Source organism: Podarcis pityusensis, assembly GCF_964106645.2.
Source record: "Podarcis pityusensis genome assembly, chromosome: 18".
Lineage (NCBI taxonomy): Eukaryota > Metazoa > Chordata > Lepidosauria > Squamata > Lacertidae > Podarcis > Podarcis pityusensis.
In genome coordinates this window covers 5,258,744-5,377,960 of record NC_138043.1, presented here as the reverse complement: position 1 = coordinate 5,377,960, position 119,217 = coordinate 5,258,744, and the positions used below count along the sequence as shown (strand labels likewise).

Sequence of the window (119,217 nt, the reverse complement as noted above, 5' to 3'; positions counted from 1 at the left end):
TATAGGATATCCCTGCCCTCCTTCTTTGCCAACAAAGGTCCATATTGTAAAAGCCATGGTTTTCCCAGTAGTGATGTATGGAAACGAGAGCTGGACCATAAAGAAGGCTGATCGCCGAAGAATTGATGCGTTTGAATTATGGTGCTGGAGGAGACTCTTGAGAGTCCCATGGACTGCAAGAAGATCAAACCTCTCCATTCGGAAGGAAATCAGCCCTGAGTGCTCACTGGAAGGACAGATCCTGAAGCTGAGGCTCCAAGACTTTGGCCACCTCATGAGAAGAGAAGACTCCCTGGGAAAGACCCTGGTGTTGGGAAAGATGGAGGGCGCAAGGAGAAGGGGACGACAGAGGACGAGATGGTGGGACAGTGTTCTCGAAGCTACCAGCATGAGTTTGACCAAACTGCGGGAGGCGGTGGAAGACAGGAGTGCCTGGCGTGCTCTGGTCCAGGGGGTTACGAAGAGGCGGACACGACTAAACGACTCAACAACAAAGCCCTCCTTCTGCTACAATTTGAGCACTTGATTCTGCCATTCCAAACTTGGCTTTCATGTTTTTTGTGTGTGTGTTTTCCCCCCTCAAAACCTTTCCCCGCTTTCCTCGCATTCTGCAGCCAGTTAAGAACATTTGCGTTTGGCCGGGTGCCACGGAACCCAGAGAGCCTCTGCCCTGGAACTTCTCCCAATGTCAGTTTGCCTCGGGCTGGCCAGAAATAATCTGGATTTCGTTATGCACTCGTCTCTAACCGGCTGCCCCAGCCTGGAAGGAGGAAGCGGTGACGATTCTCGATTCCTGGGCTTGGAACTGGACGCGAGGCTTAATTCAGGACTTCCCTGGGGATTGCGGGGGGGGGGGGGGGAAGCTTGCCTCGTTTCGTCCACGAGATCGTTGGCACCGGCTACTCGCCCTGAATTTGGAAACAGGGAGATTCTTCTCCATCTGTTGATGGGGGAAACGGTTTAATTACTTAGCGGTTGATGCATCCAGTAACCTTTGCCCGCATTTTTCATACCTTCCAACATTTCTTCGATGGAAATAGAGACGTCCTATGCCATACCTGAAGGAGCGTCTCCACCCCCATAGTTCTGCCCGGACGCTGAGATACAGCGCTGAGGGCTTTCTGGCGGTCCCTCCCTGCGAGAAGCAAAGCTACAGGGAACCAGGCAGAGGGCCTTCTCGGTAGTGGCACCCGCCCTGTGGAAAGCCCTCCCATCAGATGTCAAAGAGATAAACAACTACCTGACATTCAGGAGACATCTTAGGGCAGCCCTGTTCAGGGAAGTTTTTAATGTGTGACATCTTAGTGTATTTTTGGTCTTTGTGGAAGCCGCCCGGAGCGGCTGGGGAAACCCAGCCAGATGGGTGGGGTACAAAGAAATTATTATTATTATTATTATTATTATTATTATTATTATTATTATCCCCTCCAACATTTCTCCGATGAAAATAGGGACATCCTAATGAAAAACGGGTAGGGGACCCGGGTGGCGCTGTGGGTTAAACCACAGAGCCTAGGACTTGCCGATCAGAAGGTCAGCGGTTCAAGTCCCCATGACAGGGTGAGCTCCCATTGTTAGGTCCCTGCTCCTGCCAACCTAGCAGTTCAAAAGCACGAAGTGCAAGTAGATAGATAGGTACCACTCCAGCGGGAAGGTAAACGGCGTTTCCGTGCGCTGCTCTGGTTCGCCAGAAGCGGCTCAGTCCTGCTGGCCACATGACCCGGAAGCTTTCAGTGTGCTAGGTTGGCAGGAGCAGGGAGCGAGCAACGGGATTCGAACTGCCGACCTTCTGATTGGCAAGGCCTAGGCTCTGTGGTTCAACCCACAGTGGCACCCGTGGGCAAGTACTAGAGTGCAAAGCGAGCCCCATCTTAGCAGATTGGAGAACTGGTCTTGGGATGAGGTTGAGGCCCCCCAATCTTGAGGGACTGGGCCTTGGTGGGCCTCACTGTGGCGGGCCCCATCTGGCCATCCCATGGCTGCAGCGGGTTCCACCAGGTCCTGCTGGGTGTCCCTGCAGCTGCGGCTGACCTCACTTCTTCCTACTGCCATGTGACGTAACGTGCACATTGTGGTCCGAACATTTATCCCCCACCACAACTTTCTGGACACGACCCAGGTGGAAGGAACGGGATCGCTGCATAACAGTACCCCCAACTCCCAGCCCTCCTAGAACGGTCCAGAAGGATACCGTGGTCGACAGGATCAAAAGATTCAGCAGGACCAGGAGACCGTTTTCGTCCCTAGCCGGCCGGAGATCATCGACTAGCGTGGCCAAGGCGGTTTCAGTCCCACGGCAAGGCCTGAAACCCGATTGGCAGGGGTCAAATAATCCACATCCTCCAGGAGTTGGCTTACTTCCAGGCGCATATGTTTGGGTTTGCCTAGGAAGACATCTGTTGTGGTCTCAAGAATGGGAGATTTGGAAACAGGCAAATTCAGACCCAGCGGAGAATTGGGCACATGCCCACGGACAATCCATTCAAATCTTTCCTCCAAAGCGTGCTGCAGTGAATTAATCACAGACAGACGCTGGGTGATTTTATTTATTAAAAGAGAGTGAGCCTTTGCTTTTGTAAGCATTCGTAGAAGGAGGGCTCCCAGGCTCCTTCTCCCCCCCCCCATCGCGATTTTATCTGCATCTCCCAAGCTGTTGTGTGTTTTTTTAACGAACCAGATCGCAGCCAAATGGACCGGTCTGGATCCTTCCCCCATTTGGCTTTGATCTGGACATGGGATCTGATGTGTGTGCCAAACCAAGTGTGGAAAAAGCAGGGGAGGGGAAGGAGAGAAAGGGAGGGGGGAGAGGTTTGGAATGAAAGGGCTGCCTGGCTGCTGTTGCTGTGAGTTATCCATCATTCTTTCTCGTTCTCTCTCTCTTTCTCCCCCCCCCCTCCACAACCGCCCTCATACTTTCAGTTTGTTCAATCAGAGCCCCAGACTGAAATCGTTTCGCTGTGGTTTCCCCTCCGTGCCGGAGTCAGATTCCTAGAAAACAAAAGGAATGCGATGTCGCAACGTGGTTCTTCAGGAGAGAGGCGAGCCTGCAAGCGGGTGGGACTGTACCACATGGTGGAACCAGGAGCCAAACTCGGAGCAGGACCACCGAAACATAAAATCACAGAAGGGACCCCCAACGTTCATCTAGTCCAACCCTCTGGAATGTTTCGGAATCACAGCTAAAGGATGTGCAAAAGATTCTCTGGGGAATATAGGACCATTCTACTCTCCATCAGGGACGCTGGTGGCGCTGTGGTCTAAAGCACAGAGCCTAGGGCTTGCCAAGTGGAAGGTCGGTGGTTCAGATTCCGGCAACGGGGTGAGCTCCCGTTGCTCGGTCCCTGCTCCTGCCAACCTAGCAGTTCGAAAGCACGTCAAAGTGCAAGTAAGGCAACCCCTGACCATTAGGTCCAGTCGTGGCCAACTCTGGGGTTGCGGCGCTCATCTCGCTTTATTGACCAAGGGAGCCGGCATACAGCTTCCGGGTCATGTGGCCAGAAGGACTAAGCCGCTTCTGGCGAACCAGAGCAGCACACGGAAACGCCGTTTACCTTCCCACCGGAGCGGTACCTATTGATCTACTTGCACTTTGAGGTGCTTTCGAACTGCTAAGTGGGCACGAGCAGGGACAGAGCAACAGGAGCTCACCCCGTCGCGGGGATTCGAACCGCCGACCTTCTGATCGGGAAGTCCTAGGCTCTGTGGTTTAACCCACACCTATACCCGTTTTAATTGTTCTCTGAAACATGGAGGGGAGGAAAAGCAGGGCATGCCACGATCAAATCAGAAACTGGGACGGCTTCTGTAATTCTGGGGCTGTCCCTGGAAAACCGGGCTCCTTGGAGGGTGTGGAACTGCAGCCCTTTGGCTAAAAACAAGTCTCTCTTCCTTGGTCTGAGGAATGCCAGCCTCAGGGCAGCAGGAGCAGACAGCCATCTGTTTTCTGGGAATTTCGCAGCATGGCTGTGCTTGAAGAGGGTCAAGGGAGGAGAGAAGATTCGGGCCCTGAGATGGAGGGGAAATTCCTGGGGGTGGTGGGTTGGAATATCTCTTCTGAGAATTTTTGGCTCAGCTCTAACACCGCCTGGCTAATTATGGCCTGTGCTTTCGAGCCTGGAAGATGGGGAGTGTGGCCCTCCAAAAGGGCCCTGCGGGTCAAAACATGTCTGGCAAACATGGGGGTTTTCTTCTCCTTCTCTCAATTACCTTTCATGATGCCAGCGGACAATTTTATTGGTATTTGCCTATCAGCCAAACCCCTGCGATGCGATTAAATCTAATGTGTCTTTGATTGCTGCTATGTAAACAGAGCTGTGGTTTTCTCTGTTTTGAGTCAGAGGAGTTTATCGAAACATGCCGCGACCTGCAAATGTTGCGCTTGACAGGCGCATGGGTGGTGATGTGCATTGTATTAATTCTGAAGTCCTCTGCTTTCAACTCATGGAATCCTCTGCCTGCCTCTTGAGCCGGCAACCTGCAGCTCAGTGGGCAAACTCATCTGCCGTAGCTCAGGACAGACTCCGATGTGCCCTGGCTATCTATTGTTGCTGTTGAGTCGTTTAAAGGTAAAGGGACCCCTGACCATTAGGTCCAGTCGTGACCGACTCTGGGGTTGTGGTGCTCATCTCGCTTTATTGGCCGAGGGAGGTGGCGTACAGCTTCTGGGTCATGTGGCCAGCAGGACTAAGCCGCTTCTGGTGAACCAGAGCAGCACACGGAAACGCCGTTTACCTTCCCGCCAGAGCGGTACCTATTTATCTACTTGCACTTTGACATGCTTTTGAACTGCTAGGTTGGCAGGAGCAGGGAGCGAGCAACGGGAACTCACCCCGTCGCGGGGATTCGAACCGCCGACCTTCTGATCGGCAAGTCCTAGGCTCTGTGGTTTAACTCACAGCGCCACCCGCTTCCCTGCTGAGTCGTTTAGTCGTGTCCAACTCTTCGTGGCCCCCTGGACCAGAGCACACCAGGCACTCCTGTCTTCCACTGCCTCCCGCAGTTGGGTCAAACTCATGCTGGTAGCTTTGAGAACACTGTCCCACCATCTGGTCCTCGGTCGTCCCCTCCTCCTTGTGCCCTCCATCTTTCCCAACATCAGGGTCTTTTCCAGGGAGTCTTCTCTTCTCATGAGGTGGCCAAAGTCTTGGAGCCTCAGCTTCAGGATCTGTCCTTCCAGTGAGCACTCAGGGCTGAGTTCCTTCCAAATGGAGAGGTTTGATCTTCTTGCAGTCCATGGGACTCTCAAGAGTCTCCTCCAGCACCAGAATTCAAAAGAATCCATAGAAGCTATCCAGCTATCTATAGAGGAGCAGTATAGAATTGAGGAGTTGGAAGGGACTCTGTTGTATTATGCAAGAGGGAACGAGTCAAAGTACGAAGAAGGGGTCGAGGGAGAGGACCGAGGCTGGCTGAACTGCAGAATGCCAAAACAAGGGGGGAAAGGGAAAGAAACTCTGAGGAAGGCCACCAAGAAACCCTCTTCTCCATCCACCGGGCCTTTCCAGGTTTGGTTTTGAGCCAGTTTTTATCACAATTGACTTTGGCCTTGAACGGATTGCAAGGTCAGCAAGCGAAAGTCCTGTATCCTTGCAAAAAAAGAAGAAGAAGGAAAGGGAAGCCTGGTTTGCATATTATGCAAATCTGCTGCCAATTATGCAAATTGCACGCATTAATTTGTGAGTTTTCCGCCGCTTGCTCCCCACTCCCACCCCTTATTAGTCCTGCAATCCCTCTGGGAACATGTTCGTTTCTTTCTCCACCACGTGAACCAGGTCATCCCAATCTTCCATGTCTACAGCGGCACTGGAATTTTATGGGGGTTATTCATTGACACTGAAATATACTCGGAGTTGAGAGTGGATTTCATGCTCTTTATTCAGCTCATGGTGGTGAGGAGGAATGGAAGTTCCCCCACAATATCTGCTTTATATACATTATTTACACAACGGGCTGCACGTGATTGGCTAATTCCGGGATTCTCCTGTAGGCCAATCAGGTTGTGGATTCACTTCCACCTGGAGCCGGATTGGGTGGCTCCTGCGGACCAATCAGACTGCTGCATTCTGAATCCTATTGTTCTAGGACCAATCAGACTGCTGCATTTTGGATCCTATTGTTCTAGGACCAATTAGACTGCTGCATTTTGGATCCTATTCAACTCAGTACATAACAGACACGGATCAGCAGGGTTGTAAATTCTACTCCCAGTAGAAACATGTATTGACCTAAGGCGGACCATGCCCGTTAATTTCAATGGGTTTCGTCTGAGTTCGACTAACATTGCCTACAACAAACCCTCTAACTGTCCCTATATTCCAGGAAACGCCCCATATTTACAGAAGCCGTCTCTGTTTCTGATTTGATTCTGAAATGTCCCGCTTTTCCTTAGGACATCCCTATTTTCATCAGAGAAATGTTGGGGGGCCTGGAGTTATGCGACCCCTGAGCCAAGGAGATAAGTGACTATACAACCTTTAGAAGACATCTGAAAGTAGCCCTGGATGGGTAAGTTTTTTAATGTTTAATGTTTTATTATGTTTTTATATGTATTGGAAGCTGCCCAGAGTGGCTGGAGCAACCCAGTCAGATGGCTGGGGTATAAATATCATTATTATTACTACTAATAATACTACTATTATTGAATAGGTAAAGGTAAAGGGACCCCTGACCATGAGGTCCAGTCACGAACTACTCTGGGGTTGCGGCGCTCATCTCGCTTTACTGGCCGAGGGAGCCGGCGTACAGTTTCCGGGTCATGTGGCCAGCAGGACTAAGCCATTTCTGGCGAAACAGAGCAGCGCACAGAAACGCCATTTACCTTCCCGCCAGAGTGGTACCTATTTATCTACTTGCACTTTTGCGTGCTTTCGAACTGCTAGGTTGGCAGGAGCAGGGACCGAGCAACGGGAGCTCACCCCATCGCGGGGATTTGAACCGCCGACCTTCTGATCGGCAAGTTCTAGGCTCTGTGGTTTAACCCACAGCGCCACCTGCATCCCCGACTATTGAATAGGGCATCCCTATGTTCACAGGAGAAATGTTGTAGGATATTCTTCTTTGGCGATCCCTCATAGCCAAGTAAGATTGTCTTCCATAAACACGGTCTTAACAGTGAGTCCATAAGTGACTGTGGAGACCAATTCTGGATCCACAAGTCCTTCCACAGTGGGGACATAGGTTTCTGGGGGGGAGATGATCCCAGTGAGTGTTTGCCAAGCGTGCCTTCCTCTTAGCACGTTTCTCCCTTTCGTCCTGAGTTCAAGTGTCTTCAAAGCCCACGACACCTTTGGTAAAGGCTGTTCTCCAACTGGAGCGCTCACAGGCCAGTGTTTCCCAGTTGTCTGTGTTTATACCACATTTTTTTAGATTTGCCTTGAGAGAGTCTTTGAACCTCTTTTGTTGACCACCAGCATCACACTTTCCATTTTTAAGTTCGGAATAGAGGAGTTGCTTCGGAAGATGATCATCAGGTATCCGCACAACATGACCGGTCCAACGAAGTTGACGTTGAAGAACCATCGCTTCAACACTGGTGATATTTGCTTCTTCCAGTACACTGGGATGCAACCCATCGCTCAGATCTCCAGCAGAGGGCAACGACCAGAAGCCTCAGATGCAAAAATGGCCCGGCGGCTTCTACAATTGCCTCGCCCTAACGTTAGTAGAGACATCACCTTGCCAACAAAGGTCCATATAGTTAAAGCTATGGTTTTCCCAGTAGTGATGTATGGAAGTGAGAGCTGGACCATAAAGAAGGCTGATTGCCGAAGAATGGATGCTTTTGAATTCTGGTGCTGGAGGAGACTCTTGAGAGTCCCATGGACTGCAAGAAGATCAAACCTCTCCATTCGGAAGGAAATCAGCCCTGAGTGCTCACTGGAAGGACAGATCCTGAAGCTGAGGCTCCAAGACTTTGGCCACCTCATGAGAAGAGAAGACTCCCTGGAAAAGACCCTGATGTTGGGAAAGATGGAGGGCGCAAGGAGAAGGGGACGACAGAGGACGAGATGGTTGGATAGTGTCTTCAAAGCTACAAACATGAGTCTGACCAAACTGCGGGAGGCAGTGGAAGACAGAAGTACCTGGCTTGCTCTGGTCCATGGGGTCACGAAGAGTCGGACACGACTAAACGACTAAACAACAACAACAAACGTTAGGGCCGGCACTGGATATATGTTTGCCCCTCTGGCACCGAAATGCTCAGGTTTGAATTTCCCTGATGGAACAGGACTCACGGCAGTTGCAACCCGAGATTTCTGGAGGCGGAGAGAGAGAGAGATATCAAAGGAGCATTTCATGAAAACCCAGCGCTGGGGAGTGATGTCATACGCTGAGGGAGAGGTGTGGGTGGAAGAGGCAGATGACATCACTTCCTGTCTGGTCCTCCGGAGACTGATTGGAACCATGTTTCCAGGTGCTGGGCACGCCATGGAAGTGAAAAACGCCTCTCCTTTCCCAGCCAGCTTTCCCTCAGCTCAAGGAGGGGTGTGGGACGCACGGTGCTTCCCCCCTTCCCCCCCCAACTAAAGGAGGTCTTCTGGCACCTGGCTTACCCCATGGTCCTTTCCTGTTGTGTCTGTTCCCGGGCAGAGAGGGCCGTGGGGCTGTTTTCTTTAGAAGATACTGTGCCAGAAGGGGCCGACGTCGTCGGGGTGAACTTAGCCAGGCGTCTCTTCCCCCCTCCAGCGGGATTTCAAGGGGAAGGACCCCTCCCCGAATTCAGGAAATAACTTATGAGGAGGGGGGCGCGTATTAGTCATGGGCTTTGGGGAGCTGGAACACTGGCTTACAGTTTCTCGAGTAAACGCCTTCCACCCCATCGCGCCTGCCGTGGTTTGCTGTCCTTTGCTCTCTGGTTAGAAGCTCAAGTTAGGTTCAGGTGCTTCAAAAGCGAAGGGATAAAGGATGCTCGCAGACGGTCGCTGCTGCAGAGCAAACACGTTTCTTTGCAATCGGGCCATCACAAAACAACAGATTCGCTGAATTATTATTATCATGATGATTTTGTTGTTGTTGTTTAGTCATTAGTCGTGTCCGACTCTTCGTGACCCCCTGGACCAGAGCACGCCAGGCACTCCTGTCTTCCACTGCCTCCCGCAGTTGGGTCAAACTCATGCTGGTAGCTTCGAGAACACTGTCCCACCATCTCGTCCTCTGTCGTCCCCTTCTCCTTGCGCCCTCCATCTTTTCCAACATCAGGGTCTTTTCCAGGGAGTCTTCTCTTCTCACGAGGTGGCCAAAGTCTTGGAGCCTCAGCTTCAGGATCTGTCCTTCCAGTGAGCACTCAGGGCTGATTTCCTTCAGGATGGAGAGGTTTGATCATCTTGCAGTCCATGGGACTCTCAAGAGTCTCCTCCAGCACCATAATTCAAAAGCATCCATTCTTCAGCGATCAGCCTTCTTACTGTTATTTTAAAAAATGCCTTCTGAATTGCACACGAAAGTAGTGATCATTTCTGGGTGAACTGTATGTGAATTAAGTTTATTTTGCAGGAGAACGTGGGTGATTTTTAATTCAATTCAGTTTTAATTTTAATTCAGTCCTTTATATATATCTCATATATTTACAGTGGTACCTCAGGTTACATACGCTTCAGGTTACATGCGCCTCAGGTTACAGACTCCACTAACCCAGAAATAGTGCTTCAGGTTAAGAACTTTGCTTCAGGATGAGAACAGAAATCGTGCTCCAGCAGCACAGCAGCAGGGGGAGGCCCCATTAGTTAAAGTGGTGCTTCAGGTTAAGAACAGCTTCAGGTTAAGAACGGACCTCCGGAATGAATTAAGTACATAACCAGAGGTACCACTGTATAATTATCTGGCTTTTAAAAGGCAGCTTTTAATGATGGGGTTTTTTAAAATTGTGTTTTTAATATTTTGTTGGAGCTGCCCATTTAGATTCCCATTGACAGTCGTACCTCGGAAGTCGAATGGAATCCATTCCAGAAGTCCGTTCGAGTTCCAAAATGTTCGGAAACCAAAGCGCGACTTCTGATTGGCTGCAGGAAGCTCCTGCAGCCAATTGGAAGCCACGGAAGCCCCGTCAGACGTTCGACTTCCAAAATTAGTTTGCAAACTGGAACCAACACTTCCGGGTTTGCGGCATTCAGGAGCCAAAACGTTTGGGAACTAAGCTGTTCGAAAACCAAAGTACGACTGTACTAATATATCAGTTCAGCAAATCGCAGAGCCGTTTCCTATATTTCCTTATTTGTATTTGGGGTTTTTTATGTCCCCGCCCCCCATTTCTTTATTGAAACAAATCAAAGAATAAAACACAAATAACAGAAATACCAAAACCCAGCACCCTCTATCCAGTAGAGAATATTAGGTCAGTAAAGTGTTTAAGACCATCTGGAAAGCCAAATTTCATATTGGACTTCGGTGTGTGTGTGTGTGTGTGTGTGTGTGTGTGTGTGGAGTCCTTTGCTGTATATTAGATAAAACCAGGGGTAAGCAAACTAAGGCCCGGGGGCCAGATCCGGCCCAATCGCCTTCTCAATCTAGCCCGCGGACCGTCTGGGAATCAACGTGTTTTCACATGAGTAGAATGTGTCCTTTTATTTAAAATGCATCTCTGGGTTATTTGTGGGGCATAGGAATTCGTTCTTTTTTTTTCTTTCCAAAATATAGTCCGGCCCCCCACAAGCTCTGAGGGACAGTGGACCGGCCCCCTGCTGAAAAAGTTTGCTGAGCCCTGTATCATAAAACCCACCAAACAGCAAAGAAGTGCTCACAGCCCTTTGGCAACATGTTATTAAACACCCCGTAATGGCATCTTTGCGACGTATTTTCGTGAACTAATTTTCCTCCCGTTTCTTTTTTTCTGCAACCTGTCTGTTGCAGAATCCGGTTTTTTTGAAAGGTGTGGAGTGCAGATCTTTTTGGTGGGTTGTGAGAAGTCACGAAAATAATTTAGGTAGCATTTGAGGGCGGAAAGAAACAGCGACAGCAAATCGCTGGCCTTGAATGGGAACGGGGGCCATTTTCCCGCCTCTGTCTTGGTTCCTGGTGGAATCCCCCGACTTCCCTCGATGGGGCGAATGTATCGGCCGTTCTGCCCCATAGAAAATGCCCCACGTGTGCCGTTCTCTCAGCCAGCTGTGGATCAGAATTCAGCCCCTCCTGAAATGTGGGGCCTCAAGCTCAGCCTCAGAATAATCTCTAGGATTTTCTTTGGACAGAGGTTGTTTTTTTGTAAGGGGGCGGGTCCCACCCTTATAATCCTCCAGTAATGAATTCCCTGTGACCCGGAGAGGTGAGGACCCGCTGGAAACTCCAGCAGGATTTCCGTAAAAAAATAAAATAAAATAAAAATTCCTGCAAGCCTAGCTCCCTGGGACCGGATGGGGAGAGGGATGAAGGGGGTCAGTAAAGGAAGGGGGGTCTTTTTCTGGCCAACTGTAAGGCTCTTTTTCAGTCAAGGGAGCCCAGAATTGAGGTCGCACCACAACACCATACATTTAAAGCAGGATCATAGCACTTTGAAAAAGAATCTAGCTGCACTGTTCGTGAAGGCATGTCCTCCAACATCTCCCTGACGAAAACAGGGACGTCTGATTCCATAATAATACTTCTACTATTTATACTGGGTTGCTCCAGCCACTCTGATGGCTTCCTACATATATAAAATCATGACAAAACATTTTAAAACTTCCCCACACAGGCCTACGTTCAGATGGCTCGGGGGTCGGATAACTCTATCCCCTCCAACATTTGTCCGATGAAAAGAGGTGCGTCCTATTCCACCCCCTCCAACATTTCTCTGATGAAAATTGTTGTTGTCCCCTTCTCCACCAGCCAGTGTGGTGTAGTGGTTAAGAGCGGTAGTCTTGTAATCTGGGGAGCCGGGTTCGCGTCTCCGCTCCTCCACCTGCATCTGCTGGGTGACCTTGGGCCAGTCACACTTCTCTGAAGTCTCTCAGCCCCACTCACCTCACAGAGTGTTTGTTGTGGGGGAGGAAGGGAAAGGAGAATGTTAGCCGCTTTGAGACTCCTTAAAGGGAGTGAAAGGCGGGATATCAAATCCAAACTCTTCTTCTTCTTCTTCCTTGTGGCCTCCATCTTTCCCAACATCAGGGTCTTTTCCAGGGAGTCTTCTCTTCTCAGGAGGTAGCCAAAGTCTTGGAGCCTCAGCTTCAGGATCTGTCCTTCCAGTGAGCCCTCAGGGCTGATTTCCTTAAGAATGGATAGGTTGGATCTTCTTGCAGTCCATGGGACTCTCAAGAGTCTCCTCCAGCACCATAGGACGTCCTATTCCATCCCCTCCAACATTTCTCTCTAGCTTGGGATGATGGGATTTATAGTCCCCCCCAAAAGTTGGAGACCCAATTTTTGGAACACACTGCTGCACAGCCATTGCCGGATTCACATATAAGCTAAACAAGCTATAGCTTTGGGCCCCACTCTCTTGGGGGCCCCAAAAAAATTTAAAGGAAAAAAAAACTGGGTATACATTTCCAGAATCTAAGATAAAAAACAAACACAATAAAACCTACATACAGCAACAGTGTTTTGTGTTGTGTAGGCTCCTTTGATGTAAGTCATGGGCCCCGCCTGCTCGCCTGCTCCCTAAAATATCACTGATCTGCTCCTTTCTATATATAGGGTGCCTACATTCTGCATGGACTGGTTATTTTGTTATGTGCAAATGCCTTTAAAAAGGTAAAGGGACCCCTGACTGTTAGGTCCAGTCGTGGCCGACTCTGGGGTTGCGGCGCTCATCTCGCTTTATTGGCCGAGGGAGCCGGCGTACAGCTTCCGGGTCATGTGGCCAGCATGACTAAGCCGCTTCTAGCGAACCAGAGCAGCGCACGGAAACGCCGTTTACCTTCCCGCCGGAGCGGTACCTATTTATCTACTTGCACTTTGACGTGCTTTCAAACTACTAGGTTGGCAGGAGCAGGGACTGAGCAATGGGAGCTCACCCCGTTGCGGGGATTCGAACCGCCGACCTTTCGATCGGCAAGCCCAAGTGCCACAGTGGTTATATTCAACACAAAAAACAGTGGCAATTTGTTGTTGACAAAGGACAGCTGGACATATAAAGGGCCCCATTACTTTCAGTAGCTTGGGGCCTCATCAAACCTAAATCTGGCCCTGGTCACAGCCTGTTCAACCTGAGGCAATACCAGGTGTAAATGAGGCAATGGATTTAAACCACTTCTGAGCCTTCAAAAATCCCATTTCCAGCCCTCAAATTCTTTCACCCGGGCTGCAAGTATTTAGTCGAGGGCTTAGATTGCCCTCTAGCGACCAAATAGAGAACCTCACAAATTTATTGACAGCTTCACGAATTATGATAGCTAGGAAGTGGAAGGGGGAAGCAGAATATAAAATACAAGAACGATGTGAAGAGGTGTGGGGTATATAGCTATATAATTAACATCTTGCCATTAAGGTAGGACGGGTAATACGCAGCAGAAATGATTTGGAGAGCGTAGAATTTGTATTTTTAAAACGGAAAGGGGTCAAATCGTCGCAAGAGGTGTTGAAATTTTGGGAGGTTGGATAGCTTCAATGGAATGGTCTCGGTGGTGAGCCACACATGTTTATTCTTACAGTGGTACCTTGGTTCTCAAACACTTTGGTTCCCAAACTCTAAAAACCCAGAAGTAAGTGTTCCAGTTTTCTAATACTGTATTTTTCAGAAGCCGAACATCTGATGTGGCTGTCGGCTATTGTTTCCGGGGCGCCTGCACCAATCAGAAGCTGCGCCTTGGTTTTCGAACATTTCAGAAGTCAAACGGACTTCCAGAACTGATTAGGTTTGGCGCTTTTGTTTTTGCTATTTTGCGTTTTTCTTTTTGAGGCTTTTTCGGTTCATTTATTTTTGGGACTGTGTGGAACCCAGTTCAGCTACTGATGGATTGATTGTGTGACTGTGGAAATGGATAAAAGCCCCCCATCCAAACAATGACTATCATCAGGTAAGAAATAAAAAATTCAATTTTTGTCATCTACAATACTGTCTTATTTATTTTACACTACAGAATTGATGCTTTTGAATTCTGGTGCTGGAGGAGACTCTTGAGAGTCCCATGGACTGCAAGAAGATCCAACCTCTCCATTCAGAAGGAAATCAGCCCTGAGTGCTCACTGGAAGGACAGATCCTGAAGCTGAGGCTCCAAGACTTTGGCCACCTCATGAGAAGAGAAGACTCCCTGGAAAAGACCCTGATGTTGGGAAAGATGGAGGGCACAAGGAGAAGGGGACGACAGAGGACGAGATGGTGGGACAGTGTTCTCGAAGCTACCAGCATGAGTTTGACCAAACTGCGGGAGGCAGTGGAAAACAGGAGGGCCTGGCGTGCTCTGGTCCAGGGGGTCACGAAGAGTCGGACACGACTAAACGACTCAACAACAACAACAGCAAACAGGGCATTGATTATTGCTTTCATTTTATGGATCAGTGGTCTCGTTAGATAGTAAAATTCATGTTCAATTGCTGCTTTAGGGGTTGTTTTTAAAAGTCTGGAACGGATTAATCTGTTTTGCATGGCTTTCTATGGGAAAGCGCGCCTTGGTTTTGGAACGCTTTGGTTTTGGAACGGACTTCCCGAACGGATTAAGTTTGAGAACCAAGGTACCACTGTATTGTAAATGGAGTCTGATACTGTCTACGCTGAAGTAAGTCCCACTGTATTCACTAGAGCTTACTCCCAAGTAACAGAGCCTAGCCTGGGCAGCATATTGACTCAGATCTATGTCCCACTGTGTTTAATAGGATTTATACTCTGGTATTTTCCCAATCATTCTCACAGTTTCCATTGTTGTTGTTGTTGTATCCTGCCTTTCCCACCTAAGAGGCACGCAAGGCAGCTTACAGCCACAATTCGGTATTAATAATTGTTTTGTAAAATGGTATTGTTATCATGAGGCTATTCTTGGATTGTAATTGAAAACTAATAAAAATGATTATCAAATAAAAGAGAGAATGTTGTTGTTGTTTACTCATTTAGTCGTGTCCGCCTCTTCGTGACCCCATGGACCAGAGCACACCAGGCACTCCTGTCTTCCACTGCCTCCCGCAGTTTGGTAACTTCGAGAACACTGTCCCACCTCTTCTGAATGGAGAGGTTTGATCTTCTTGCAGTCCATGGGACTCTCAGGAGTCTCCTCCAGCACCAGAATTCAAAAGCATCCATTCTTCGGCGATCAGCCTTCTTTATGGTCCAGCTCTCGCTTCCATACATCACTACTGGGAAAACCATAGCTTTTACTATACGGACCTTTGTTGGCAAGGTGATGTCTCTACCTTTTAAGATGCTGTCTAGGTTTGTCATTGCTTTTCTCCCAAGAAGCAGGTGTCTTTTAATTTCGTGGCTGCTGTCACCATCTGCAGTGATCATGGAGCCCAAGAAATTAAAATCTCTCACTGCCTCCATTTCTTCCCCTTCTGTTTGCCAGGAGGTGATGGGACCAGTGGCCATGATCTTCGTAAAAGAGAGAATAGGGTGTCCCTATTTTCATCAGAGAAATGTTGCAGAGGATGCTCAAACAATACAAAACCTTGCATCCGCTTAAATCATCCTTGAATGAAAAAACAGAGCTGGAACACTGCAGCTTCTGTTATCAGTCTCGATTCAATCAGTAGCAGACACAACCTTCAGCTGCTTCCCCGGGATAAGTTTGCTCACCAGCGATTTCGCCTGTCTCTCGCAGCCAAGACAATGGTGTTCCTGGAAGCCATCCAATAATAATCTCTCCTTATTTATTCATGAGCGTTATTTATTTAACAGATTCCGTATCTCCGCCCTTTAGCTCCGAGAAACACCTAAGAACCCTTTTGTAAACTGTCTCTCGGCTTGAAAGCAAACTCTGGTGAGCAGAGAGTCTGGCCTGGTAAACAGACTCCTATAAACTTTTATTGTTTGAAAAGAGATTTAATGGGTATGTCCTGGCTTCAGATCAAGGCTACGCCAGACAGGTCAGGAGGACCTTAACCCCTGCTAATGCAACTTATTACGGCAATAAACAATTACATACTGTTAATCCATCCACGTACTTAATTATATGTTTGATTTCACATCATGAGTGAATTAAAGTTTTCCATATTACCATTATTATTATTATTATTATTACATTTCTATATCGCTGTTCCATCCCCTCCAACATTTCCCTGATGAAAACAGGGACATCCTATTCCATCCCCTCCAACATTTCCCTGATGAAAATAGGGACGTCCTCTTTCATGGGTAGGCACACTAAGGCCTGGGGGCCAGATCCAGCCCAATCGCCTTCTCAATTCGGCCTGTGGACGGTCTGGGAATCAGCATGTTTTTACATGAGTAGAATGTGTATTTTTATTTAAAATGCAACTCTGGGTTATTTGTGGGGCATAGGAATTCGTTCTTTATTTTTTTCCAAAATATGGTCTGGCCCCCCACAAGATCTGAGTGACAGTGGACCGGCCCACGGCTAAAAAGGTTTGCTGGCCCCTGTCCCATTCCACCCCCTCCAACATTTCTCCCACAAAAATAGGGACATTCTATTCCACCTCCTCCAACATTTCTCCCGTGAAAATGTTGTTGTTGTTGTTGTTGTTGTTGTTGTTGTTGTTGTTGTTTAGTCGTTTAGTCGTGTCCGACTTTTCGTGACCCCATGGACCAGAGCATGCCAGGCACTTCTGTCTTCCACTGCCTCCCGCAGTTTGGTCAAACTCATGCTGGTAGCTTTGAGAACACTATCCAACTATCTCGTCCTCTGTCGTCCCCTTCTCCTTGTGCCCTCCATCTTTCCCAACATCAGGGTCTTTTCCAGGGAGTCTTCTCTTCTCATGAGGTGGCCAAAGTCTTGGAGCGTCCTATTCCACCCCTCCAACATTTCTCCTGTGAAAATAGGGACATCCTATTCCATCCCCTCCAACATTTCCTTGATGAAAACAGGGGCATCTTATTCCATCCCCTCCAACATTTCCCCAGGGAAAAGTGGGACATTCCAGGATCCAATCAGAAACCGGGACAACTTCTGTAAATCTGGTACTGTCCCTGGAAAAGACTGACACTTGCAAGTTCTGCTGTTGCTCCCAGGAGCTCAAGGAGTCCTGCCCTTTCAACATGGTTCTGCCCTTTCCAGGTTCCTTTCTCGCAACAACCCTGCAGGGATGGTCAGACTGAGAGACCATAGCTGGCCATCCGTCATGGATGCCCAAGTTGCGATTCCTGCTGTGCTGGTCGCAGGGGCTAACTGTGCAGCGAGGTCCAAATCCAGTCCAAGGTTGAGGCTGCGGTATGGAGGCTGTCCATCAAAGCTGAAGCGGGGTCCAAGGCAGGGAGTCCGGTGAGGTCAGGAACTCTGGCAGAAGAGCAGGACAGGGTTCAGGCAGGAACTAGCAACCAACAATGTTGCTCCCGCAACCTGGGACTGGGGCTGGCTGGCTTTTATCTGCCCCGAGGCATAGGGCGGCCCCGGTCCACAGGTGAATCGCTTCTCCTGGCCTGGAGGCGAGTACTCCTCCTGTGGGAACTTAGTTCCCTCCGCCTCTCTGCCCTGAGCCTCTGCAGCTCAGGAGAGGCTGGAGGGTTACTGGACCCAGAGGCAACCTCCTCTTCCCCTGACGGGGCTGAGAGTGGAGCACCTGCAGGCAATGGGTCCTCCATCCCCTCAGGAGCCAGAGCAGACTCACCTGAGGACCCAGCACAGGTGAGGACCCTTCAGGCTCATGCCCCAGCCCCAGCTCAGCTGGTTCTGGAGGCGGGGACTCCTGTGCAGGCTGGGATTCCTCAGGTTCAGCCTCCGAGTCTGAATCCCAGGCCATCACACCTGCATTGCCCAATGGCCACTGGGGTCCCTCCCAGTTTTACGATCCTATGATTCTGCGATTCCACCTGGAGGTGCGATGGGATTTCTCAGCAGACCTCGGGGCAGCAGGAGCCATTCCTCACCCCCATTCTGCGGGAAATTACTTCCCCCCCCCAATTTTTTTTAATTGATTTTCAACATTTATCACAAAAATAATGTAACAAAACACACAACAAAGAAAAACACACATTACAACAATAAACTAAACGCAAAGAAACATTATTTCTTCAAATACCTAATTCTCACTACATTGATAACAGACTTCCTCAAACCCCCCTAACTGAATTTCATTATATCACCTATATAACAGTTCTCCAAATTCATATTTCTAATTATATGGATCCCTTTCATTTACTAACCTCTTCTCCTTTATTAATATTCTGATCCTTAATATTTACGACCACATATTCTTATTCTCTGCTCTCTGCTTTTTTCACCTTGCCAACAAAGGTCCGTATAGTTAAAGCTACGGTTTTGCCAGTAGTGATGTATGGAAGTGAGAGCTGGACCATAAAGAAGGCTGATTGCCGAAGAATGGGTGCTTTTGAATTCTGGTGCTGGAGGAGACTCTTGAGAGTCCCATGGACTGTGAGAAGATCAAACCGATCCATTCTTAAGGAAATCAGCCCTGAGTTATCACTGGAAGGACAGATCCTGAAGCTGAGGCTCCAAGACTTTGGCCCCCTCATGAGAAGAGAAGACTCCCTGGAAAAGACCCTGATGCTGGGAAAGATGGAGGGCACAAGGAGAAGGGGACGACAGAGGACGAGATGGTTGGATAGTGTTCTCAAAGCTACCAGCATGAGTTTAACTAAACTAAACAACAACAACAAATTCCACGGAGGAGATCTTGCTCTGGGGGAAAGGTGTCTGGTTATCATCTGCCTTTTGTTCCTGCCAGCCAGCCAGGCTCCCCCTCCCTCCCGTGGCTTCAGACATTGATCTGCTAACTCTCTGGCATTCGTCTCCCGACAGCCATCAGCTAATAAACTTTGGTCCGCAGAGTCCAAGGCCGGCCAACACTTCACTTTGAGTAATTTCTCCGAACGGGTCGCCCGGGTGAAGAGCTCTCGCCTCGGCTGCAGCTGGAGAAGGTAAGGAGGAAACTGCCCCGATATGCCCAGGTGTGTCCACCTTGCCTCTTCCTGCCCCGCACCCTGAGACAGAGGGTGTGACAGGCAGAAATCCAACCGGTGCTGTTTTGCAAAAGCGCAGGCCTGTTGAGTGCCTGCCAGGAATAGGATTGTAAAAGCCGAGGAGCCTTAGAGGGCGCTTACTAAGGGGGTTGGTTTGGATGACCCTTGGAGCCCTTTCCTATTCTATGAAATATCGGAGCGAGCTTTCTGTTATAAGTGCATTTGACTTGGGAGTTTCCTTCGTGGCGAAGTCTTCCAGAGCTCGTGGAAAGGGATCTGGAATCCCTTTTGGACAACTGCGGCAGAGAGTCTGTTTTTTAAGGATGCAGGTTCGCTTCCATGCTCGCCTGCCCTGCTCCCTTTTGATTTGTAGAGCTGAGCTGCGGCAGCAAAATGTTTCATTTTGCGTAGGCGTTGATGTGGCATCTTGGACGCGCTTAGGCTTTCTGATGGTGGAGTCGAAATGGATTCTGCTTGCTCTTTTGATGTGTGATCTATGGAGGGATTCGATCAAATCTCGTCCTGTTTGGAAAGGAAGGTGGTTGCGGGGGGGGGGGAATACTGAGGCAGAAGGGAGAAGGGGGGGAATAATGGGTGAGTGAATGGAGAGATTTGGACAATATAATTGGTGTTCTCTGTCGTCATACCCTCCCCACCGTCTGAAGTTTGGGATCAATATTTTCATCCGGTGTGTTATTGATTATGTCCCCCCCCCGCCGCCGCCGTGCAAATGAATGGCTCAATGATCATGTAAAGAATTGCATTGGTAAATTTGGCCACGGCAAACGGCAACCCGGAATAATGTTGGTGTTTTTGCAGAACCCAAACTGCAGCAGAACGGAAACATTGCTGTACAGAGCAGATTCCGAGAGGAATGGGTGCAAATGAGCCCTTTCACATCCCTAAGGTAAAGGTAAAGGGACACTTGACCGTTAGGTCCAGTCGTGACCGACTCTGGGGTTGCGGCACTCATCTCGCTTTACTGGCCGAGGGAGCCGGCGTACAGCTTCCGGGTCATGTGGCCAGCAGGACTAAGCCGCTTCTGGCAAACCAGAGCAGCGCACGGAAACGCCGTTTGCCTTCCCGCCGGAGCGGTACCTATTTATCCACTTGCACTTTGACGTGCTTTCGAAGTGCTAGGTTGGCAGGAGCAGGGACCGAGCAACGGGAGCTCACCCCGTCATTGCGGGGATTCGAACCGCCAACCTTGTGATCGGCAAGTCCTAGGCTGTGTGGTTTAACCCACAGCGCCACCCATGTCCCTTTCACATCCCTAGTAGCGTTCAAAATTCCCCAGGTACCAGGCGTGTTTTGCAACTGGCGGCTGGTCCAGTTGCAACTACGTGGAGATTTCTGTTGGAGACCACAGTTAAAAAAAACCTCTGCCTTGGTCAGTAGTTAATTTGCATTTCCAGTGTGTGTGCTTCTCCTTCTTGGATTCTGGGACAAGCAAATTGTTGTAAGAGCAAGCTACACTCAAGCATTGCAGCTGAGATCATAGAATCGTAGAACTGCAACATTGGAAGGGACCCCAAGGGGGAATAGACATTCCATTGTGGCGACCAAGACCTAGATTTAAGTGGTGGTGCTGTGGTCTAAACCGCTGAGCCTCTTGGGCTTGCCGATTTGAAGGTCGGCAGTTCGAATCCCCGCGACAGCTTGAGCTCCTGTTGCTCTGTCCCAGCTCCTGCCAACCTAGCAGCTCGAAAGCACGCCGGCGCAAGTAGATAAATAGGTACCACTGTGACAGAAAGGTAAACGGTGTTTCCATGTGCTCTGGTTTCCGTCCCGGTGTCCTGTTGCGCCAGAAGCAGTTTAGTCCCACTGGCTACATGACCTGGGAAGCTGTCTGTGGACAAATGCCGGCTCCCTTGGCCTGAAAGCGAGATGAGCGTCGTAACCCCATAGTCGCCGTTGACAGGACTTAACCGTCCAGAGGTCCTTTACCTTTACCTTTTTTTATATACTCGAGTTTCTGACCTGGCAGCAACCCTTTTTGAGGACTGCTTAAAAGTCGTGCGAGTCTCATGATCCTAAACAAAACTCAATGCGTCACATTAGGAGTGGGAATCAGGAAGAGTTTCAGGTGTCCCCTCGCTCCCCCCCCCCTTCTTAGGTAAATTAAAAAAATCCTAGGACTAGGGCCAGGGCCTTTTCAGTACTGGCCCCGACTTGGTGGAACGCTCTGCCACAAGAGACTAGGGCCCTGCGGGACTTGACATCTTTCCGCAGCGCCTGCAAGACGGAGCTGTTCTGCCTGGCCTTTGGTTTGGACTCAGTCTGACCCTTATGTTTTCCCTCCCCTTACGGTTTTGATCTATGGGCTACTATTAAAATGAGGCTGCATTTTAAATTACTGTATTTTTCACTCTATAAGACACACCAGACCACAAGACGCACCTAGTTTTTGGAGGAGGGAAATAAGAAAAAAATTATTCTGAATCTTAGAAGCCAGAACAGCAAGAGGGATCGCTGCGCAGTGAAAGCAGCAATCCCTCTTGCTGTTTTGGCTTCTGGGATAGCTGCGCAGCCTGTGTTCGCTCCGTAAGACGCACACACATTTCCCCTTACTTTTTAGGAGGGGAAAAGTGAGTCTTATAGAGCAAAAAATACAGTATATTTTAACCTGTATTTTAAATTGTTTTTTTTTTCATTGTAATTTTACTGGTGTTAGCCGCCCTGAGCCCAGCTCTGGCCAGGGAGGGCGGGGTATAAATAAAATTTCATTATTATTATTATTCACTCCAAAAGGCAGGCTTGACGTTTCGTAATGAGTGTTGCTGGAGAGTTGGAAAACATTCTAAGATTCCGAACTGTTTCGACTGCCCCCGTTTCCCGGGAGAAGCCCCTGTTTCTCTGCTGGCTCTCTGAGATAGAACAATGGCCTTATTATGTCACGCGTCTTTGGCCCTTTTGGGCGATGCTGAGGAAGCAGTTTTGAAATGCACGCGAGCGCAAACGCTGCCGTCCGCCTCGCCTGGATTTCTAGATGTGAGATATCTGAGAGGCAAGAGGGAAGGACCTTATGCGGACCATAGATTCGTCCGGTGCAGTGTCGTTGTTTTTCATAGTCAGTTTTTTTGTTTATTAAGCTTTAAAACATTTGCGTGGGTTAAACCACTGAGCCTAGGGCTTGCCGATCGGAAGGTTGGCGGTTCGAATCCCCGCAACGGGGTGAGCTCCCGTTGCTCGGCCCCTGCTCCTGCCAACCTAGCAGTTCGAAAGCACGTCAAAGTGCAAGTAGATAAATAGGTACCACTCTGGCAGGAAGGTAAGCGGCGTTTCCATGCGCTGCTCTGGTTCGCCAGAAGCGGCTTAGTCATGCTGGCCACATGACCCGGAAGCTGTACGCCAGCTCCCTCGGCCAATAAAGTGAGATGAGCGCTGCAACCCCAGAGTCAGTCACGACTGAACCTAATGGTCAGGGGTCCCTTTACCTTTAACTTTTATATATTCCATATTCTAACTTCGTTATACATTTCTCTTTCACTTGGACTTCTCACCTTCCCCTCCTTGCCTTTCTCAATCCCATTTTACTATTGTTTATTAAATTTGCATACCGCCCTATAAAAAACACCAGACACGTCTTTGACATCTGATGGGAGAGCATTCCACAGGGCGGGCGCCACCACCAAGAAGGCCCTCTGCCTGGTTCCCTGTGACCTCACTTCTCGCAGGGAGGGAACCACCAGAAGGCCCTCAGTGCTGGACCTCAGTGTCCGGGCAGAACGATGGGGGTGGAGACGTTCCTTCAGGTATACTGGACTGAGGCCATTTAGGGCTTTCAAGGTCAGCACCAACACTTTGAATTGTGCTCGGAAATGTACTGGGAGCCAATGTAAGTCTTTCAAGACCGATGTTATGTGGTCTCAGCGGCCGCTCCCAGTCACCAGTCTAGCTGGCGAATTCTGGATTAATTGTAGTTTCCGGGTCACCTTCAAAGGTAGCCCCACATAGAGCTCATTGCAGTAGTCCAAGCCGGAGATTCACCACTCTGGCAAGACAGTCTGCTGGCAGGGAGGGTCTCATCCTGCGTACCAGATGGAGCTGGTGGAGAGCAGACCTGGACACAGAATTGACCTGCACCTCCATGGACAGCTGGGAGTCCAAAATGACTCCCAGGCTGCACACCTGGTCCTTCAGGGGCACATTTATCCCATTCAGGACCAGGGAGCCTGCCTCCTGTCCCCCAAAACAGTCTTTCTGTCTTGTCAGGATTCAGCCTCAATCTGTTAGCCGTCACCCATCCTCCTATTTGGAGAGAGTTGGTTCTTGAGGTACCTAAGAAATATTCTTCTGTTTCATATATTATCAATATTTCAGACCCTGCTCGCGGTTTCATCTGATTACGATATTTTTTTTCAGATATTCCAAAAAGGGCTTCTGTTCTTCCGTGTTGTTCTCTTACTTTTGCTGTTCGTTCCGCCAGTTCCTCACAGTCCATTTGCTTTAAAATCCATTATTCTACTGTTGGTGTATATCCTCTTCTTTCCAGTTCTGTGCATATAAGATTCTGCTGCTGTTGTTGCATGTGTAAATAAATGAATCATTTTTTGGGGCGGGGGTCTGTCCAGAGCAGTGTTGAATGCCCTAACCCGCAACAGCCCTCTAGGCAGTGGTGTAGCAAGGTCAGGTGATACCCAGTGTGGAAAATTTCTTGTAACCCCCCCCCCCCCCCATAGCTGTCAACTTTTCCCTTTTCCTATTTGGAATAAGGGAATTTCCCTTTTTAAAAAGGGAAAGTTGACAGCTATGAACCCATAGTAAAAGCTATGGTTTTCCCAGTAGTGATGTATGGAAGTGAAAGCTGGACCATAAAGAAGCCTGATCGCCAAAGAATGGATGCTTTTGAATTCTGGTGCTGGAGGAGACTCTTCGGAGTCCCATGGACTGCAAGAAGATCAAACCTCTCCATTCTGAAGGAAATTTCCCTTTAAAAAAAGGTAAAGTTGACAGCTATGAACCAGTAGTGATGTATGGAAGTGAAAGCTGAACCATAAAGAAGCCTGATCGCCGAAGAATGGATGCTTTTGAATTCTGGTGCTGGAGGAGACTCTTCGGAGTCCCATGGACTGCAAGAAGATCAAACCTCTCCATTTGGAAGGAACTCAGCCCTGAGTGCTCACTGGAAGGACAGATCCTGAAGCTGAGGCTCCAATACTTTGGCCACCTCATGAGAAGAAAAGACTCCCTGGAAAAGACCCTGACGTTGGGAAAGATTGAGGGCACGAGGAGAAGGGGACGACAGAGGACGAGATGGTTGGATAGTGTTCTCGAAGCGACCAGCATGAGTTTGACCAAACAGCGGGAGGCAGTGGAAGACAGGAGTGCCTGGCGTGCTCTGGTCCAGGGGGTCACAAAGAGTCGGACACGCCTAAATGACTAAACAACAACAACAACATGAACCCACCCCCCTGAAATTATTTAAAGAAGGAAAAATGAGATATTTAAAGAGGAGGGGGTCTCTGCCAGTTGTTCCAGGAGATTCTGGGGACTGAATCTGGAACATGCAAATCTTGTGCTCTACCACCAAGCTAAAAACAAATCAAGACTCCAGTCCTCATTGTTCTGGGTGGAGGGTTTAATAGGAACCTCGGAAGCTGCCTCGCAGCCCAGTTTGACTCTCCAGGGACTCAAGCAGCAGAGAAGCAGCTTTCCCTGCAGCTCCTGCCTGTTCCTTTTAAGCAGAAATGGAAACGGATTGAACTTGGAACCCTCCCTGTGAAAAACACGTGCTTTGCTCGGCTCAGATCGCGGTGACTTTATAACCTGATCAGTGCTGAGATTAAATGCCCCATCGAACAGTCCTAAGCTGGTAGCGGTTGCTTTTTCCCCCCCAAAGGTTAACGGTTACAACCCAGACTGATGCAGAAAACCGTTTAGACAGGGGTAGGCAACCTAAATGGGACGCAGGTGGCGCTGTGGGTTAAACCACAGAGCCTAGGACTTGCCGATCAGAAGGTCGGCGGTTCGAATCCCCGCGACGACGGGGTGAGCTCCCGTTGCTCGGTCCCTGCTCCTGCCAACCTAGCAGTTCGAAAGCATGTCAAAGTGTAAGTAGATAAAAAGGTACTGCTCCGGTGGGAAGGTAAACAGCGTTTCTGTGCGCTGCTCTGGTTCGCCAGAAGCGGCTTAGTCCTGCTGGCCACATGACCCAGAAGCTGTACACCGGCTGCCTTGGCCAATAAAGCGAGATGAGCGCCGCAACCCCAGAGTCGGCCACGACTGGACCTAGCGGTCAAGGGTCCCTTTACCTTTACCTTTAGGCAACCTAAAGCCCAGGGGCCGGATGCAACCCAATCGCCTTCTCAGTTCCAGAAATCAGCGTGTTTTCACATGAATAGAATGTGTCCTTTTATTTAAAGTGCATCTCTGGGTTATTTGTGGGGCCTGCCTGGTGTTTTTACATGAGTAGAATGTGTGCTTTTATGTAAAAATGCATCTCTGAGTTATTTGTGGGGCATAGGAATTTGTTCATTTCCCCCCCAAAAAATACAGTCCGGCCCCCCACATGGTCTGAGGGACGGTGGACCAGCCCCCTGCTGGAAAATGTTGCTGACCCCTGCATTTAGGAGCAAAGGAGGTTCTCATACCCTCCGACATTTTTCCGATGAAGCTAGGGACGTCTTATTCCATCATCATAATTGAAATAATAATAATTTTAATTTTTTTAAACCCTGTCCATCTGACTGGTTTGGGTTGCCCCAGCCACTCTGGGCAGCTTTGAACATACAGTGGTACCTCGGGTTACATACACTTCAGGTTACATATGCTTCAGGTTACAGACTCCGCTAACCCAGAAATAGTGCTTCAGGTTAAGAACTTTGCTTCAGGATAAGAACAGAAATCGGGCTCCGGCGGCACGGCAGCAGGAGGAGGCCCCATTAGCTAAAGTGGTGCTTCGGGTTAAGAACAGTTTCAGGTTAAGAACGGACCTCCGGAACGAATTAAGTACTTAACCCGAGGTACCACTGTATATAGAAACAGAATAAAACGTTGTTGTTGGTTTTTTAAAAAAAACCCTTCCCTGTACAGAGTTGCCAGCGGGGGCAGAGGAAATGGTGTATTAATTGAATAAATAAATAACTCTGTTGCAGCAGAAGCAACAGGAAGTCCTGTGGTAAACATTTTTTTCTTTTTTGCTGACCAGTTGCAAAGGCATTATTTATTGAGTCGCTGTCCGTCTGTTCGTGTTTCTGTATCAACGCGCATGTCTGGGATGTGGTTAAGAGGGGAACAAATGAGGTCAGAGGCAACTGCCGTGCAGAAAATGAAACCTGGCAATAATTTCATGTTATCAGCATTGGCCATTCACAAAGCAGTTGCTGATAAGACAGGCATCCTGGCATCTGTACGCTTGTAAGCTGAGACAGGCAGGCAGAGAGTCCTGGGTTTTGTTCCTGCCAGCAGCCCAGCAGCTGCCTGAAACCCCGGAGAGCGGCTGCCAGTTTGTGTAGAGCTCAATGAATAATGATAAAAAGGTAAAGGGACCCCTGACCATTAAGTCCAGTCGTGGCCGACTCTGGGGTTGCGGCGCTCATCTTGCTTTATTGGCCGAGGGAGCCGGCGTACAGCTTCTGGTTCATGTGGCCAGCAGGACTAAGCCGCTTCTGGTGAACCAGAGCAGCGCACAGAAACGCCGTTTACCTTTCCGCTGGAGCAGTACCTATTTATCTACTTGCACCGGTGTGCTTTCAAATTGCTAGGTTGGCAGGAGCTGGAACCGAGCAACGGGAGATCACCCCGTCACAGGGATTCGAACCGCCGACCTTCTGATCGGCAAGCCCCAGGCTCAGTAGTTTAGACCACAGCGCCACCCGCATCCCATCTGAATAATGATACTCCTGCAATATTCCTACAATTCCTTCATTGCAGAGGGTTGGGGGGTATCCTTTGGGGGTACAGCAATTCTATGCTGTTGGTGATATATTTAATTATCCCCGTTCTTTCCCCCGACTGGGACTCAAGGCAGCTTACAGATAAAATAAGAAATTTGTATGCCACCCTACGGCGTTTCCATGCGCTGCTCTGGTTCGGCTTAGTCCTGCTGGCCACATGACCCGGAAGCTGTACGCCGGCTCCCTCGGCCAATAAAGTGAGATGAGCGCCGCAACCCCAGAGTCGGCCACGACTGGACCAAATGGTCAGGGGTGCCTTTACCTTTACCTTTATGCCACCCTATACCCGCAGGTCTCAGCATAAAATCACAAGATAAAAACACAATAAAAACGAGAACGAGAACAACCCAATAACACCCACCCACCCACCCACACACACACTTCACATGAAAAGTCTAAAAGCAGTATGAGGTGTTAATCGACCAAAGGCCTTGTTAAAGAGGAATGTTTTCACGTGGCCCATAAGGTGGATAATGAAGGCACCAGGCGAACTTCCCTGGGGAGAGCATTCCACAAACGGGGAGCCACTGCAGAAAAGGCCCTGTTCTTGCGTTGCCACCCTCCGGACCTCTCAAGGAGGAGGCACATGAAGAAAGGCCTCAGAAGATGATCTCAGGGTCTGGGTAGGTTCATACGGAGAGCAAAGTCCTTGTTGCCTCTTTGGTGAAAAAAAGCAAACCTCCCTTGTCTGTTCAATGCGCGGAGGACAAGCAATGGCAGAAGAGGTATCTGCAGCCTGCCGCTGCAGAGGAACAGCGTTTTTGGGAATGTGGCCTGACGTGGCCGAGCAAAGTTTGTGCAGGGATCCGTCCCTTGGCATGGGTGTCTGAGTTTTGCAACGGCAAATTGCTGGGGGGGGGGCAGGCACCTAGTGCGCCATCAATGCCACTGCGAGGTGCGCTCATCCCATGCGCCGTGGACACCCAGACATGCGGGGTACAATCCTTGTTTTTAAAGGCCTTGCCAATAAGCCGGGACTGCGATAAGGGGCTATAAATAACCTGCGTCACGAGAGAGCTTCGTGCTCACGGCTTCCTGTAGAAACAACACAGATGGGTTTGCATTCTGTGTCTCTCCGGAAATGAGAGAGGGAGACGTTGGTGGGGGGGGTGCATGGGAGCCAAGAAGCCTTCGGTAGCCAGCAGCCAGCGCCAGGGGAGTCGACCTCTGCCTCTGCCCCACGGGATCCGCTTGCTTCGGTGGCAAAAACCCTGCAACTTCGGAGAGCCAAAAGACAACAGTTCCGGCCCTTGTTGTTGTTGTTGAGTCGTTTAGTCGTGTCCGACTCTTCGTGACCCCCTGGACCAGAGCACACCAGGCACTCCTGTCTTCCCCTGCCTCCTGCAGTTTGGTCAAACTCATGCTGGTAGCTTCAAGAACACTGTCCCACCATCTTGTCCTCTGTCGTCCCCTTCTCCTTGTGCCCTCAATCTTTCCCAACACCAGGGTCTTTTCCAGGGAGTCTTCTCTTCTCATGAGGTGGCCAAAGTATTGGAGCCTCAACTTCAGGATCCGTCCTTCCCGTGAGCACTCAGGGCTGATTTCCTTCCGAATGGAGAGGTTTGATCTTCTTGCAGTCCATGGGACTCTCAAGAGTCTCCTCCAGCACCATAACTCAAAAGCATCCATTCTTCGGTGATCAGCCTTCTTTATGGTCCAGCTCTCACTTCCATACATCACTACTGGGAAAACCATAGCTTTAACTATACGGACCTTTGTTGGCAAGGTGATGTCTTTGCTTTTTAAGATGCTGTCTAGGTTTGTCATTGCTTTTCTCCCAAGAAGCAGGCATCTTTTAATTTCGTGGCTGCTGTCACCATTTGCAGTGAGTTCCGGTCCTAGCGTTGGGCAAAGGGAGACGGCCGCTTCAGTGGGCAGATCTTGAAAGGCCCAGAGGGCTGGATGGGATATTGGTATGAATCAGAGCTGAGGGCCTTGACTCAGAAGGTTAATTATAGCTGGAAGAGATTACTGTAATCGGAAATTGAAGCTCCTTGCATCAAGTCTTGCTCAAAAAGAAATAGCTGAGCGACCTGCAACCATTCTTAATAAAACCATAGCAAAGCTGTTAGTCTGAGTTTGAGCTCTGTGACACACTGGGCAATAGATATAGGACACAATATAGATTTTAACCTCTGGGGAAAACTCTGGAAAAGTGACTTGAAGTTCACAGCATGTTATTCTTTGAAGGAGAACTACCTGAAAATGATTCACAGATGGTATTTAACTCCGAGTAGGCTTGCAAAGGAGGGACATGGGTGGCACTGTGGGTTAAACCACAGAGCCTAGGGCTTGCTGATCAGAAGGTCGGCGGTTCGAATCCCCGCGATGGGGTGAGCTCCCATTGTTCGGTCCCAACTCCTGCCAACCTAGCAGTTCGAAAACACGTCAAAGTGCAAGTAGATAAATAGGTACCACTCCGGTGGGAAGGTAAACGGTGTTTCCGTGCGCTGCTCTGGTTCGCCAGAAGCGGCTTAGTCCTGCTGGCCACATGACCCGGAAGCTGTACGCCGGCTCCCTTGGCCAATAAAGCAAGATGAGCACTGCAACCCCAGAGTCGTCCACGACTGGACCTAATGGTCAGGGGTCCCTTTACCTTTAGACTTGCAAACAGAGTCCTTTCTGTTGGGGATAATTCAGACTGAAATTCCCAGGTGTCAAAAAAAAAAGAAAAGGTTATTTATGTATGCCATTACTGCAGCCCCGGTTTTGTTAGCCCAAAAATGGAAACTGAGTGATGTCCCAACCAAAGAAGAATGGCGACTTAAATTGACAGAATATGTGCAGCTTGCAGACTTAACAAATAAAAGAAGAGAACAAGAAGAGAATAAGAGAACATTTAGAGAAGATTGGAAAACATTCATTGAATATATGGGTGTTGGGGTTGTATACACCTGAAAACATTGGCAGCCTTAAGATAAATTCAACAGTGTAAATAAGTTTTGAAGGATGTAATAATGGAAAACTGAATGGTATAGTTTTTGTAAAATATGCAGGGGTTTATGGTATGCAAAATGAACCATGGAAAGAGAAGAAGTCATTGATATCTCAAGGATGTAAAAATGAGCACGTTAAGTTGTGGAACAAAATTTAATTTAAAAATTATATGCATGGGTTTGAGCAGGATGCTGCCAAACCATGGTTTAATAATGAGTAAACCATGGTTTGGTTTCACAAGCGAGCCAAGCCTGTATGTGAAGATTTGACCTTTTTTAAACTGTAAGGTTCTTCAGGACAGAGAGCCCTCCAAACCACCAGGCACATGTAGGGAACATATTTACTGAATGTTCTAAGAATGAGCAGAGTCGTGCCCGGACCACTTAGTTATCGCAACCCCTGAGATAAGGGGATTAGAGGATAAAGACCTTCTGCGTTGTTTTTCTGGGAGAGATTCAGAGGCCTGGTAATTGCAGGTCAAAGCTGCGACTGAGCTCAGGGTTGGGAGTCCACCAGATTTGGTGAAAAGGAAAAAGCGTGCGCGCGCACACACACACATCAGTTCCCATCCGGGCAGAAACAAGGCTCTGGTTGTTTCCCAGAGACAATTCCTAGCCTCGCAGCCCGTCGCCATGTCCTCGCTTCCTTTCCAAGAAATCCGGAGATCTGGTGTCAGCGCAATCCAGCCCTCTCGCTGAACAGACATTGCCCCGTCCGGATCGTCGGGAGAGATGTGAGCGCAATCGCTCTTCGGTGACATGTCAGCAGCTGTCGGTGCGAGATTAGGCGAATGAGGGATCTGGGGGGTTTTTTTGCTGATGTGCTGTCCAAAGATCAACTCGTGTTCACGATCAGATAGGGCAGGAGGGGGAAAAGAGGAGCGTTTGGAGTCAAAGGGTGAGGTCTGCCTGGGGGAATCCCTGGCTAGCCAACCCCTCGCTCGAGGACTGCTGACTGGGGAGGGCAGAGGAAATGTGTGCGCCACCGTCTGAAGGGACAAGAGGAAGCCCACCAGATCTTTCTTTCTCTCTCTCTCTCTCTCCAACAGGACCAGGCCTAGAGCCAAAAATGTGTCTGTGTGGAAGGCAGAGAGGCATCCGACACTGCGGGAAACCATTCAAGTCCCGTTCACAATCTGCATTTATAACACTACAATATAGCTTTAAATAGCCACCGTGTCTTCCCCCAAAGGATTCTGGGAACTGTGGTGAAATATTCTCGGAGCATAGCTGTCAACGTTTCCCTTTTTTCAAGGGAAATTCCCTTATTCCAAATAGGATTCCTCGCAAGAAAAGTTGACAGCTATGACTCAGAGTCCTGTAGTGATTTCATGCTCTTAATTGCAGCTTGTAAAACAGGGATTTTGTTGCCCCCACAAACCTCAGGCTTTTATATACAGTGGTACCTCGGGTTAAGTACTTAATTCGTTCCGGAGATCCGTTCTTAACCTGAAACTGTTCTTAACCTGAAGCACCACTTTAGCTAATGGGCCCCCCTGCTGCCGCTGCGCCGCAAGAGGACGATTTCTGTTCTCATCCTGAAGCAAAGTTCTTAACCCGAGGTACTATTTCTGGGTTAGCGGAGTCTGTAACCTGAAGCGTATGTAACCTGAAGCGTCTGTAACCTGAGGTACCACTGTAAATATTATGAGTCCCGTCTGATTGGCTGATTCTGCTTCCCTCCTGGAGCCTGATTGGTTTTCTCGTGCAAGCCAATGAGCTGTTGCATTCTAGGATCCTACTTGCCAAGTGTTCTAGGATCCAAGTTTAGTACATAACATGTGGTCTGTTAAAGGGGCTGAGATTTGCTAGGACTGTCCTATTCCATACCCTCCGAACATTTCTCCGATGAAAATATAGGGACGTCCCATTCCATCATAATGATTTTGCTCTTTATACCCCACCCATCTTACTGGGTTTCCCCAGCCACTCTGGGCAGCTTCCAACATATATAAAAGGTAAAGGGACCCCTGACCATTAGGTCCAGTCATGGCCGACTCTGGGGTTGCGGCGCTCATCTCGCTTTATTGGCCGAGGGAGCCGGCGTACAGCTCAGAAAGGAGCAAACCAGGAATATTTTAGGGAGCAGGCTAGCAGGTGGGGCCCATGACTTACATCACAGGAGCCTACACACCACAAAATACTGTTGCTGTATGTAGGTTTTATTTTATTTGTTTTTTATCTTATATTTTGGAAATGTACATCCAGGTTTTCTTCCCTTTAAATTTTTTTTGGGCCCCCAAGAGAGTGGGGCCCTAAGATATAGCGTGTTTAGCTATATCTTAAAGGCACTGCCCTTAACTCTGCTGTTTGACTGCAGAACCGTCTCCGTCGGGAAGATGGTGAACTATCCTTCCTTGCAGGTTTTTAAGCAGAGGTAGGGTGGCTGTCTGGCATGGATAATTTAGCTGAGATTCCTGCATCTCAAGGGGTCGGGATAGAGGATCTCTGTGGGTCCCATCCAACTCTACGATTCTCCGATTCCTTTGCCAGCAGGGATAAAGTACTTATGGCGCCGTCAGGGACTCTGAATCCCCCATTAGATTTCTAACAGGGTTCTCAGCTCCTCAATCGGCTACAGTTCCCAGGATTCGCATGGACAAGAAGCCATGATAAATGAGGCAGCTTTGAAACAAAAACCCAGCGTTCACTTGTCATGTGACTGCACTTGCAATCTCACCAGCTGGGGCCGGTTTACAGGGGGGGAAAGATAATCTTTATCAGGGACCCACACATCTTCCTACCATCCAGCTGATAAGCAGGGGATAGGAATTTTATGATCTTAGATATATGGTAATGTTCGTAAGTGCACCAACCAAGCACGTACATAGATCAGCACAGGAAGACAGACCTGGAACCATTTTGATTCATAAACTGAGCCAATGTTTTCTCTGCAAGGTCAAAGTGGGAAACTTCCCCATTGTCTCTTTCCTCACAAATCCTGTCTTAAGGGCACATTTAAGATATGAATAGGGTGTGAGCCTGTGACCTGGCCCAGGAACTAAGTATTTATCATTACAAAAGACTGGCCAGGCTTCCCAGGCAATCCAATCAAGTAACCTGCCAGACAGGAGAAAAACAATATTCAAATTTCTGTTTTAGACCGCCTTTTCTGTGATGTAGGTGTGATGTATCTGAGAGGTGGTCTTAGGTTACACCCCTTCTGTGATGTATGTATGATGTTTCTGGGGGTGGTCTTGATCTACAGGGTGGCAATTTCAAAAGTCTTTATAAGGCCTTGCGCACCATTTTTCTGGGTCCTTCCTCTCTCCTGCAGGTGAGGGGAGCACCCTGTTGCAACAGATCAATAAAGGCCAAGGCTACAAGCTGCTGTTTTGCTCCAAGTAATCCTGGTTGGTGTCTTTGTTTTTGTCCAAGGGAGCCCTCGGATTTTTCCGTTAACAGGGGAAAAAGTTAATCTTTATCGGGGACCCTCACATCTTCCTACCGTCTGGCTGATAAGCAGGAGATAGGTCTTGGGCCACGTAAGATTAAGCAGGAGAGAAACAGCAGCCCGAGGATATAGATAACTGCACATTTCTCAACGGAAAAGGGGGTGGGGGGGAGAGTATGTTTCTTGGAGACTCTGTATCCTGACCGGAGAATGTGCAGATTGCCTGGAGCATGCAGGAAATGCAAGGTCAGGGATGAGTTGGAGGCCTCCCTCTTTTCCAAGTACAGTCCCAGATTCACAGAAGCCATCCCGGTTTCCGATTTGAAAGTCCTTCTTTTCCTTAGGTAAAGGTAAAGGGACCCCGGACCATTAGGTCCAGTCGTGGCTGACTCTGGGGTTGCAGTGCTCATCTCGCTTTAGCGGCCGAGGGAGCCGGCGTACAGCTTCCGGGTCATGTGGCCAGCAGGACTAAGCCGCTTCTGGCGAACCAGAGCAGCGCACGGAAATGCCGTTTACCCGCTGGAGCGGTACCTATTTATCTACTTGCACTTTGACGTGCCTTCGAACTGCTAGGTTGTCAGGAGCAGGGACCGAGCAACGGGAGCTCACCCCGTCGCAGCGGGGATTTGAACCGCCAACCTTCTGATCAGCAAGTCCGAGGCTCTGTGGTTTAACCCACAGCGTCAACCCCTGGAATAGGATGTCCCTATTTTCCCCGGAGAAATCTCAGCTGTGCTCACGTTTCAATTGCCTCCCTTTCGCTCTCCTCCGCCCAGTGCCACCATGTGGCCCCGGGGCCTTTAGCTAGAAAGGAATATGGGCCTCATTCTGCTAAAGTCTTCCCACCCCTGCTTTAGGGAGACTTGAGGCTGGATCTGTGCCTTAGCACTTTTATGTCACACCTGTCTGCAGGGCTAACAACCTGCCTGCTAGACTTGGGCAGGCAAAACTGCAGCTGTTTGTTCGAGGTTGTGGGTTGTTGTGGGTTTTTTGCATTTTGCTGGGTCGAGCGCGAGGTGCCGCTCTGAGCTTATGTGCAGTCGCGACGTCAGAACTGCCCAGGGGTGCCAGCAGCGAACGGGCCGTGCCAAGTTGGCACGGGGAGCGTTTGTACAGTATGCTCCTCCAGAATTGGATTACAAAGGAGCTTGTCGGCTAAGTGATCGGCACAGCTGTACAAAGAATATTAGTTACTGTAAAGGCTTTTTTTCTCTCCGGCCTAAGAGAACATGGAGAGGGAGCCTTCGCTAGGTGGAAACACAAAAGTTGATCACTAGGCAGCCTCTTGTCCCCCGCAGAATAGGGATCCTTCCAAGGGAAAGAGGCGGAATGAATGCTTTTTCACCTCTGCTGTTTATTTAAAACTTTGCACTGGTCAAGACAGCCTATTCAAGGCTGATCGCGCAGGACAGTCCCAGGGAGGGGGAGCTGGCAGGCCGAGGGCGGGGAAAGTAAGAGGGAGGGAAGAGCAGGATTTGATCTGGGCTCGGACTTCAGCAAAGGCCAGTCCTCTACTGCTAAGCCTCAGTTATCCCCCTGTAAAATGGGAGCACACCTGGAGAACGACCTGAAAATATTCACAGATGGTATTTAAGTAGACTTGCTAAGGGGACGCGGGTGGCGCTGTGGGTTAAACCACAGAGCCTAGGACTTGCCAATCAGAAGGTCAGCGGTTCGAATCTCCGCAATGGGGTGAGCTCCCGTTGCTCCGTCCCAGCTCCTGCCTACCTAGCAGTTCAAAAGCACGTCAAAGCGCAAGTAGATAAATAGGTACCGCTCTGGCAGGAAGGTAAACGGTGTTTCCGTGCACTGCTCTGGTTCGCCAGAAGCGGCTCAGTCATGCTGGCCACATGACCTGGAAGCTGTACGCCGGCTCCCTCGGCCAATAAAGCGAGATGAGCGCCGCAACCCCAGAGTTGGCCACGACTGGACCTAATGGTCAGGGGTCTTTTACCTTTACCTAGGCTTGCTAAGAACAGGGGTCAGCAAACTTTTTCAGCAGGGTCCACTGTCCCTCAGACCTTGTGGGGGGCTGAACTATATTTGGGGGGGGGATGAACGAATTCCTATGCCCCATATTTTGGACTCACTGCTGTCCATGGAGGAGCAGGTCAGTTCTGTGTCCAGGGCAGCAGTCTACCAGCTCCATCTGGTACGCAGGCTGAGACCTTCCCTGCCCACAGACTATCTGGCCAGAGTGGTGCATGCTCTGGTTATCTCCCGCTTGGACTACTGCAATGCACTCTATGTGGGGCTACCTTTGAAGGTGACCCGGAAACTGCAACTAATCCAGAATGCAGCAGCATTCCCAGACTGGTGACTGGGAGCGGCCAGCGAGGCCATATAACACCAGTCCTGAAAAACCTCCATTGGCTCCCAGTACGTTTCCAAGCACAATTCAAAGTGTTGGTGCTGACCTTGAAAGCCCTAAACGGCCTCGGTCCAGTATATCTGAAGGAGCGTCTCCATCCCCATCGTCCATTCCGAACACTGAGGTCCAGCTCCGAGGGCCTCCTGGCAGTTCCCTCCCTGCGAGAAGTGAGGTTACAGGGGTCCAGGCAGAGGGCCTTCTCGGTGGTGGCACCCTCCCATCAGATGTCAAGGAAATAAACAATTAGAAGACATCTGAAGACAGCCCTGTTTAGGGAAGTTTTAATGCTTGATGTTTTATCACTTTATTATTCAAAATAAAAAAAATCCTTCCAGTAGCACCTTTAAGACCAACTAAGTTAGTTCTTGGTATGAGCTTTCGTGTGCAAGCACACTTCTTCAGATACACAGTGTATCTGAAGAAGTGTGCTTGCACACGAAAGCTCATACCAAGAACTAACTTAGTTGGTCTTAAAGGTGCTACTGGAAGGATTTTTTTTATTTTGACTATGGCAGACCAACACGGCTACCTATCTGTAACTGGAACCACTTTATTATTATTATTATTAATAATAATAATAATAGTCAAAATAAAAAAATTCTTCCAGTAGCACCTTTAAGACCAACTAAGTTAGTTAACTTAGTTGGTCTTAAAGGTGCTACTGGAAGAATTTTTTTATTTTGACTATGGCAGACCAACACGGCTACCTATCTGTAATAATAATAGTATTCTGTTGGGAGTCACCCGGAGTGACTTGGGAAACCCAGCCAGATGGGTGGGGTATAAATTATTTTTTATTATTATTATTATTATTATTATTATTATTATTATTATTATTTGTGAGCTACCCACAACCACCCAACTCCCCACTGTAACTTGGTCAGAGATCCATGCTCGGTCTGCCAAGCAGCCATTAACCAGAGAACCACCTACATCAGCATTTCCCAAATTCCTCTCCCACATGGGACCGATTGAAAATTGCTTTGGGCCTTAGGGGACCACTTAGCAAATTCTCTCTGCCTGGTACTACACGGTGCTAAGTGCTATATGGTTTTTAATTGCCTTTCAATTGCTTCTCCTTTCCTCTCTGCCACCTCTGATCTGTGCAGATCACCTCACAGGTGGGCTGCAGAGATCTTAGAACAGCCTGCCGTTCCGTCGCAAGACGCAAAAGAAAGAAAAATTAATATAGAAATAATAAGCAATGATGTTTAAGTGGACAGACAAGGGGATGGCAAAAACCTCTTGTTCTTTAAGGGAAGATGTTGCTGTTATGTAAGGAGCAGGAATCGATACGACGATAGCTGGCGAATAATGGGAAGAGGAAACAAAAGTAAAAAAATCAAGAAGTTCATAATTGAATATAAGAAATGGGATGTGAATTAGAAATGAATATGGTATGCCGTATGGGACGTGGGTGGCGCGGTGGGTTGAACCACAGAGCCTAGGACTTGCCGATCAGAAGGTTGGCGGTTCAAATCCCCGCGACAGGGTGAGCTCCCGTTGCTCGGTCCCTGCTCCTGCCACCCTAGCAGTTCAAAAGCATGTCAAAGTGCAAGTAGATAAATAGGTACTGCTCTGGCGGGAAGGTAAACGGCGTTTCCGTGCACTGCTCTGGTTCGCCAGAAGCGGCTTAGTCATGCTGGCCACATGACCCAGAAGCTGTATGCCGGCTCCCTCGGCCAGTAAAGCGAGATGAGCGCCGCAACCCCAGAGTCAGTCACGACTGGACCTAATGGTCAGGGGTCCCTTTACCTTATGGTATGTCGAGCAGCAATGGGGGAAAGGTTGGAACCATCGATGACAAACAGCAGGAAATCAACTCTTTGGGGGGAGAGGAAATGCATTAAATCTGATGCAATTTGGCACGGATTTGTTAAAAATCTGGAAAACAAATATTATTTGGCAAAACAACGGGAAAAAAGTTGGTGGACTTTGAGGTCTCAAATTTCAGCGGCTCCCTCCTCACATCTTGTGTGCCATTCTAAATAATAGTGGCGGGTTTTGCACCCAGTGCGGCCAAACTGGTTCCACTCCCTAAAATCTGCCTCTCCACAAAACAAGCCATGCTTGTGGATGGCTGTGGTCCATAGGCCACAGTTTGGGAACCCCTGATCGAGACAGAACTTCTGTGTTCATAAAACTACCTCTGGCTACCGGATCCCGGGGCCAGGGAACGACTGTGTGTGTGTGTGTGTGTATGTTCTCTTCCCAGAGGGATCTAGTTGCCCAATGTGAGCAAAGAACAGGGAGACGTTGAGTTCGGTAAACAACGGAACACAAACCTACCAAATCGAAAATTAATGCACAAATTAAAAATATCAAGAACCTCAGATATGCTGATGACACAACCTTGATGGCAGAAAGTGAGGAGGAATTAAAGAACCTTTTAATGAGGGCGAAAGAGGAGAGCGCAAAATATGGTCAGCATCAAAAAAAGGAAGATCATGGCCGCTGGTCCCATCACCTCCTGGCAAATAGAAGGGGAAGAAATGGAGGTGGTGAGAGATTTTACTTTCTTGGGTTCCACTGCAGATGGTGACAGCAGTCACGAAATTAAATGACGCCTGCTTCTTGGGAGAAAAGCAGTGACAAACCTAGACAGCATCTTAAAAAGCAGAGATACCACCTTGCCGACAAAGGTCCGAATAGTTAAAGCTATGGTTTTCCCAGTAGTGATGTATGGAAGTGAGAGCTGGACCATAAAGAAGGCTGATTGCCGAAGAATGGATGCTTTTGAATTCTGGTGCTGGAAGAGACTCTTGAGAGTCCCATGGACTGCAAGAAGATCAAACCTCTCGATTCTGAAGGAAGGAAGAACAGATCCTGAAGCTGAGGCGCCACCTCATGAGAAGAGAAGACTCCCTGGAAAAGACCCTGATGTTGGGAAAGATGGAGGGCACAAGGAGAAGGGGACGGCAGAGGACGAGATGGTGGGACAGTGTTCTTGAAGCTACCAGCATGAGTTTGACCAAACCGCGGGAGGCAGTGGAAGATAGGAGTGCCTGACGTGTTCTGGTCCAGGGGGTCGCGAAGAGTCGGACACGACTAAACGACTCAACAACAAAAAAGTGCCATCTGGCTAGCTCTGTTGGTTGGAGCATAGTGCTGCTGGTAACATCAAGGTTGCAGGTTCGATTCCCATATGGGCATTGCTGTATATTCTTGCATTCTGGCCCAACTCTACAATTCTTCGATTCAAAACTTGGATTCCTCCCCGTTTTGCAGCACCGATCCCACGACCAAATTACTTCTGCGACCGAATAACACATAAAAAGGGTGTTCACAATGTATCTAGTGCAACACTCTATTTCAAGATAGTTGTCGTATTTCAAGGTGTATACACAAAGTATCAAATGTGGTGACAGTAATAATAATGCAACAAAACGACAACACCACAAACTGGCTTTTAAGTATAAAACCAAATTTACTAGAATAGTAGCTAGAATAGAGATAGACTTGTAACCATTCAAGCAACAAAGGTGGCATTGGCAAAGCCTGGAGATACTGTAAACATGGAGTGGATAACATGTACAATTGTATCTTAACAAGGTACACATGCAATTAATGTTAAACAGACTGGATAAATGAACCGTTCAACAAGTAGCGTAAGTCCAATCACAGAACGGCAACCCCAGCAATGGCAAGGGTAGCAGACTGGAGAATGTGAAAAAGTTTCTCAAAGCTGTTTTTCAAAGATTGAACTGGATGAGATGTTCTTCAATGGGTCTTGAGTTGGAAACACAAATTCGTATGCATGGATCAATCACAGGATGGCAAATCAAAGCCACCCCCCTGGTGAGAATAACGCGAGTGGGCAAAAGGAGACCTGTTCAAGTGGAGCTGTGGGTTCCACAGAGCCTAGGACTTGCCAATCAAAGGTTGGCGGTTCGAATCCCCGCGACGGGGTGAGCTCCCGTTGCTCGGTCTGTGCTCCTGCCAACCTAGCAGTTCGAAAGCACATCAAAGTGCAAGTAGATAAATAGGTACCACTCCAGCGGGAAGGTAAACGGCGTTTCCATGCGCTGCTCTGGTTCGCCAGAAGCGGCTTAGTCCTGCCGGCCACGTGACCCGGAAGCTGTACGCCGGCTCCCTTGGCCAATAAAGCGAGATGAGCGTCGCAACCCCAGAGTCGTCCGCGACTGGACCTAATGGTCAGGGGTCCCTTTACCTTTACCTTTTACCTCTCCGGATATATTACAGGTTTTGCTACATGCTTCATCAGTCAATGGATTACTGAACGGTTTAGTTCATGTAAAATATGAAGAGATGGATGGTACGCAGAATGAACTATGGAAGGAGAAGAAGGGAAGTCAATTGATTTAAGCTTGTTTGGATGAATATTTTGAAATGTAAATTAGAAAATAATAATAATAAATATTTAAAAAGAAAGAAAGTTAGGAACACAAAGCTGCCTTTTTTTAAAATTTTGGCAGCGTCACTTCCTGGGACTGTCTACTGACTGAGTCTCTACCAGACCTACCTGGCAATTGTGGAGAATGGATCTGAGACCATTCAGTGATGGCCGTTTGTTTGCGTGTTTTAGATGATGGACAGGAGAGTCTTAATGTGTCCACAAGCCGTAGTTCTTGGCAACAGATTGCGGGGAAGGGTTTAGAATTCCCTCCTGCGGTGCTCCAGATTGTCTCTTTGGCCCTTGCCGAAGCCTTCCCTCTTCCAAGCTAGCTTCTGCAAAAAAATCTTGATCCTATTTGACGCATCTCTTGGATTTGAATTGATTCGATGTACGTGCCGCCAGCATCTTAAAAAGCAGAGACATCACCTTGCCAACAAAGGTCCATATAGTAAAAGCTATGGTTTTCCCAGTAGTGATGTACGGAAGTGAGAGCTGGACCATAAAGAAGGCTGGTCGCCGAAGAATGGATGCTTTTGAATTCTGGTGCTGGAGGAGACTCTTGAGAGTCCCATGGACTGCAAGAAGATCAAACCTCTCCATTCTGAAGGAAATCAGCCCTGAGTGCTCACTGGAAGGACAGATCCTGAAGCTGAGGCTCCAGTACTTTGGCCACCTCATGAAAAGAGAAGACTCCCTGGAAAAGACCCTGATGTTGGGAAAGATGGAGGGCACAAGGAGAAGGGGACGACAGAGGACGAGATGGTGGGACAGTGTTCTCGAAGCTACCAGCATGAGTTTGACCAAACTGCGGGAGGCAGTGGAAGACAGGAGTGCCTGGCGTGCTCTGGTCCAGGGGGTCACGAAGAGGCGGACACGACTAAACAACGTGCCGCTGCTGTTGTCAAAACACCGGACCTTCCAGGGTCCACTTTTGAGTCTCGAGTATAAATCCTGGGATTACTGAGCCTCTTAAAAAATATATGAAAAAAGGCCACCTGTGTTTTATCCATTGGGATTGTGCAGAAGGAACTTGGCAGATGCTCAGAGACACTATAAGGTTACCAGACGTCCCTGTTTCCCGGGAACAGTCCCCAGATTTACAAATCAGTCCCCATACAAAATCTATTGAAGTTGAAAAGTGTCTCCGGATTCATTGAAAAAAATCTGGTAACCTTACACTATGTGATTCTTATTATTCCAACAACGTTCAGGGCGCAGCCTCAAGTGCCAAGAAGAAATCCTAGGCAACGGAGCCCCCTTAAAAACCCCACTTGCTCTCTAGGTTTCCAGTTACTGTCTAAGAGCCAATGTGGTGTAGTGGTTAAGAGCGGTGGACTCGTAATCTGATGAACCGGGTTCGCTTCCCCGCTCCTCCACCTGCAGCTGCTGGGTGACCTTGGGCTAGTCACACTTCTCTGAAGTCTCTCAGCCCCACTCACCTCACAGAGTGTTTGTTGTGGGGGAGGAAGGGAAAGGAGAATGTTAGCCGCTTTGAGACTCCTTCGGGTAGTGATAAAGCCGGATATCAAATCCAAACTCTTCTTCTTCTCTTCTCTCTCTGCCTGATCACAGGGTTGTTGTGAGGCTGAAATCGGAGATCAACAGATGAAGTGCGGCCTATAAATTTAACATAAATTTTAAAAATTAAAAAACAAATGCCACCTTGAGCTTCTTTGGGGGAACCTGGGATGTGAATAATTAAAACTAAAAATTCTTAATTCCACACCTTCTGGCCTTAAGGTGTCAAGAAAAATCTGTTCAAATTTACCATTTCTACTTTTAGTTAAGCATTTTTATTTATTTACTTGACGGGAGGGCAGCTGCCCCCACTGGACACTCCCATGCTTGAGCCTCTCTTAAACAGCCCCCCCTCAAAGCCCACCCTCTCTTTTATCCATGAGGGAGGGTGAAAGGCACTCTGCACGGGCTCAGAGGCCCTGCTTCATTCTCCACACGTCCCAGGGCCCAAAAACTGAGTGCCCTGAATAAATCCCAGGAAACCCTTTAAAAATAAGCAAGCAAACAAACAACAGCAACGCGCACCATCATTTTCGCCATTAGGGCGGGGAGCTCTCTGCACACGCTCAGAGGCCCTGCTTCATTATTATTACTCCACACCTCCCAGGACCCAGAAGAAATCCTAGGAAACATAGCCCCTTTAAAAACAAACAACACGTGCGTTTTGGCGCTTGGGGCGGGCCGCGTTCTGCGCGCGCTCAGAGGCACGGCCAACCAGGCGCCCTCCTCCTCGCGGGGAGAATCCGACCACATTTTTATTTTTATTTCATAACAAGCAAGCAAGCAAACCAACCAACCAACAACAAGGCGCGGGTGCGTTTTTGCGCTTGGGTCTGGCCGCGCTCTGCGCGCGCTCAGAGGCACGGTCAGCCAGGCGCTCTCCCCCTCGCGGGGAGAATCCGACCACATTTTTATTTTTATTTAATAACAAGCAAGCAAACCAACCAACCAACGACAACAACAAGGCGCGCGTGCGTTTTTGCGCTTGGGTCTGGCCGCGCTCTGCACGCGCTCAAAGGCACGGTCAGCCAGGCGCCCTCCCCCTCGCGGGGAGAATCCGACCACATTTTTATTTTTATTTAATAACAAGCGAGCAAACCAACCAACCAACCAACAACAAGGCGCGGGTGCGTTTTTGCGCTTGGGGCTGGCCGCGCTCTGCACACGCTCAGAGGCACGGCTACTCCGGCGCCCTCCCCGGCGCTCTTGATGATCCACAGGCTTCGCTCCTCCCTCTCGGCCCCGGAGGAGGGGGAAGCGCAGGCGGGAGGGAGGGAAGGAGAGAAGGCGAAGCGAGAGCGCCTCTGCCCGCCTCCTCGGGGCTCCTCCTTCCTGGGGCCGCCCCGTCTCCCTCCACCCTGACCCGGAGCTCCAGCGAACTCCGGAGCCGACGGAAGGCGCCTCGGAGAAGCGGCGAAGACGCGCGCGCCGGAGCAGCAGGTCTGAACGCGGGCAGGGAAGGGGGCTGGCGGGGGGGGGGGTGGGAGAGACGGAGGGTCCCCCCTCCCGGGGGAAAAGGGGCAGTGCCCAGGCAGCGCGCTCTGGAAGCGACAGCGCCCCAGGGCTGTGCATCAGCCGGCGTCGGCGCTCCCTCCCCAAACGCCAGCTGGGCATACAGCGTTGGCACAGCCCACAATGCTAGATCTGAAGCAAGGATTCGTGGGGTTTTTGGGGGGGGGGTGCGCCGCCGCCGCCGCCGCCGCCGCCGCCCATCTCTCTTCCATGGGCACATCTGGGCACGGCGATGGGCGCAGCAGACCCGGGCGGGGAAGGTTGTCAGAAGTGAGTCAGGACGAGGAGGAGGGTGGTTTTTGGGGGAGGGGGTATCGCGCCTGGGGGAGGAGCGCCCGGGGGCATGGGAGCCAACCTCAAGGCGCCGAGGTCCCTTGGCTCCCCCAGTAAAATATTTGAGAGGGGTGGGCTCAACAAAGTTGATGGGCATTGCCATTAAATGGTGGGCAGGTGCCATGTCTTGTGATTATGCGGGGCACGGCTTACCTGGGCAAACATACACCCCACCCCACCCCGATATTTTATTCAAGTTGGCACCCCTGCCAGGGGGTGTCTCTTGGCTGGTGGGCAACACCGGCTCAGTGCCAAAGCTGAACTAGGAAGAAGAAGGGGCGCTCGGTTTGGTAGAAATTGGGTACCACCCGGTAAGGAGTCGGTGCACCCAGAGGGCATCCAGACAGAGCGAGCGAAGAGCTGGAAGAGCGACCCCCCCCCCCACAAACACTCACAAAGGGCACCAGTGGCATCAGGTGGGCGCTGGGCCGCTTTGAGGCAAGAGGGCGGCTGTTGGTAGTGAATGGGCCTTAGTGTCGGGCGGGCACGGTTTAGGACACACTCAGAGAGAGAGAAAAGGCCCCAATCGAGACTGGGAAGGGGCACCTAGAGGCCATCAGGACCGCCCTCCGCCCTGGGCCATAACAGCTTGTTCTCTGTGTGGGGAAGTTGGCAGTGCCAGAGCGGTGTGCGGGGAGGGAGGGAGGAAGAAGGCAGGCTGGATTTTGCTGTTCCAGGAGACACGGCCTTGTGAGCAGTTGGCAGAGAGTCGGTTCGACAGTGCCCAGTTGGCAGGGCATCTTTTAGGCCGGGCAGGAAGCACCACGGCTCAGCCCTGGGGGCGAGGCCACTGGGCGAAGAGGAGCAGCAGCCCCTAAGCGTGGGGCAGGCTCTCCCCGTTATTCCGCCACGTGGAAGTCGAGAGACAACCGAGGCAGAAGGGATAATAGATAGGCCCAGGGTTCGCCTGGCAGTGCCCGGTTTTGGGGGCAAGCTGCAGCAAGGCCAGGGCATGCCCGGCCGTGCCAAAGATACTGCTCTGGGGAAAGGGACACATGGGTGGTGTTAGTGGGCGCGGGGAGAGCCTCCCCCCCCCCCAGTTGGCAGGGCTGATTCGCCGGCAACAACCACTGTCGCCAACTTTCCCTTCCAGCCGGCCTTGCGGTGCCTGGAAAAAGAACTGGTCAAGCTGCAACCTCAATAGGCTGCTGCCTGCCTACGCTGGGCTCTCTTCTCCCTGCCTCTTCCCAGTTGAGGGTGCTGCCAACTCTTTTTTTGGTGCCCCTTTGGCCCTCCCCTTGCGCCTTTAAGAGCTGCCCGTGCTGCAAGATATGAGGGGAAGTGTGTGTGTGTGTGTGTGTGTGTCCCCTTGTTTCCTCTGTAACACATGTGCCACAAAAGGCGCAGGAGCAGGGGCCAGGAAATGAAGTTGGCAACCCTATAACGGTGGTTGCCAAACTGGTGAGCTCCGGTGCGCCGTTTCAGTTTTGATTTGTGTGTGTGTTTCTTTGAAAGGTTGTGTTACGGCTTTCAGAAATCGCTGACTCTCGATTCCTCGTGTTATTGATTATCTTATGTTATTGATCGTATCGCACAATTAGAGCCTATTGCATTATGTGGCTTTCTGGATTGTGCTGCCGTACACTTCTAGAACGGGGGGGGGGGGTCATTAGTAGTAAAGGTAAAGGGACCCCTGACCATTAGGACCAGTCGTGGCCGACTCTGGGGTTGCGGCGCTCATCTCGCTTTACTGGCAGAGGGAGCCGGCGTACAGCTTCCGGGTCATGTGGCCAGAAGGACTAAGCCGCTTCTGGCGAACCAGAGCAGCGCACGGAAACGCCGTTTACCTTCCCGCTGGAGCGGTACCTATTTATCTACTTGCACTTTGATGTGCTTTCGAAATGCTAGGTGGGCAGGAGCAGGGACTGAGCAACAGGAGCTCACCCCGTCGCGGGGATTCGAACCGCCGACCTTCTGATTGGCAAGTCCTAGGCTCTGTGGCTTGACCCACAGCGCCACCCGCATAACAGGCACTTTCGGCAGATCGAATCTTCATCATGCCCACCCCCCTTCCTTGCAAGGACTTTGGGGTAGTTTTTAAGTAGTTCTGCCTCCTTCGGAACCTGACCTGGATCACAACGGCCCTTTGAGGTAGGCTGAGCACAGATATATAACAAGGGGTCACCAACAAGAAGGCTTGGGGGATTTTTGGCAGGGAAGCGGTGACAGCACAGACGCTTTTAAAATCATGTATTTTTTTGGAGAGGCCTTTCTCTCTCTCATAACACTAGAAGTGAAGCTCAGTGTTGCAAAGATTCAGGATGGACAAAAATAAATAAATCCTCCATCATGCAGAGTTAGACTATGGAACTCCCTGCCACAATAGCCGGCGGTGGCCATCAACTGGGGTGGCCTTGAAAGAGGATTGGGCAAATTCAAGGAGGAGGCTTATTGATGGCTGCTAGCTAGGATGGCCCTGCTCTGCTTCCATGGCTGGAGACAGATTTGGAAGGGGCCGCAGGGGGTCATCTAGTCCAACCCCCTGCAATGCAGGAATCTTTCATCCGATGCAGGACTCGAATCCAGGACCTTGAGATTGCGAGTCTCACGCTCTGCCCAGTGAGCGATAGGCACTAATGCCCATTGATGGAGGGGATCTTGCACTCGGATCCCGCTTGCCGGCTTCCCATTTGGATTGCCTCTGAGCAGCCGCAGAGTGCCTTTTGTCATCTGCACCGCCACACACCTGGGATGATGAGGAAACCGTGCAGGTCATCAGGTAACCTTTCCAGGTAGCCTTGAACCCTCACCTCTCTTCTTTGGAGAGGGGTGCGTGAGGGGTAAGACTAAAACACTTGAATTCTTGGCTGGATTCCTCCGCAAGATATTTAGCTGCTAGAGGTTCTTGCCACTTTCTCTCTGCCCTATACAAAGAAATATGGGGAAGATTCACTGATTCCCTTCTGCCATTTTAAAAAACGACACCCTCTTCCCATATGAACCTACCCGGACCCCAAGATAATCTTCTGAGGCCCTCCTTCGTGTACCTCCTCCTCAAGAGGTCCGGAGGGTGGCAACACGAGAACGGGGCCTTCTCTGCAGTGGCTCCCTGTTTGTGGGATGCTCCCCCCAGGGAAGTTCGTTTGGTGCCTTCATTACACACCTTTAGGCACCAGGCAAAAACGTTCCTTTTTAACCAGGCCTTTGGTTGATCTGTTTGACATCCTATACCCTTTTAAAATGTGGCTCTTTTCTGGTGTGTGTTATTGGGTTGTTGTTTTTATTCTGATTATATATATTGTGATCTTTTCTGTGAACCGCCCTGAGACCTCCGGGTATAGGTTGGTATATAAACTCAATTAATAATAATAATAATCATAATACCATTAATTTTTGTTAGGGCACAAGTCAAAGTCCATCCGTTAGGCCAGCCTTTCTCAACCTGTGGGTCCCCAGATGTTGTTGAACTACAACTCCCATCACCCCTAGCTAGCAAGGCCAGAGCTCAGAGATGATGGGAGTTGTAGTCCAACAACATCTGGGGACCCACAGGTTGAGAACCGCTGTGTTAGGCTGTTTCTGACTAAAACATACTCAGAGTAGACCTTTGATTAATGTGCCTTAGGCTGTGCACATCTAAAGCATGCAAGGACGTCCTGGGAACTGTAGTTTGACCGCCACAGTGCTACAGTTCCCAGCACCAAACTTCAGTTACCAGTATTCTTTTTTTCTGCGGGGACAGGGGCAGAAATGTGCTTTTTAGTGTCCATGCAGCCCTTTGTCAGATATAGACCAGTGTCTGACTGGCAGAAGCATGTAAGGATTTCAGCAAAGAGAGCTCCCCTTATCATCTGCTTATGCCTTATGAAGAATGCTCGAAGGAGCTGGGTACTTTTAGCCCGGAGAAGAGGAGACAGAGAGGAGATAGAATCAACAAGTGTGGAGTTGGAAGGGCTCCCCAGCAGTCATCTAGTCCAACCCCCTGCAATCCGGGAATCGCTGCTCAAGCATCCCCAACACGTGACCACCCAGCTTAAAAACCTCCAAGGAAGAAGAGCCCTTTTAACTTATTTTTTTCTTTTCATTTTCCCAAAAAATTTATTAGTTTTCACAATATTATAAACAAACAAACACACAAGACAAACAGACATAAATCATAGCCTTATTGAAAATTACAGTTATTAACTTTGTTAAGTGACTTCCTCGCTTCCCCTTGGTTGAATTTCACTGTATGTCCTTTTAACGGTTTTCCAAATCCCAGTTTTTATGAAATTTAACTTAAACATTCACATCCTTAGATCTTCACCTTATGGAATTAAACATATTAATTCATCACTTAACGTAAATAAAATCCTAAGCCCATTAGGTGTCTGCAAGCTGTTTTCAGTTAGTTTAACTTAACAAATTTAACTAAGTAATCATTAAATTTATTCCACTCTTCCTGATACTCCTCCTCCTCCTGGTCGCGGACTCTTCCTGTCAGGTCGGCTAGCTCCGAAAAATTCATCATCTTCATCTGTCATTCTTCTATTGTTGGTAATTCTTGGATTTTCCACTTTTTAGCTAACAAAATACGAGCAGCAAAATACGAGCCCTTTTAACTTTTAACCAGATCCTTTTAACCGGGGATCTCGCCAGGATTCGAACTCAGGACTTTCCGCACGCCGGGGGTGAGTTGCATTGCGCTGCGGAGCTGCAGTCCCAAACCAAGATTCCTCACGGTTCTGGAGCATTTAAAAACAGGATTGCAGAAAACTGCGACTTCTCGAGCCAGACCGTTGACTCATCGAGCTCAATATTGCCCACACGGACTGGCAGGAACTCTCTGGGGAATTCCCCTGTCCTTTCTAGAGATGCCACAGTGGTTCAGACCTGGGAGAGTCTCTTCCTCATAGTCACTGCTGTTTTCCTCACCGTCGTCTTCGTAGGCGGAAGTCAGTCTTCGACTCGCTGGGCTGAAATCGATGCTTCTACCTGCACCGAATCACGATATGGTCTGGACTATATGGTCCAGGGATTTAAGTGTGGCTTGTTGATATTATTATCATCATCATCATCATCATCATCTATTTTTCGCTCCATAAGACGCACCAGACCATAAGACGCACCTAGTTTTTGGAGGAGGAAAACAAGAAAAAGATAGTCTGAATCTCAGAAGCCAGAACAACAAGAGGGATGGTGTGCAGCGAAAGCAACGATCCCTCTTGCTGTTCTGGCTTCTGGGATAGCTGCGCAGCCTGCATTCACCCCCTAAGACGCACACACATTTCCCCTTACTTTTTAGGAGGGAAAAAGTCAGTCTTATAGAGCAAAAAATACGGTATTATTATTATTATTTTGAAATGAAATTACGGGGTGCTCATGAAAAGCAAAGATTATTGTCTGTGATAGTTAAAGGTAAAGGTAAAGGGACCCCTGACCATTAGGTCCAGTCATGGCTGACTCTGGGGTTGCGGCGCTCATCTCGCTTTACTGGCCGAAGGAGCTGGTGTACAGCTTCCGGGTCATGTGGCCAGCAGGACTAAGCCGCTTCTGGCGAACCAGAGCAGCGCACGGAAACGCCGTTTACCTTCCTGCCAGAGCGATACCTATTTATCTACTTGCGCTTTGACGTGCTTTCGAACTGCTAGGTTGGCAGGAGCAGGGACCAAGCAACTGGAGCTCACCCCGTCGTTACGGGGATTCGAACCGCCGACCTTCCGATCGGCAAGTCCTAGGCTCTGTGGTTTCACCCACAGTGCCGCCCGCGTCCCAATTGTCTGTGATAAATGGCGTTAAATGTATGTCAAAGAGGCACATACCTTTGGCAATTTAATGAGCTGTTGCCTAACTCACTGTGCATCACACATTTGTATCTCATAGGCCAATCAGGGTAGCCGAAACCCAATCAGGTTGGGTTGCCTTCTCTGAGTCAGCACCTCCTGGTGTGACCCAATATCGTCCTCAAGGATGGGCACAATGAAAGCTCATCAGAATGGAGCCTTGGCAAGGGGTTGTTGTTGTCGTTTAGTCGTGTCCGCCTCTTCGTGACCCCCTGGACCTGAGCACGCCAGGCCCTCCTGTTTTCCACTGCCTCCCGCAGTTTGGTCAAACTCATGTTAGCTGCTTTGAGAACACTGTCCCACCATCTCGTCCTCCGTCGTCCCCTTCTCCTTGTGCCCTCCATCTTTCCCAACATCAGGGTCTTTTTCGGGGAGTCTTCTCTTCTCTTGAGGTGGCCAAAGTCTTGGAGCCTCAGCTTCAGGATCTGTCCTTCCAGTGAGCACTCAGGGCTGATTTCCTTCAGAATTGAGAGGTTCTTGCAGTCCATGGGACTCTCAAGAGTCTCCTCCAGCACCATAATTCAAAAGCATCCATTCTTTGGGGATCAGCCTTCTTTATGGTCCAGCTCTCACTTCCATACATCACTGCTGGGAAAACCATAGCTTTAACTATACAGACCTTTATTGGCAAGGTGATGTCTCTGCTTTTTAAGATCCTGTCTAGGTTTGTCATTGCTTTTCTCCCAAGAAGCAGGCGTCTTTTAATTTCGTGGCTGGGTCTTGAGTTCGAGTCGCACTCTAGACAAGAGATTCCTGCATAGAAGCGGGTTAGACTAGATGACTCTTGGGGTCTCTTCCAACTCTACAGTTCTATGATATTGGAGCCAGAAAAATCAGGAACGTGGACGGCCCCAAAGTGAGAGATGGGCTCTCAAAGTGCTGCAAAGTGCCAAAGATTTCAGACCTTCCAAGTGCCCTTATTTTCCAGGGACAGTCCCGGATTTAGAGATAATAATAACATTTATTTACCCCGCACATCAGGCTGGGTTTCCCCAGCCACTGTGGGTGGCTCCCAGCAGAATATTAAAAGCATGTTAAAACGTCAAACATTAAAAACTTCCCTCAACAGGGCTGCCTTCAGATGTCTTCTAAAAGTCAGATAGTGGTTTATTTCCTTGACATCTGATGGGAGGGCATTCCACAGGGCAGGTGCCACCACCGAGAAGGCCCTCTGCCTGGTTCCCTGTCACCTCACTTCTGGCAGGGAGGGAACCGCCAGAAGGCCCTCGGTGCTGGACCTCAGTGTCTGGGCAGAACGATGGGGGTGAAGACGCTCCTTCAGGTATATTCGGCTGAGGCTGTTAAGGGCTTTCAATTTCTGTGGTGTCCCCCTTTCCCTTGTGCTTATTTTCCTCAATGGTTCATCCAGCCGGGCCTTCATGGCTAGCAGCCATTGATGGAGTGCGCCCTCAGCTCCTTTGCAGGCTTCTCACTGGGGAATCTGGCAGCCCACTGCCAGGAGAAGATTCTGGACCTCGTAGATTTTTGTGCTGACCCAGCAGGGTCTTTGGTTCTTATGATCAGTGAATGCTCTGACTCAGAAGAAGAAACTTCCCTATATTCCAGAATCGCAGTCAGTGCATTCTCCCCAGATGACTCACTCTGATTGCACATAATCCTTCTTGGATTAGAATAGGGACGTCCTATTCCATAACAGACGCGGGTGGTGCAGTGGGTTAAACCACAGAGCCTAGGGCTTGCCGATCGTATTGTCGGCGGTTCGAATCCCCGCGGCGGGGTGAGCTCCCGTCTTTCGGTCCCAGCTCCTGCCCACCTAGCAGTTCGAAAGCACCCCTAACTGCAAGTAGATAAATAGGTACCGCTCCGGCGGGAAGGTAAACGGCGTTTCCATGCGCTGCTCTGGTTCGTCACAAGTGGCTTAATCATGCTGGCCACATGACCCGGAAAAACTGTCTGCAGACAAACGCCGGCTCCCTCGGCCAGTAAAGCGATATGAGCGCTGCAACCCCACAGTCGTTTGCGACTGGATTTAACTGTCAGGGGTCTTTTACCTTTACCTTTATTCGATAATAATAATAATATTTATACACCCCCTCATCTTACTGGGTTTCCCCAGCCACTCTGGGCAGCTTCCAACATATATAAAAACTTAAAGGTAAAGGGACCCCTGACCATCACATCCAGTCGTGGACAACTCTGGGGTTGCGGCGCTCATCTCGCTTTATTGTCCGAGGGAGCCGGCATACAGTTTCCGGGTCATGTGGCCAGCAAGTAAAGCCGCTTCTGGCGAACCAGAGCAGCTCACAGAAACGCTATTTACCTTGACGCTGGAGCGGTGCCTATTTATCTCCTTGCACTTTGAGGTGCTTTTAAACTGATAGGTTGGCAGGAGCAGGGACCGAGCAACAGGAGCTGACCCCGTCGCGCAGATTTGAACCGCCAACCTTCTGATCGGCAAGCCCTAGGCTCTGTCGTTTAACCCACAGCGCCACCCGCATCCCTTCCTTTACCTTTACCTTTATTTAATAATAATAATAATAATAATAATAATAATAATAATAATACTCCCCTCATCTGACTGGGTTGACCCAGGCAGCTTCCAACATATATAAAAACTTAATAAAACATTTATTTATTTCTTTAAAAACTTCCCCATGCAGGGCTGCCTTCAGATGTCTTCTAAAGTTGTATAGTTACATCTCAGGGCTCACCTACGTCCGTACCCTCCCAACATTTCTCTGAGGAAAATAGAGAAAGCAAGGCGCTCCTGGATCAAATTAGAAAGTGGGCCGGCTTCTGTTAACCCAGGGCTGCCCCTGGAAAATAGGGACCCTTGGAGGATCTGCGGGACTTGATTCGAACTCGCGCCTTCCGGCTTCTTGAACCTTGCAAAGGTGTGGGAGTGTCCACCGTGGTCCCTCGGTAATGTGCGAGGCACGTGTCCTCTGCGCATGCCCAGAGTCTCCCTCCTCTGCCATCCCTCTCTGTGGCTTTGCAGGAAGCAGTCGGATGCGTGCCGAGAATATAATCCGAGCACTCCCTCTGTCATTACTTCTGCATCTTCTTCCCCGGAACACGTTCCAGCTTGTTGCCCTACTTTTTTTAAAAAAATGTTTTATTCAGAGGTCCTTTAGATGTGAGAGAACACCGTGTGGTGATGTGCAGATTGCTTCGTGTGCTTAAGGCTACGATTTCCCACTGATCTCCATGGAGCTTATTTCTGTGTGCACAAATGGCACAGTGTGAAACGTTCCTGCACCGCCCACTAGGCCTTGTTGCATTGCTCGAATGGGGAAATCATCACCATCCTCAATCTTTATTATGGTCCAGAGACCCAACAAATCATTACAAAGCAATACACAATTCATACAGCCTACCTCCAGGTTAGACAAGCATTTTGTTTAGGATATAGGGATCATTGGTTCTTGCAACCACCGATAAAAACTTTGCCACTGCTAATGTTCTAGCGTTTGTCCGGTCTTCCAGTAGGAACCTGACATAGTGAGCCTCTGATTTTCCCGGGAAAGGTACCAGCGAGGGTAGTATCAGTTCAGCCCTGGCTTGCTCATGTTTTGCACAGTGCAACAAAATATGTTTTATGGAATCGATGTCTTGAGCACACGAGCAAAGTCTGTCCTGGTAGGGAACTCCTCTCAACCTGCCAGCCAACACTGCAGAAGGAAAGACATTTAGACTGGCTTTGGTGAAAAGCCTTCGAAAGTTTGGTACTGTCAGGTTTTTAATGTAAGATATTAACTTAAAGACATACCCATATTGTACTCCTACTGCCAGCGGACTACAGACTGTGTGTGATCGAGATCGCAAGTCACTGTGTGCATTATCCCATAATCTTTGCTTTAACATCTTTTGGGCGCCTTCATAACCCAGGTAATACCATTGGCAGGGAGACAGACCAATAGAGGTGGCATTTTTAGCCATGGTTTTCTGCCATTTGCTGACAAATTCCTCATTGGTCAGGTGTTGGTACAAACCCTTCCCTAGATTAAACACTGAAATCTTGAGCCAATGTTTTAGGGCAGCCCACCAAGGTCCATATAGTTAAAGCCATGGTTTTCCCAGTGGTCATGTATGGAAGTGAGAAGCTGGACCATAAAGAAGGCTGATCGCCAAAGAATGGATGCTTTTGAATTCTGGTGCTGGAGGAGACTCTTGAGAGTCCCATGGACTGCAAGAAGATCAAACGTATCCATTCTGAAGGAAATCAGCCCTGAGTGCTCACTGGAAGGACAGATCCTGAAGCTGAGGCTCCAAGACTTTGGCCACCTCAGGAGAAGAGAAGACTCCCTGGAAAAGACCCTGATGTTGGGAAAGATGGAGGGCACAAGAAGGGGATGACAGAGGACAAGATGGTGGGACAGTGTTCTCGAAGCTACCAGCATGAGTTTGACCAAACTGCGGCAGGCAGTGGAAGACAGGAGTGCCTGGCATGCTCTGGTCCAGGGGGTCACGAAGAGGCGGACACGACTAAACAACAACAACCACGCTTTAGTTGAAATTGGGCATTCACCAGCTTCTAACAGAAGTACGGAGTTGGGGACGCAGTTGGGTACCTGCGGCAGAGATCGTAGACATTTTGCCTGAAAGCCATCTAGCTTTGGCAGGTCCCCCGAATGGGAAAATGTCTATTAGCCTGAGGGCTGTTCTTCTTCCTAGGCCTCTTTCCAGTGGCCACATGCTAGCGGAAAGTGAATCAAAAGTGCGAGGAGCAACAAACGAAAGTTCTGAAAGTTCTTTCAGGAGCTCGCAACACCTCCGCTGTTTTGAGATGTGTTTCTGCGTGGAGCAAGGAAGGAGAACAAGAACATGAAGAAACCGAGGAGGAGGGTGAATTATAAACGGCAACTCCTCGAAAGATTCCATCGTCTCCGAAAAATTTCACGCATCACTTGGGAAGACAGGCGAACGAATGCTGGAAGAAGCAAAGATCGCTAGTGTGGAAGCAACGATTCTTCAACATCAACTTCGTTGGACCGGTCATGTTGTGCGGATGCCTGATTTTCGTCTTCCGAAGCAACTACTCTGTTCCCAGTTTAGGAATGGAAAGCGTAATGCTGGTGGCCAACAAAAGAGGTTTAAAGACACCCTCAAAACAAATCTTTAAAAATATAGTATAAACACTGATAACTGGAGAACATTGGGCTGCGAGCGCTCCAGTTGGAGAACAGCCTTTTCCAAAGGTGTCGTGGGCTTTGAAGACACTCGAACTCAGGACGCAAGGGAGAAACGTGCTAAGAGGAAGGCACGCTTGGCAAACCCTCACCGGGATCAACTCCCGCCCGGAAACCAATGTCCCCACTGTGGAAGGACGTGAGGATCCAGAATCAGCCTCCACAGTCACTTACGGACTCACTGTTAAAACCGTGTTTACGGAAGACGATCTTACTCAGCGACGAGGGATTGCCAAAGAGAAGCGATATTTATCCCTTGCCTCATGCTTCTGGGTTGTATCAATTAAAAATCCACCATTAAAAGCTGATTGCCATCACAGCGACAGGGCACATCTTGTATATCGTCGGTGTCGCAAGCCAGAGTTAAGACGCGAAAGAAACCATCTGATTCAGTTTCCCCAGCCACTCTGTCTGGGTCACTACCAACAGAGATATAAACACAATGAAACATTAAGCATTAAATAAACTATACAGGGCTGCCTTCAGATGTCTTCTAAAGGTTCTGTTTCTATACTGTATAAAATAAAATGAGACCAAATGGAATCAAATCCCCACCTCGCCTTCAAGGGCAGCCCCACATAAATTTCATTGCAGTAGCACAGTTTGGAAGTTGCCTGAGAATGAGTCCTAAAGTGTCTGGAGGCGGTTGAAGGATGGATGGCAGCTAACAGATTGAGGTTGAATCCTGACAAGACAGAGGCACTGTTCTGGGGGGACAGGTATGGGGGACTCCCTGGTCCTGAATGGGGTAACCGTATCCCCGAAGGACCAGGTGCGCAGCCTGGGAGTCATTTTGGACTCACAGCTGTCCATGGAGGCGCAGGTCAATTCTGTGTCCAGGGCAGCTCCATCTGGTACACAGGCTGAGACCCTCCCTGCCCCCAGACTGTCTGGCCAGAGTGGTGCATGCTGTGGTTATCTCCTGCTTGGACTACTGCAACGCGCTCTCCGTGGGGCTGCCTTTGAAGGTGACCCAGAAACTACAACTACAACAACCTAGACTGGTCACTGGGAGCGGCCGCCAAGACCTGAAAGACCTACATTGGCTCCCAGGATGTTTCCGAGCACAGTTCGAAGTCTTGGTGCTGACCTTGAAAGCCGTAAACGGTCTCTGCAAAGTATCTCTGAAGGAGCGTCTCCATCCCCATTGTCCAGCCCGGACACTGAGGTCCAGCTCCGAGGGTCTTCTGGCGGTTCCCTCCCTGAGAGAAGTGAGGTTACAGGGAACCAGGCAGAGGGCCTTCTCGGTGGTGGTGCCCACCCTGTGTTGATGTCAAGGAAATAAACAACAACCTGACTTTTAGAAGACATCTGAGGGCAGCCCTGTTTAGGGCAGTTTTTAATGTTTAATGTTTTGTTGTGTTTAAATATCCTGTTGGAAGCCGCTCAGAGTAGCTGGGGAGACCCGGCCAGATGGGCGGAGTATAAGTAATAACATTATTATTATAATTATTATTAGGGCCGTAGATGGAAGTAAGGACTCCTAAAGCCACACACAGAGGCCACTTGAGCCTCGAAGCCCTGCTGCAACTCCTATTATTCCTTAAAAACAAAGGAACAGCATGGCCAGAGTACCAGACAAAAGAGCAGCCGCTGATCTAATATTTAGACAGTGGCGAAAATGTACACAGGATTCCTGGCGCTGTGAGCCGGCCGCGATCGAGCCAGGGGAGTTGCATATAGAGACGCCACTAGGAAAGGAGAAGATTTTGTTGTTTATTTCAGTATTATTTCCCACTGGGCAGGATGAGAGGCTGGTTCTCGTTTCCACTTGCTGATAAGGAAACACTTTGGATTCCGGAGAGCTTAGGAGGGGCAAGGGGAGAGGGAAAGGGGGAAAGATAAACAGTGTGCATTGACATAAACCTCGAGAAATGCATGCCCCCCCATCATTTCTCCGTTGAAAATAGGGACATCCTATTTAATAATCGGGACGCGGGTGGCGCTGTGGGTTAAACCACAGAGCCTAGGGCTTGCCGATCATAAGGTTGGCGGTTCAAATCCCCGCTGTGACGGGATGAGCTCCCATTGCTTGGTCCCTGCTCCTGCCCACCTAGCAGTTCGAAAGCACGTCAAAGTGCAAGTAGATAAATAGGTACCGCTCCGGCAGGAAGGTAAACGGCGTTTCCGTGCGCTGCTCTGGTTTGCCAGAAGCGGCTTAGTCCTGCTGGCCACATGACCCGGAAGCTGTATGCCGGCTCCCTCGGCCAATAAAGTGAGATGAGCGCTGCAACCCCAGAGTCGGCCACGACTGGACCTAATGGTCAGGGGTCACTTTACCTTTTACTATTTAATAATCACAATCATAATCATAATACCCATCTCAGTGGGTTGCCCCAGCCACTCTGGGAAGCTTCCAGCATAAATTAAAACATATTAAACCTTTAAAAGCTTCCCTGCACAGGGCGGCCTCAGATGTCTTCTAAAGGTTGTGGAGTACCTTATCTCCTTGGCTCAGGGCTCGCATAACTCCATCCCCTCTAACATTCCTCCTATGAAAATAGAGACGTCCTAAGGAAAAGTGGGACATTCCAGAATCAAATCAGAAACCGGGACGGCTTCTGTAAATCCGGGACTGTCCCAGGGAAATAAGCTCATTTGGATGGTTTGGGTGTGGAGACGCTCCTTCAGGTATACAGGACCGAGGCCGTTTAGGGCTTTCAAGGTCAGCACCAACGCTTTGAATTGTGCTTGGAAACGTACTGGGAGCCAATGTAGGTCTTTCAGGACCGGTGTTATATGGTCCCGGCGGCCGCTCCCAATCGCCAGTCCAGCAGCTGCGTTCTGGATTAGCCGTTGTTTCCGGGTCACCTTCCAAGGTTGTCCCACGTAGAGTGCATTGCAGTAGTCCAAGTGGGAGATAACCAGGGCATGGACCACTCTGGCCAGACAGTCTGCAGGCAAGTAAGGTCTCAGCTGAGATTGGTTGTCCATAATGTCTCTTCCTGGTCTTCCATGGCCCAACGACAAATGACGTCTTTCACACTAGTAACCCTTCTCTCTCGCGCGCATTACCCAGCAAAGGGATTTAGTTCCAGTGTTGTCTTTGGCAAAGGCTCGTCTTTCCCGTCGCTTTCGGCCGCCCAGCTCAAGCCCTGCATCAGCATTCATGCACCCGTCTCCATTTCCATTCCAGAGTTCGGCTCGGCAGGATGTGTGCATGCCCGGGTATGTGCTGTCCTTTCCTGTCGAGGAAGGGAAACTGGGAAAAGAACGCCAATCCCCCCCCCTCTCTCTCTCTCTCTCTCTCTTTCTCCAGCTCCATCCCTTCTCCTCTTCCTCCCACAAGGATGCGAGGATAGGATAGGCTGAGAGCGGGTGAGTCTTGTGATCTGGGCAGCCCAGGACCTTCAGACACACTGCCCAGGCTTGCACCCTGGAAACAAGGCACGTTCCACCATCTCTCGAGACAGATGGACAGGGCCCATAGCTGTCAACCGTCCCTTATTTGGCGGCAAAGTCCCTTATCCCAGCGCCGTGTCCCGCTGCTGTCCCTTATTGATGATGTCCCTTAAATTTCCCGGGTTTCAGAGGAAGCAGCTCCTCTCCCTCCCTCCCTGCCGGCCAGGGAGGAGGGAGGCTCCAACTGTGTTGCTTGGCTGCATTGCTCACCCAATAAGGAGTCTAAGGACAACTGGGGGGTGGAGCTTGCATGCCTTGTGCTGATCAAATCGACTGCATTGCCTGGGGACTCGCCTTTGCTCAGCGCTTCCCAGCGGAGAGGTGACAGTGGTTTTCCTTGCTGCATCCCTTTGCCGGGTTGCTGCGCTGTGGGAACCACCACTTGAGGCTTCGTTTGGCTGCTGGCTGGGCTTTCTGCCTTTGGCTCGGAGGGGCTCAGAAGTCGAACATACCTGTGCTCTGAAAATCCCTTATTTTGGCTGCTGATCCCTTATTTTCGAGACTGCTGGTCCCTTATTTTCAAATCTGTAAGTTGACAGCTATGACAGGGCCATCTTAAGTATATCCGGTGCCGTGGTGCAAAGATCCCTCTGGCAACTCTTTCCCAGAGTTGTCAACCTTTGTTTTTTAGGGCTGGAGGAGGCGGGCAGTGGCTGGAGGGCGGCTCCTCCGGCGGGGAAGAGGCAGAGGCTGGGCGTGGCGCCTCCCGGCTCAGCTGGCTGCTTCGTGCCACCAAGGGTTGGCTCAGTTTTTCCCCTTTTAGCCTTCTGGCGCCCTGCAGAATTTGACGCCTGCAGGCTAAAAGGGAAAAAAACCGAGCTGACGTTCAGAGGGAATGGCGCACGCACCCTCGCTCGCTCAGTGCGCTCGTTTAGTGTTCCCCGGACTCTCGCCCCTCCAGAACTTGGCACCCCGGCGCCCTGCGCCACTAGCCTCTATGGGTAAGACGGGCCTGCAGATGGATTGCAACAACAAAAACAACTTCTGCCCTGGCGGGAGGTCAATTCTGGTGCTGCTAACGCAACAGTTTGACTTTGCCCTCGGCAGCAGAAAGATGCCAACAGCAACTTCTTGTTGTTTAGTTGTGTCCGCCTCTTTGTGACCCCCTGGACCAGAGCATGCCAGGCACTCCTGTCTTCCACTGCCTCCCGCAGTTTGGTCAAACTCATGCTGGTAGCTTCGAGAACACTGTCCCACCATCTCGTCCTCTGTCTCCCCTTCTCCTTGTGCCCTCCATCTTTCCCAACATCAGGGTCTTTTCCAGGGAGTCTTCTCTTCTCCTGAGGTGGCCAAAGTCTTGGAGCCTCAGCTTCAGGATCTGTCCTTCCAGTGAGCACTCAGGGCTGATTTCCTTCAGAATGGATACGTTTGATCTTCTTGCAGTCCATGGGACTCTCAAGAGTCTCCTCCAGCACCAGAATTCAAAAGCATCAATTCTTCGGTGATCAGCCTTCTTTATGGTCCAGCTCTCACTTCCATACATCACTACTGGGAAAACCATAGCTTGAACTATACAGACCTTTGTTGGCAAGGTGATGTCTGTTTTTAATCTTGCGAACCGGCCCCCTTAGCTCAGCCGGTAGAACTCAAGACTCAATCTCAGGCTCGCGGGTTCGGACCCCACGTTGGGCAAAAGATTCCTGCGTTTCAAGGGTTTGGGCTTGTCGCTTCCAGCTCTGGGATAAATAAAAGAACCTGTGTGAATGAAATCAAACGATGCTCTCTAACATGGAATTTCCCTTTTTCACAGCTTCCGCGCATGGCGTCGGGATCTTTCCCCCGAGCAAAAGAATAGGATCCACCTGCAAATTAGAGCTTGCGCACACACATCAATTCTGTTTTTGGAGATCCCTTTGATCACACATAAACACAGTGCCCAGACCTTCGGGATGACTAGTTTATATTTTTGCCTTGGTTCCCTAAGGTGCTGGGAGCGTGCTTTTAAAATTCCGTCCAGCCTGGTTGGGCAGCGAAATTAAATATTAAGCATTAAATGGTGATCTTTAAAATGCTGGTTTCTCTGTCTCTCGTTCCCCATTAGCAGATCAGGACAATGAGTGTTTGAGGCCCCCGCAAAGTTAAATTCTAAACTCCTGGCTCAAAATGTTCTTGCCCAGATTTCGCTTGCTTCCCCTTGCAACCTTTTTTAAAAAAGAAATGTTCTCATTACTTTGATCCTCAGACTATACAATTTGTTCTTTGAGGGTTATGATAAGGCTAAATCTTAGGACACAGCTTATAATGGATGGCAAGGATAACTTTATCCCCAGGTTTCATATCTGTCGAGAGAGAGAGAGAGAGGTACATATATATCGTTTTATATTCCCTATTGAATTATTATTTTTCTAAAAACCACATAAACACAAGTGCACGGTGTAAGATAAGGCACAAAAAAGAAGGGCGCGGGGAGAAAAGAAATAGGACAGTGTAAGAAAATAAAACAGAACAACAGAAAAGCTGTATGCATTACCAAAAATAATATTTTTGCAGTTCAACAAACCTTAACCTAATAGGGTATTTATAAAAAGGAATTCCAAATACCGTTGACTTTGTACATGGCAAGTGTGTGTTTGCACACAACTTGTCCATGTGTAGCAAGTTTGAACGTATCTTCAGTCGTTAAAGAAAGCCACATTATTATTATTATTATTATTATTATTACTGTTCATACTGCAACTTTTTGCCAAAGTAAGGGCTCAGAGAATCCATTGATATTGTCCCTTTGTTAGATTCCATGTCTTGGGCCCGTAGAATTCAAAAGGATTGTTTTCCTCTGCAAAATTCAGATTATTCCGTACAGTCTAGTGAATTATTATTATTCTTCCTAACCGTTCGGCGGCGAAGCTTTCTGCGCAGGTTCAGGGACAGGAAATCCCCTCTCACACTTAACGGAGGAGACGCGCTTCCGAGCTTCGCTCTTGAGCAGACAGATCTCCTTCTGCAAAAACATCTGTGCCAAGAATGCAAAGTTACGTAACTTCTAGAGGAGCTGGAGAAAATGAAATGGAATGGAGGGTTGGCAGAGTATCGGGGGACAGACAACCAGTGGTCTAAGGGAACAGGATTAGGCCTGGGCTGGGCTCTCCTCTCTGTGCGATATGAACGAAATTTTCTCGGTGAGAAACTCGCCAACTAAGCCAAGCAGAGGGAGGAAGAAGAGGACGTTGGCAATGCCTGGTTAAGGGGTTTTAAACTGCCCCTTCTGTAGGACCCTAAGGTAAAGGTAAAGGGACCCCTGACCATTAGGTCCATCTGTGGCCGACCCTGGGGTTGCGGCGCTCATCTCGCTTTATTGGCCGAGGGAGCCGGCGTACAGCTTCCGGGTCATGTGGCCAGCAGGTCTAAGCCGCTTCTGGCGAACCAGAGCAGCGCACGGAAACGCTGTTTACCTTCCCGCCGGAGCGGTACCTATTTATCTACTTGCACTTTGACGTGCTTTCGAACTGCTAGGTGGGCAGGAGCAGGGACCGAGCAATGGGAGCTCACCCCATCGCGGGGATTCGAACCGCCGACCTTCTGATCGGCAAGTCCTAGGCTCTGTGGTTTGACCCACAGCGCCACCCGCGTCCCTTCGTAGGACCCTAGAATGGTTGAATTGAAAGAGGGATCCTCCCCAGGTCATCTAGTCCAACCCCCCGCAATGCAGGAATCTTTTTTTGCCCAGCGTGGGACTTGAACCCACAACGCGGAGATTTCATAGTAGAATTGTAGAGTTGGAACGGGCCACGAGGGACGGAGGCTTTGGTTGGAGCGTGGTGCTGATGATGCCAAGGTTGCAGGTTTGATCCCCGTCTGGGGCATTGCTGCACATTCCTGCCTTCCGGGGGGGTTGGACTAGATGGTGTCTAGGGTCCCTTCGAACTCTACAGTTCTGTGATTCTACGATTCTCCTTCCAAGCCTTCATTGCAACAATTCTCCCGAGACTCTCGCGGGTCGCCGCAGAGCCAAGCGCTCCAGATTCTCCATTGCAATCTGCGTGCGAAATGTTGTTTGTTGTTTCTTCCTTTATTGCATTGCGGAAACGTTCGCTGGAGTCCGAAAGCCAGCTTGCAATTATAATTGTGTTTAATATATGTTAGGACGGGCTGAGAGCGAAAAAAGTCTCTGCCTTACTTTTGTTTTTCAAAGGGATGGCAAATCTAGGATTCTATAAAAGCAGGTCTCGTTTTTTGCATCGTCGTAACTCGGTCCTTGCAGGGACACAGGTGGCGCTGTGGGTTAAACCACAGAGGCTAGGACTTGCCGATCAGAAGGTCAGCGGTTCGAATCCCTGCGACGGGGTGAGCTCCCGTTGCTCAGTCCCAGCTCCTGCCAACCTAGCAGTTCGAAAGCACGTCAAAGTGCAAGTAGATAAATAGGAACCGCTCTGGCGGGAAGGTAAACGGTGCTTCCGTGCGCTGCTCTGGTTCGCCAGAAGCGGCTTAGTCCTGCTGGCCACATGACCCAGAAGCTGTCTGCGGACAAACGCCGGCTCCCTCGGGCCATAGAGTGAGATGAGCGCCGCAACCCCAGAGTCAGTCACAACTGGACCTAATGGTCAGGGGTCCCTTTACCTTTACCTTTAACTCGGTCCTTGATCTTATGGTGTAGCATAAGAAACGGCAAACTTTTTCAGCAGGGGGGCCGGCCCACTGTCCCTCAGACCTTGTGGGGGGCCAGACTATCTTTTTTGGGGGGGGAGGAATGAATGAATTCCCATGCCCCACAAATAACCTAGAGATGCATTTTAAATAAAAACACACATTCTACTCATATAAAAACACCAGGCAGGCCCCACAAATAACTCAGAAGTGCAGTTTAAATAAAAGGACACTTTCTACTCATGTAAAAACACGCTGATTCCCAGACTGTCTGCAGGTTGGATTTAGAAGGCGATTGGGCCGGATCCAGCCCCCAGGCCTTAGTTTGCCTACCCATGAGATAAGGTAAAGGTAAAGGGACCCCTGACCATTAGGTCCAGTTGTGGCCGACTCTGAGGTTGCAGCGCTCATCTCGTACAGCTTCCGGGTCATGTGGCCAGCATGACTGAGCCGCTTCTGGTGAACCAGAGCAGCACACGGAAACGCCGTTTACCTTCCCGCCGGAGTGGTACCTATTTATCTCCTTGCACTTTGACGTTCTTTCGAACTGCTAGGTGGGCGGGAGCAGGGACCGAGCAACGGGAGCTCACCCCGTCGCGGGGATTCGAACCGCCGACCTTCTGATTGGCAAGTCCTAGGCTCTGTGGTTTAACCCACAGCACCTCCCGCGTCCCACCCATGAGATAGAGGGACTGAAATTGCCCGTCATGGCCATTATTTCCAATGGATTTACTCAGAGTAGGATTAGTTGGAGGCAACCACCGCTGTCTTGGATAGGTAGAGGTTTCCTGAGATGTAGATTCTGGTTCCGACGGCTTCCTATTCCACCCTTTTGTCGCCAGCGACGTTTCCTTCTCCTTGGAAACGTTGTCCGTCTGCCCCGGGTAGGATTAAGCTGTGGCTATTCTTGCACAGCATCTGAAATCCCTCAGAGCTCTTTATCCCCATTCGCACAGAGAGAGAGAGAGCCTCGGGGACTTAAAGTGCAAAGCGGATTGTGTGGCAAAAATAGATCGGGGGGGGGGCGGAGGAAAAGCCTTGTCATGCACTTCCGAGGACACCTTCGACTCTGGCGTGCGACAGCATTGCACAGTCGATGCACGGCCTTGTTCACGAGACAAGCGGGGCTGCGTTTATTTTTAAAACGGCAAAGTCAAAAGAGCAGTGGCTGAGTTTCTGAGTTTACTGCTTGGGCAGCAGGGTTAGAAAATAAATCCCCATCTTTCCCCCCCCCCCCCTCTCTTTTAAAGAGAATGCTTTTGGTTCCTCTTTAGATGTGCAAATGTGGTTTGCATTTCCGTCCCCTCCAACATTTCTCTGATGAAAACGGAGATGTCCTATTCCATACCCTCCAGCGTGTCTCAGATGGAAAGAGGGGCGTCCTAAGGGAAAGTGGGGCGTTCTGGGATCAAGTCAGAAACCGGGACCGTCCCTGGAAAATAGAGACAGTTGGAGGGTCTGAATGTGCTTCTTTTATAGGTCAAAAGCAGTACTTTGAATTGAGCCCAGAAGATAATCGCTAGCCAGTGAAGTGCTCTCTGCTGGGTTCCTGGTAACCTCGCTTTCGCAGGGAGGGAACCGCCAGAAGGCCCTCGGAGCTGGACCTCAGTGTCCGGGCTGGAAGATGGGGGTGGAGACGCTCCTTCAGGTACAGTGGTACCTTGGTTTATGAACTTAATCCGTTCCAGAAATCCGTTCTTAAACCAAAGCTTTCTTAAACCAAGGCATGCTTTCCCATAGCAGCGGGGGACTCAGTTTACAAATGGAACACACTCAACAGGAAGCGAAACATGTTCTTATTCCAAGGCAAAGCTCACAAACCAAAACACCTGCTTCCAGGTTTGCAGCATTCTTAATCAAGTTTTTCAAAAACTAAGCTGTTCTTAAACCAAGGTACAATAATAATAATAATAATAATAATAATAATAATAATAATAATAATTTATTTGTACCCTGCCCATCTGGCTGGGTTTCCCCAGCCACTCTGGGCGGCTTCCAACAGAACGCTAAAATACAATAACTTATTAAACATTAAAATTTCCCTAAACAGGGCTGCCTTCAGATGTCTTCTAAAAGTTTGGTAGTTATTTTTCTCTTTGACATCTTGTGGGAGGGCGTTCCACAGGGTGGGTGCCACTACCAAGAAGGCCCTCTGCCTGGTTCCCTGTAACTTGGCTTCTCGTAGCGAGGGAACTGCCAGAAGGCCCTCAGAGCTGGACCTCAGTGTCCAGGTAGAACGATGGAGTTGGAGACGCTCCTCCAGGGACACTGGACCGAGGCCGTTTAGGGCTTTAAAGGTCAGCACCAACACTTTGAATTGTGCTTGGAAACATACTGGGAGCCAACGTAGGTCTTTCAGGACCTGTGTTATATGGTCTCGGCGGCCGCTCCCAGTCACCAGTCTGGCTGCCACGTTCTGGATTAGTTGTTGTTTCCAAGGCACCTTCAAAGGTAGCCCCAGGGAGAGCACATTCCAGTAGTCCAAGCGGGAGATAACTAGAGCATGTGCCACTCTGGCGAGACAGTCTGCGGTCAGGGAGGGTCTCATCCTGTGTACCAGATGGAGCTGATAAACCGCTGCCACTGTATATTCCAACATTTCCCCGATGAAAATAGGGACGTCCTAAGGAGAAGTGGGCCATTCCGGGATCAAATCAGAAACCAAATGGCTTCTGTAAATCCAGAACTGTCTCTGGAAAATAGGGACACTTAGAAGGTCACTGGCAGCCAGTGCAGTAGGGTCAGGATCCTTGCAATATGCTCAAACTGTCTTGTCCCAGTGAGCAAGTTGGTTGCCGAATTCTACACTGGTTGAAGTTTCTGAACTTTCTTCAGAGACAGTTCTGGGTTGCACTAATGTACTGGGTTGCACTAATCTAACCTCGAGGCTACTAGAGTTCGGGTACAATTGGGCAATAAAGCTTCTTGCCAAGTGTGCAAGGGCCCTTCTGTCCGGCCAGCTTGCTGTTTTTGGCACTCCAGAGATATGCAAACATCTTGTGTTCTCTCACGAAAGGAGCGTCTCCACCCCCACTGAGGTCCAGCTCCGAGGGCCTTCTGGCAGTTCCCTCCCTGTGAGAAGCGAGGTGACAGGGAACCAGGCAGAGGGCCTTCTCGGTGGTGGTGCCCACCCTATGGAACGCCCTCCCACCAGATGTCAAGGAGATAAACAACTATCTGACTTTTAGAAGACTTCTGAAGGCTGCCCTGTTTAGGGAAGTTTCTAATGTTTGATGTTCTGTTGTGCTTTTCATATTCTGTTGGGAGCTGCCCAGAGTGGCTGGGGAAACCCAGCCAAATGGGCGAGGTATAAATAATAAATTATTATTATTATCAAAAGGCAAGTGAGAATGGGGATGGGGTGGGGACGGAAGGAGAGAGAAATAGGTAAAGGTAAAGGGACTCCTGACCATTAGGTCCAGTCGTGGCTGACTCTGGGGTTGCGGCGCTCATCTCGCTTTATTGGCTGAGGGAGCCGGCGTACGGCTTCCGGGTCATGTGGCCAGCAGGAATAAGCCGCTTCTGGCGAACCAGAGCAGTGCATGGAAACACCGTTTACCTTCCCACCAGAGTGGTGCCTATTTATCTACTTGCACTTGGACGTGCTTTTGAACTGCTAGGTTGACAGGAGCAGGGACCGAGCAACGGGAGCTCACCCCGTCGTGGGGATTCGAACCGCTGACCTTCTGATCGGCAAGCCCTAGGCTCTGTGGTTTAACCCACAGCGCCACCCGTGTCCCTGGGGGTGATCACAAGCAGGGTGTCCGAAAGAGGGAGCTAAAGCTGGGGCAGCGATAAACCCGCCCACACATCTGCAAAGCTAAGCAAGGTCCGATACGGTTTCAAATTGGATGGGGGCGGGGAGCTGCGTGTTGAGATTCTTGCATTGCAGGGGGTTGGACCAGATGACCCCCAGGTGTCCCTTGCAACTCTGCCGTGCTGTGATCCTGCAAAAAGAGAGAGGGAGGGGTGTAATGCGAGAGAAAGGAGAGGAGGTTATGAAAGGGAGAGGCGGATAGAACGTTTGCGCTACCCAACTCTGGCAAATGAACACAGAGGGAATTTGGCCCTTGAAAGAAAATGTGTTTTGGAGCCTGAGGTGGGAGCTTATGTCCCTAAGGCACACCTGTGGACTTGGCACAGGTCTCCGCAAAAATGCTTCTATGGGTACCACCTTGTTCTCATTATGGTATCTCTCGCCTGCAGGTTTCAGGTGTGCAACGGCAGACTTAAGATGCTCCCAGGTAACACTGATTCTGACAAACGGCTTATTAGAAGAAAACACATGAACTTGCATGTTTGGCTGGCGGCCCTGTTTGCAGCCGAGGAGAATGCTTTTTGGCACAAGGGGATTTATTTTCCCAACCGCGGCATTCATTCGGAAGCGATCGATTGCTCTGCCGCTGCCATATTATGCAGACAGTTGTTGTTGTTCCGTCGTTTAGTCGTGTCCGACTCTTCGTGACCCCCTGGACCAGAGCACACCAGGCACTCCTGTCTTCCACTGCCTCCCGCAGTTTGGTCAAACTCATGCTGGTAGCTTCAAGAACACTGCCCCACCATCTCGTCCTCTGTTGTCCCCTTCTCCTTGCACCCTCCATCTTTCCCAACATCAGGGTCTTTTCCAGGGAGTCTTCTCTTCTCATGAGGTGGCCAAAGTATTGGAGCCTCAGCTTCAGGATCTGTCCTTCCAGTGAGCACTCAGGGCTGATTTCCTTCAGAATGGAGAGGTTTGATCTTCTTGCAGTCCATGGGACTCTCAAGAGTCTCCTCCAGCACCATAATTCAAAAGCATCAATTCTTCGGCGATCAGCCTTCTTTATGGTCCAGCTCTCACTTCCATGCATCACTACTGGAAAAACCATAGCTTTAACTATACGGACCTTTGTTGGCAAGGTGATGTCTCTGCTTTTTAAGATGCTGTCTAGGTTTGTCATTGCTTTTCTCCCAAGGAGCAGGCGTCTTTTAATTGCGTGACTCCTGTCACCATCTGCAGTAATCATGGAGCCCAAGAAAGTAAAATCTCTCACTGCCTCCATTTCTTCCCCTTCTATTTTCCAGGAGGTGATGGGCCCAGTGGCCATGATCTTCATTTTTTTGTTGTTGAGCCATATTTTGCGCTCTCCTCTTTCACCCTCATTAAAAGGTTCTTTAATTCCTCCTCACTTTCTGACATCAAGGTTGTGTCATCTGCATATCTGAGGTTGGTTGATATTTCTTCCGGCAATCTTAATTCCGGCTTGGGATTCATCCAGCCCAGCCTTTCGCATGATGAATTCTGCATATAAGTTAAATAAGCAGGGAGACAATATACAGCCTTGCCGTACTCCTTTGCCAATTTTGAACCCATCAGTTGTTCCATATCCAGTTCTAAGTGTAGCTTCTTGTCCCACATAGAGATTTCTCAGGAGACAGATGAGGTGATCAGGCACTCCCATTTCTTTAAGAACTTGCCATAGTTTGCTGTGGTCGACACAGTCAAAGGCTATGCAGAAGAAGAAGAGTTTGGATTTGATATCCCGCCTTTCACTCCCTTTTTTAAGGAGTCTCAAAGCGGCTAACATTCTCCTTTCCCTTCCTTCCCCACAACTAACACTCTGTGAGGTGAGTGGGGCTGAGAGACTTCAGAGAAGTGTGACTGGCCCAAGGTCACCCAGCAGCTGCAGGTGGAGGAGCGGAGACGCGAACCCGGTTCCCCAGATTACGAGACTACCGCTCTTAACCACTACACCACACTGGCTCTACTCATATGCAGACAGAACTGCTCTTAAAAAGCACAGGTGTGTCCAGGATGGTATTTTCCCCTTGGTCAGCGGTCGCCCTACAAGTTTCCAGTCCTTTGGCATCAGTACCACTCTCCCTTATTTGGCATAGATAGCAAACTATTGGCGTAGGACCAAGGTTTTAAACATCTTCCTTTTGCGTTGCTGCTGGAAAACAGAGGGAAGGGGTGGGCGAGGGTCAGTTATTATATTTCTGTGTTCTGTACACCTGATAAAACCCTGTGACAACACAAGAACTTTGAACTTGACCTGGCAGCGCATGGGCAGTCGATACAGATATTTTCCAGGGGTGTCATGTGCTGTTGCCTGTCTGCCCCCCTGTCTGCAGTCCACCCGCTGCATTCTGCACCCTGCTGCTCAGTCCCTGCTCCTGTCCACCTAGCAGTTCGAAAGCACACCGGTGCAAGTAGATAAATAGGTACCGCTCCGGCGGGAAGGTAAACGGCGTTTCCGTGCACTGCTCTGGCTCACCAGAAGTGGCTTATGACCCGGAAGCTGTACGCCAGCTCCCTCGGTCAGTAAAGCGAGATGAACACCGCAACCCCAGAGTCAGTCACGACTGGACCTAATGGTCAGGGGTCCCTTTACCTACAGTAGGGATGCGGGTGGCGTTGTGGTCTAAACCACAGAGCCTAGGGCTTGCCGATCAGAAGGTCGGTGGTTCAAATCCCCGTGACGGGGTGAGCTCCGGTTGCTCGGTCCCTGTTCCTGCCAACCTAGCAGTTCGAAAGCACATCAAAATGCAAGTAGATAAATAGGTACCACTCCGGCGGGAAGGTAAACGGCGTTTTCGTGCGCTGCTCTGGTTCGCCAGAAGCGGCTTAGTCCTGCTGGCCACATGACCTGGAAACTGTACGCCTGCTCCCTTGGCCAATAAAGCGAGATGAGCGCTGCAACCCCAGCGTCGGCCATGACTGGACTTAACGGTCAGGGGTCCCTTTACCTTTACAGGGGAGATTCCTGAAATTACCACTCAGAGAGAGACGGATAGACTCAGTCATTCCTGTTCTCCTGCGCTGACCCTGGTACCAGACAGTTCATTAATGCTTTGGTTGTTGCTGGGACTCAGACAAATGTAAAGTATCATAGAATCATAGAGTTGGAAGGGACCCCAGCGGTCATCTAGTCCAGCCCCCTTCAATGTAGGAATCTCAACTAAAGCATCCATGACAAATGGCCGTCCAACCTCTGCTTAAAAACCTCCCAGGAAGGAGAGCCTACCATCTTCCGAGGGAAACCGTTCCACTGCCAAACAGCTCTTGCTGTCAGAAAGTTCTTCCTGATGTTTAGTCGGAATCTCCTTCCTTGCAACTTGAAGCCATGGGTTCGAGTCCTACCCTTCAGAGCAGGAGAAGACAAACTTGTTTATATTCTCTCTTCCGTGTGACAGCCGTTGAGATATTTGAAGATGGCTATCATATCATCTAGGCTCAGTGCCGGCGGCCCTTTTGATTCCATCTAAATTCGTTAATCTGTTGGTTGTTAGCAGGGAGTCGTGATCAGATGAACATAGGTTAGCCGTTTTGGTTACGCAGGATGGAGATTCCACCTAAATTTGATTCCGTCTAAATTCGTATGGAAGTGAGAGCTGGACCATAAAGAAGGCTGATCGCCGAAGAATTGATGCTTTTGAATTATGGTGCTGGAGGAGGCTCTTGAGAGTCCCATGGACTGCAAGAAGATCAAACCTCTCCATTCGGAAGGAAATCAGCCCTGAGTGCTCACTGGAAGGACAGATCCTGAAGCTGAGGCTCCAAGGCTTTGGCCACCTCATGAGAAGAGAAGACTCCCTGGAAAAGACCCTGATGCTGGGAAAGATGGAGGGCACAAGAAGAAGGGGACGACAGAGGACGAGATGGTGGGACAGTGTTCTCGAAGCTACAAACATGAGTCTGACCAAACTGCGGGAGGCAGTGGAAGACAGGAGTGCCTGGCGTGCTCTGGTCCATGGGGTCACGAAGAGTCGGACACGAATAAACGACTAAACAACAACAAATTCATTAATCTATTGGTTGTTAGCAGGGAGTGGCAATCAGATGGACATAGGTCATCCTTCGTTGTGGTTACGCAGGATGGAGATAGCAGCCCGGTGTCTGAAACACGCAACGAGGATTTGCTAATGTTCAATCGACAATAAGTGTGCAGATTTTGCAAAGCGGTTTTATGGCGCCAAACCCCACTGGAATCCTGCCTATGTTGTCAACAGAGGCTCGAGAATTTGAGAGCTTGAGATCTGCAGGTTATTGGGGGGTCGTGCTCATCTCAAGAAAAAACATCACCTACAGATTTTAGCCAGGGTGGGGGACAGGATGCTCAACCGAGACCTTCCTTGCATCTGATCTAGCAGAGCTATTGTCTTACTGTCTGATGAATGATAGCAAAACAGGAGGTCTTGTCTGCGGGCATCTGAGACCAATGGCTGTGCCATTGTGGGAACCGGATGCTGGGCAAAATGGGACCACTGGCCGTCTCCGAGACACCTCTGAAGTTATTGTGAGTCACAGTGGGAGAGAAGCTCTTGCCCTCCTGCCTGTGGGTTATTTTTCCTGGAGGGACCACAAAAAACCACAGGATCCAGGACTTTTGATGCAGGAGACAGAGCTGCAGGAATCTCCTGAAGTTCTCACCGTCCTGCCAAGAGGACTCGGATGAAACGCTTCTTCTCCTTCCACCCAGCATGCCAGGAGAACTCTGCAGAAAGCTGGCAGGCCATCAGAGGGGCATCACGATCCGTATCCCTGCCTCCTGGAAGAAGCAGAGGAAGATGCAAATCTTCCTGGACAATCCGTGACATGTTTCAGAGTCCCAAAAGGAATGTGCTAACCTTATTGCAGGCAGGGGGTGGTGCCACAGGAGGAAGGGATGTTAGAGAGGAAGGGATCTCAGCTCTTACAGTAAAAGGTAAAGGGACCCTTGACCATTAGGTCCAGTCATGGCTGACTCTGGGGTTGCGGTGCTCATTTCGCTTTACTGGCCAAGGGAGCTGGCGTACAGCTTCCGGGTCATGTGGCCAGCAGGACTAAGCCGCTTCTGGCGAACCAGAGCAGCGCACGGAAACGCCGTTTACCTTCCCGCCGGAGCGGTACCTATTTATCTACTTGCACTTTGACGTGCTTTCGAACTGCTAGGTTGGCAGGAGCAGGGACCGAGCAACAGGAGTTCACCCCGTCATGGGGATTCAAACCACTGACCTTCTGATCGGCAAGCCCAAGAGGCTCAGTGGTTTAGACCACAGCACCACCTGTGTCAACGGGTCCACACTGAACATGACTAATATTAAATGCAACTCGCAATACATACAATGGTGCTTTAAAGGTAAAGGTAAAGGGACCCCTGACCATTAGGTCCAGTCGTGGCTGACTCTGGGGTTGCGGCGCTCATCTCTCTTTACTGGCCGAGGGAGCCGGCGTACAGCTTCCAGGTATGTGGCCAGCATGACTAAGCCGCTTCTGGCAAACCAGAGCAGCGCACGGAAACGCCGTTTACCTTCCCACCAGAGCGGTACCTATTGATCTACTTGCACTTTGATGTGCTTTCGAACTGCTAGGTTGGCAGGAGCAGGGACCGAGCAACGGGAGCTCACTCCGTCACGGGGATTCAAACCACCGACCTTCATCAGAGAAATGTCGGAGGGTACGGAATTATGTGAGCCAGGGGATAAGTAACTCTGCAACCTTTAGAAGACATCTGAAGGCAGCTCTGTACAGTCATACCTCGGAAGTTGAACGGAATCTGTTCTGGAAGTCCGTTCGATTTCCAAAACATTCGAAAACCACAGCGCGGCTTCCGACTGGCTTCAGGAAGCTCCTCCAGCCAATTGGAAGCTGCGGAATCACCGTCGGACGTTCAACATCCAAAAATAGTTCACAAACCGAAATAGTCACTTCCGGGTTTGCGGCGTTCAGGAGCCAAAACATTCAAAAAGTAAGCTGTTTGAAAACCAAGGTACGACTGTATAGGGAAGTTGTTTTTTTAATATTTCATTTTTTATTATGTTTTTATCTCTGTTAGAAACCGCCCAGAGCTTCTGGGGCAACCCAGTCATATGGGTGGGGTATAAATAAAATTAATAATCATCACCGTCATGGAATAGGGCATCCCTATTTTTATCGGAGGCATGTTGGAGGGTGTGGAATATTTTCATCAGAGAAATGTTGGAGGGGATGATAATTCTCAGATGACGTTGTTATGATGATGATGATGATGATGATGGAATAGGACAGGCTTCCTCAACTTCGGCCCTCCAGATGTTTTGAGACTACAATTCCCATCATCCCTGACCACTGGTTCTGCTAGCTAGGGATCATGGGAGTTGTAGGCCAAAAACACCTGGAGGGCTGAGGTTGAGAAGGACCAGAACAGGACACCAGAGAAATGCAAGAGGGTGCCGAATAATTTGGCAGATTTCGGGAATAACCCTTCTCTGCCCCCGAAGTAGCTACTGCCAGCCAGTGCTGCGCACACTAGGCGACGTGGGCAAAAGCGAGGGGTTGATTTGAGCTGCTTTCCTGCAGAAGCAGCCCCGGTTTGCACGTGGGCTGCCGGGGAGGAAACATCTGCAGGGTGCGAGTGCGAGTTTCGGAACACAATGCTCTGCTCTCCTCGAGCAACCTTTGAGGTAAGGGACTGGCAGCTGCGAAGATCTGTGGCCTTGGACCAAAAAAAAGGAGAGAGAATGCAAACCGTGGGTGGAGGCAGCCGAGTTAATCTGATAAAAAGGGATCCTTAAAGGGAAACATCGCCCTCCCCTTCTTAATCTCATTTGTTGCCTCTCCTGCTCTGAGCAGAGGCTGGAAGCTGCAACGGAGTCGTCAGAGGGAGCCGCTTTGGACCTCAAAAGCGGCTTTTGTGCAAGGTCAGAGCTTGGGGGTGGTCTCTGCGGGGGTGGTGGCTTGGCTGGCTTCGTTTCGGAGCAGGACCTCCCTGCCTGAGGGCCATGGGGCCAGGCGTGCGGCTCTCGCGAAGGTAGCTCATCGAGTGCTTCACCTGCGTGGAGGGTGTCGTTTGATTGCAATGGTGCTATTGGGTTACCTGGGTGAAAGATGGAGAGATTTGAGCAGCAGGTGTGTGTGTTTGTGTGTGTGTGTGTGTGTGTGTGTGAGAGAGAGAGAGAGAGAGAGAGAGAGAGAGAGAGAAGGAGAATGTATGTCAGCCAAATTGGTGCGGCCCCCAGAAAGTTGCCCAAAACGGAATGCGGCCCGGCCTTCGACGTCCCATTCATGTTTTTATTATTTTATTATTATTATTATTATTATTACAGCTACTACTATATGGGACGCGGGTGGTGCTGTGGGTTAAACCACAGAGCCTAGGACTTGCCGATCAGAAGGTCGGCGGTTCGAATCCCCACGACGGGGTGAGCTCCTGTTGCTCGGTCCCTGCTCCTGCCCACCTAGCAGTTCGAAAGCACGTCAAAGTGCAAGTAGATAAATAGGTACCGCTCTGGCTGGAAGGGAAACGGTGTTTCCGTGCGCTGCTCTGGTTCGCCAGAAGCGGCTTAGTCCTGCTGGCCACATGACCCGGAAGCTGTACGCCGGCTCCCTCGGCCAATAAAGCAAGATGAGTGTCGCAACCCCAGAGTCGGCCACGACTGGACCTAATGGTCAGGGGTCCCTTTACCTTTACTGCTACTATTTCAAATCTTATTTATTGGTGTTTTCACAAAACAGAGAGAAAGACTTCACAAATGTAAACATAAATAAATGACTTTATCCATTGACTTCCCGACCTCGCCTCCTTTCCATATTTACCCTTCTCATGTATATTTTGAGCAATTTTTCTTAACAACTAACTCCGTTGCTCATATTTCAAGTCCTGCTCACATTTTCGCATCCCTATAGTAGTTCTTTAAATACTCAGTGACAGGTCTCCAGTCCTCAATTATTATTTTGGGGGGCATTTTGGTCTCTAATGTTTGCTGTTAATCTTGCCAGTTCCGTTTACTCCATTGTTCTCAAAAGCCATTTTTCTTTTGTTTTAAACCTCTCCTTTTTTCCATATTTGGGTATACGGTGTGTGTGTGTGTGTTTTAACCAACTCTTTTGGTACATCATTATCTAGAATATTAATATTATTGTTGTTGTTCTTGTTGTTGTTACCTTGCAGGGAGTCTCAGTTTTGAACCGTTTACTTGCGGATAGAAATGTAGCGCTCTCTGCGCACGTGGTCCCAGCGGTCTCGTAGGCAGCGTTGTTCAGTGGTTAGAATAAGCAGGCTTTTGAACTGTTCAGCCCGCCATCTTGATTCAAAATGGCACCCGAGCGTTGGCGGAAACCTGTTGCTCACCCTCGGGCGCCGTTGTGCAAATCTTGATATCATTACCCAAAATGCACCGCGAGCAAACAACTTTCTAAAATATAGAGTTAGGTACACATGTAGCTTTTGCTCTTTTGTTTTTAATTACCAGTGTTTACTTGCTTTTGTTGTTGTTGTTTAGTTGTTTAGTCGTCTCCGCCTCTTGGTGATCCCATGGACCAGAGCACGCTAGGCACTCCTGTCTTCCACTGCCCCCCGCAGTTTGGTCAAACTCATGCTGGTAGCTTCGAGAACACTGTCCCACCATCTCGTCCTCTGTCGTCCCCTTCTCCTTGCGCCCTCCATCTTTCCCAACATCAGGGTCTTTTCCAGGGAGTCTTCTCTTCTCATGAGGTGGCCAAAGTCTTGGAGCCTCAGCTTCAGGATCTGTCCTTCCAGGGAGCACTCAGGGCTGATTTCCTTCAGAATGGATACGTTTGATCTTCTTCTTGCTGTCCATGGGACTCTCAAGAGTCTCCTCCAGCACCAGAATTCAAAAGCATCAATTCATCGGCGATCAGCCTTCTTTATAGTCCAGCTTTCACTTCCATACATCACTACTGGGAAAACCATAGCTTTTACTATACGGACCTTAAAATCATAGAAAAGCCCAAAAACATTTTCGGGGGTGGGGGGAAGAGATGTTCCTAAAAAAAACAACAAAAAAAAAAAACCTCAACAACTTTGACAACAACAAAAACACGACAGCAACTTTGTCCAGGTTTTCACTGATGCACACCAGGAACTTCCATGATTCATAGCTCAGTCTTGTAGTGAGTAGCCTTTGCTGAGAAGTGGAAGCAGATTATAGGAAATATTTGACACATGCCGGTATAAAAACAAGCCTAAAGCTGGCTGGTGTCTACATGTAGTTAGCTGCGAGTTGCACCCTTTCCCTAGCTAATCGCTTAAGCTTTTGTGAAAGCGTGGAATGTGCAGAAACATTCTAACTACTCACTGGGGAGTGCTGTTGATAGAGAATTGTTGTTGTTGATTTATCGATTAAGAAATTTAGGTGCTTCCCTTTGGCACCATAAACAACACAGCGTATGTGTGTGTGTTGTTGAAACCAAGATAAGTGCAGGATTAGCTGTTGCCTGCAATGAGTAAGTGAATCCGCTGTGGGTTTTTTGGGGTGGGAAGAGATCAGGGCCTCAGGGCCTTGCTGGTGAATCAGAGATATTCGAGGAGGAACTAATCCTGACGACTGTGCTCTCTGCCCAGTGCCAGATTTACATTTAAGCTAAACAAGCTATCACTTAGGGCCCCACTCTCTTGGGGGCCCCCAAAAAAATTAAAGGAAAAAACCCACTGGATGTACATTTCCAGAATATAAGATAAAAGTACGTTTCCGAGCACAATTCAAAGTGTTGGTGCTGACCTTTAAAGCCCTAAATGGCCTCGGTCCAGTATACCTGAAGGAGCGTCTCCACCCCCATCGTTCTGCCCAGACGCTGAGGTCCAGCGCTGAGGACCTTCTGGCGGTTCCCGCACTGCGAGAAGTGAGGTTACAGGGAACCAGGCAGAGGGCCTTCTCAGTGGTGGCGCCCGCCCTGTGGAACGCCCTCCCAGCAGATGTCAAAGAGATAAACAACTACCTGACATTCAGAAGACATCTGAAGGCAGCCCTGTTTAGGGAAGCTTTTAATGTTTGATGTATTACAGTATTTTAATATTTTTCTGGAAGCCGCCCAGAGTGGCTGGGGAAACCCAGCCAGATGGGCGGGGTATAAATAATAAATTATTATTATTATTATTATTATTATTATTATTATTATTATAAACAAATAAAATAAAACCGACCTACAGCAACAGTGTTTTGTGTTGTGTAGGCTTCTATGATGTAAGTCATGGGCCCCGCCTTCTAGCCTGCTCCCTAAAATATCACTGGTTTGCCCCTTTCTATATATAGGGTGCCTGCATACTGCATGGACTGGTTGCATGGAAACATGAGCCAATGGCTTTAGATACCTATTGTTGTTGAGTCATTTAGTTGTGTCCGCCTCTTCCTGACCCCCTGGACCAGAGCACGCCAGGCACTCCTGTCTTCCACTGCCTCCCGCAGTTTGGTCAAACTCATGCTGGTAGCTTCGTGAACACTGTCCCACCATCTCGTCCTCTGTCGTCCCCTTCTCCTTGTGCCCTCCATCTTTCCCAACATCTGGGTCTTTTCCAGGGAGTCTTCTCTTCTCATGAGGTGGCCAAAGTCTTGGAGTCTCAGCTTCAGGATCTGTCCTTCCAGTGAGCCCTCAGGGCTGATTTCCTTTCAGAATGGATAGGATTCTAACCTTTCCCAAGGGATGCGGGTGGCTCTGTGGGTTAAACCACAGAGCCTAGGACTTGCTGATCAGAAGGTCGATGGTTCGAATCCCCGCGACGGGGTGAGCTAATGGTCAGGGGTCCCTTTACCTTTACCTAACCTTTCCCAGGATTCTAACTGAATATTATATCCAAAATATTTTGCCCACCAATGATTCTAAGGCAACCTTCTACAGAAGCACTTTTTGCTCCTGGCACCACCCTGGGCATGGGAGAGGTCCCTGATCTAAATGACCGCAGCTGGGAAGAGGATGTTGAAGGCGATGGATTTTGGGGCAGAATTTCTCTCCTGACTCTCCGACTTTCTGGTTCTCTCTTTTGCAAACCTCTTCTCCTTCCCAGACAGCGAGTGTGGGCAGCCTTTGCCACCCGCAGGCCCTGCGGACGAGGCTAGAATTTATAGTGGCGAGGGAGCAAAGAGAGAATCTGGCTCGCTGCCCCACAACTTGCTCTCCTTTTCTCGGTGACAAAGGAAAGCTGAAGGGAAGGGAGCGCCAGGGCCTACATCTTTGCTGCAAACAGTTTCTAGCACACAGATCTGTTTCCATGCAAACGGCAAAGGTTCGGGGCAGGTTTCCCAGCCGATCATGTTTGTAAAAGAAAAATCTTTTTATTTATTTATAGATAGATAGATACATAGATAGATATTTATAGAGATATATTATAGGTGTGTGTGTGTGTGTGTGTGTGTGTGTGGTCCATACATAAAGATAACAAAGAAGAAAAAGTTGACAATAATAAAGGAAAAAGAATGAAACAGGGGAAAAAAGAAAAAGAAAAAAGAATATAAAACATACAATACAACAAATCATCACTTGACTAACAATTAATTAATTAAGATCCATCTTCATAAACATATTATTATTTAACTTCCTCAAACCTCTTCCATCTGAATTTCTTAGTAATTATATATAGCAGTTTCCTGTATCGTCGTTTCATAAACCGTATCACAGTCGTCATCATCATATTTCCTAACTTTTCTTTTCGTACATTTTCTTGTTTATATATTTAATCCCAATTTTAATCCTAGGCCTAATTGATTCTTTCAAGTGATTACGTATCTTTAATATTACAATATTTATTCAAATAGCGTATTTTTCGCTCTATAAGAGGCACCAGACCACAAGACGCACCTAGTTTTTGGAAGAGGAAAACAAGAAAAAAAATATTATCTCAGAAGCCAGAACAGCAAGAGGGATCGCTGCGCAGTGAAAGCAGCAATCCCTCTTGCTGTTCTGGCTTCTGGGATAGCTGCGCAGCCTGCATTCGCTCCATAAGACGCACACACATTTCCCCTTACTTTTTAGGAGGGAAAAAGTGAGTCTTGTAGAGCAAAAAATACGGTAGTCAGTTCCCCTTTCAATGTGAACTGCATCCAATTTCTCTCCTCCGGCCTGATTCATTAGATGTGTGCAATGGAACTTTAGCAAGCAGGTGGTTGAGAAATGAAATTATGGGGTGCTGGTGAAAAGCAAGGATTATTGTCTGCGATTAATGGCGTTAAATGTATGCCAAACAGGCACATACCTTGGGCAATTTAATGGGCTGTTGCCTAACTCACTGTGCATCACACATTTGTATCTCATAGGCCAATCAGGGTAGCCGAACCCCAACCAGGTTGCGTTGCCTTCTCTGAGTCAGCACGTCCTGGTGTGACCCAAAATCATCCTTAAGGATGGGCACAATGAAGGCTCATCAGAATGGAGCCTTGGCAAGGGGTAAAGTAAAGGTAAAGGGACCCCTGACCATCAGGTCCAGTCGTGGCCGACTCTGGGGTTGTGGCGCTCATCTCGCTTTACTGGCCGAGGGAGCCGGCGTACAGCTTCCGAGTCATGTGGCCAGCAGGACTAAGCCGCTTCTGGAGAACCAGAGCAGCGCACGGAAACGCTGTTTACCTTCCCGCTGGAGCTGTTCCTATGTATCTACTTGCACTTTGACATGCTTTTGAACTGCTAGGTTGGCAGGATCAGGGACCAAGCAACGGGAGCTCACCCCGTCGCGGGGATTCAAACCGCCAACCTTCTGATCGGCAAGCCCTAGGCTCTGTGGTTTAACCCACAGCGCCACCCGCGTCCCATTGGCAAGGGGTACACAAGCACAAACGCACAAACATTTATATCAGGGTCTTGAGTTCGAGTCGCACTCTAGACAGGAGATTCCTGCATAGAAGCGGGTTAGACTGGATGACTCTTGGGGTCTCTTCCAACTCTACAGTTCTATGATATTGGAGCCAGAAAAATCGGGAACGTGGACAGCCCCAAAGTGAGAGATGGGCTCTCAAAGTGCTGCAAAGTGCCAAAGATTTCAGACCTTCCAAGTGTCCTTAGTTTCCAGGGACAGTCCCGGATTTACAGATAATAACAATATTTATTTACCCTGCTCATCTGGCTGGATTTCCCCAGCCACTGTGGGCGGCTTCCAACAGAATATTAAAAACACGATAAAACGCCAAACATTAAAAACTTCCCTCAACAGGGCTGCCTTCAGATGTCTTCTAAAAGTCAGGTAGTTGTTTATTTCCTTGGCATCTGATGGGAGGGCGTTCTACAGGGCGGGTGCCACCACCGAGAAGGCCCTCTGCCTGGTTGCCTGCAACCTCACTTGTCGCAGGGAGGGAAACACCAGAAGGCCCTTGGAGCTGGACCTCAGTGTCCAGGCTGGACAATGAGGGTGGAGATGCTCCTTCAGATATATTGGGCCGAGGCCATTTAGGACTTCAAAGGTCAGCACCAACACTTTGAATTGTGCTTGGAAGCGTCCTGGGAGCCAATGTAGGTCTTTCAGGACCGGTGTTATATGTTCTCGGCGGCCACTCCCAGTCCCCAGTCTAGCTGCTGCCCCGGTTTCTGATTTTATCTCAGAATGTCCCGCTTTTCCTTAGGACGTCCTTATTTGCATCAGAGAATTGGGAGCATGTGGAATAAAGGTAAAGGTAAAGGGACCCCTGACCATTAGGTCCAGTCATGACTGACTCTGGGGTTGCGGCGCTGATCTCGCTTTATTGGGCGAGGGAGCCGGCGTTCAGCTTATGGGTCATGTGGCCAGCATGACTAAGCCGCTTCTGGCGAACCAGAGCAGCGCACGGAAAGGCCGTTTACCTTCCCGCTGGAGCGGTACCTATTTATCTACTTGCACCGGTGTGCTTTCGAACTGCTAGGTTGGCAGGAGCAGGGACTGAGCAACGGGAGCTCACCCCATCGCAGGGATTCGAACCGCCGACCTTCTGATCGGCAAGCCCTAGGCTCTGTGGTTTAACCTTGCATGTGGAATAAGATGTCCCTATTTTCATTGGAGAAGTGTTGGCAGGAATGTCTCTGCTTTTATCAGAGAACTGTTGGAGGGGATGGAATCGGATGTCCTTATTTTCATCGGAGAAACGTCGGAGGGTGTTTTGATGGCAAGCGGGGAGAAAGGGAAGCAAGTCCTGTAGGCCCATGGCCTTGCGTCAAGCGATGCTCTCTGTTGAGTTCCAAAATAACGCTGGAAATTTGGAGCGAGGCCAGATGCGATGACTCAAGGCTCGGAAATCCAACTCAAAGGGAGACATGCTGGAAACTTGATCCCTCCCCCATTCATGGAGATCAACCTTCGCTGAGCTTTCGTGGCCCTGCCACCCACCCACTCACCCTTGCTGGCTGAATCACAACTGCAGGGAAAATGTCAGGAGGTTGTGACGAGAAAAGCTTTGCTTTCCTGTGGGTGTAATTCCCAAAGAACAGCGCCGCATGAGAGGAGCCTCGCGGACTGTTCTGCATTTTTGCATTTTGTAGCTGGGATGGGTGTTCCCTCTGAATGGAAGCCAAAGAGGCTACCGTTGCCTTACATGCTTCTCCGTTCGTCTTCTTTGGCGATCCCTTGTAGCCAAGTAAGATTGTCTCCCATAAACACGGTTTTAACAGTGAGTCCGTAAGTGACTGTGGAGGCCAATTCTGGATCCCCACGTCCTTCCGCAGTGGGGACATAGGTTTCCAGGTGGGAGTTGATCCCGGTGAGGGTCTGCCAAGCGTGCCTTCCTCTTAGCGCATTTCTCCCTTTCGTCCTGAGTTCGAGTGTCTTCAAAGCCCACGACACCTTTGCTAAAGGCTGTTCTCCAACTGGAGCGCTCACAGGCCAGTGTTCCCCAGTTGTCGGTGTTTATACAGTCATACCTCATGTTACATTTGCTTCAGGTAGAGCGTTTTCAGGTTGCGTCCCACGGCAACCCGGAAGTACCAGAATGGGTTATGCGCATGCACAGAAGCGGCGAATCGTGACCCACACACGCGCAGACGCGGGTTGCGTTCTGCTCATGTTGCGAACGGGCCTCCGGAACAGATCCCGTTCGCAACCAGAGGTACCACTGTGCTACATTTTTTAAATATTTGCCTTGAGAGAGTCTTTAAGCCTCTTTTGTTGACCAACAGCATCACGCTTTCCATTTTTAAGTTAAGTTAAGTAGTTGCTTTGGAAGACGATTATCAGGCATCCGCACAACATGACCAGTCCAACAAAGTTGATGTTGAAGAATCGTTGCTTCAACACTGGTGATCTTTGCTTCTTCCAGTACACTGGCATCAGTTCGTCTGTCTTCCCAAGTGATGTGTAAAAATTTTCAGAGACACCGCTGATGGAATCTTTCGAGGAGTTGAAGGTGGCGTTTATAATTGGTCCATGTTTCACAAGCATGCAGTAAGTTTGGTGGTGCAATAGCTTTGTAAACAAGCATTTTGGTTTCCCTGTGAATGTACGGCCAACCGCCTCTGTAGAAGCATATGTCTGTCTCCTCATTGCTGTGCTGAGAGGGATGGATCCAAATGTAACTGTTGATGAAACAAAGCAGAATTATCCACTCCACCCATTAGGACTGGATATTGATATATCCAGCACTTTTTTTCAGCCAAACCTCACCGGAACTCAGTTCCGGCACCTCTCAGGTGGGCACTGTTGCCATTCTCAAAGGGAAGCGATCATGGTGAGTTCTGGCACCTCTTTTCCCAGAAAAAGATATCGTCCAAAACTGGTTTGAAGTCTGTATCATGATATCGGATCCATCTCTTCAAATTGTCTGCCGTTTGCAGCTCAGGAAAGCAAACTACAGCCGTAGCTTGGTTCGCGAACGTAATCCGTTCCCAGAAGTCCGTTCGACTTCTGAAAATGTTCGAAATCAAAGTTCAGCTTCCGATGGGCTGCAGGAAGTTCTGCCTCCCAGCAATGTTCAGAAACTGGAACACTTTCAGCATTCGGGAGCCAAAACGTACGGGTAACAAGGCATTCAGGGACACGGGTGGCGCTGTGGCCTAGGGCTTGCCAATCAAAAGGTCGGCGGTTCGAATCCCCGCAACGGGGTGAGCTCCCGTTGCTCGCTCCCTGCTCCTGCCAACCTAGCAGTTCGAAAGCACGTCAAAGTGCAAGTAGATAAATAGGTACCGCTCCGGCAGGAAGGTAAACAGCATTTCTGTGCGCTGCTCTGGTTCGCCAGAAGCGGCTTAGTCATGCTGGCCACATGACCCAGAAAAACTGTCTGCAGACAAACGCCGGCTCCCTCGGTCAGTAAAGCAAGATGAGTGTTGCCACCCCAGAGTCGTCCGCAACTGGACTTAAGGGTCAGGGGTCCCTTTACCTTTACAGTGGTACCTCGGGTTACATACGCTTCAGGTTACAGACTCCGCTAACTCAGAAATATTACCTGGGGTTAAGAACTTTGCTTCAGGATGAGAACAGAAATTGTGCTCTGGTTGTGCGGCAACAGCGGGAGGCCCCATTAGCTAAAGTGGTGCTTCAGGTTAAGAACAGTTTCAGGTTAAGTACGGACCTCCGGAACAAATTATGTACTTAACCTGAGGTACCACTGTACTAACAAGGTACGACTTATGTGCTGGATTTTTTATTTTTGGTGTGGGGAGTGAAGAGATATTCAGGAGTCTTTCGGGAGTGGAAGTGAATGCAGCTGGCAATCATCCTTTTTACCACCCCACTGATGATAAACAGAAACTTTTTACCACCTTGAGGATGATAACCTGAAACAGCACGATTTCTGTGTGGGACAACTGCATATTCCAGCATTGCAGGGGGTTGGACTAAATGATCGTCAGGGTCCCTTTCAATTCTATAATTCTGTGATTCCGTGATTCTTTCCCCGAGCCTTAATAGCAACCATTCTCCCGAGTTCCTCGCGAGTTGCTGCAGAGCCAAGCGCTCCCGATTCTCTGTTGCAGTCTCCGTATGAAATGTTGTTTGTTGTTTGTTCCTTTGCATTCATTGCGACGTGCATTGCAAACACGTCCTCCATTGTCTGGAAGCCGGCTTGCAATTATAATTGCATTTAATACCAACAGGTGGGGCCTACAGCAAAGGTCTCTGCCTTAGTTTTGTTTTCAAAGGAACGGCATTCAAATTTTCAAATGTCCTGTTATAGGAGCTGGGCTTGTATACAAACAGCCTGCGGTTAATTAACGAACAAAGCTGTTTTTGCTATTTCAAATTATCAAGTGTGGTTTGGTGTGGGGGGGTGAAGATAAGGAATACAGTAGCCTTTCCGCAAGACGTTGGAAAGAGAGAGAAAGATACACGTTTAGACAGAACCAGTTTATCATCCATTGAAGCTGAACTGAGGGATACTTCTCTGAACACCAAACCTGAATTTTGCCGTTCTGGATTTCCTGATCTTTTCATCGTTCCTCACCTTCTCCCGAGGGAGACCGTTCCACTAATGAATGGTTCTTACCGCCATCCTTAAATCACCAGAAAGTTTTCCCCAGATGTTTAGTCGGCTTCTCCTTTCTCGTAACTCAAAGCCCTTGATTTGAGTCCTACCTTCCAGGAACAGGAGGAAACCAGCTTGCTCCATCTTCCCGAAATTTGGAACCCTCTCCTCACATCTGCCAAACCGTTGCGGTTGTTTTGCAGTACCCGACCAAGTTAGCGATTGGAACTCAAGCCTCATAGCTATCACCCCAAACCCCAACCGATTCGCTCCAAAACAGGGTGTGGCAACAGTTTTGCAGCCCAAAACCAGATATACAGTGGTACCTTGGTTCTCAAACGCCTTGGTTCCTGGAAGTAAGTGTTCCGGTTTTCGAACGTTTTTCGGAAACCGAACGTCCAATGCAGCTGTCAGCTGTTGTTTCCAGGGCGCCTGCACCAATCAGAAGCCGCCCCTTGGTTTCCGAACATTTCGGAAGTCAAACGGACTTCTGGAACGGATTAAGTTGGGCGCTTTTGTTTTTGAGGCTTTTTCGGTTCATTTGTTTTCGTGGCTGTGTGGAACCCAGTTCAGCTACTGAGTGAGTGAGTGATTGTGGAAATGGATAAAAGCCCTGTTTTGCATTACTTTCTATGGGAAAGCACGCCTTGGTTTTGGAACGCTTTTGGTTTTGGAACGGACTTCCGGAACAGATTAAGTTTGAGAACCAAGGTACCACTGTATGTGAAAGTATTGACTTTCAAGTTTCCCAAAGGGGTGGAGATATAGCTGTATTGTTTTTAACACTCGATTGGTAGCCACCCAGAGTGGCTGGGGAAACTCAGCTAGATTTCCAGGGTATAAATAATAAATTATTATTATAAATTATTATTATATCAAGCTCCTCCTCCCTCTGTAAAGATAAGGAGTGAACTCCGTGTCCAAATGGGGAATTGAACCCTGCTCTCCCAGATCTGACACTCTAACCACTACACCACGCTGCCTCGCCACATATTTTCCCCGTTGTCTCCCTCTCACCTCGTTCTCTCTTTCTTCTCCTGTGGGCAGGATGGTGCTACCAGTGACCGAATGGATTTGGCGCCACGAATACTGGCTCCCACCAGGGATCACCTGGGAGGACATGAAGGAGACAGAAGAGATCAGCTACCCTCAGCCCCGCCACCTCTTGCTGAGCCTGCCCTTGGCCCTCCTGCTTGTGGTGATCCGCTTCTTCTTCGAAAGGTACGTTAAATTGATGCAAGCTCTGACGAGCCTCCATGTTCAGGGATAAAGGTAAAGGGACCCCTGACCATTGGGTCCAGTCGTGGACGACTCTGGGGTTGCGGCGCTCATCTCGCTTTATTGGCAGAGGGAGCCGGCGTACAGCTTCCTGGTCATGTGGCCAGCATGACTAAGCCGCTTCTGGCGAACCAGAGCAGCGCACGGAAACGCCGTTCACCTTCCCGCCGGAGCGGTACCTATTTATCTACTTGCACTGGTGTGCTTTCGAACTGCTAGGTTGGCAGGAGCAGGGACCGAGCAACGGGAGCTCACCCTGTCGCAGGGATTCGAACCGCCGACCTTCTGATCGGCAAGCCCTAGGCTCTGTGGTTTAACCCACAGCGCCACCTGCGTTCCTTATGTTCAGGGGTAGCCTACCTCTAAAAACTAGTTTCTGGGGGTAGGGGGGGAAACTGGTGGCAGAAAATTGATGCCTTTGCACCTTGTTTGTGGCATCCTGCTGAAGGTCACTGGGGGAAAAGGTCCCTGAATCATTTTATTAGGATAAAAAAGGTAAAGGTAAAGGACCCCTGACAGTTAAGTCCAGTTACAAACGACTCTGGGGTTGTGGCGCTCATCTCGCTTTACTGGCCGAGCGAGCCGGCGTTTGTCCGCAGACAGTTTTTCCGGGTCATGTGGCCAGCATGACTAAGCCCCTTCTGGCGAACCAGAGCAGCGCACGGAAACGCCATTTACCTTCCCGCCGGAGCGGTACCTATTTATCTACTTGCACTTTGACGTGCTTTCGAACTGCTAGGTTGGCAGGAGCTGGGACTGTTCTCCAACTGGAGGGTTACATACACTTCAGGTTACATACACTTCAGGTTACATACACTTCAGGTTACAGACTCCGCTAACCCAGAAATAGTGCCTCGGGTTAAGAACTTTGCTTCAGAATGAGAACAGAAATCATGCTACGGCAGCAGCAGGAGGCCCCATTAGCTAAAGTGGTGCTTCAGGTTAAGAACAGTTTCAGGTTAAGAACGGACCTCCAGAACGAATTAAGTACTTAACCCGAGGTACCACTGTAGTTGCTTTGGAAGACGATAACCCGGCATCCGCACAACGTGACCAGTCCAACGAAGTTGACGTTGAAGAATCCTTCAACATGGGCGATCTTTGCTTCTTCCATATCAAACATTATAAGCTTCCCGGAACACAGCTGCCTTCATATGTCTATGAAAAATTATATAGTTGTGGAACTCTTTGACATCTTCAGGGTGGGTGCCACTCCTGAAAACGCCTTCTAGCCTTGCCCCCTGTGGTTTCACCGTATCGTCTACACCAGGCAGGTCCAACTCCCAAGCGACCGCGATCTACTCCCAGTATTAAAAAAACTGGCAGCGATCTACCCATTGTCGTTGCCAAGAGTTGTCGAGCTTTTTTTGGAGGGAGAGACCAAAGTTGTTTAGCATTTGGGGGGAGGGGATCGAGCTGCGATACAGACACCCCCACGATCAACCTTTAGGTCTACACTGACTGGCAGCGACTCTTTCAGAACATTTATCGTTTTACTTCTGATGGCCAGCATCAATAATAATAATAATAATAATAATTTTATTTATACCTCTCCCTTCCCAGTTCAAAAATCGGGCTCAGGGCGGCTAACAACAAATTTAAAACACTTAATTATAAAAGCAGCAGAAAATACAGTATAAAAAAAACCAATAAAATTCAAAAATCAAAAATCAGCATGGGCTCCATACAACCCATATCGTTAAACTGCATTTCACCACCCCACAAAAAAGTGGGAACTGTAATAATAATAATAATAATAATAATAATAATAATAATAAAATTTTATTTATACCCTGCCCTTCCCGGTTCAAAAACCAGGCTAAGGACTGCTAACAACAAATTTAAAACACTTTAAAACACTTAATTATAAAAGCAGCATAAAATACAGTATAAAAACATGAAGAACCATAAAATTCAAAAATTAAAAATCAATTAGATAATCCCCAGGGCTAGCTGGCTGAATTGGCCCTACTTGAGCCAGGGGAGAATTAGCTGTGGGGTCTCAGAGCGGGTGATCTTCATAAAAGGGGAGGGAAGAGAAGGGAAATAAAAGATCAGGCTGAATTCAAATTAAAGGCCCGGCAGAATAGCTCTGGCTTACAGGCCCTGCGGAAGGAGGTTAAATCCTGCAGGGCCCTGGTCTCCTGGGACAGAGCATTCCACCAGGTCGGAGCCACCACTGAGAAGGCCCTAGCCCTGGTGGAGGATAGTCTGACTATCAAGGCCTCTGACAGAGCCCCCAAACACCCCTGCAGGAGTCCCCATGCACGACCAGGTTTTATCTCACGAAGTTTGCAAATGGTGAAATTCTGGCTTTTGTGGGTATCCGGATTCAAAAATGATGTTTCCAGGGACTGAAGAACCTTTGAAGCTGAAGTTTGGTTAACCGCCAGCATTCCTAAACATTCCTGGTCTATGAGGAGTCGTGCCACAACTTGCTGTCTGTGACTTCCGCAAGGCACGGATAGCCAAGCATTCCCAAACTGTTTATCTCCAAGCGATCTCCTGGAAGCCTGGAGAATTGGGGTACACTTTGTTCTGCACCCCAGGGAAGCTTACCCAGTCACCCACACTTCGCAGCCAAGGTGATGACTTTCCATGGCATGTTTAAGCCTCAGTTGCAGAGCTGTCTCCCCCAAACTAAGCCTCCTAAAGCAAAATATACAGTGGTACCTCGGGTTACAGATGCTTCAGGTTACAGACTCCACTAACCCAGAAATAGTACCTCGGGTTAAGAACTTTGCTTCAGGATGAGAACAGAAATCGCGCAGCGGCAGTGGGAGGCCCCATTAGCTAAAGTGGTGCTTCAGGTTAAGAACAGTTTCAGGTTAAGAACGGACCTCCAGAACGAATTAAGTTCTTAACCCAAGGTACAACTGTATGCTGCTACTACTACTACTACTAATAATAATAATAATAATAGTAATAATTTTATTATTTATACCCCGCCCATCTGTCTGGGGTGCCCCAGCCACTCTCAACGGCTTCCAGCACATATAAAAACAAAATAAAACATCAAACGCTAAAAACCCATACTAGAAGGTTTAGTTCGGTCAGAATCAGGTATACCTTGGTTGATGAACTCCTTAACAGTTGAACGTTTTGGTTCCCAAACCCGGAAGTGAGTGTTTGTGAACGTTCTTTCAGAAGCCGAACGTCTGGCGGGGCTTCCGTGGCTTCCGATTGGCTGCAGGAGCTTCCTGCAGCCAATTAGAAACCAGTTTGGTTTTTGAACGTTTTGGAAGTTGAATGGACTCCCGGAACGGATTCCGTTCAGCTTCCAAGGTATGACTGTACATGACTTCTGGTAAACGAGCCACCGTAGCCGCTAGAGGGCCGTGAAAATTAGTGTCCCGGGCTTTTTAGACTCGTTTACCTATGTATTGGTCAAAATAATGAGTTTGACCAAGCTGCGGGAGGCAGTGGAAGACAGGAGTGCCTGTCGAGCTCTGGTTCATGGGGTCATGAAGAGTCGGACACGACTGAACAGCTAAACAACAACAACCTATGTATTATCTGAAACAAAGGAGCACATAAGTTGCCGGATGTGAAATATGTTGGCATTATGTTGGCTCTCCTACCCAAATATTCTGGATTAGTTGTCATTTCCAAGTCACCTTCAAAGGTAGCCCCACGTAGAGCGCATGGCAGTAGTCCAAGCGGGAGATAACTAGAGCATGCACCACTCTGGCGAGACAGTCTGCAGATAAGGAGGGTCTCATCCTGCGTACCAGATGGAGCTGGTAGACAGCCGCCCTGGACGCAGAATGGACCTGCGCCTCCATGGACATCTGTGAGTCCAAAATGACCCCCAGGCTGCGCACCTGGTCCTTCAGAGGCACAGTGACCCCATTCAGGACCAGGGAGTCCTCCACACCCGCCCGCCTCCTGTCCCCCAGAAACAGCACTTTTGTCTTGTCAAGATTCAACCTCAATCTGTTAGCTGCCATCCATCCTCCAACCACCTCCAGACACTCACACAGGACCTTCACCGCCTTCACTGCTTCTGATTTGAAAGAGAGGTAGAGCTGGGTATCATCCGCATACTGGCAAACACCCAGCCGAACCCCCCACAGTCCTTACGCATAGATACTAATTAAACACCACAAATCCCTATCGAGGTCACATCAAGGCAGTCTTCTCTCCCAGTTAGAACATACGAGTCCTAATTAAATCCTAATATTACTAAACATTTAATACCATAGATGAAGGCACGTCCAGCTCTCAAGATACTGCGATATACTCCCAGTATATAAAAAAAGGCAGCGATCTACCCAGGGACAGAGAAGGAGCGTGCGTGGGGTGGTGGATGGAAAGAGATGTTGATCTTTTTATTGGGGTTTGCAAAACTCCGCTCACCCTAAACTCCAGCGCTGTCAATCGCACGCACGTCTGCCGCCGGCTGCCAGGAAAGAAATGATTGACAACATGCCACGCACCCAAATATAGGTCCCACGATCAACAGCAATCACCCCGGGATCTGGCTGTTGATCACGGTCGACCGCCTGGACATGTCTGCCAGAGATCTATTACACCAGGGGTCAGCAAACTTTTTCAGCCGTGGGCCGGTCCGCTGTCCCTCAGACCTTGTGGGGGCGGACTATACTTTGGGGGGGAAATGAACAAATTCCTATGCCCCACAAATAACCCAGAGATGCATTTTAAATAAAAGCACACATTCTACTCATGTAAAAACACCAGGCAGGCCCCACAAATAACCCAGAGATGCATTTGAAATAAAAAGACACATTCTACTCATGTAAAATCACGCTGATTCCCGGACCGTCCGCAGGCTGGATTTAGAAGGCGATTGGGCCGGATCCAGCCCCTGGGCCTTAGTTTGCCTAGCCATGTACAGTAGTACCTCGGGTTACAGACACTTCAGGTTACAGACTCCGCTAACCCAGAAATATTACCTCGGGTTAAGAACTTTGCTTCAGGATGAGAACACAAATCGTGCGGCGGCAGCAGCAGGAGGCCCCATTAGCTAAAGTGGTGCTTCAGGTTGAGAACAGTTTCAGGTTAAGAACGGACCCCCAGAACGAATGAAGTTCTTAACCCGAGGTACCACTGTATTACACCGCCTTTTTAAACAGGGAAGATCAGAAAAGGACATCACGGACGGGGCAAGAGGATATTTGTCTCGGGCATCCATCTTTGCAGAATTTCATTTCTCGGCGCATGAGCTCCTGGCAGCTTTCTTTCCCGGAGCAAATCCGCCCTCCGCCCCCAGAACACCCTTTGCGAGTCCTCGGTGCGACGCGTTCTTTCCGTAAAACCTGACAGGCAATAAAAAGATCAGCCCAAAGCCCTATGAAAACCGCCTCCAGCGAAAGCCCATAAAATGATTCCCAGCGTTTAGGTGACTCGCAACTCGCAACAGAATGGCAGCTTCTGAAAAGGTGCCTATTTGTGCCACAGCAGTTCTGATTTCTCAATAAAGCCCCCTTTCCCTGTAGCGTAGAATCATGGAATCGTCGGAAATGTAAAGAAAGGGAAGGTATCTTCTACCGCATGTGGTGGACTTGTAAAGAGGTAAAGGCTTTCTGGGAAGTGGTATTGTTGTTGTTGTTGTTTAGTCGTTTAGTCGTGTCCGACTCTTCATGAGGAATTGATGCTTTTGAATTCTGGTGCTGGAGGAGACTCTTGAGAGTCCCATGGACTGCAAGAAGATCAAACCTCTCCATTCTGAAGGAAATCAGCCCTGAGTGCTCACTGGAAGGACACATCCGGAAGCTGAGGCTCCAAGACTTTGGCCACCTCATGAGAAGAGAAGACTCCCCGAAAAAGACCCTGATGTTGGGAAAGATGGAGGGCACAAGGAGAAGGGGACGACGGAGGACGAGATGGTGGGACAGTGTTCTCAAAGCAGCCAACATGAGTTTGACCAAACTGCGGGAGGCAGTGGAAGACGGGAGTGCCTGGCGTGCTCTGGTCCAGGGGGTCACGAAGAGGTGGACATGACTAAACGACTAAACAACAACACAACAACAACTGGTGGTTGCTGTCCTTTGCGATGGGTGGGAGAGAAATCAGGGATGGTGCCACATCCAATCTCAGGCAGAGAGGCAGCTCATCCTAGTTTCCTCCCCAATTTATACAAATATGGTGCCAGGGAATCAAACTGAGAAGGGGGGGGGAAGGCATACCAAGGACAGAGTTTCTTTATAATGGCCAGATTGTTCTTTTGCTCTAAGTCCTTCAGACGCTGTCCAATTAGCTTTTTTGCTTTAATAAACCCCATAGTGAGAAGCTGATGTAGGTGGAGTCCGCAGAAGGGGAATTTTTGGCTGCTCGAATTCTTATAGCCAAGAAATGGAAAACACAAGAATTACCAACTGTGGAAGAATGGCAGATGAAAACGATGGAATATATGGAGCTCGCTGACCTTACTGGAAGAATCCGCGACCAAAAAGAAGAGGAATACCAAGAAGAGTGGAAGAAATTTAAGGACTATTTGAATAAATACTGTGATATCAAAAATTAGAAATTCCTTGAAAGTACCAGATTAGGCCTAGGATTAAATTAAGAGTTAATTAAATAAATAAGATTTAGAACCTAAGGGAAAGTTAATAAATTTTATTTTAATTGGAATACTGTGTTTTTAAAAAATGATACCAGAAAACTGCTACATTTTAATTACAAGGAAAATATGTTTATGAGGTTAGAAGTCTAAATAATTAATTAGTTTGTGTTGTTTAGGTGTTTAGGTACCTTGTTTTTATTTTCTTTTTTTGTTTATATTTGTGATTTGTCTTTTTTCTTTTTCTTTTGTTTTTTCTCTGTTTTTCTTTTGTTGTAATATGTGTTATATCTGTAAGAAACTTAATAAAAAAAATTTTTTTAAAAAAAAGGAGAGTAATTTTTGGTGCACAATTTTAGACCACGCACTTTTATGGGGGTCTTGTGTCACTAAGGGCAGTAGACCGGGTGGATTTAGATTTAGATGGAGCCAATAATTGAGAGTTCTTTGCCAGGACCGAGCTTCTACAAAGAGAAGACTTGCCCCCAGTTGTAATGTTGCATTTGGGACACAAGGTGGTCACGGGAATAGGATGCTGGACTTACGTTCCTATAGGTGGTTGGGTATTGGAACCCAGTTCTCTGCAACCCACGCCTTTCAACCTACATTGCCTCTGAGCATCTGCAGAGTGCCTTTTCTCTTTTGCAACTTGCGGGTGCTGGACTGGATCCAGCCCCCACCTCACGTCCTCATCTTCTAAGCTGCAAACAGCCTGCCTTTAGGCATTGCTAAATTGCTTCTCTGCAAGCACAGCCAGTCGCTGGGGCGACGGGGTTTAAAGGAAGAGCCAGATGAGTATTTATTGATGAGCTGTCTCTAAAAAGGCCAGAGAGCATCACTCTGAGAGATAATTGCTCCATTACAAAGTGGCTGCTTTATAGGCAAAAAGGGTTTCGGGAGAGAGGGATATAGAGAGTTTTCTGGAAACTGCTTTGGGCGTGTGAAAGGGGACAGAATCACAGAGCTGGTAAAAGGTAAAGGGACCCCTGACCATGAGGTCCAGTCCTGACCGACTCTGGGGTTGCGGCGCTCATCTCGCTTTATTGGCCGAGGGAGCCGGCATACAGCTTCCGGGTCATGTGGCCAGCAGGACTAAGCCGCTTCTGGCAAACCAGAGCAGCGCACGGAAACGCCGTTTACCTTCCCGCTGGAGCGGTACCTATTTATCTACTTGCGCTTTGAGGTGCTTTTGAACTGCTAGGTTGCCAGGAGCAGGGATCCGAAGGTTGGCGGTTTGAGTCCCCGCGACGGGGTGAGCTCACGTTGCTCTGTCCCAGCTCCTGCCAACCTAGCAGTTCGAAAGCATGCCAGCACAAGTAGATAAAACCACTCCGGCGGGAAGGTAAACGGCGTTTCCGTGCACTCTGGTTTCCGTCACGGTGTCCTGTTGCACCAGAAGCGGTTTAGTCCTGCTGGTCATACGACCCGGAAAACTATCTGCGGACAAACGCCGGCTCCCTCGGCCTGAAAGCGAGACGAGTGCCACAACCCCCTAGGCGCCTTTGACTGGACTGAAACGTCCAGGGGTCCTTTACCTTTACTTGTGACGACAGCGAGGAAGCCTCATTCTACCTGTAGTGACTCCAGTAAAGTAAAGGGACCCCTGACCATTAGGTCCAGTTGTGGCCGACTCTGGGGTTGTGATGCTCATCTCGCTTTATTGGCCGAGGGAGCTGGTGTACAGCTTCCGGGTCATGTGGCCAGCAGGTCTAAGCCGCTTCTGGCGAACCAGAGCAGCACACAGAAACGCCGTTTACCTTCCCGCTGGAGCGGTTCCTATGTATCTACTTGCACTTTGACGTTCTTTCGAACTGCTAGGTTGGCAGGAGCGGGGACCGAGCAACGGGAGCTCACCCCGTCGCGGGGATTCGAACCGCCAACCTTCTGATCGGCAAATCCTAGGCTCTGTGGTTTAACCCACAGCGCCACCCGTGTCCCAAGTGGCTAACAAGCAGTGTTTGACCCCAAGTTGCCTTCTGTTCCTTTTCCTGGCATCTTGTGACCAAACCCAGGCAGAGAACAACGCCTGCTAACCTGACTGATTCTCCTTTGTAGGATCGTCGCTGTGCCGCTGAGCAGAAAAATGGGACTGAGGGAGAAAGTGCGAAGGAAAGCTCCTCCGAACCCCGTCCTGGAAGCTTTTTACACCACGCAAGGGAAAAGCCCCAAAGAGGTAAGTGGCTGCAGAAGTCTTTGCAACCAGGTTCTACTGGTTCCTAGAAGGAGGGCTGTTTTTCTCCTGCCCGATTTGCCACTAAACAGCCACTAAACAAAGTGGAATGTGAATGTACAACACCAGCACCTCCCCTCCAAAAAAGAGAAATAATAATAATAATAATAATAATATTTTATTATTTATACCCCGCCCATCTGGCTGGGTTTCCCCAGCCACTCTGGGCGGCTCCCAACAGAATATTGAAAACACAATAAAACATTAAAAAACTTCCCTAAACAGGGCTGCCTTCAGATGTCTTCTAAAAGTCCGATAGCTGTTTATTTCCTTGAAATCTGATGGGAGGGTGTTCCACAGGGCGGGCGCCACTACCGACAAGGCCCTCTGCCTGGTTCCCTGTAACTTCACTTCTTGCAGTGAGGGAACTGCCAGAAGGCCCTCAGAGTTGGACCTCAGTGTCCGGGGTGGAACGATGGGGGTGGAGATGCTCCTTCAGGTATACTGGGCCGTTTAGGGCTTTCAAGGTCAGCACCGACACTTTGAATTGTGCTCCGAAACATACTGGGAGCCAATGGAGGTCTTTCAGGACCAGTGTTATGTGGTCTCAACGGCCACTCCCAGTCACCAGTCCAGCTGCCGCATTCTGGATGAGTTGTAGTTTCTGGTTCACCTTCAAAGGTAGCCCCACGGAGAGCGCATTGCAGTAGTCCAAGCGGGAGATAACCACAGCATGCACCACTCTGGCCAGACAATCTGTGGGCAGGGAGGGTCTTATCCTGCGTACCAGATGGAGCTGCCCTGGATGCAGAATGGACCTGCGCCTCCATGGACAGCTGTGAGTCCAAAATGACTCCCAGGCTGCACATCTGGTCCTTCAGGGGCACAGTGACCCCATTCAGGACCAGGGAGCCCCCACACCTGCCTCTTGTCCCCCAAAAACATAAATGCATGCAATTGTATCCAGATCACTTCTTCTACAACTTGCCTGGTTTGCAATTAGCCATGTTAAAAAGGTAAAGGGACCCCTGACCATTAGGTCCAGTAGTGACCGACTCTGGAGTTGCGGCGCTCATCTCGCTTTATTAGCCAAGGGAGCCGGCGTACAGCTTCCGGGTCATGTGGCCAGCATGACTAAGCCGCTTCTGGCGAACAGCGCACGGAAACGCCGTTTACCTTCCCGCCGGAGCGGTACCTATTTATCTACTTGTGCTTTGACGTGCTTTCGAACTGCTGGGTTGGCAGGAGCAGGGACCGAGCAACGGGAGCTCACCCCGTCGCAGGGATTCAAACCGCCGACCTTCTGATTGGCAAGTCCTAAGCTCTGTGGTTTAACCCACAGCGCCCCCTGTGTCCCTCTATATTAGCCATGTTAGCCATCTGTAATAAACCATCTGTAATAAAACTTAAAGCAGGGGTGTTGAACCTTTTTGGCCCAGTGGGCCAGATCGCTGTCTGTATCCCTGTCGCCCTCCAGGGGCCAACCTTGATAGGTGGGTGGGATAACACACCTGTCGCCCACCTGACCGACAGTCCACAAGACACGCCTACCTGCCAATCACCTGACATCCAACTTTCAAGAGATCTGCTCCCACTATAACAAAACAGGCGGTGATCTGCCAGAGCTGTTGAGCTTTTTTTAGCAAGCAAAAGTTGTTGAGTTAGTTAGTTTTTTAGACTGGGGGGGTGGGTTTTCAGTGATCTACTGCAATCTACCTGTTCCCTGACCTCTCTTTCAGGGCGAACTCGTCGGTCTGGCCAAACAGTGCGACTTACAGCCCAGGCAGGTGGAGCGATGGTTCCGATATCGCCGTAACCAGGACCGGCCCAGCTTGACCAAGAAGTTCTGCGAAGCCAGGTAAAAAATATCAAAACACTCACACAGTTTAAGATATTTCTTTTATATATATATATATATATATATATATATATATATATATAATTTTATTAGTTTTTTAACATATCATTTTCAACATTAATTAAACATACTTCTGCACCTTATACAATTTTTTGACTTCCATCAATCCTGTCTGAAAATTTTCCAATCTAATCTCTTCATATACATTTCTTAATATACATACTTTCCCTATTACAGTGGTACCTCAGGTTACATACGCTTCAGGTTACAGACTCCGCTAACCCTGAAATAGTACTTCAAGTTAAGAACTTTGCTTCAGGATGAGAACAGAAATCGTGCTCCCGCGGCGCGGCAGCAGCAGCAGGAGGCCCCATTAGCTAAAGTGGTGCTTCAGGTTAAGAACAGTCTCAGGTTGAGAATGGACCTCCGGAACGAATTAAGTACTTAACCTGAGGTACCACTGTACATACTTTCCCTATTACATTTAAATCTCATAACTAATATCTCTATCCTTTTTCTACTTTGTCATGTTTCATATTTTTCTCCTTACAAAACGTCTTGTAGTCCTACTATCATAATTTGTGGATGACAATTGCTCTTCAAATAATTCGTATACTTCTTCCAGTCTTCTGTAAATCTCTGGTCCCGCAGGTTTCGAATCCTTCCTGTCATTTTATCCAATTCTGCATAGCCCATTAATTTTATTTGCCATTCTTCCTCCGTCGGGATTTCTTCTTGCTTCCATTTCTGGGCTGGTTTAAGATATTTCACCCAGAAATTGCAATGTTTAAGCTTAAAAGGCCTGGAGACTCTAAAACGGGGTTTCCCAAACTCCAGCTGTTTGGGGGACTACAACTCCCATCATTCTCAGTTAGCAGGACCAGTGGTCAGGGATGATGGGAATTGTAGTCCAGAAACGGCTGGAGACCCAAATTTGGGAAACCCCGGACCCTTGGGATTCACAATTCTATTACTCCTTGTCTGCATTAGTCAGATTTGTCAGTTCTGAACCATAATTTCCTTAAAGCAACAGCTGTTAGATCTGGAATAAGTGCCATACCTATTTTCCTAGCAATGTCCAAGTGCTTTATTATTATTATTATTATTATTATTATTATTATTATTATTAGCTTCTTTTGGCCTGATCCTATTATTATTATATTATATTATAATAATAATAATAATAATAATAATAATAATAATAATAATAATATATTATTTATACCCCACCCATCTGGCTGGGTCCCCCAGCCACTCTGGGCGGCTTCCAACAGAACACTAAAATACAATAACCTATTAAACATAACCTAGGACTTGCCGATCGCATGGTTGGCGGTTCGAATCCCCGCGGCGGAGTGAGCTCCCGTCCTTCGGTCCCAGCTCCTGCCCACCTAGCAGTTCGAAAGCACTCTTAAGTGCAAGTAGATAAATAGGTACCGCTTTATAGCAGGAAGGTAAACGGCGTTTCCGTGTGCTGCGCTGGCTCGCCAGAGCAGCTTCGTCACACTGGCCACATGACCCGGAAGTGTCTCCGGACAGCGCTGGCCCCCGGCCTCTTAGGTGAGATGGGCGCATAACCCTAGAGTCGGACACGACTGGCCCGTACGGGCAGGGGTACCTTTACCTTATTAAACATTAAAAGCTTCCCTAAACAGGGCTGCCTTTAGATGTCTTCTAATCCTATAGAGAGAGCTGGACTATAAAGAAGGCTGATTGCCGAAGAATTGATGCTTTTGAATTCTGGTGCTGGAGGAGACTCTTGAGAGTCCCATGGACTGCAAGAAGATCAAACGTATCCATTCTTAAGGAAATCAGCCCTGAGTGCTCACTGGAAGGACAGATCCTGAAGCTGAGGCTCCAAGACTTTGGCCACCTGATGAGAAGAGAAGACTCCCTGGAAAAGACCCTGATGTTGGGAAAGATGGAGGGCACAAGGAGAAGGGGACGACAGAGGACGAGATGGTGGGACAGTGTTCTTGAAGGTGCCAGCATGAGTTTGATCAAACTGCGGGAGGCAGTGGAAGACAGGAGTGCCTGGCGTGCTCTGGTCCAGGGGGTCACGAAGAGTCGGACACGACTAAACGACTAAACAACAACAACAACAATCCTATAGAAGAATAGAATCCTAATAGAATCCTATTAGCAGCACCCAATAAATAGTGTGTTGTTGCCTTTAGCAAAATCAAGTAGAGCTACATATTTTGACACAGGTAGGTAGCTGTGTCAGTCTGACGCAGTCAAAATATATTTAAAATTTTTAAAAAATTGTCCAGTAGCACCTTAGAGACCAACTAAGTTTATTCTTAAGGGACGCGGGTGGCGCTGTGGGTTAAACCACAGACCCTAGGAGGTCGGCGGTTTGAATCCCCGCAATGGGATGAGCTCCCATTGCTCGGTCCCTGCTCCTGCCAACCTAGCAGTTCGAAAGCACGTCAAAGTGCAAGTAGATAAATAGGTACCGCTCCGGCGGGAAGGTAAACGGCGTTTCCATGCGCTGCTCTGGTTTGCCAGAAGCAGCTTAGTCATGCTGGCCACATGACCCGGAAGCTGTACGCCGGCTCCCTCAGCCAGTAAAGCGAGATGAGCGCCGCAACCCCAGAGTCGTCCACGACTGGACCTAATGGTCAGGGGTCCCTTTACCTGTACCCTTAAGTTTGTTCTCAGTATAAGCTTTTGTGTGCATGCACACTTCTTCAGATACATATTTTGACTAAATGTTCTCCTGAACAGTTTGTGCTGCTGCCGCCTTTGTGTGACCCAAGATGCCGGAACATTTTAATTATGGTTTATCTCATCCGTACCCAAAGTAAAATTGCTAACGCTGTCCTAGAACAATCTATTAATCTAGACTCAGCCCTGTGTGTTGTTTTGCTCAGCCCCTGGTATCAGACGGTTCGATCTAAATTCTCTAATTGGTTGGTTGTTACAGGGAACGGCGCTCAGATAATAATAATAATAATAATAATAATAATAATAATAATAATAAATTTTATTTATATCCCGCCCTCCCCAGCCGAAGCCGGGCTCAGGGCGCCTAACAACACTAAAATAGTGCAGCAGTATAAAAACATCATAAGAATTAATTAAAATCAAAATTGATGGCAACCATAAACTAAAGTATTGTAAAGATTGCCAAAGGAGGGAGTCAGGCTGCGCCCTGACCAAAGGCCTGGTGGAACAGCTCTGTCTTGCAGGCCCTGCGGAAAGATGTCAAGTCCTGCAGGGCCCTTGTCTCTTGTGACAGAGCGTTCCACCAGATTGGGGCCACAGCCGAAAAAGCCCTGCCTCTGGTTGAGGCCAGCCTAACCTCTCTGTGGCCTGGGACCTTCAATATGTTTTTATTTGAGGACCGTAAGTTCCTCTGTGGGGCATACCAGGAGAGGCGGTCCCGTAGATAAAAGTTAATCCTTCCTGGTGTTTACTCAGGATGGAGATTAGATGGAGACAGCAGCCAGGTTTTTGCAACACGAGGGTTTGTGAACATTACGCAACATTCACAAAAGTATTAGATGCAAATTTTGCTGAGCGGTTTTATTGCATTCAGCTCTGCTGCAATCTTCTCCGTATGCCAATAGAGGTTCGAGCATAGTACACAAAAGCAGAACTTATTATTAGTATCTAGCAACATCCTAAAGCCTTAAACATCTTTTGGTGTCGTGTGCTGCTGATGAAATCGCATGCATCTGATGGCGTATAAAATTTGTTTAATAATTAAATTCATTAAATCTATTAATTGTGTGTTTAATTGTACCTATTTGATTACATTTAAATATATTAATCGTGCCTATTAAATAATAATAAATATACTGCAAGCCCTTTAATGTGAGATATGGACATTTAATTCAGTGTACGGTCTCTGGGTTCTATGTCAAAGCACTTCTTGCAACCCACTTGGTATAAAAAGTTGGACTGCCATCATCATCATCATAATTTATTATTTATACCCCACCCATCTGGCTGGGTTTCCCCAGCCACTCTGGGCAGCTTCCAACAAAACACTAAAATGCAATAACCTATTAAACATTAAAAGCTTCCCTAAACAGAGCTGCCTTCAGATGTCTTCTAAAAGTTTGGTAGTTATTTTTCTCTTTGACATCTGTTGGGAGGGCGTTCCACAGGGTGGGTGCCACTACCGAGAAGGCCCTCTGCCTGGTTCCCTGTAACTTGGCTTCTCGCAGGGAGGGAACCGCCAGAAGGCCCTTGGAGCTGGACCTCAGTGTCCGGGCAGAACGATGGAGGTGGAGACCCTCCTTCAGGTATACTGGACCGAGGCCCTCATCTATTATTATTATTATTATTATTATTATTATTATTATTATTATTATTATTTATACCCCACCCATCTGAATGGGTTTCCCCAGCCACTCTGGGCAGCTCCCAACAGAATATTAAAAACACCATCAAACATCAAACATTAAAAACGTCTCTAAACATGATACGCACTTAGAAATTTGTACAATGAAACCAGGGCAGAATTTATGTTTGATGAGGCCCTGAGCTACTGAAGGTAATAGGGCCCTTTATATGTCAACAACAAATTGCCGCTGTTTTTTGTGTCGATTATATGCTATATGGTAATTGATGGACCTAATAGGTATCTCAAGCCATTTGCCACTGTTGCTGTATGTAGGTTTTATTTTATTTGTTTTTCATCTTATATTTTGGAAATCTACATCCAGGTTGGTTTTTTTTCCTTTAAATTTTTTTGGAGGCCCCCAAGAGAGTGGGGCCCTAAGCTATAGCTTGTTTATACGTAAATCCGGCACTGAATAAGACAAAATGTGTATCTGAATTAGGAATGTGGGTGAAACTCAATTCAGTGTGCATTCTAAGCCAAACCTTTTTTAATATGCACAGTTTATGGACTTGAAACACTGTCGTCTTTCCAAAATTCACACTTCCCAGAATTTTTGCAGCGCAGATCTCCAGTCACGTAACCTGCACAAAAGTAATTCTACTAGGAAGCAGTGTGCATAACAACAACAAAATCCCACATATTAGCCAAGTTAGCATATAAAAAATGTGCCCTGATAGACTAAACCGCTTTGCGGAATATTGGGAGAACTCAAGTTGTATTGTTGTAAACAAAAACTGCCCTTTTCCCTTATGGGGTATCCAAGAGCCCATATAGAGTCCTTACATAGGTTCCCTATTGGTAGGAGAGAATAACAGAGGCCAAGCAGAGAATATTGAGAAGCAAAGCAGCTAGTAAGCTTGATCTTTATTGATCTGTTGCAACAGGGTGCTCCCCTCACACGCAGGAGAAGGAGGAGGAAGGACCCAGAAAAATGGTGTGCAAGGCCTTATAAAGACTTTTGAAATTGCCACCCTGTAGATCAAGACCACCCCCAGAAACATCATACATACATCACAGAAGGGGTGTAACCTAAGACCACCCCTCAGATACATCACACCTACATCACAGAAAAGGCGGTCTAAAACAGAAATTTGAATATTGTTTACTCCTGTTGTTGTTTATCTCCTGTCTGGCAGGTTACTTGATTGGATTGCCTGGGGAGCCTGGCCATTCTTTTGTAGTGATAAATATTTAGTTCCTGGGTCATGTCACAGGCTCACACCCTATTCAAACAGACATACCCTTAAGACAGGACAATGGGGAGGCTTTTCCACTTTGACCTTGCAGAGAAAGCATTTGATCAGTTTGGGAATCAAAATGGTTCCAGGTCGGTCTTCCTGTACTGATCTATGTACGTGCTTGGTTGGTACACTTATGAACATTACCATATATCTAAGACCATAAAATTCCTATCACAGTATCCAGTGAAGGGAATCAGTTACCCACTAGGGGAGAATGGTTATGTAAGCTTTCAGAATATTTAGAATTAGCCAAATTGACAGATATAAGAAGACGAAAACCAAAAAGTGAAGAGAAAAAGGAATGGGAGTGCCTAAATGAATACCTTAAAAGCCAAGGTTCGAGGACAGAAATCTGGCTGAGTCTGGAATAACCTTGTGAAGTAAAAGGATAAGAAAGAGGGATTTATACCTAGATGCTAGGATAGAGATGATAAGGAAAACAGGAAAACAGGATGATACAATAAAGGAGGTGCTGTGGGATTGGTGGAAGTCAATGTTTGTTTTTCTTTTTAGTGTTTATATTATTAACTTGTAAGATATGGATTTGTTTGGTTTTTTGGTATGCTGGTTTTTGTGTTTCGTGTATTGTTATTTTTTGATATTTTTCGTGTGTGGAAAATACTAATAAAATATATTATTTCTTAAAACAAACAAACAAGTTGTATCCATTGGACTCTTGTTTGCTGTTCGTCTGACTTAGTCCTTCTCCCGAGTCATGAATTCACAGATCTGCCCTGATTTTTCTTATTCTCTTCCAGCTGGAGGTGCACGTTTTACTACACGTCCTTTTGCACCGGTTTGGCAGTCCTTCACGACGTGAGTTGCAACAACAACACTTTATAATAATAGTTTATTATTTATACCCCGCCCATCAGGCTGAGTTTCCCCAGCCACTCTGGGCGGCTCCCAATTGAGTGTTAAAAACAATGCAGCATTAAATATTAAAAACTTCTCTAAACAGGGCTGCCTTCAGATGTCTTTTAAAGATAAGATAGCTACTTATTTCCTTCACATCTGAAGGGAAACTTTTCAGTTTTGTAGCTCCTTATCCAAAAGGCAGGCTGCCACCCCTTTTCCTATGGGGCATATGGGACAATAGAGAAATGTGCAATTATTCTTACAGATTTTTGTCTCCTTGCAGAAACCCTGGTTCTGGGACCACCGCGAGTGTTGGGTCAGGTATCCGCAACAGGTAAGCAGCCGAGAAGCGTCCGAGAACCTTCTTGAATTAATCAGAATAGGAAAGATCTCTACACATCAGATCAATACTTTCTGCACTAAGAATCTGCTGCAAGATTGTCGCACGAGCGCCTGGGCTAAAGTTGTCTCTCAGACACTTCACTCTTGTGGTTTATCCCCACAACAGTAACCATACTCACTTTGGTAAAGCAAATGGTCCAATTTGTCAGCGCCTAAATGATAATCGAGCGTCAGAACAACTGGGCCACGATAAGGAAATTTTGCCCGTCGTACGACTATTTTCCACCTTCCCATTTCGACTCTCCGGCACCCTCTCTGCATAACCTAGCAATTCTAAAACATAGACGGGATTTTACTCTCACAAGATTGAATGTCTTGCCCTCGGCTGGACTTTGAGGGACGATTCCAACAGATTCCAAATGGAAAACGTTTATGTCCCTGTGGTGATGGCAGTACCAAATTGGTGGCGCATGCTTGCATTCTTTATAAAGACTTGAGGAATGAGATTATCACCCTTCTTTTATTGTCCATTCCGGGTCGCCCAACCACTGCCACAGTGTCCTTTCTCTTGGCAGATCAAGATGAGCAGGCGACAGCAAAGGTGGCAAGGTTTTTAGCTGGGGCAATCAGAATAACACCCACTATTTGACTATTGATTCAAAACCCTAAAATTTATATAATTGACTTTTTATTTCTATTCTTTGTTTATCGTCGTGTTGCTTTGCAGGGGTGCCCAAACTTTTTTCAAAGAGGGGCAGATTTGATGACGTAAACATGCATGAGGGTCAACCAAAGTTGTTGAAGTTTCAGGATTGAAGTTGTTGAGGTTTTTTTTAGGGTTGAAGGCCGAATTAGGCCCCCAAAACAGTCTTTGGACATGCCTGCTTTATTGCTATGGCTGACACAGGTAATAATAAAAATAAAAATAAAAATAAATTTATACCCCGCCCATCTGGCTGGGTTTCCCCAGCCACACTGGGCAGCTTCCAAACGAATATTAAAAACAATACAGCGTCTTGTTTCATTCATTTCCGCGCTACTATTTTAATATTGTAATTTAATCTTGTTTTTAAGTTGTATTCACTCAACTTGTTTTTATTATTGCTTGTGAGCCACCCTGAGCCCGGCCTTGGCTGGGGAGAGGGGGGTATAAGTAAAAATTATTATTATTATTATTATTATTATTACTAAGAAATGCAAACGGACTGAGATTCCGGACCAGGCCCAAGGGCAGCCCCACGCAAAGCCCACGGCGGTAATCTAGCCTTGAGATGCGTTTTCAGATTTATCAGAATAACGTTCCTTCTCTCTCTCCTTCCTACGCCTCTCGTTTCTGGCCCCGCAGCCTCTTCTCCCCTCCATCTTCAGCTACTACATGTTGGAACTCTCGTTCTATTGCTCGCTGGTTTTCACGCTGCCTTTCGACATCAAGCGAAAGGTAAGTAGAAGCATTGGACGGGAGGCAGTCAGTCGAGACTCAAACAACATAAGAAATGCTTCTCTCCCTATAAACCGTCCCAGACTCTACGTTCATCCTCTGAGGCCCTTCTTTGTGTGCCTCCTCGCAACACGAGAACGGGGCCTTTTCTGTGGTGGCTCCCCGTCTGTGGAACGCTCTCCCAAGGGACGCTCGCCGGGCGCCTTCCTTGCCTGTCTGTAGGCGCCAGGTGAAAACCTCCCCCCGATGAATACCACGTTTACTCGAACACTCGCTTTTTTCGGCCAAATTACCGTATTTTTCGCTCTATAAGACGCACCAGACCACAAGACGCAACTAGTTTTTGGAGGAGGAAAACAAGAAAAAAAATATGCTGAATCTCAGAAGCCAGAACAGCAAGAGGGATCGCTGCGCAGTGAAAGCAACAATCCCTCTTGCTGTTCTGGCTTCTGGGATAGCTGCGCAGCCTGCATTGGCCCCATAAGACGCACACACATTTCCCCTTACTTTTTAGGAGGGAAAAAGTGAGTCTTCTAGAGCAAAAAAAGATGGTATGTTCGCGGAAATTAAGGCACGCATTGGTACATTTACATTCGCCAGCAAATACTTCTTTCAGGGGGGTGGTTTCAAAGTTCTGGAAATTTAAGATGCGCATTAGATTCGATGGCACATTAGACTTGAGTAAATAGGGCAGGCTTGGCCAACTTGGCCCTCCAGATGTTTTGGGACTACAACTCCCATCATCCCTGACCACTAGTCCTGTTAGCTAGGGATGATGGGAGTTGTAGTCCTGAAACAGCTGGAGGGCCAGGATTGGCCGTGCCTGAAATAGGGTAATATTAGTAGATGAATGAATGAGCAAATTAATTTAATTTGAGTATGCAGAAGATATTGGAAATAAATTTAAGGAACTGCAGAAAGAGGGGGAATGAAGTCATCTTTTGAAATGTCAAATGGATCGTTAAACTAATGAAATGGATAAACTTATTTTTATTATTGTTATCTTCCGCATACCCAAATTCATTTAATATGCTCCTTTAAATTAACCGCTTTAAATATATACTCTTGTGAAACTGCAGGTTATTACAACGATCCTGCTAATGTTTTTATCCCTTTGCAATTTATCTGCAAATGTTCAATTTCCATTTCCATTCTTTTATAAAAAGTTTTGTTATCTTGATTTCTTATCCTTCCGGTAAGTTTCGCCATTTCTGCATATTCAGCAAGTTTTTGTATCCATTCTTCCTTTACTGGAACTTCTCCTTCTTTCCACTTTTGGGCAACTATCTATCTATCTATCTATCTATCTATCTATCTATCTATATGTTATTTTGAACATCTTTTTCAATTCATTGTACAATGGTACCTTGGTTTACGAACTTAATCCATTCTGGACGTCTGTTCTTAAACCAAAGCGTTCCTAAACCAAGGTGTGCTTTCCCATAGCAGCGGGGGACTCGATTTACACATGGAACACACTCGAGAGGAAGCGAAACATGTTCTTATTCCAAGGCAAAGCTCACAAACCAAAACACCTACTTCCGGGTTTGCAGCGTTCTTAATCCAAGTTGTTCATAAACTAAGCTGTTCTTAAACCAAGGTACCACTGTATATCATTTCCCAGTAAGTTTTAACCTTACTATAAGACCACCACATATGATAAAAACTCTTGTTTGATTTAGAGTTACAGTCGTACCTTGGATCCTGAACGCCTTGCGAGTTGAACGTTTCGGCTCCCGAACACCGCAAAACTCGGAAGCCAGTGTTCTGGTTTGCGAACGTTCTTTGGAACCCGAACGTCCGACGGGGCTTCCGATTGGCTGCAAGGGCTTCCTGCAGCCAGTCAGAATCCGCGCCTTGGTTTCCGAACGTTTTGGAAGTCGAACGGAGTTCCGGAACGGATTCCGTTTGAGGTACCACTATACAGTGGTACCTCGGGTTACATACGCTTCAGGTTACATACGCTTCAGGTTACAGACTCCGCTAACCCAGAAATAGTACTTCGGGTTAAGAACTTTGCTTCAGCATGAGAACAGAAATTGCGCGGCGGCAGCAGGAGGCCCCATTAGCTAAAGTGGTGCTTCAGGTTAAGAACAGTTTCAGGTTAAGAATGGACCTCCAGAACGAATTAAGTACAGTGGTACCTCGGGTTAAGTACAGTGGTACCTCAGCCGTTCTGTTATGTACTGAAGTTCTCACCCTGGGCCAGCAGGGGGATACTGTAGATAGTTATGCAAATAAGGGATCGAAAGTGACGTTCAGTGATTGGATAGTTTTAGAAAATTGTTACAGTTACGTTGTACTGGAGCTCTGTATAAGCAGGCTGACTGAACCCTTCAGTTCAGTTCTGTTCTGGCCTCTGAATAAACAAGAGCTGTTTGAAGAATCGCTGTGTCGTCTGATATGTTCACCCACAACTTAACACGGTCCATTGCTGTTTCCTCTTCCCCCGCCACTACAGGACTTCAGCGAGCAAATTGTCCACCATGCAGCCACGATTTTCCTCATCAGCTTCTCCTACTGTGCCAACTACATCCGTATTGGTACCCTTGTCATGGTCATCCACGATGCGTCCGATTGCTTCCTGGAGGTAAGCGACACCCCTGCCCCAGAAGGGGGAAAACCCAGAGGGGCTGGCCTAGCCCATAGCTGTCAACTTACAGATTTGAAAATAAGGGACCAGCAGCCTCGAAAATAAGGGATCAGCAGCCAAAATAAGGGATTTTCCAAGCACAGGTATGTTCAACTTCTGAGCCCCTCCGAGCCAAAGGCAGAAAGCCCAGCCAGCAGCCAAACGAAGCCTCAAGCGGTGGTTCCCACAGCGCAGCAACCCGGCAAAGGGGATGCAGCAAGGAAAACCACCGTCACCTCTCCGCTGGGAAGCGCTGAGCAAAGGCGAGTCCCCAGGCAACGCAGCCGATTTGATTGGCACAAGGCATGCAAGCTCCACCCCCCAGTCGTTCTTAGACTCCTTATTGGGTGAGCAACGCAGCCAAGCAACACAGTTGGAGCCTCCCTCCTCCCTGGCCGGCAGGGAGGGAGGGAGAGGAGCTGCGTCCTTTGAAACCCGGGAAATTTAAGGGACATCATCAATAAGGGACAGCAGCGGGACACGGCGCTGGGATAAGGGACTTTCCCGCCAAATAAGGGACGGTTGACAGCTATGCCACTGTGGGAAGAGAGTAATCCCTGCAGAGGCTTGGCAGGGAAGTTATGCGCCTCGTGTGAGCAGCCTACGTGCGCTGGGCAGACCTCTTGACTCTGCCAATCCCAGAAGGGCAGAGTTGGCTGGCTGCCTCAGTGTCCGCAGCATAAAAGCCTGTGGCGCTCCGACGAGCTCTGCTTCACTCGGCTGTCGGCTGGCCTGGCTCTTCAATCCCCTGACTCCAAATCTCAGCTCTGGACTCTCGGCCTGGCGCCCCTGAGAGCCTGCCGCCTGGGTGACCCGCACCCCTAGCACCTATGGCTAAGCCAGCCCTGGATGCATCCTCTCATGTGAATTTGCCCAATACCTAGATGTGGATGCTGAACTCCAGCTCCCTGTATCGGCCCCACTCCCAATGGAAATTGATTTCAATCCCTATGGACTTCCACCCTTTCACACCATAGATGAGCGTGCCAGCCAAAAATATTATCATGACCTTCTAGGTCTAATATATGTGAATTCTCTAATGTCATCCATTCCTTCAACCAACAAAGACGGGATGCCTCATAATATAATCTCATATCTGGCAAGGGGGAAAAACCTCTTTCTTTTGCATCTATCAATATTTTATTCTCGGTTTTTTTCCCCTTGCCAGATATATTTAGAAATATCTTTTTGCCATACCTTGACACAATCTGGCTTTCTGGGGAGTGTGTGACAGGTATCTGAGGGCACCCTGACATTTTATAACAAGGTGAGTGGCAGACCGCCCCATCAATCACAACCAGTCCAAGCACCCTGTCTGGTTATGCCAACTTGAGGGGGCAGATTCTTCCTCTTCCATAGACCCACAGTTGCCCTTTGCAGAACTCAGCAGGGAAGAGCAGGAGGGCGCAATATGAGAATCAGTGGCTCTGGTGTCACCTACTGTTGGGACGCAGGTGGCGCTGTGGTCTAAACCACGGAGCCTCTTGGGCTTGCCGATCCGAAGGTCGGTGGTTCGAATCCCCGTGATGGAGCGAGCTCCCGTTGCTCTGTCCCAGCTCCTGCCAACCTAGCAGTCCAAAAGCACACCAGCGCAAGTAGATAAATAGGTACCACTCTGGCGGGAAGGTAAACAGCATTTCCATGCGTTCTGGTTTCCGTCACAGTGTCCCGTTGCACCAGAAGCGGTTTAGTCCTGCTGGCCGCATGACCCGGAAAGCTGTCTGTGGACAAACACCAGCTCCCTCGGCCTGAAAGAGAGATGAGCGCCGCAACCCCATAATTGCCTTTCACTGGACTTAACCATCCAGGGGTCCTTTACCTTTTTTTTTACCTTTACCTGTGGGGCTCCCTGGTTTCCACCCGCCCCAAAGGACACAAGCCACCACTGCAGTTCACTGTGATCTTTGGAATTTGCACTGAAAACTCAGAGAAACTTTGCAGTCCGGTCGCAAGCTGAATAGTAGTTGCATAGGAAACCTCATTTGTGTCCCTCTGTCGTTTTCCTCTCCCCGTCTCCCCCCACCCCCCTTCTCCAGCCCACGAAGATATTCAACTATCTGAAATGGCGTCGTGTATGTGACACCCTTTTCCTCACTTTCTCTGCTGTTTTCCTTTTCACCCGCCTGGTTATTTTCCCCTACAAGTAAGTAAGACACCTTCATATATCTCAAGGGCTAGAAAATGGAGAAATCTCGGTTTTCCCCCTGCTCCAGTGGGTGGGACCTGTCTGTTGTTGCTTCGTTGTTGTTTTTTTGCACGCCGCTTAGAGAGATTTTTGATATATATTAAGCAGTATAGAAAGGGCCGCGGGTGGCGCTGTGGGTTAAACCACTGAGCCTTGGGCTTGCCGATCAGAAGGTCGGCGGTTCGAATCCCCGTAATGACGGGGTGAGCTCCCGTTGCTTGGTCCCTGCTCCTGCCAACCTAGCAGTTCGAAAGCACATCAAAGTGCAAGTAGATAAATAGGTACCGCTCCGGCGGGAAGGTAAACGGCGTTTCCGTGCGCTGCTCTGGTTCGCCAGAAGCGGCTTAGTCCTGCTGGCCACATGACCCGGAAGCTGTACGCCGGCTCCCTCGGCCAGTAAAGCGAGATGAGCGCCAGAACCCCAGAGTCGGCCACAACTGGACCTAATGGGCAGGGGTCCCTTTACCTTTACTAAACAGTATAGAAATCAACGAATCATTCGAATAATCTCTATTGACAAGCTGAAACGTGTGCAGAGCACAACCAGGCCTCTAGAAACTAAGCCTTATGAGGAATGGTTGAGGAAGTTGCGTACTTTTAGCTCAAGGAAGATGCGATTGAGATATTATATGTGATGGGGTCTGAAGGGCTGTTCTATGGGAGATGGAGCAATTTCGTTTTCTCTGAAGGGTAGGACCTGAAGCAATCTATTTATGTTATACAGTGGTACCTTGGTTCTCAAACTTAATCCATTCCGGACGTCCGTTCCAAAACCAAAGCGTTCCAAAACCAAGGCACGCTTTCCCATAGAAAGTAATGCAAAACGGATTAATCCATTCCAGACTTTTAAAAACAACCCCTAAAACAGCAATTGAACATGAATTTTACTACCGAACGAGACCACTGATCCACAAAATGAAAGCAATCAGCACTGTACTGCAGTCGCACAATCCATCCATCAGTAGCTGGACTGGGTTCCACACAGTCACAAAAACAAAAAGAGCCAAAAAAATGCCAAATACACAGCAAAAACAGACAGACCTCAGCGTAACACTCAAATCAAAAATGTAACACTCAAAACAGAGCACGTTCAGCTTCCGAAAAATGTTCGCAAACCGGAACACTTACTTCCATTCTGGGATCAAATCAGAAACCGGGACAGCTTCTGTAAATCTAGGAAATGTCCCCGAAAAATAGGGACATTTAGAAGGCATGCCTTGGACTTAGACCAGGGGTAGGCAAACTAAGGCCCGGGGCCCGGATCCGACCCAATCGCCTTCTCAATCCGGCCCACAGACAGTCCGGGTATCAGCGTGTTTTTACAAGAGTAGAATGTGTCCTTTTATTTAAAATGCATCTCTGGGTTATTTGTGGGGCATAGGAATTGGTTCATTATTTTTTCTTCAAAATATAGTCTGGCCCCTCACAAGGTCTGAGGGACAGTGGACTGGCCCACGGCTGAAAAAGTTTGCTGACCCCTGACTTAGACAATCAATATGCACATTTTTACGACTCGCTTGTGGTGGAAATTTCTCTTAAACTGTATTGTTGTTTTTTAATTGATGTCAGACTAAAGGAAGGGCCGCTGAATGCTATTTTTGTTATTATCACCTTCCTCGCAGGGTCATCTACAACACGTATTACTACTCAATGGAACTCTACCAACCTTTCTTCGGCTATTACTTCATGAATGCCCTTCTGATGATTCTCCAACTTCTCCACGTTTTCTGGTCTTTCTTAATCATCCACATGGTCTACAAGTTTGTCAAAAGTGGCACGGTAGGGACCGAAATCGGGTGAGGGTCGGTGGGCGGGTGCGACCGTTTGCCTAAGTTAAAGTTTTAATGGACTTTTAGAAGACATCTGAAGGCAACCCTGTTTAGGGGCGCTTTTAATGTTTTAGTATTATTATTATTATTATTAATTTTTATTAAAGTTTCAATCAGAAATTAAACAACAAAGAAAGAAAGAAAAACATCAAAAAAGATACACAAATACACAATACAAATCTCAAAGAGAAAATAAAAAAGACACAAAAAACAAGAATCAATAATAATAATAATAATAATAATAATAATAAACATAACAATTAAAAACAATATCTCTTTTCCATTTCCGTTTTTAAATTTACTTATTTTCTGGACTTCCTCATACCTCCCTCTTTTGTATTCCAATCCAAATTGTTTGTCCAGCAATTTCTTTTCCACTTTTTTAATCCCAATCTTTAATTTTAATATAATATTGAAATATATAACTTCAACTTCTTTAAACCTAATCTTTAGTCTTAATGTAATGTAATGTAACATTAAAATTTTACCTCTTAAATGTCAAATTTCCATTTCATTAAACGTCTTTAATCCTAATCTTTAGTCTTAGTCTGTTATAAACCTTAACCTATACAGCTGGAAACCACTTATTTTCAGTCCAACATCACTCTAACATTCTTTAATAGGGGCGCTTTTAATGTTTAATAGGTTGTTGTATTTCAATATTCTGTTGGAAGCCGCCCAGAAGACTTTTAGATGTCTTCTAAAAGTCTGGTAGTTGTTTTTGTCCTTGACATCTGGTGGGAGGGCGTTCCACGGGGCAGGTGCCACCACTGAGAAGGCCCTCTGCCTGGTTCCCTGTAGCTTTGCTTCTCGCAGTGAGGGAACCGCCAGAAGGCCCTCGGTGCTGGACCTCAGCGTCCGGGCAGAACGATGGGGGTGGAGACGCTCCTTCAGGTATACTGGGCCGAGGCCGTTTAGGACTTTAAAGGTCAGCACCAACACTTTGAATTGTGCTTGGAAACGTACTGGGAGCCAGTGTAGGTCTAGCAGACTGGTGTTATGTGGTCTCGGCAGCCGCTCCCAGTCCCCAGTCTAGCTGCCGCATTCTGGATTAGTTGTAGTTTCTGGGTCACCTTCAAAGGTAGCCCCACATAGAGTGCATTGCAGTAGCCCAAGCGAGAGATAACCAGAGCCTGTCTCTTTGACATCTGGTGGGAGGGTGTTCCACAGGGCAGGTGCCACCACCGAGAAGGCCCTCTGCCTGGTTCCCTGTAACCTGGCTTCTTGCAGCGAGGGAACCGCCAGAAGGCCCTCAAAGCTGGACCTCAGCGTCCGGGTAGAACGATGGGGGTGGAGATGATCCTGACAGTGGGAGATTTCTTTGGTGCCCTTGCTGCTGGTCAAGGAATACCCTTTGTCAGCGCTCCAAATCAAACCACACAAGTAGGGGAGAGGAGAAGGGGCAACCGCCGCCGTTGACCAAAGCTGTTTCTCTCCCGGCAGATGGAGAAGGATCTCCGGAGCGACTCGGACGAAAGCGAGAAGGGCGACGACGAGGCAGCGCAGGTGAAAGAAGCCAAGAGGAATGGCGCCATCCACTCAGAGCCCAGTGGCAGCTGCATCAGCAAGGAGCCCCCGCTGCAACTGAACGGCCGGAGCCCCGCCGCCAACGGGGACGCCAAAACCAGATAACTCGAGCGAGGCGCCATTGACTGCCCAGCCCCTTAACCAACCCTGCCCCTGTGTCCATACCAGCTTGTTTTTCCTCCTTGTAGGCCCGCGAGGGCGCGAACATAGCCTCCTAGCTGAATCCTCTGCTCCCTGCAGGAACAACAAAACAAAACCAACAAAAGGACTGTGCTTCTTTTCGCAATATTATCCTGTGGGCGTCGTCGGTCGCCGCGAGGTCTGGCGGGGAGGGGTGAGATTGGATGGAATATAAAAGCAGCCTTCCCCCGTTCTATTCAGCCGGTCCTGAGTACAGCTTGGCAAGGCTGCTGGGTGGGCGAGGGACCCGTTCGAATCCCACCCAATCGGTTGTTTTCGCTTCCGCCAGGCTGCTGGAAAAGCGGGCGGGTTAAAAAACAAGGGACCCCAACTCCTGAATCAGAAGGGGTGGGATGGAGAGGCAATGACGTCTTCGCAGATGCCGGGCCGAGCCTCCATCTCGAGGGCACGCGGCGATGCGTCCTAAGGCGACGCGGGTACCGAGTCCTCGGTCTGCCTGGGGGGTTTTTTTGCGGTGGGTTGTGGGGTTAGCCAAGAAGGAATAGGCTGGTCGTCGCTGCCGTTGGACAGAGGATGCTGTCGAAGGCCTGTGTTTTGAAGCCGCGCTCCAGGAGAAGGGAGCGAGAAGGACACTGCTGTCTCTTTGGGGAGAAGAAACGAGACGATGAGGGGATGGTGTTGTTGTTGTTGCTGCTGCTGCCGCCGCTGCTGCTTCTTGTGTGAACATATTACGCCTGTGTTGAGCGGACCACTGGCTAATCCCGAGGAAAAAGAGTCAGGATTGGACCTCTTCCTGAGCACGGGTTGTGGGGGGGGGAGCACAGGGGAGAGGTGGGGTCCCCATTCCAGTGACCTAGACAGGGAGAGGGTGCACTAAATTGCTGGAACCAATAAACTCATTGCAGATAAGAAAAGCAAAACAAAAAGCAGAAAAAGCATTTGACTCTCTCCATTTTAATCCGCTCGCTCTTTGCGCATCCCTGTCGGAAACACTAATAATAATAATAATAATAATAATTTTTTATTTATATCCCGCTCTCCCCAGCCGAAGCCGGGCTCAGGGCGGCTAACAACAATAAAATAATGCAACATTCTAAAATCATTTCATTAAAAAATTACTCCAAATCAAATTGATGGCAACCATTGGGCTAGAGTTCTGGGAAGATTGCCAAAGGAGGGAGTCAGGCTGTGCCCTGGCCAAAGGCTTGGTGGAACAGCTCTGTCTTGCAGGCCCTGCGGAAAGATGTCAAGTCCTGCAGGGCCCTAATCTCTTGTGGCAGAGCGTTCCACCAGATCGGGGCCACAGCCGAAAAAGCCCTGGCTCTGGTTGAGGCCAGCCTAACCTCTCTGTGGCCTGGGATCTCCAAGATGTTTTTGTTTGAAGACCGTAAGGTCCTCCGTGGGATGTACCAGGAGAAGAAACTTCTTCCCCCCACCCCCTCTGCCCCCTCCTTCCACCATCGCCACCGCAGTTTCGGCTTGTGCCCTATGAGAAACGCACCCCGCGTGTGCTCAGAGGCACTCTCGCAGTTCTTAAATGTAGCCCGATTGAATCCCAATGGGATCTTTTAAAAATCTGGTTTGGAGAGCCGCCGAAGGATGAGGTGTGTGAGTCTGGCCTGACGACACAGCCTGCCACAAGGGGTTGGGGGTCATTGCTGCACAATTTCCACGGAAGGTAAGATCGTGAGAAAAGGTGTGGCTAAATCTGGCCAAAAGAAGAGGTCCATCTGAGTTTAGGGATGAGGAAGGTTGAGATGCTGTTGAGATCCTATTCGGCCCCATTGTCTCTGACCAGTGCTGGCTGATGTTGGAGGTCACAACCATATCTGAAAAGCACCGGGTTCCCCAGCGTACACTTTCCAAAAGAGGTCAGCCAAAATAGGAAGCCCTACAGATAGACTGAGATGAAAACAAACAGACCTTGTCTGTCCCCAACATATTCATTCATGGGGTAGGAAAACTGAAATATTTATTTTTTCACTTCTGGCAACCAATTCATCCCTTTGGTTTCAGATAGTACATGGGTAAAGGTAAAGGGACCCCAACCATTAGGTCCAGTTGTGGCCGACTCTGGGGTTGCAGCGCTCATCTCGCTTTAGTGGCAGAGGGAGCGGGCGTACAGCTTCCGGGTCATGTGGCCAGCAGGACTAAGCCGCTTCTGGCGAACCAGAGCAGCGCACAGAAATGCTGTTTACCTTCCCGCCAGAGCGGTACCTATTTATCTACTTGCACTTTGACGTGGTTTCGAACTGCTAGGTTGGCAGGAGCAGGGACCAAGCAACGGGAGCTCACCCCGTCACGGGGGTTTGAACCGCCGACCTTCTGATCGGCAAGTCCTAGGCTCTGTGGTTTAATCCACAGCGCCACCCGCGTAACTAGTACATGGGTAGATGAGTCTAAAAAAAACTGAGACACAAATTTTCATGGCTATGGTGTTTCGTTGACCAGAAGTAATGTATTTAGTGTCAACTCTGGAAATATATGCTCCATGCTGACCAAACTGTAAGCCTCCTAGAGCAAAATATACGTCAGGAGGCTTAATGTGGTCAGAATTAAGTACAGTGGTACCTCGGTTCTCAAACTTAATCCTTTTAGGAAGTCCGTTCTAAAACCAAAGTGTTCCAAAACCAAGGCACGCTTTCCCATAGAAAGTAATGCAAAACGGTTTAATCCGTTCCAGACTTTTAAAAACAACCCCTCAAACAGCAATTGAACATGAATTTTACTATGTAACGAGACCGTTGATCCATAAAATGAAAGCAATAAACAATGTACTACAGTCACACAATCAGTCAGTAGCTGAACTGGGTTCCACACAGTGCCACAAAAACAAAAAGAGCCGTAAAAACAAAAAATACATAGCAAAAACAGACAGACCTCAGTGTAACACTTAAACACTTAAAACGGAAGCGTGCAACTCAAATTGGGAGTGTAACGTTCAAAACGAAAGCGTAACACTCAAAACGGAGCACGTTCGGCTTCTGAAAAAAGTTCGCAAACTGGAACACTTACTTCCAGGTTTGCAGTGTTTGGGTTCCAAGTTGTTTGAGTACCAAGGCATTTGAGAACCAAGGTACCACTGTTGTCACTTCCAGAGTTAACGCTAAATACATGACTTCTGGTCAACGTGCCACCATAGCCACAAAAGGACTGGGAAAATGGAGCCCCAGGTTTCTGAGACTCATCTACCTATGTACTATCTGAAACCCAGGGTTTGCCAGATGTTAAATACATTGACATTGTTTTCAGCTGTCCTCCCCGCTTCATAGATTCATAGCACCAAGGTGCTCTTTACCTTTGGTCAATAATTGACATTTCCAAAAGCAAAGCTCTGCCGGAGCGTTAGGCCAGGATCAACCCCTTCCGTTCATTTCAATGGGCCTTTTATAGGAGAATGCCGTGGTGGATTGGGCCCCGAAGGAGAGCTGCTATTGGGATCCTATTCCACTTCTGAGACCAACATATATTGGTGGGGGTTGGGGAAAAACCAGGACAGCTTCCAGTAACGAATCTAGGGACATTCACGCAAAAAAAAAAAGTGCAAGCATCTCGTTGCGAGCCGTCAAATTCCACCCGCTCCTGCATGCCAGCAATCCAATATGCTGCTAAGTTACTAACTACTGCTGCATGTTGGCTGTCGGACACCGCTCCATGTCAGGGAGGAGCTACCTGTTAACTCTTGGCGAATGCACCAAACAATGCAAAAGTTACTGTAACCGGGGACCTGGTCTGGGAGGTTGGTTCTAGAATGGGATACAGATGCCATCATGACCTGTCTAGCTGCTCCTGAACAGACTAATATGTGTCTTTCCTCAAAATTACCACTGGGGGGAGCTGTCGATTTTCCATCAAGGCAAGATTAAAGGACTTTTCCCCCCTTCCACCAACAGGACTGTGATGTCGATCTTATTAAAAGTGCATTGATTTAAGCGTCAGAGGCAGCAATGCTTTTTGGGGTTCCCATTGTGGCATGTGGTTGAGTGCTGTGAGAACAGAATCCTGGACAAGATGGCTAGAGCTCTCTCTATGTGCTCATATTCTGCTTTTATAGATCGGGAGAGAGGCCACAGCCCCAGACGCAGAATGATAATTTGCAGTTGAGATGCGAAAGGTACAGTTCACTCTGAGCCTTCCAATGGGTAGTTTCCATTCCAGCTGGTCATTCATTAAAAAAAAACCTATTATTTAACCTCTAAGCACTATTCACATATTTAAAAACATTCTAGGCATGATTAATAATAATAATTTATTATTTATACCCCGCCCATCTGGCTGAGTTTCCCAGCCACTCTGGGCGGCTTCCAATCAAGTGTTAAAAACAATACAGCGTTAAATATTAAAAACTTCCCTAAACAGGGCTGCCTTCAGATGTCTTTTAAAGAGAAGATAGCTGCTTATTTCCTTCACATCTGAAGGGAGGACGTTCCACAGGGCGGGAGCCACTACCAAGAAGGCCCTCTGCCTGGTTTCCTGCAACCTCGCTTCTCTCAATAAGGGAACCGCCAGAAAGCCCTCAGGAGATGGACCCAGGTGTCCGGGCAGAACGATGGAGGTGGAGACGCTCCTTCAGGTATACAGGACAGAGGCCGTTTAGGGCTTTCAAGGCACACTTTGAATTGTGCTCAGAAACATACTGGGAGCCAATGCAGATCTCTCAGGACCGGTGTTATGTGGTCCCGGCAGCCACTCCCAGTCACCAGTCTAGCTGCCGCATTCTGGATTAATTGCAGTTTCCGGGTCACCTTCAAAGGTAGCCCCACGTAGAGCGCATGTAGATGATTAAAGCTAGAAACTTTCTTCCATCCGGTGAAACAGACCCTCTCCCTTTATTGGCCTTTATTCAACTCACAACTGGTCCAGAATTTGCACCAACTCTGCTGCTTCAAATCATAAAAGGTTAAAAGGTAAAGGACCCCTGGACGGTTAAGTTCAGTCAAAGGCGACTATGGGGTTGCGGCGCTCATCTCGCTTTCAGGCCAAGGGAGCTGGCGTTTGTCCGCAGACAGCTTTCCGGGTCATGTGGCCAGCAGGACTAAACCGCTTCTGGTGCAACAGCACACCGTGATGGAAACCAGAACGCACGGAAACACCGTCTACCTTCCTGCCGCAGCGGTACCTATTTATCTACTTGCACCGGCGTGCTTTCAAACTGCTAGGTTGGCAGGAGCTGGGACAGAGCAACAGGAGCTCACCCCGTCGCGGGGATTCGAACCGCCGACCTTCCGATCGGGAAGCCCAAGAGGCTCAGGGGTTTAGACCGCAGCGCCACCCGTGTCCTGTTATGGGATACAGATGCCCGTGTTCCGTTATTCAAATCATTTGGTGGAATAGACGTGTGCAATCAGCAATAGATGTTAAACAGACTTGCAAGTTGTGATGGCAAATTGCACCTGCTTTCTCCTTTAGTACTCTTGGATGCAGCTCATAAGGCCCTGGAGATTCATCATCATCATCATCATCATCATCATTTATTATTTATACCCTGCCCATCTGGCTGGGTTTCCCCAGCCACTCTGGGTGGCTTCCCCCCCAAAATTAAAATACTATAATACATCAAACATTAAAAGCTTCCCTAAACAGGGCTGCCTTCAGATGTCTTCTAAAAGCCTGGTAGTTGTTGTTCTCTTTGACATCTGGTGGGAGGGCGTTCCACAGGGCGGGTGCCACCACTGAGAAGGCCCTTTGCCTGGTTCCCTGTAACCTTGCTTCTTGCAGTGAGGGAACCGCCAGAAGGCCCTCGGTGCTGGACCTCAGTGTCCGGGTAGAACGACGGGGGTGGAGACGCTCCTTCAGATATACTGGACCAAGGCCGTTTAGGGCTTTAAAGGCCAGCACCAACACTTTGAATTGTGCTCGGAAATTTAAAGTATTGTTCCCTGTCTTGGGCTGCAGCTCCTTCCTTGCATCATTTATTCTGTTAGCACCAAGTTGGGCATCGCTTTCACCTTTTGGGTGAAGCCCAAGGCAAATTAGTTGTTGAGCAGTTCCACTTTTTCTCTGTCATCCAATAAAATTTCTCCACGTTCCCCACAAAGGTAAGATGGTTTGATCCGATTTCCCCACCTTGTTCCAAATTACTCACCCCTTCTTCCTTGGCGGTGGGTGGAGAGGTGTCATTTTGTGGCCAAAACGATGCCAAAACGACTTGGGCTGGCCCTGCTCTAACCACTACACCGCCCTGCCCCCAGCCAACCAATGCATCCTACAGCTGCAGCCCCCAGCAAATTGACGGGAGCCCCCCACTCCTTCCAAAAGGAGCCCCTTCCTCCCAAGCCAAGGAGGATGTTGGGAGCCACCAAAACGAAGATGCCTCGTCTCTCCCCCCCCCCCCGCTACCCCACAGCCAAATTTAAGTCCCATTAAGAATAATTAGAGCCAAGTGTGCCCACTTGAATAAAGTAGGGGGGGGAGCAGGTAAGCCTCGCCCCATGTAATTGATCACATGATGCGGTGCAAGCAGACCATTGAATGGCAGCTCCCATCAACTTTGTTGTTGTTTAGTCATTTAGTCGTGTCCGACTCTTCGTGACCCCCTGGACCAGAGCACGCCAGGCACTCCTGTCTTCCACTGCCTCCCGCAGTTTGGTCAAACTCATGTTCGTAGCTCCGAGAACACTGTCCCGCCATCTCGTCCTCTGTTGCCCCCTTCTCCTTGCGCCCTCCATCTTTCCCAACATCAGGGTCTTTTCCAGAGAGTCTTCTCTTCTCATGAAGTGGCCAAAGTCTTGGAGCCTCAGCTTCAGGATCTGTCCTTCCAGTGAGCACTCAGGGCTGATTTCCTTCACAATGGAGAGGTTCTTCTTGCAGTCCATGGGACTCTCAAGAGTCTCCTCCAGCACCAGAATTCAAAAGCATCCATTCTTCGGAGATCAGCCTTCTTTATGGTCCAGCTCTCACTTCCATACATCACTACTGGGAAAACTATAGCTTTAACTATACGGACCTTTGTTGGCAAGGTGATGTCTCTGCTTTTTAAGATGCTGTCTAGGTTTGTCATTGCTTTTCTCCCAAGAAGCAGGCATCTCTTAATTTCGTGGCTGCTGTCACCATCTGCAGTGATCATGGAGCCCAAGAAAGTAAAACCTTTCACTGCCTCAATTTCTTCCCCTTCTATTTGCCAGTAGGTGATGGGACCAGTGGCCATGATCTTAGTTTTTTTTATTATAGTGAGCTTCAGACCATATTATCCTTTGTGGCGAAGGGGCTTGAATAACTCAGAGAAGCTATGAACCATGAGCCGTAGAGGGACAGGTCATAGTGGAGAGTTTTGTCCAAACGTGATCCACCTGGAGCAGGAACCGGCAAGCCACTCCAGTATCCCTGCCAAGAAAACTCCATGGACAAAGACAACAGGCCATCAACTTTGCCCCCCCCCCAAATATTTTATTGGGGGGGGGGGTTGAAGGGATGCTTGCCCTTGGAGTTGGCTCCTATAATTACAGCACACTCCTCGCAGCAGAGACATCCTTAAAGGAGACTTCTAGATTCGCAGAAAGGGAAGACCCCCCCCCATTGCAAGTTAACCTTTGCAAGCCTCCCAGGCTCTTGCGCTCAGACCCCATCCGCGCCCCAGGACCCTCTCTTTGTGTTAACACCCCATGAATG

The 119,217-nt window shown here is 48.6% G+C and overlaps 1 protein-coding gene across 3 annotated transcripts; it reads left to right on the top strand.

The window, feature by feature from the left end:
- The first annotated feature begins 42,832 nt into the window (after positions 1 to 42,832).
- CERS4 (ceramide synthase 4) lies at positions 42,833 to 115,499 on the top strand. Of its 3 annotated transcripts, none has more exons than XM_080989083.1 (11): positions 42,833 to 42,852; positions 84,278 to 84,451; positions 93,087 to 93,204; positions 94,941 to 95,059; positions 101,416 to 101,473; positions 101,799 to 101,849; positions 103,203 to 103,295; positions 105,757 to 105,885; positions 107,964 to 108,070; positions 109,735 to 109,891; positions 111,385 to 115,499. In XM_080989083.1, exons 2-11 carry the CDS (start codon positions 84,279 to 84,281, stop codon positions 111,571 to 111,573), a joined length of 1,194 nt encoding a protein of 397 aa, XP_080845209.1. In that variant the 5' UTR covers positions 42,833 to 42,852; position 84,278; the 3' UTR covers positions 111,574 to 115,499. The 3 variants fall into 3 exon arrangements, with proteins under 3 accessions (XP_080845209.1, XP_080845207.1, XP_080845208.1); XM_080989081.1 differs by lacking the exon at positions 42,833 to 42,852 and adding an exon at positions 43,153 to 43,194; XM_080989082.1 differs by lacking the exon at positions 42,833 to 42,852 and adding an exon at positions 72,642 to 72,790.
- Positions 115,500 to 119,217: the final 3,718 nt, after the last annotated feature.

Coding starts and splice junctions, on each gene's coding strand:
- CERS4 (XM_080989081.1), top strand. CDS start 43,157: ATGGGCGCAGCAGACCCGGGCGGGGAAGGTTGTCAGAA. Junction 93,205..94,940: donor AAGGGAAAAGCCCCAAAGAG/GTAAGTGGCTGC, acceptor CCTCTCTTTCAG/GGCGAACTCGTCGGTCTGGC. Junction 101,850..103,202: donor GGGTCAGGTATCCGCAACAG/GTAAGCAGCCGA, acceptor CTGGCCCCGCAG/CCTCTTCTCCCCTCCATCTT.